Source organism: Oncorhynchus clarkii, chromosome 21 (genome assembly GCF_045791955.1).
Source record: "Oncorhynchus clarkii lewisi isolate Uvic-CL-2024 chromosome 21, UVic_Ocla_1.0, whole genome shotgun sequence".
In the NCBI taxonomy this organism is placed as follows: Eukaryota; Metazoa; Chordata; class Actinopteri; order Salmoniformes; family Salmonidae; genus Oncorhynchus; species Oncorhynchus clarkii.
This window is the reverse complement of record NC_092167.1, coordinates 25391842-25536020: the sequence shown is the minus strand read 5'-3', so window position 1 is coordinate 25536020 and position 144179 is coordinate 25391842. Positions and strand designations below refer to the sequence as shown.

At 42.6% G+C, this 144179-nt stretch overlaps 2 protein-coding genes across 3 annotated transcripts; one reads left to right on the top strand and one right to left on the bottom strand.

The window, feature by feature from the left end:
* Positions 1–54877: 54877 nt before the first annotated feature.
* On the bottom strand, positions 54878–112652 carry LOC139378796 (protein O-GlcNAcase). Its single transcript, XM_071121300.1, has 19 exons — positions 112201–112652; positions 104673–104724; positions 104043–104140; positions 103713–103813; positions 102610–102645; positions 102347–102518; positions 99079–99177; positions 83622–83739; positions 83318–83469; positions 81781–81867; positions 81068–81525; positions 80298–80472; positions 80078–80134; positions 79815–79900; positions 77876–77980; positions 77413–77504; positions 76974–77157; positions 76621–76780; positions 54878–57134 (listed from the first exon to the last, which is right to left on the bottom strand). Exons 1-19 carry the CDS (start codon positions 112238–112240, stop codon positions 56998–57000), a joined length of 2409 nt encoding a protein of 802 aa, XP_070977401.1. The 5' UTR covers positions 112241–112652; the 3' UTR covers positions 54878–56997.
* An 86-nt stretch (positions 112653–112738) lies between these two features.
* On the top strand, positions 112739–116378 carry LOC139378794 (coiled-coil domain containing 166). Of its 2 annotated transcripts, none has more exons than XM_071121299.1 (10): positions 112739–112786; positions 113378–113496; positions 113643–113696; positions 114383–114437; positions 114825–114969; positions 115045–115124; positions 115382–115503; positions 115572–115626; positions 115734–115820; positions 115911–116362. In XM_071121299.1, the coding sequence occupies exons 2-10, from the start codon at positions 113387–113389 to the stop codon at positions 116106–116108; spliced, it is 906 nt and encodes a 301-aa protein (XP_070977400.1). In that variant the 5' UTR covers positions 112739–112786; positions 113378–113386; the 3' UTR covers positions 116109–116362. The 2 variants fall into 2 exon arrangements, with proteins under 2 accessions (XP_070977400.1, XP_070977399.1); XM_071121298.1 differs by having other exon boundaries at positions 112780–112963; positions 115911–116378.
* The last annotated feature ends 27801 nt before the right edge of the window (positions 116379–144179 follow it).

Here is a 144179-nt window from a genome sequence, read left to right as displayed (position 1 = left end):
TGAAATGCAAGAGAAAGGCCATACTTTCAGATAGGAGTCTATCTCTAATTTACATTTTGGCCAACAGATGACAGCAGTGCGTGTACAACATTTCAGACTGATCCAGTGATGAATTACATTACTGCACAATATTTTGTATCAAGTCTTCCAGGAGTTTGCCCAAATGTGCAGAATTGGTTAATTGCTACATTTTCAAGTACAGCGAGTATTTGATCCCCTGCTGATTTTGTACGTTTGCCCACTGACAAAGAAATTATCAGTCTATAATTATAATGGTAGGTTTATTTGAACAGTAGGAGACAGAATAACAACAAAAATATTCAGAAAAAAACGCAGGTCAAAAATGTTACAAATTTATTTGTATTTTAATGAGGGAAATAAGTAATTTGACCCCTCTGCAAAACATGACTTAGTACTTGGTGGCAAAACTCTTGTTGGCAATCACAGAGGTCAGACGTTTCTTGTAGTTGGCCACCAGGTTTGCACACATCTCAGGAGGGATTTTGTCCCACTCCTCTTTGCAGTCACTCCTCTTTGCAGTCATAAAGGTTTCGAGGCTGACGTTTGGCAACTCGAACCTTCAGCTCCCTCCACATATTTTCTATGGGATTATGGTCTGGAGACTGGCTAGGCCACTCCAGGACCTTAATGTGCTTCTTGTTGAGCCACTCCTTTGTTGCCTTGGGTCATTGTAATGCTGGAATACCCACCCACTACCCATTTTCAATGCCCTGGCTGAGGGAAGGAGGTTCTCACCCAAGATTTGACGGTACATGGTCCCGTCCATCGTCCCTTTGATGTGATGAAGTTGTCCTGTCCCCTTAGCAGAAAACCACCCGCAAAGCATAATGTTTCCACCTCCATGTTTGATGGTGGGGATGGTGTTCTTGGGGTCCTAGGCAGCATTCCTCCTCCTCCAAACACAGCGAGTTGAGTTGATGCCAAAGAGCTCCATTTTGGTCTCATCTGACCACAACACTTTCACCCAGTTGTCCTCTGAATCATTCAGATGTTCATTGGCTAACTTCAGACGGGCATGTATATGTGCTTTCTTGAATGGGGGACCAGGATTTCAGTACTTCACGGCGTAGTGTGTTACCAATTGTTTTCTTGGTGACTATGGTCCCAGCTGCCTTGAGATCGTTGACAAGATCCTTCCGTTTAGTTCTGGGCTGATTCCTCACCATTCTCATGATCATTGCAACTCCACGAGGTGAGATCTTGCATGGAGCCCCAGGCCGAGGGAGATTGACAGTTCTTTTGTGTTTCTTTCATTTATGAATAATTGCACCAACTGTTGTCCCCTTCTCACCAAGCTGCTTGGCGATGGTCTTGTAGCCCATTCCAGCTTTGTGTAGGTCTACAATCTTGTCCACAATATTTTGTATCAAGTCTTCCAGGAGTTTGTTGTCACTGTAATAGCTACTGTTAATTGGACGCAGTTAGATTAACAAGAATATAAGCTTTCTGCCCATATAAGACGTGTATATCCCGGAAAGTTGACTGTTGTATAAAATCGAATCAAATGAATCAAAATCGAATCAAGTGTTATTACATACAGCCGGGAAGAACTATTGGATATAAGAGTGACGTCCACTTACCAACATTACGACCAGGACTTTCCCAAAGCGGATCCTTTGTTCGGACCACCACCCAGGACATTGGATCTAATCCCAGAGGCCGACCCAAAACAACATCGCCAAAGAAGAGGTAGATGGAGCGACCTCCTGGTCGGACTTCGAAGGCATGCACACCACCCACCACTTTCAAGAACTTCCCACAATAAATGGACCAAGCAGTGTGGTAAGGAAGAATGGACGTGGGAGGACATTTTGAATGGCAAGGGATCCTGGACGTGGGAGGAGATCCTGGCCGGGAAGGATCGCCTGTCCTGGGAGCAGGTAGAAGCAGAGAGGAAGGCATAAGCAGCATCTAAAGCAGAGCGGCAGAGTAATGAGGGAACACGGCTAGCAAGGAAGCCCGAGAGGCAGCCACAAAATTTTGGGAGGGGGAGGCACACGGGGAGTGTGGCAGAGTCAGAATTCAGACCTGAGCTAACTCCTCGTGCTTACCGAGCATATGATTGGTCAGGCACCGTGCTATGGGGTGATGCGCACGGTGTCTCGGTTGAGCATTCACAGGCCGGTGTACTCTGTGCCAGCGTCCCGCATTTGCCTGGTGGAAGAGGGCATCCAGACAGAACGGGTTGTGCCAGCTCTGCGCTTGAGACTGCCAGTGCGCCTCCACGGCCCAGTATATCCGGTGCCTCTGCCAAGAACTAAGCCTCCTGTATGTCTAACTTTGTTTGTGGCACATAGCCCTTAAGCTTCTCAGTTGTTTTGTATTGTTTTGTATTGGATATCCTGGGCCGAAGAGACGCACTGGAGACCAGGCGCGGCACCAGCCGGCAACATCCATCCTGGCTGGATGCTCACCCTAGCCCGGCAGATGCCGGGAGCTGGGATGTAGTGCACCGGGCTTTGAACAAGCACTCCGCATAACACATAATAATACTTATTTTCCACCATAATTTGCAAATAAATTAATTAAAAATCCTACAATGTGATTTTCTGGATTTTTTTTTCTCATTTTGTCTTTCATATTGAAGTGTACCTATGATGAAAATTACAGGCCTCTCTCATCTTTTTAAGTGGGATAACTTGCACAATTGGTGGCTGACTAAATACGTTTTTGCCCCACTGTATGTCCCAAGGATTTAGGGAATGTGAAGAGAGAGGGCTTTGTAGAGGCTCATCTATTCAAAGGCTCATTTTTTAAAGAAATCCAGGAGGAATTCATTATATCCTAAACAAATTTTTATAGGTACCTTCAAGTAATGGCATTTCATTGTTTAAAAAGGATTGTTACAAAAAATGACTTAGCCGATTACTTCTATTGACGAAATGATTGAATTACTTTATCAAGGGGAAAACATTGAAATGTTTAAATGTTTTTATCAATATATGGAAAACACTATATAAAGCCACTACATGTAACCCAACAAGGGAGTTTCAACTCAAAGTACTACCTAATTTTTTTATGAGCCGTAATAAACTTAATAAAATGAAAAAAAGGAATATCTGCTACGTGTTGGAGGTAGTGTAGACAAATAGGTAAAGTGGTTGCTCAACTAAAATTTGAGATTATGCTGCAGGATTTAGAGGTCATTTGTGGTTTAGTACGGTACCCTGCGTCACTGCTTCATTGCTCCAGACCAGTGCAAGGGGGAGTTAGAGCACTGATTATGCTTTTGGGTCCCAAGGCACTACTGTGTCTCTAACTGACAATGAATGGGCAACATAAACCAAATAAAAACTGATAATTGTGCACGACTTCAAAATGTAATTTCAATGAACTGAATGATGAGGATGAAAGTGATTGAATTTAGAACAATAGTGTAATAATTGCTATTCCTCTGTCCTGCAGTGCCACTTGGAATTTGTTTTGTCACTACTTGTCAGTATTACTTACTAAAACTGTTGTTACACTAAGGTTTTTATTCTAAGAGAAACTTAGACTACAATTAGGGTGTGGAAATGTTAGGATTATTTTGATTTTACTGTAGTACTGCCTACTCCTGACCAATCATGCTGTACAGCGTCTGAGTGGCGCAGTAGTCTAAGAAACTGCATCGCAGTGCAAACTGCATTGCTACAGTACAGATGCTGGTTCAATACCTGTGTAGGCCATGACTGAGAGACCCATGAGGTGATGGTAGGCTTTTGATTTCTCTCCTTCTAAAAACAGAAATAAATCATTCTAAATAACAAACTGGCTTTATTTACAAATTAGTAACAATGTCTCACTCCATGTTTAGGAATGGCCTTTTTCTCGCTCACTTTACATTATTTGAAAACTAAATCATCTCCAAAATATTGTTATTTTTAAAACAAAGCCATTGTCATTATTATTAATAATTAATTAATAATTATATAAAATCCCCTTAAATATTCTCACAGATTTATGATTAAACCTGTTTTTCACAAGCGTAGCAGGCTGTGAATTCTGCTAACAACCATTTCCAGTAGGACAATATATATTGGTCATATTGGGCATGGCTCCCGGGTGGAGCACAATGGGATTGCCTTGCATTTCTCCAGTTTTATCCACTGAGATAGCAGTAGGCACACAAGGTTCAAGGCATGAGGGCAGGAGGCAAGGGACAGGCCGCAGAGCAGCGCACAGAAGACGGACCTAGCCCATGGGGATGGGAGGAGGAGGAAGAGGGAGGGGGGTTGGACCCCCACCCCACCGGGTTGCACAGAGGAACACTTTAAGGGTCATTGCATTAATAATGAAGCTGACTAGGGAAACATTCCCACTTTTCTTAGTGCCTGTCTGCATGTTCAAACTAATAATGGCGCAAAAAAATGCCCCTTAGATATGTCACGTTCTGACCATCGTTCGTGTGTGTTTTCCTTGTTTTAGTGTTGGTCAGGACGTGGGCATGCTATGTTGGATGTCTTGTTTGTCTATTTCTATGTCTGGCCTGATATGGTTCTCAATCAGAGGCAGGTGTTAGTCATTGTCTCTGATTGGGAACCATATTTAGGTAGCCTGGGTTTCACTGTGTGTTTGTGGGTGAATGTCCTTGTTCCTGTCTATGTGTTACTTTGCACCAGTATTAGGCTGTTTCGGTTTTCGTGTTACGTTTATTGTTTTTGTATTTGATTCGTGTTTACCTTGTTTTATTAAAACATGGATCGCAATAGCCACGCCGCATTTTGGTCTGACTCTCTTTTACATACAGAAAACCGTGACAGAATCACCCACCACAACAGGATCAAGCGGCGTGGTAACGGACAACAGCAGCGAAAAGAGGAATGGACATGGGAGGACGTTTTGGACAGCAAGAGTATGGAGTATACTACTTGGGAGGAGATAGACAGGTGGGCGGTTGACCCAGGGAGAGTGCCGGAGCCCGCCTGGGATTCGATGGAGCAGTGCGCGGAAGGTTATCGGAGAATGGAGTTGGCGAAGCAAGCACGGCGGCGCGGACGGAAGCCCGAGAGTCAGCCCCAAAACGTTATTGGGGGGGCTCACAGGGAGTATGGCTACGCCAGGTAGGAGACCTGGGCAAACTCCCTGTGCTTACCGGGGGGCTAGAGAGACCGGGCAGGCACCGTGTTATGCTGTGGTGCGCATGGTGTCTCCAGTGCGGGGCATAGCCCGGTGCGGTACATTCCAGCTCCGCGTATTGGCCGGGCTAGAGTGAGCATCGAGCCAAGTGCCATGAAGCCAAGTGCCATGAAGCCGGCTCTACGCATCTGGTCCCCAGTGCGTCTCCTTGGGCCGGCTTACATGGCACCAGCCTTGCGCTCGGTGTCTCCGGTTCGCCTGCATAGCCCAGTGCGGGCTATTCCACCTCGCCGCACTGGCAGGGCGACCGGGAGTATTCAACCAGGTAAGGTTGGGTAGGCTCGGTGCTCAAGAGCTCCAGTGCGCCTGCACGGTCCGGTCTATCCAGTACCACCTCCACGCACCAGCCCTCCGGTGGCAGCTCCCCGCACCAGGCTTCCTGTGCGTGTTCTCGGCCCAGTACCACCAGTGCCAGCACCACGCATCAGGCCTACAGTGCGCCTCGCCTGTCCAGCGCTGCCAGAGCCTTCCTTCTCTCCAGCGCTGCCGGAGTCTCCCGCCTATCTAGCGCTGCCAGAGCCTTCCTCCTTTACAGCGCTGCCGGAGTCTCCCGCCTATCTAGCGCTGCCAGAGCCTTCCTCCTCTACAGCGCTGCCGGAGTCTCCTGCCTGTTCAGCGCAGTTGGAGCCTTCCTCCTCTCCAGCGCTGCCGGAGTCTCCAGTCTGCAAGGAGCTGCCAGTCTGCAAGGAGCTGCCAGTCTGCAAGGAGCTGCCAGTCTGCAAGGAGCTGCCAGTCTGCAAGGAGCCGCCAGAGCTGCCAGTCTGCAGGATGCCGCCAAAGCTGCCAGTCTGCAAGGAGCCGCTAGAGCTGCCAGTCTGCAAGGAGCCGCCAGAGCTGCCAGTCTGTATGGAGCAGCCAGAGCTGCCAGTCTGTATGGAGCAGCCAGAGCTGCCAGTCTGTATGGAGCAGCCAGAGTCGCCAGTCAGCATGGAGCAGCCAGTCAGCATGGAGCAGCCAGAGCTGCCAGTCAGCATGGAGCTGCCAGTCAGCATGGAGCAGCCAGAGCTGCCAGTCAGCATGGAGCAGCCAGAGCTGCCAGTCTGCAAGGAGCCGCTAGAGCTGCCAGTCTGCAAGGAGCCGCTAGAGCTGCCAGTCTGCAAGGAGCCGCCAGAGCTGCCAGTCTGTATGGAGCAGCCAGAGCTGCCAGTCTGTATGGAGCAGCCAGAGCTGCCAGTCTGTATGGAGCAGCCAGAGTCGCCAGTCAGCATGGAGCAGCCAGTCAGCATGGAGCAGCCAGAGCTGCCAGTCAGCATGGAGCTGCCAGTCAGCATGGAGCAGCCAGAGCTGCCAGTCAGCATGGAGCAGCCAGAGCTGCCAGTCAGCATGGAGCAGCCAGAGCTGCCAGTCAGCAAAGAGCAGCCAGAGCTGCCAGTCAGCCAGGATCTTCCAGATCCGCCAGTCAGCCTGGATCCGCTAGTCAGCCAGCATCCGCCAGTCAGCCGGGATCTCCCAGAACTACCAGTCAGCCAGGATCTGCCAGGACTGCAAGTCAGCCGGGATCTGCCAGAGCCAACTACCTGCCTGGGCTTCCTCTCAGTCCCGAGCTTCCCCTCAGTCCCGAGCTTCCCCTCAGTCCCGAGCTTCCCCTCAGTCCCGAGCTACCCCTCAGTCCCGAGCTACCCCTCAGTCCCAAGCTACCTCAGTCCCGAGCTTCCCCTCAGTCCCGAGCTACCCCTCAGTCCCGAGCTACCCCTCAGTCCCAAGCTACCTCAGTCCCGAGCTGCCCCTCAGTCCAGTGGGGCCCTTGGTGAGGACTACTAGGCCAAGGTCGGCGGCGAGGGTCGCCTATCTAGGGACGCTAAGGAGGTGGACTAAGACTATTATGGAGTGGGGTCCACGTCCAGCGCCAGAGCCGCCACCGCGGACAGATGCCCTCCCACACCCTCCCCTATAGGTTTAGGTTGTGCGTTCGGAGTCCGCACCTTGGAGGGGGGGTACTGTCACGTTCTGACCATCGTTCGTGTGTGTTTTCCTTGTTTTAGTGTTGGTCAGGACATGAGCTGGGTGGGCATGCTATGTTGGATGTCTTGTTCGTCTATTTCTATGTCTGGCCTGATATGGTTCTCAATCAGAGGCAGGTGTTAGTCATTGTCTCTGATTGGGAACCATATTTAGGTAGCCTGGGTTTCACTGTGTGTTTGTGGGTGAATGTCCTTGTTCCTGTCTCTGTGTTACTTTGCACCAGTATTAGGCTGTTTCGGTTTTCGTGTTACGTTTATTGTTTTTGTATTTGATTCGTGTTTACCTTGTTTTGTTAAACATGGATCGCAATAGCCACGCCGCATTTTGGTCTGACTCTCTTTCACATACAGAAAACCGTGACAAGATATGAATTCGGAGGGCAGAAATGATTAAATATTAGAGCATTAGACCTCTCACTAAAAACGTCAGTGAAAAGTTATACTAAAATCCAAACTGGATTTAACGAAAAATGACATGAAAAGCGTACATTTGTAAATCCCAAACTCTAAAAGTAATTGGAAAGTAGATACAAATTATTTGTGACATTGTGGTTAAAATAAAGAATGTAAACAGGATGTAAACAAGATGCTGTGTTTTTATTTACAGTAGTGATGGACAGCTGGAGGCATTTTGAAAACAGGTTTTCAAACACTTGTTTTTCACAAGTGTACTGTAGCAGATGTAGCACTATCAGCAGGACAATAGACTCTTTATAGCCACTCTTTATAGCCCGACTACTGTGGGTGTGAACATCCCCCAACTTGCAACGTATTCGATGACATTGCGACCAAAGAGAACAGACGAAATGGAAATAGTTTTCATCAAACCAGCTTCTTTCTATGGTGCTACCTGTTCCAGGGTTAGGATTTTCAATAGGACTTGAAATGTGCTAGAGCTGAGAGGATCACCAAAACTAAAGGTATTTTGGTTTCAGTGCATTTTCGTTAAAAAAAATGATATAGCCTATCAAAATATAGGCATACTGTGTAATAAAATCGCTAATTAAATAAAGGTTAAATAAAAAAATATATAAATAATTGTGGACTTAAAACTTGAATGTGTTTTGAGAGCATACAACCATGTTGACAACCATTATGGAGATCAGTGGACAAAGGGCTGGACAACGGGCCGCACCCAAAAAACAAATGGTTGCCAAGAAAGCAGTTTGTTTTGCTAGATTCTTATAATGGTGTGTTGGAGTCACCTTTAATTCTTACTTGATCTACCATTTCTATCATAAGCCACTGTAATCGATGGGGGCTCAGGGTGGTACCATTCTGCTCATCTGATGAAGGTGCACATGGATCGGATTCAAACTTTGAGGATGGAGATCGAGTCATTGAAGGCAGACCAGCAGAAAGATAAACGTTATCTGAGGGCAGAGATACTGGCGACAGCTGATGCATTGGTCCAGAGCCAGGCGGTATTGGCGGAGAGTCACTGTCATTGGCAGAGAGTCAGGCGGCATTGGCGGAGAGTCAGGTGGAGAATGACGCGTTGAGGAGGGCGAGGAATGAGACGGAGTCACAATCCATGCCAGGCACACCTGTGAGCTCTGGAACTCCACCTCCAACAGGCAGAGTCAACATACCTGGCGGGTTTGTCAGGTCGTCGGTTCACCCTCAAGGGCCGTCCGGACCGTTATGCTGTTCTGCTATTCCAAGGATGTATAACCGAAGAGAGATACCTTCTAGTGGACACAGAACACCAACTGGGATGGAACGCGAGGCAAATGTGGCTTAGCAGTGAACCTCCGGGTGCTCATTGTTAAAACTGTGTCTCAGAAGTTTCTGTCCATGACTGATGCAACCCGAAAAAGCTTTAAAGACAGAATTAATGAGTACTTGAGGTCACCGAGAAAGTCTGGGCATGGCCTGCTCTCCGTTATGTAAGGAATTAGGTACTTATGTGAGGAACTAGGCTTTGTTTACTTGTCAGACTGCACAGTAGCCTAATGAACAAATGCAGGCGGCTTCTATCTTCAAAATGCTTTAAATGCTTTATTATCCAAATATTTAAAATGCGTGTGGGCGACCTCTTGCAACATCAAAATGTCAGAAAAAGCATATACTGTACAGTACTGTATTTCTTCATCAGCATCTTTATGCTTTCGTTAATAAAATAATGATACAAATATTGTTTCAAAATGCAGATGTTAGTTCTGGATCCATAAAGAATTACTATGGGAATAAATATCACTGAATGACAGAAATATTGGAACAAAGTAGGCTAATGAAGGTAAACAAATGGTTGCTTACTGGAAAATGCTCTTTCAAACACTCACGGCCACTTGCCTAGAAGGAGGGCAGGGAGAGAATTTATCGTCAATGTATTTCTTAGTTAGGTTGGCTGTATCACAACCGGCCGTGATTGATTGCAATTTCAGTTTAATCCACCAGAAAAGACAGAACAAATAATACAACAAATATTGTGGTTAAACTCAAATATACTAATTGATTTTAAAAAAAAACATTATCAATTGGAACCTTTAATTTGTGGAAGGGTATTATTAAAAGTATTATTATTATTGTTATTAACCCTGTTTTTCACAATTTTAGCAGGCTGTGAATTCTGCAAACATTTCTAGGATGGCCTATTAGCAGGACAAAATACATTGGTCATATTGGTCATGGCTCCCGAGTGGTGCAGTGGTCTAAGGTACTGCATCTCAGTTCCTGGTTTGAATCCAGGCTGTATCATATCTGGATGTGATTGGGAGTCTCATAGGGTAGCACACAATTGGCCCAGCGTAATCCGGGTTATGGGAGGGTTTGGCTGGCTGGGATGTCCTTGTTTTTCCATGTATGAATCCGTTATTCAATGCATTTCTATGGGCTAATAGCAGTAAGCTTCAGGCTTAGACTCTTAAGTGTATCCTTGATGTTGTGTTATTTTTCTGATGTCTGTGATCTGAAAGTCACACTTTTGATTAGCTAGCCAGTTAGCTAGCCAGTTACTTCACTTCATACTAGTGGCATGGAATAGCCATGATCATTGGAAGAATTGTAAATCCATTGTGAAAGGCCATGGAGTTCGTTGTGAATTATTCGGATGAAATGTGTCCATATATTGTTGTCCACCTGTAAGTTGTAACTGGATGCTACATCGGTCTACTATGGCAGAGTTGAGCAGTGTGTCATTTTGTCGGAAGACAGCTATGAAATATGCTGCCATCAGAAGCGTGTGTCTCTCTCACTCTCAACTGAGGATTTAGCCCTGAGCCCCACTGTCATTTACGTATGTGTATAGTGTTCCAGTTTTATGTGGACCCCAGGAAGAGTAGTGGCTGCATGTGCAAGAGATAATGGGGATCCTTTGTGTACGTATAATGTTCCAGTGTGTGTTTGTCTCTGTACGCATGTATGTACAGTACGAGTCAAAAGTTTGGACACACCTAATCATTTCAGGGTTTTTCTTAACTTTGTTCTATTTTCTACATTGTAGAATAATAGTGAAGACATCAAAACTAAGAAATCATGTAGTAACCTAAAGTGTACAACAAATCAAAATATATTTGAAAATCTTCAAAGTAGCCACCCTTTGCCTTGACAGCTTTGCATTCTCTCGACCAGCTTCATGAGGTAATGCATTTCAATTAACATGTGTGCCTTGTTAAAAGTTAATATGTTGGAATTTCTTCTTAATGCGTTTGAGACAGTCAGTTGTGTTGTGACAAGGTAGTGGTAGTATACAGAAGAGAGCCCTATTTAGTTAAAAGCCAAGTCCATATTATGGCATGAACAGCTCAAAAAAGCAAAGAGAAACGAACTTTGAAAGTTTCTTCAAGTGCAGCCGCAAAAATCAAGCGCTATGATGAAATTAGCTCTCATGAGGACCGCCACAGGAAAGGAAGACCCAGAGTTAACTACATCTCAGATTGCAGCCCAAATAAATGCTTCAGAGTTCAAGTAACAGAAACATGTCAACATCAACTGTTCAGAGGAGATCGCGTGAATCAGGCCTTAATGGTCGAATTGCTGCAAAGAAACCACTACTAAAGGACACAAAAAAGATGAGGCTTGGCTCAAGAAATACAAGCAATAGATATTAGACCAGTGGATTTCTGTCCTTTGGTCTGATGAGTCCAAATTTGAGATTTTTGGTTCCAACCGCTGTGTCTTTGTGAGACGCAGAGTAGGTGAATGGATTATCTGCCATTTGTGGTTCCCATCATGAAGCATGGAGGAGGAGGTGTGATGGTGTGGGGGTGCTTTGCTAGTGACACTGTCAGTGATTTATTTAGAATTCAAGGCACACTTAACCAGCATGGCTACCACAGCATTCTGCAGCAATACTCCATCCCATCTGGTTTGCGCTTAGCGGGACTATTGATTGTTTTTCAACAGGACACCTCCAGGCTGTGTTAGTGTTATTTGACCAAGAAGGAGAGTGATTGAGTGCTGCATCAGATGAACTGGCCCCCACAATCACCCGACCTCAACCCAATTGAGATGGTTTGGGATGAGTTGGACCGCAGAGTGAAGGAAACGCAGCCAACAAGTGCTCAGCATATGTGGGAACTCCAAGACTGTTGGAAAAGTATTCCAGGTAAAGATGGTTAAGAGAATGCCAACAGTGTGCAAAGCTGTCATCCAAGTTAAAGGTTGTCCACTTTGAAGAATCGCAAATATAAAATATATTTTGATTGGTTTAACCCTTGTGTTGTCTCAAGGGTATAAAAAAAAATATCCGCCACTATGTTTAACAGCAGAGAAAACCCCCTAAATTATATTTTCAATTGGACTTTTCCTCGAGTGACCACCCCAACATGAGAAAAAGCTAAACATCACCTTTGTTCATATTTCCATGAAAGCTGTACACCACCAGGGTCATTTTTGACCCGGCAGTTATAAAATAATTTACACACCACAAAAACCAAAGACAAATTTGGAGGGTTTTTGTAAATATGGAGACAACTGGAAAAGGATGGATGAGATTGACCTGCGTGCCTACATAGGGCTGCCTATCTTAGCGGGGGTGTATAGGTCCCGAGACGAGGCTACATGCAGTCTCTGGGATGCAGAGAGTGGAAGGGCAATTTTCTCAAGTCTCTCACAGTTTCTCAAGAATGCAACAATGTGATAACCGTGAGTCAAGACCTGCCAGACATGTGAGAGACAAACTGGAGGCTCTAAGGGAAGTCTGGGAGAAGTGGGTGGAGCGTCTTCCATACCTCTACAACCCTGGGCCTGAAGTAACAGTGGATGAGCAACTGGTTCCATTCAGAGATACATTTTCATATCTGTAATGTAAGTGATTTTAACTGTTAATTTTATTATATATTGCTGTAATATTATTGATTTGTTTTCTGTGACACTGATAGATTACTGATAGTAATCTCTTTTGTCAAAAGGTTGCTGTCCTTTCCAGCAGTATATGCCCAGCAAGCCAACAAAGTATGGCATCAAGTTATAACCCATATATATATATATATATATAGCCTGTGACGCACAATCCAGCGGCGCTTGGAAGATGCAAATCTACACAGGGAAGCCGACCAGTAGAGGCCTGGAGAAGAACCAGGGGATGTGAGTTGTGCTTGATGTGACAGATGAACTGAGGGGGGCACAATGTCACGTGACAATTTCTTAACCTCTTATGAACTCAGCAGCAGCTCCTGAAGAGGAAGATCACCATGGTTGGCACAGTTAGAAAGAACAACCCTGAGCTCCCCCCTGCAATCCTCACAACAAGGCCTTCTCATCAAAGTTCTCTTTCACCCCTGCCACCACTCTAGTTTCTTACCTCCCAAAGAGAAACATGAATGTGGTCCTCCTGAGCACACTGCACAAAATAGCTGAGATCAGTGATCGTGAGGACAGGAAGCCAGCCATCATCCTGGACTACAACAAAGGAGGTGTGGACTACCTGGACAAGGTGATTGGAACTTACAGCTGCAGGTAGATGACAGTCCGTTGGCCCCTGGTCATCTTCCATAACAACATTGTGTCCTCATACAATGCCTTCATGATATGGAACAAGATCAACCCTACCTTGATGCCTGATAAGAACAAGAGGGTGTTCCTGGAGCAGCTGGGAAAGGCACTTGTGACCCCACACATTCAAAGGGAGCGACTCCCCCGCAAAGCAGCCTCTGCAGCGCTTGGGAAAACTATTCAGGGGCTGAATCTTATCCTGATCCACCTGAGGCTGCAGCTGGGGCAGGCAAGAGCTGATGCCACTTCTGCCACCCAAAGGACTGTAAAAAAAATACTATGTGCTGCACATGTAAGAGATACATCTGCAAAGTCCATGCGCACACACACTTGCATACTGTCCTACATGTGCATATATACAGTGCCTTGCGAAAGTATTCGGCCCCCTTGAACTTTGCGACCTTTTGCCACATTTCAGGCTTCAAACATAAATATATAAAACTGTATTTTTTTGTGAAGAATCAACAACAAGTGGGACACAATCATGAAATGGAACGACATTTATTGGATATTTCAAACTTTTTTAACAAATCAAAAACTGAAAAATTGGGCGTGCAAAATTATTCAGCCCCCTTAAGTTAATACTTTGTAGCGCCACCTTTTGCTGCGATTACAGCTGTAAGTCGCTTGGGGTCTGTCAGTTTTGCACATCGAGAGACTGAACATTTTTCCCATTCCTCCTTGCAAAACAGCTCGAGCTCAGTGAGGTTGGATGGAGTGCATTTGTGAACAGCAGTTTTCAGTTCTTTCCACAGATTCTCGATTGGATTCAGGTCTGGACTTTGACTTGGCCATTCTAACACCTAGATATGTTTATTTTTGAACCATTCCATTGTAGATTTTGCTTTATGTTTTGGATCATTGTCTTGTTGGAAGACAAATCTCCGTCCCAGTCTCAGGTCTTTTGCAGACTCCATCAGGTTTTCTTCCAGAATGGTCCTGTATTTGGCTCCATCCATCTTCCCATCAATTTTAACCATCTTCCCTGTCCCTGCTGAAGAAAAGCAGGCCCAAACCATGATGCTGCCACCACCATGTTTGACAGTGGGGATGGTGTGTTCACGGTGATGAGCTGTGTTGCTTTTACGCCAAACATAACGTTTTGCATTGTTGCCAAAAAGTTCAATTTTGGTTTCATCTGACCAGAGCACCTTCTTCCACATGTTTGGTGTGTCTCCCAGGTGGCTTGTGGCAAACTTTAACCGACACTTTTTATGGATATCTTTAAGAAATGGCTTTCTTCTTGCCACTCTTCCATAAAGGCCAGATTTGTGCAATATACGACTGATTGTCCTATGGACAGAGTCTCCCACCTCAGCTGTAGATCTCTGCAGTTCATCCAGAGTGATCATGGGCCTCTTGGCTGCATCTCTGATCAGTCTTCTCCTTGTATGAGCTGAAAGTTTAGAGGAACGGCCAGGTCTTGGTAGATTTGCAGTGGTCTGATACTCCTTCCATTTCAATATTATCGCTTGCACAGTGCTCCTTGGGATGTTTAAAGCTTGGGAAATCTTTTTGTATCCAAATCCGGCTTTAAACTTCTTCACAACAGTATCTCGGACCTGCCTGGTGTGTTCCTTGTTCTTCATGATACTCTCTGCGCTTTTGACGGACCTCTGAGACTATCACAGTGCAGGTGCATTTATACGGAGACTTGATTACACACAGGTGGATTGTATTTATCATCATTAGTCATTTAGGTCAACATTGGATCATTCAGAGATCCTCACTGAACTTCTGGAGAGAGTTTGCTGCACTGAAAGTAAAGGGGCTGAATAATTTTGCACGCCCAATTTTTCAGTTTTGGATTTGTTAAAAAAGTTTGAAATATCCAATAAATGTTGTTCCACTTCATGATTGTGTCCCACTTGTTGTTGATTCTTCACAAAAAAATACAGTTGTATATCTTTATGTTTGAAGCCTGAAATGTGGCAAAAGGTCGCAAAGTTCAAGGGGGCCGAATACTTTCGCAAGGCACTGTATCTATCTATCATCCTATAGAGTTGATTGATTTTGTTCTTCACGTTTTTGTTTTGTATCTATTATCTTGTTCATTGTTGATGTTTATACACCTTGTGGGTGGGGGCAATGGTTCAAAAAAATGGGAGAAGACTAGCATTTTGTAGTTGAATTCCTCATTGTACAGTATATAAGAATATCAACGTGTTGCCCAAAAAGTTCAAGACTGCTAATTGTTTCCCTTCAAAACGACTTTCTGCACATTTCTGCTACTTTCTTAGGCTATACAAGTGCTATCTCTTGCTAATAAAATGATGTTTACACCTATGCAGTACCTTTAGCAATAATAATAAATCTCTACTTTTAGTAAAGAAAACAATTATGACAGGTGTGTTGTAATAAAAACAAGTGGTGTCCACTGATTTAAATGCAGTCTTTTTGCATTGTGAAGAGGGAAAATCCATATATTCACAATGTTTGTGATGACTGACAGGTTGTGTCTTCATGCAAAATAGATTTGGGGTTTAAAATTCAATTAAGCTGCTTTATTTTAGGGGGTTGGTGAAGGCGTGCCATTTTTTACCCTTAGGACAAGAGGAGTATACAGAATGTTAAGACTGCACAAAGGTTAACAATGTTGGTTAATACATGATTCCATATGTGTTATTTCATAGCTTTGATGTCTTTACTATTATTCTACAATGTAGTAAAAATAAAGAAAAACCCTTGACTGAGTAGGTGTGTCCAAACTCTTGACAGGTACTGTATGTGTATCTATTCTATGATCATGACAGCAGTGAGGGTAGAGGCCAGGATTCCCAGGGTGTGTGTACACATTTTACTATAGTTGTGAGTAGTAGAAGTCCTCACAAGTATATTAAGACGTGTGTGTGTGTGTGTGTGTGTGTGTGTGTGTGTGGTTGAAAATATGTACAGTTCCTCTGATCTGTTACGTTGAGACTCCTGTTTCCATGGATACCCAGCAACCTGAACCTCATCAGATGGAGAGAATGAGGGGATGAAATGGAGGGAGGTGGGAAGAGATGATGGGGGAAGGAGGCAGGAGAGGATGGAGAGACAGCAACAGAAGAGGGTGGGAGGAGGGGATGGAGAAGAAGGGAGGGAGGGAGCGGACGTGACAGTCAGCTTTCTAGAGTTCTCCTCTCACTCTGCTTCCAAAATGGCACCCTATTCCATATGTAGTGCATTACTTTCAACCATGGCCCACGGGGCACTATGTAGGGAATAGGGTACTATTTAGGATGCAGAGGTTTTCTCCAGATGACATGACACAACACATGCACACTGTAAGATCTTCAGTTGGTCCAGAAACCTATACACCACCCTGTAAGATATTCCATTTAAGTGCTATTGATACATAGATCTGTCCCTAATCAATGATCTTAAAAGGGTAGGTTTCTAAGAGGGAGAGAGAGATGATACACACCATGAGGAGATGGATGAGGAGAACTAAGAAAACTACACAATGGAGGGGAATAACTTTCTCTCCCTCCATCCATCTCAGCATTCACTACTGTGCATCTACTTTTACAATTCCCCTCTTTTACCACATCCCTCTCCTCCAACACATCTCTGGTTACAACCATGATTCTCTCCCCCCCATTGCTCCTCTCTGATGCCATATCGACAGTGTTCCCAGTGGAGCTGCAACCTCTCGCCGAACACTCATTAGTCATCAGTGTTGGGGAACGTTACTTTTAAAAGTAACTCGTTACGTTACTGACTATGGAAATTAACTTGCTACATCATTTTTTTTATGGGGGTAGATCAGCGTTAATATTGCAGATGGTGTCTTCTATCAATGTAATTGTCTGCATCCTTTCTAATCCCCCATACATTTTTGGGTAAATATATTTTTTGTAAATTTTCCCCTAAGCCTATCATCCCTAATTGGAGTAAACTAATGGACAACAACACTTAGGCTTCTACTTCCAGCTTATTTATATATACTTTTAACGGACACACAACAAGTGATGTAATGATTCTGTGTAACGATGTGCGCCGACAGTCGGGAAGCAAGCACATGGAATGAGTGTTTTAATAAATAAACAAAACAAACACAAAACACAAACAACACACCGACATGAAACAGAGTCAATAACACCTGAGGAAAGAACCAAGGGGAGTGACAGATATAGGGAAGATAATGAAGGAGGCACTGGTGTGCTTGATGATGGTGATAGGTGTGCAGGATAACCAGCAGACTGATGAACTAGAGGCCGGAGAGGGAGTATACATTCTGTCTCGTCGTAGCAAAATCTGTAGAAGTTGGATGGTTGTATCCCCCATATATACAACATTTTATTGGTTGCACGAATTTTGAATAATCATTTAAATTGAAAAACTAAGTTTTGAATCCGGAGTCATTTTTTATATCAGTTCATAAACCATGCGTCATGTCATCGCAAATTTCATCCCAGCTATTTTGCAACCTGTATGGCGCAGCTGTCAAATGTATGGTTCTTAAATTTAAAAAAGTATACCAGTTTCATTTATCACAATTTTATTTAGCCAATTTTGGTCTTTAATGTAGGGTCAAAAGACAAGTTGTTTACCTTTTCCCTTTTCCTCCTCCATTTTTGCAGTAATGGCTCAATCAGTTGCTTGCAATTTTGGATAGAGCAGACATTTCCATATATTTTGTAAACTACATGTAACAACTCCACCAGTCCTATTTATGATATAATTTACAAAGATTATACTGTTTTTAAACACTTCCCCACCCAAAAACATTTGTGTTTGGGTATTATTTAGTATATTTTTGCCATAATATTTGTTCTGTCTTTTCTGGTGTATTAAACTGAAATAGCAACAAAAAAATCTACTTCTGTTTTAAAAATAGCAACATTTTGGAGATTATTTCATTTTCAAATAACCGAAAATTAGGTTGTAATCTGGATAAATGTAAAAAGGCCATTCTTGAACATGGGGTGAGCCAATTTTACTAACCAGTTCAGATTTAAGTATAGTTTTTATATGACTGAAACCCTCATTCAAGAGTTTTACTTTATATTTACTATTTTAGAATAGAATAGAATAATAGTGAAGACATCAAAACCATGAAATCATGTAGTAACAAAAAAAAGTGTTCAAATCAAAATATATTATAGATTCTTAAAAGTAGCCACCTTATGCCTTGATGACAGCTTTACAAACTCTTGGCATTCCCTCGACCAGCTTCACGAGGTACTTACCTGGAAAGCATTTCAATTAACAGGTGTGCGTTGTTAAAAATTAAATAGTGGAATTTTATTCCTTCTTAAATGTGATTGAGCCAATCAGTAGTGTTGTGACAAGGTAGGGGTGGTGTACAGAAGAAAGCCCTATTTGGCAAAATACCAAGTCCATATTATGGCAAGAACAGCTCAAATAAACAAAGAGAAACGACAGTCATCATTACATTAAGATATGAAGGTCAGTCAATACAGATAATTTCAAGAACTTTGACATTTCCTTCAAGTGCAGTCGCAAAAACCACCGAGCGCTATGATGAAACTGGCTCTCACGAGGCCCGCCACAGGAAAGGAAGACCCAGAGTCACTTCTGCTGCAGAGCATAAGTTCATTAGAGTTACCAGCTTCAGAAATTGCAGCCTCTGCTTCACAGAGTTCAAGTAACAGACAAATCTCAACATCACTTTTCAGAGGGGACTGCGTAGATCAGGCATTCATGGTTGAATTGCTGCAAAGAAACCACTACAAAAGGACACCAATAATAAGAAGAAGAGACTTGCTTGGGCCAAGAAACATGAACAATGGACCTTAGACTGGTGAAAATCTGTCCTTTGGTCTGATGAGTCCAAATTTGAGATTTTTGGTTCCAACTGCTGTGTCTTTGTGAGACTGGTCTTTGTGAGACGCAGAGTGGGTGAACAGATGATCTCTGCATGTGTGGTTCCCACCGTGAAGCATAGAGGAGGTGTGATGGTATGGGGTGTTTTGCTGGTGACATTGTCAGTGATTTATTTAGAATTCAAGGCACACTTAACCTGCATGGATACCACAGCATTCTGCAGCGATAAGCCATCATATCTGGTTTGCGCTTAGTGGGAATATCATTTGTTTTTCAACAGCAAAATGACCCAACACACCTCTAGGCTGTGTAAGGGCTATTTGATCAAGAAGGAGAGTGATGGAGTGCTGCATCAGATGACCTGGCCCCCACAATCACCTGACCTCAACCCAATTGAGATGGTTTGGGATGAGTAGGACTGCAGAGTGAAGGAAAAGCAGTCAACGTGAAAACCCTGGAATGAGTAAGTGTTTCCAAACTTTTGACTGGTACTGTATATAAAACCAACTGGGCACAGTAAAAGGAGGGAGCTCACATACAGGGACAAGTGGCTACCAATCTGCTTTACTCACAAAGATACGAACTGGGCAGATATAGTTTCACATAGAATCTATGGTCACATTGTGTAATTGTAGTGCCATTTCCTTTATGTTTTTATGAAGACAGAGCTGGAGAAATGTCAACTCTTATCAACTGAGCCCACAGTGGTTCCTCCTTTAAAAAGTTGCATCATACTGTAGCACACCTTGAGGGCTGCCGCAGAATCCTATGGCATGTTATTTTAATTGTCACCCATTGTTACCATTAACGCTAGTTAGTGCTAGTTTGACCCCCAGAGGGTATCTTGGAGATGCATTTGACTTTTTGTAATATTGGCTGTACTAGATAATGTAAAACCTTTTTTTGTAAGAACATAGTATATGGGATTGATTTTAAGAAATGTAGCTTTATTAATTTGATTAATATTAGTGTTTCTATTCCAAGAAAAATTATAGGAAAATATGGCGCTGTACAACGTGACTGTTGGGAGTAGGCTACCATAACATGTCCACACCCTAATAATAGTCTAACGAATACCCAAATGGACATTCAGTGAAAATAAAATCTTGTTGATTTATCAAGACCAGTCCCCATGCTTGTCTCAGAACAGTGCTGTCTTGAACTCTGAATTCCAATAATTCCATAAAATTCCATTAATTTTTAAAGAGCATTTTCCAGTAAGCAACAATTTGTTTACCTTCATTAGCCTACTTTGTTTCAATATTTCTGTCATTCAGTGATATTTATTCCCATAATAATTTGTTACAGATCCATAACTAAATAAACATCTGCATTTTGAAAGAGTATTTTTATCATTGTTATATTAACGAAAGCCTAAAGATGCTGATGAAGAAATACAGTACTGTACAGTATATGCTTTATCTGACATTTTGCGGATGCATGAGATCGCACACAAGCAATTTAAATATTTGGATAATAAAGCATTTAAAGCATTTTGAAGATAGAAACCGCCTGCATTTCACCCCGTGCACAAAGCGAGGTCCATACAGAACTGGTTTGTCGAGATCAGTGTGGAAGAACTTGACTGGCCTGCACAGAGCCCTGATCTCAACCCCATCGAACACCTTTGGGATGAATTGGAAAGCCGACTGCGAGCCAGGCCTAATCGCCCAACATCTGTGCCCGACCTTACTAATGCTCTTGTGGCTGAATGGAAGCAAGTCCCTGCTGCAATGTTCCAACCAACATCTAGTGCAAAGCCTTCCCAGAAGAGTGGAGGCTGTTATAGCAGCAAAGGGGGGAACGACTCCATATCAATGCCCATGATTTTGGAATGAGATGTTCGACGTACAGCTGTCGGCATACCTCTGGTTATGTAGTGTAGTTAGCTTACATTGACTGGACTAAATTTGTTTTTGGTATCTTTAAATTGTCACTGTAATAGACTAGCGTGGGTGATTTGACTATATGGAAATGTTGAAATGGTGCTGGAACAGTGAACGCAGCTCCTGTTTTCTTTGCGACTTTACACATTAACTTCAAGATTAACTTGCTTACCAAGCTGTCGGTTATTAAAACAAATTTGTGGTTGAATTTATACTGCCTCTGTTGTCTTCTTTTTGTCTCTGATTTTTATATCACAGTGGCATATGAACAAACAGGTTATAGAGCAAACAATGCAATTGTCACAACACAGGCTGTAATATGTTTTCTTTCCTGGGTTCCCCAGTGATTTTACTCATGCACTGCTGCTGGTTATATCTGACAAACAGTGAACATTTCAAGACTTCCAAAATAATCTGACATGCTGAGCTTGAAATAAAACAAATTTGTCTGTGTATATGTGTGTCTCAGTGGAGGCTGCTAAGGGGAGAACAGCTCATGATAATAGCCCGAACGAAGCAAATGGAATGGCATCAAACACCTGGAAACCATGTGTTTGATACCATTCCACTGATTCCGCTCGAGTCATTACCACAAGCCCGTTCTCCCCAATTAAGGTGCCACCAACCTCCTGTGGTGTGTCTGTGTATTATTGTGAGGAGGTATCTGGAGGTCTCCATGGGTTCAATGGTATGCTGGTGGCTCTGTTGATGGGGGTGTTCAGCTTTGAAGGAGCTTTCTACTGCCTGTCTGTCTCAGGGAAGCTACCTGGTGAGAAACACATGCACGTACGCACGCGCAAGCACGCGCAAGCACGCACACACAAGAGCATGCACATGCAAGCACACACGCACACACTTATTCTAATTTATAACAGATGTGCCTATATCCTCGGTATGTGTTAATGTTTCTCATCCTACTCCATCCTCTCCAACTTTCCTTCTCCAATCTCTTCTTTCTCTCTCTACCGCATCGGTCTGTTCTATTTTTCCTCCATCCATTAATTTCTCTTTACCTCTCTGTTATTTACCTCAATCGCTTTCTCCATCTCCATTTCTCCCTCTCTCCTTCCTCCACCCCTATCCCCTTGGTGGCTTTCTCAAGTCTCCATCCGCCTCTCTCTTTTTCTCTCTCTCTTTATGGAGGTGACGTGAATCCTATTTATATTCTGTGTCTCCATCTGATTCTGCTAAACGAGTCTGGTGCACTGGGAGCTTGACGTGCTTAATCTTATTATAGGTGCGCACGCACACTCAGAGAGTGAGAAAGAGAGAGACAAGAAAGAGAGAGACACAGCCCGCAGCAGTGGTATCATTAAGATAAGTTTATGGCAGACACATTTATCACATCGCCACAGAAACAGCTTTTACCTCGCTGTCGGGTGTGTGTGCCTGCCTATCTGAATGTGTGTGTGTGCGCGTTGCTGGCACTCTATTCCCTATATAGGGTAAGTAGTTCCCCATGTTCCCTGGTCAAAAGTAGAGTACTAAACAGGGGATTAGGGTGCCATTTGGGATGCTGTCAGAATATTAATAAGATCGACATCATCATCCTGTCATCGCCTGGAGGAGAAGAGAGAAAATGAGAGGAGGAGGGAAAATAGGAGGAGAGGAGGATAGGAGGAGGGAGAGGCTGATGAGGAAACAAGAGGAGAGGAGAGAATAGGGATGATAAGAGAAGAGAGGAGTGGAGCAGAGTAGGAGAAGGAGAGGTTGTGGATCAGATCTGTGTTTAGGAGCGTGTATGTGTGTTTCATTGTAGCACCTTTAGAGGGTACTGTTGGGTGTGGGTCAGATCTATGACTGTGGGGACCTGGGCCCCTTTATGCCCATCCTGGGGGCCACACTTTGCTGGGTTCTGGGGCCAGGACTCTCACTGGTGAGTTGGCTAGTATGTGTGTGTGTGTGTGTGCGCGCGTGTGTGTGTGCACCCCCCGTCCCCGTCCCCCTAATATACAGAGAGAGGAGGGTAATGGCAGGGAGGACACTGGTAGAGAGTGATTAAAGGAACAGTTAAAACCAGCTGTCATGTGGCTGATGGAATAGAGCAGCTAGCGTGGTCTCTCTCTCTCTTTCTATCTCTGTTTCTCTTTTTATGAGTAACAAGCACCTCAGAGGGAGGGAGAGAGATTTGTCTCCAGCCCTCAGCTTCTCTCTCTTCCTCCCTCCCTTCCTTCCTCCCTCTGTCCCTCTTCCCTCCCTCCATCTGTCCCTCCTCTCTCTCCCGCCTCTCTTTTCCACCCATTTGTTTGCCCATCAAATCATACAGACGGATATGGAGACCCCTAATATGTGAAGGCCTTCAGAAGAGATGGGCTGGAAGGCGGATGGACAGACAGAGAGTCTATCTCAGCCTTGGTGGATCTGATGAGATTCTAAACATTCAGAGATCTGGTGAAACAAACACACAACTGTTTGACAACTTTATTGAGAGACTGGTCGCCATCTCTTTACTACAAGGTCTTATTCACAGCCTAACTCAGAGAGAGTGAGTGAGTGAATCGTACTGGGTGACTTCAACCTCCTGACGTATGCCTTCGAGAAGTCCTTTCCTGCAGTCAAATGACCTAGTGGCCTCATGGGTGGAATCTTATTCATATTTTTCATAATTTAACAATGAACAAAAAATATATTTTCACAGCTGAAAATTCAGTGTTTGTATGTCAAACTGTTTTTTTATATTTCAGTCTCTGCATATAAAGTCTAATATTGGGATGCAAACTCCAAATTAAATACATTTCAACTCTTTATCTGACATGGTACAGGTGTCTTCTTTTTTTGTAAGCCCAATGTGTGTGATGTGTATACTTATGTTTCAGAGTGGATTTGTTTAAGACTACCAAGACATACTCTGACTCTTATTTAGCCCACTGCAGTAAAAGTAAAAATTATTCACACCTCTTTCTTTCCACTCCTTTCCTGGGGTGGAGGAAAGGAAGGATATGAATACACAGAGGAATCTGCATTAGCTCCTACCCAGCTAGCACATTTGGTTCCTTGGAAGTGGTTGGAACTACAAAGCCATACGTTTCCTGACTGTTAAACTGAAAGAAAATTCAAACGCCCTGCGAACAGAAGTGAAAATGTTGCTTGTTCTGGGAACGTATATTTTTAGGTTGCAGGGAGGTTCTGAAAACATTTTACTTTGGTTCCCTGAAAGTTTTCCTGGGAGATTTTATCAATGCTCTGCGAACAGAAATTAAAGGTTATTTTAAGGTAATTAAATAACATTAAGAGAATATTCTCTAAATGTTGTGAAAGATTTGTTATGGTTATTTTTGAATGTTTTCTTATCACTTAATGAACAACATTTAAAGGTTATTTAAACGTTTTTGAATAACTTCCTTAACTTTCACTGACTTCCTGTAAAAGTTATCATACTGCAGTTGTCATACGGCTGCCGCAGGATTCTATGGCAAGTTATTTAAGTGTCAGCCATTGCTGCCATTAATGCTAGTTAGTGCTAGTTTGACCACCAGAGGGCATCTTTGAGAAGCATTTTACTTTTTGTAATATTGGCTGTACTAGAGAACTTTTTAAAAAAATGTAAGAGCATAGCATATGGGTTTGATTTTAAGAAATGTAGCTTAACCTTTTGTGACTAGGGGGCAGTATTTTCATTTTTGGAAAAATAACGTTCCCGTAGTAAATGGGATATTTTGTCAGGACAAGATGCTAGAATATGCATACAGCTTAGGATAGAAAACACTCTAAAGTTTCCAAAATTGTAAAAATATTGTCTGTGAGTATAACAGAACTGAAGTTGCAAACGAAAGCCTGAGAAACAACTCTTTGATTTCCGATGGAAAACCTCCAAAGTCCTACTAGTTATTTTGGACATGCGTACGTACGGGTTTGAAAATAATGTGAATTAAGACTACTGTGAATAGTGTCTTAATAATAAAGGAGTCTTTTTGCACCAGGTATGGTTGTTAAACATTTGCCAGATGTAAGTTTATTTTCTCATATGATCTTTATTTAATATTTGTCAAGAGCTACAGTTTTTTTTTTTTTTTCCCTATTGTAAATATCTTTCAAACTTACATCTGGCAAATGTTTAACAACCAAGCCTGGTGCAAAAAGACTCCTTTATTATTAAAAAAGTGCTGCGTTCCAATGCGTCCTATTGAGCAGTGAATGGGCTATCAACCAGATTACTCTTTCTCCGTATTCCCGAAGGTGTCTACAGCATTGTGACGTAGTTTTACGCATTTATGTTGAAGAATACCCGTAAGCGGCTACATTGCGCAAGTGGTCACCTGGTGGCTCCCAGAGTGACTCTCGCGTAAAATACAGGAGGTAGCCATTATTCCAATCGGTCCTACTGAAAAACGAATTGTCCTGACGGTTATATTATCGAATATATATTTGAAAAACACCTTGAGGCTTGATTATAAACAACGTTTGCCATGTTTCTGTCGATATTATGGAGCTAATTTGGAATATTTTTTGTCGTTTTCATGACTGCAATTACCGGGCGATTTCTCAGCGAAACGTGAAGAACAAACGGAGCTATTTCGCCTACAAAAATAATATTTTGGGGAAAAAATTAACATTTGCTATCTAACTGGGAGTCTCGTGAGTGAAAACATCCGAAGCTCAAAGGTAAACTATTTAATTTGATTGCTTTTCTGATTTCCGTGACCAAGTTACCTGCTGCTAGCTGGACTATCGATAAACTTACACAAATGCTTGTCTAGCTTTGGCTGTAAAGCATATTTTGAAAATCTGAGATGACAGGGTAATTAACAAACGGCTAAGTTGTGTCTCAATATATTTCATTTGTGAGTTTCATGAATAGGAATATTTTCTAGCAATATTTATGTCCGTTGCGTTATGCTAATTAGTGTCAGTCAATGATTACGCTCCCTCATGCGGGATGGGGAGTCGCTAGAGGTTTTAAATAAGTGTGGCCACTTGCTCAATGTGGTCCCTTAAGGCTATTCTTCAACATAAATGCGTAAAAAGACGTCACAATGCTGTAGACACCTTGGGGAATACGTAGAAAACATAAGCTCATTCGTAGCTCATTCAAAGCCATAGTCATTGGCATGAAGCGTTTTTCAAAAAATGCGGCACTTCCTGATTGGATTTTTATCTGGGTTTCGCCTGTAACATCAGTTCTGTTGCACTCACAGACAATATCTTTGCAGTTTTGGAACCATCAGAGTGTTTTCTATCCAAAGCTGTCAATTATATGCATAGTCAAGCATTTTTTCGTGACAAAATATCTTGTTTAAAAGGGGAACGTTTTTTATCCAAAAATGAAAATACTGCCCATAGAGTCGCAACAGGTTAACCAGGTAGGCTAGTTGAGAACAAGTTCTCATTTACAACTGTGACCTGGCCAAGATAAAGCATAGCAGTGTGAACAGACAACAAAGAGTTACACATGGAGTAAACAATTAACAAGTCAATAACACAGTAGAAAAAAAAAGAAAAAAAAGAGAGTCTATATACAGTGCCTTGCGAAAGTATTCGGCCCCCTTGAACTTTGCAACCTTTTGCCACATTTCAGGTTTCAAACATAAAGATATAAAACTGTATTTTTTTTGTGAAGAATCAACAACAAGTGGGACACAATCATGAAGTGGAACGACATTTATTGGATATTTCAAACTTTTTTAACAAATCAAAACTGAAAAATTGGGCGTGCAAAATTATTCAGCCCCCTTAGGTTAATACTTTGTAGCGCCACCTTTTGCTGCGATTACAGCTGTAAGTCGCTTGGGGTATGTCTCTATCAGTTTTGCACATCGAGAGACTGAATTTTTTTCCCATTCCTCCTTGCAAAACAGCTCGAGCTCAGTGAGGTTGGATGGAGAGCATTTGTGAACAGCAGTTTTCAGTTCTTTCCACAGATTCTCGATTGGATTCAGGTCTGGACTTTGACTTGGCCATTCTAACACCTGGATATGTTTATTTTTGAACCATTCCATTGTAGATTTTGCTTTATGTTTTGGATCATTGTCTTGTTGGAAGACAAATCTCCGTCCCAGTCTCAGGTCTTTTCAAATCAAATCAAATCAAATCAAATTTTATTTGTCACATACACATGGTTAGCAGATGTTAATGCGAGTGTAGCGAAATGCTTGTGCTTCTAGTTCCGACAATGCAGTAATAACAAGTAATCTAACTGACAATTCCAAAACTACTGTCTTGTACACAGTGTGAGGGGATAAAGAATATGTACATAAGGATATATGAATGAGTGATGGTACAGAGCAGCATAGGCAAGATACAGTAGATGGTATCGGGTACAGTATGTACAAATGAGATGAGTATGTAAACAAAGTGGCATAGTATAGTATAAAGTGGCTAGCGATACATGTATTACATAAGGATACCGTCGATGATATAGAGTACAGTATATACGTATGCGTATGAGATGAATAATGTAGGGTAAGTAACATTTATATAAGGTAGCATTGTTTAAAGTGGCTAGTGATATATTTACATCATTTCCCATCAATTCCCATTATTAAAGTGGCTGGAGTTGAGTCAGTGTCAGTGTGTTGGCAGCAGCCACTCAGTGTTAGTGGTGGCTGTTTAACAGTCTGATGGCCTTGAGATAGAAGCTGTTTTTCAGTCTCTCGGTCCCAGCTTTGATGCACCTGTACTGACCTCGCCTTCTGGATGATAGCGGGGTGAACAGGCAGTGGCTCGGGTGGTTGATGTCCTTGATGATCTTTATGGCCTTCCTGTGACATCGGGTGGTGTAGGTGTCCTGGAGAGCAGGTAGTTTGCCCCCGGTGATGCGTTGTGCAGACCTCACTACCCTCTGGAGAGCCTTACGGTTGAGGGCGGTGCAGTTGCCATACCAGGCGGTGATACAGCCCGCCAGGATGCTCTCGATTGTGCATCTGTAGAAGTTTGTGAGTGCTTTTGGTGACAAGCCGAATTTCTTCAGCCTCCTGAGGTTGAAGAGGCGCTGCTGCGCCTTCTTCACGATGCTGTCTGTGTGAGTGGACCAATTCAGTTTGTCTGTGATGTGTATGCCGAGGAACTTAAAACTTGCTACCCTCTCCACTACTGTTCCATCGATGTGGATAGGGGGGTGTTCCCTCTGCTGTTTCCTGAAGTCCACAATCATCTCCTTAGTTTTGTTGACGTTGAGTGTGAGGTTGTTTTCCTGACACCACACTCCGAGGGCCCTCACCTCCTCCCTGTAGGCCGTCTCATCGTTGTTGGTAATCAAGCCTACCACTGTTGTGTCGTCCGCAAACTTGATGATTGAGTTGGAGGCGTGCGTGGCCACGCAGTCGTGGGTGAACAGGGAGTACAGGAGAGGGCTCAGAACGCAACCTTGTGGGGCCCCAGTGTTGAGGATCAGCGGGGAGGAGATGTTGTTGCCTACCCTCACCACCTGGGGGCGGCCCGTCAGGAAGTCCAGTACCCAGTTGCACAGGGCGGGGTCGAGACCCAGGGTCTCGAGCTTGATGACGAGCTTGGAGGGTACTATGGTGTTGAATGCCGAGCTGTAGTCGATGAACAGCATTCTCACATAGGTATTCCTCTTGTCCAGATGGGTTAGGGCAGTGTGCAGTGTGGTTGAGATTGCATCGTCTGTGGACCTATTTGGGCGGTAAGCAAATTGGAGTGGGTCTAGGGTGTCAGGTAGGGTGGAGGTGATATGGTCCTTGACTAGTCTCTCAAAGCACTTCATGATGACGGATGTGAGTGCTACGGGGCGGTAGTCATTTAGCTCAGTTACCTTAGCTTTCTTGGGAACAGGAACAATGGTGGCCCTCTTGAAGCATGTGGGAACAGCAGACTGGTATAGGGATTGATTGAATATGTCCGTAAACACACCGGCCAGCTGGTCTGCGCATGCTCTGAGGGCGCGGCTGGGGATGCCATCTGGGCCTGCAGCCTTGCGAGGGTTAACACGTTTAAATGTCTTACTCACCTCGGCTGCAGTGAAGGAGAGACCGCATGTTTTCGTTGCAGGCCGTGTCAGTGGCACTGTATTGTCCTCAAAGCGGGCAAAAAAGTTATTTAGTCTGCCTGGGAGCAAGACATCCTGGTCCGTGACTGGGCTGGGTTTCTTCCTGTAGTCCGTGATTGACTGTAGACCCTGCCACATGCCTCTTGTGTCTGAGCCGTTGAATTGAGATTCTACTTTGTCTCTGTACTGGCGCTTAGCTTGTTTGATAGCCTTGCGGAGGGAATAGCTGCACTGTTTGTATTCGGTCATGTTACCAGACACCTTGCCCTGATTAAAAGCAGTGGTTCGCGCTTTCAGTTTCACACGAATGCTGCCATCAATCCACGGTTTCTGGTTAGGGAATGTTTTAATCGTTGCTATGGGAACGACATCTTCAACGCACGTTCTAATGAACTCGCACACCGAATCAGCGTATTCGTCAATGTTGTTATCTGACGCAATACGAAACATCTCCCAGTCCACGTGATGGAAGCAGTCTTGGAGTGTGGAGTCAGCTTGGTCGGACCAGCGTTGGACAGACCTCAGCGTGGGAGCCTCTTGTTTTAGTTTCTGTCTGTAGGCAGGGATCAACAAAATGGAGTCGTGGTCAGCTTTTCCGAAAGGGGGGCGGGGCAGGGCCTTATATGCGTCGCGGAAGTTAGAGTAACAATGGTCCAAGGTCTTTCCTCCCCTAGTTGCGCAATCGATATGCTGATAAAATTTGGGGAGTCTTGTTTTCAGATTAGCCTTGTTAAAATCCCCAGCTACAATGAATGCAGCCTCCGGATAAATTGTTTCCAGTTTGCAGAGAGTTAAATAAAGTTCGTTCAGAGCCATCGATGTGTCTGCTTGGGGGGGGATATATACGGCTGTGATTATAATCGAAGAGAATTCTCTTGGTAGATAATGCGGTCTACATTTGATTGTGAGGAATTCTAAATCAGGTGAACAGAAGGATTTGAGTTCCTGTATGTTTCTTTCATCGCACCATGTCACGTTAGTCATAAGGCATACGCCCCCGCCCCTCTTTTTACCAGAAAGATGTTTTTTCCTGTCTGCGCGATGCGTGGAGAAACCTGTTGGCTGCACCGCTTCGGATTGCGTCTCTCCAGTAAGCCACGTTTCCGTGAAGCAAAGAACGTTACAGTCTCTGATGTCCCTCTGGAATGCTACCCTTGCTCGGATTTCATCAACCTTGTTGTCAAGAGACTGGACATTGGCAAGAAGAATGCTAGGGAGTGGTGTGCGCTGTGCCCGTCTCCGGAGTCTGACCAGAAGACCGCCTCGTTTCCCTCTCTTTCGGAGTCGTTTTTTTGGGTCGCTGCATAGGATCCACTCCGTTGTTCTGTTTGTAAGGCAGAACACAGGATCCGCGTCGCGAAAAACATATTCTTGGTCGTACTGATGGTGAGTTGATGCTGATCTTATATTCAGTAGTTCTTCTCGACTGTATGTAATGAAACCTAAGATGACCTGGGGTACTAATGTAAGAAATAACACGTAAAAAAACAAAAAACTGCATAGTTTCCTAGGAACGCGAAGCGAGGCGGCCATCTCTGTCGGCGCCGGAAGTACAGGCTTAATTATGCAGACTCCATCAGGTTTTCTTCCAGAATGGTCCTGTATTTGGCTCCATCCATCTTCCCATCAATTTTAACCATCTTCCCTGTCCCTGCTGAAGAAAAGCAGGCCCAAACCATGATGCTGCCACCACCATGTTTGACAGTGGGGATGGTATGTTGCTTTTACGCCAAACATAACGTCTTGCATTGTTGCCAAAAAGTTCAATTTTGGTTTCATCTGACCAGAGCACCTTCTTCCACATGTTTGGTGTGTCTCCCAGGTGGCTTGTGGCAAACTTTAAACAACACTTTTTATGGATATCTTTAAGAAATGGCCTTCTTCTTGCCACTCTTCCATAAAGGCCAGATTTGTGCAATATACGACTGATTGTTGTCCTATGGACAGAGTCTCCCACCTCAGCTGTAGATCTCTGCAGTTCATCCAGAGTGATCATGGGCCTCTTGGCTGCATCTCTGATCAGTCTTCTCCTTGTATGAGCTGAACGTTTAGAGGGACGGCCAGGTCTTGGTAGATTTGCAGTGGTCTGATACTCCTTCCATTTCAATATTATCGCTTGCACAGTGCTCCTTGGGATGTTTAAAGCTTGGGAAATATTTTGTATCCAAATCCGGCTTTAAACTTCTTCACAACAGTATCTCGGACCTGCCTGGTGTGTTCCTTGTTCTTCATGATGCTCTCTGCGCTTTTAACGGACCTCTGAGACTATCACAGTGCAGGTGCATTTATACGGAGACTCGATTACACACAGGTGGATTGTATTTATCATCATTAGTCATTTAGGTCAACATTGGATCATTCAGAGATCCTCACTGAACTTCTGGAGAGAGTTTGCTGCACTGAAAGTAAAGGTGCTGAATAATTTTGCACGCCCAATTTTTCAGTTTTTGATTTGTTAAAAAAGTTTGAAATATCCAATAAATGTCGTTCCACTTCATGATTGTGTCCCACTTGTTATTGATTCTTCACAAAAAAATACAGTTTTATATCTTTATGTTTGAAGCCTGAAATGTGGCAAGAGGTCGCAAAGTTCAAGGGGGCGAATACTTTCGCAAGGCACTGTACATTGTGTGCAAAAGGCATGAGGAGGTAGGCGAATAATTACAATATTGCAGATTAACACTGGAGTGATAAATGATCAGGTAGAGGTACTGGTTTGCAAAAGAGCAGAAAAGTAAATAAATATAAACAGTATGGGGATGAGGTAGGTAAATTGGGTGGTCTATTTACTGATAGACTATGTACAGCTGCAGCGATCGGTTAGCTGCTCAGATAGCAGATGTTTGAAGTTGGTGAGGGAAATAAAAGTCTCCAACTTCAGCGATTTTTGCAATTCGTTCCAGTCACAGGCAGCAGAGAACTGGAACGAAAGGCGGCCAAATGAGGTGTTGGCTTTAGGGATGATCAGTGAGATACACCTGCTGGAGCGCGTGCTACGGGTGGGTGTTGCCATCATGACCAGTGAACTGAGATAAGGCGGAGCTTTGCCTAGCATGGACTTGTAGATGACCTGGAGCCAGTGGGTCTGGCGACGAATATGTAGCGAGGGCCAGCCGACTAGAGCATACAGGTCGCAGTGGTGGGTGGTATAAGGTGCTTTAGTAACAAAACGGATGGCACTGTGATAAACTGCATCCAGTTTGCTGAGTAGAGTATTGGAAGCTATTTTGTAGATGACATCGCCGAAGTCGAGGATTGGTAGGATAGTCAGTTTTACTAGCGTAAGTTTGGCGGCGTGAGTGAAGGAGGCTTTGTTGCGGAATAGAAAGCCGACTCTAGATTTGATTTTAGATTGGAGATGTTTGATATGAGTCAGGAAGGAGAGTTTACAATCTAGCCAGACACCTAGGTACTTATAGATGTCCACATATTCTAGGTCAGAACCATCCAAGGTGGTGATGCTAGTCGGGCGTGCGGGTGCAGGCAGCGGACGGTTGAAGAGCATGCATTTGGTTTTACTAGCGTTTAAGAGCAGTTGGAGGCCACGGAAGGAGTGTTGTATAGCGTTGAAGCTCGTTTGGAGGTTAGATAGCACAGTGTCCAAGGAAGGGCCGGAAGTATACAGAATGGTGTCGTCTGCGTAGAAGTGGATCAGGGAATCGCCCGCAGCAAGAGCAACATCATTGATATATGCAGTGAAAAGAGTCGGCCCGAGAATTGAACCCTGTGGCACCCCCATAGAGACTGCCAGAGGACCGGACAACATGCCCTCCGATTTGACACACTGAACTCTGTCTGAAAAGTAGTTGGTGAACCAGGCAAGGCCTGGTGATTGACAGAGTCGAAAGCCTTGGCCAGGTCGATGAAGACGGCTGCACAGCACTGTCTTTTATCGATGGCGGTTATGATATCGTTTAGTACCTTGAGCTGCACCCGTGACCGGCTCGGAAACCAGATTGCACAGCGTAGAAGGTACGGTGGGATTCAAGATGGTCAGTGACCTGTTTGTTGACTTGGCTTTCGAAGACCTTAGATAGGCAGGGCAGGATGGATATAGGTCTGTAACAGTTTGGGTCAAGGGTGTCTCCCCCTTTGAAGAGGGGGATGACTGCGACAGCTTTCCAATCCTTAGGGATCTCAGACTATATGAAAGAGAGGTTGAACAGGCTGGTAATAGGGGTTGCGACAATGGCGGCGGATAGTTTCAGAAATAGAGGGTCCAGATTGTCAAGCCCAGCTGATTTGTACGGGTCCAGGTTTTGCAGCTCTTTCAGAACATCTGCTATCTGGATTTGGGTAAAGGAGAACCTGGAGAGGCTTGGGTGAGTAGCTGCGCGGGGGGGGGGGGGGCGGAGCTGTTGGCCGAGGTTGGAGTAGCCAGGAGGAAAGCATGGCCAGCCGTTGAGAAATGCTTGTTGAAGTTTTCGATAATCATGGATTTATCGGTGGTGACCGTGTTACCTAGCCTCAGTGCAGTGGTCAGCTGGGAGGAGGTGCTCTTGTTCTCCATGGACTTTACAGTGTCCCAGAACTTTTTGGAGTTAGAGCTACAGGATGCAAATTTCTGCCTGAAGAAGCTGGCCTTGGCTTTCCTGACTGACTGCGTGTATTGGTTCCTGACTTCCCCGAACAGTTGCATATCGCGGGGACTATTCGATGCTATTGCAGTCCGCCACAGGATGTTTTTGTGCTGGTCAAGGGCAGTCAGGTCTGGAGTGAACCAAGGGCTATATCTGTTCTTAGTTCTGCATTTTTTGAACCGAGCATGCTTATCTAAAATGGTGAGGAAGTTACTTTTAAAGAATGACCAGGCATCCTCGACTGATCGGATGAGGTCAATATTCTTCCAGGATACCCGGGCCAGGTCGATTAGAAAGGCCTGCTCGCATAAGTGTTTTAGGGAGCGTTTGACAGTGATGAGGGGTGGTCGTTTGACTGCGGATCCTTAGCGGATACAAGCAATGAGGCAGTGATCGCTGAGATCCTGGTTGAAGACAGCGGAGGTGTATTTGGAGGGCCAATTGGTCAGGATGACGTCTATGAGGGTGCCCCTTGTTTACAGATTTAGTGTTGTACCTGGTGGGTTCCTTGATGATTTGTGTGAGATTGAGGGCATCTAGCTTAGATTGTAGGACTGCCGGGGTGTTAACCTCGTCGCAGACGTCTCAACTAGGCACCTGGAAATGCAAATGCGCTACGCTAAATGCTAAATGTACTCGTTAAAACTCAAACGTTCATTAAAATACACATGCAGGGTATTGAATTAAAGCTACACTCGTTGTGAATCTAGCCAACAAGTCAAATTTTTAAAATGCTTTTCGGCGAAAGCATGAGAAGCTATTATCTGATAGCATGCAACACCCCAATATACCTGAAGGGGACGTAAACAAAATAATTAGCGTAGCCGGCGCTACACAAAAACGCAGAAATAAAATATAAAACATTCATTACCTTTGATGATATTCTTTGTTGGCACTCCTATATGTTCCATAAACATCACAATTGGGTCTTTTTCCTGATTAAATCTGTCCATGTATGCCCAAAATATCCATTTTTATAGCCTGTCTGGTTCAGGAAAAAAGCTCTCTTCCAACACGCAACGTCATTTTTTAAAATTATATATAAGTTGCCTATATTCTTTGACAAAACACTTCAACCTACTTTTGTAACCCAACTTTAGGTATTTGTAAACGTTAATAAGCGATCAAATTGATCACTGGGCGATCTGTATTCAATAGCAGCTACTCAAGAAAACAATGTCCATTTTTCTCTCTTCCAAAATTGATTGCTGTAGGCTGGATGGAATGAAGGATCTATTGGTCATGACTCAAAGGATTTTTGTCAATGAAAATGACGTTTTTGGCGACATCGTGTGGAAGCTGTAGGAATTGCATCCGTGGCACTATTTAATTTAGTGTCCTTTAAACAATACATGCAAGTGGCGCATGGATATTCTTTTCAGTTTTCAGTGACCAGTTTTTCTTGCGCTTTTCGATGAAACACACGCTCTGTTATAGTCACAGCCGTGATTTAACCAGTTTTAGAAACTTCAGAGTGTTTTCTATCCACACATACTAATCATATGCATATACTATATTCCTGGCATGAGTAGCAGGACACTGAAATGTTGCGCGATTTTTAACAGAATGTTCGAAAAAGGAGGGGGTAGACTTAAGAGGTTTTTAAGCATATCCCAGTTTAGGTCACCTAACAGAACAAACTCTGAAGCTAGATGGGGGGCGATCAATTCACAAATGGTGTCCAGGGCACAGCTGGGAGCTGAGGGGGGTCGGTAGCAGGCGCCAACAGTGAGATACTTATTTCTGGAGAGAGTAATTTTTAAAATTAGTAGTTCGAACTGTTTGGGTATGGACCTGGAAAGTATGACATTACTTTGCAGGCTCTCTGCAGTAGACTGCAACTCCTCACTCTTTGGCAGTTCTATCTTGACGGAAAATGTTATAGTTGGGTATGGAAATTTCAGAATTTTTGGTGGCCTTCCTAAGCCAGGATTCAGACACGGCAAGGACATCAGGGTTAGCAGAGTGTGCTAAAGCAGTGAGTAAAACAAACTTAGGGAGGAGGCTTCTGATGTTGACATGCATGAAACCAAGGCTTTTTCGATCACAGAAGTCAACGAATGAGGGTGCCTGGGGACATGTAGGGCCTGGGTTTACCACCACATCACCCGCGGAACAGAGGAGGAGTAATTTGAGGGTGCGGCTAAAGTCTATCAAAACTGGTCGCCTAGGAGCACGTGATGCCGCGGAGCTGAGCAGACGTTGACAAACCGAGCTCTTCAAAATTATTCTATTTTTACCTAAATAACAACGTCGAAACAATATTCTAACATCGGCTGATAAATTGTCAAGTACTTACCTTCCCAAAGAGCCATGGACCTCCGACCGAGAGGCAAGAAAGAAGACCAAAACGTAGTTGATTCCCAAGATAACGATAATGCTACAGCTAGCAAGATTAGCATTAGCCCTCATAACTCATAACGACAGTTCCAGACTGATGCTCTCAGCAGCCTCTTGCGAGCCTGCCGACATGCTGGCTACTCTCCTCCGGGAAATTCAGGATGGTAACAGAGGTCTTTCTATGGAAATTGATAAGAAATAGGCTGAATTCCATTCTTCCATTGACGACCTGAAATCCTCCATGAATGATCTCCTTTTGAGAACGACTGAGGCAGAGTTGCGCATTAGCACAACCATCGCTAGACATGACCAGGTCTTGATACAACTGCAAAAGGACAATGCCTACCTAAAAAAACAAGGTAGAACAGATGGAGAGAGTAGACGTAGTAATATCCGTGTGGTGGAATTGAAAGAGGACAGCGAGGGCCGTGACCCGGTCCGTTTCTTCACTCAATGGATCCCGGAGGTCCTAGGCATAATCCACTTCACCAAGCCGCTGGGAATCGAATGCGCCCACAGAACATCAGCGCCGAAACACTGGCCAGATGAGCCCCCACGAGCCGTCTTGATCAGGTTCCTCCGTTTCCAAGACAGAGAGAAGATACTGCAACTCGCAAGAGCCAAAGGGACATCACCATTGATGGAAAGAGGGTCAGCCTTTTCCCAGATATGAGCGCGGATCTCGCCAGACGTCGCAAGCAGTTCAGACCTGCCGCCAAAGCACTGAAGGAGAAGAACATCACCGGCTACCTCATCCACCCTGCGCGGATGAAAGTTTAGTACAAAGGCCGAAGCCATCTCTTCAACACACGGGGAGAAGTGCACACGTTTCTCAAAGAACTGAGCAACGTCTGAGCCAGGAAGGTCTCTCTGGGGGATAAAATGCAGTTTGCTTGTTTTCTCTTATCCGGACTGAACTGCTGGTATCTCCCGGTCACTATAATTGATTTGTACATTTTCAACTAACCGTATCTTTCCGGGGTGAGTTCTATTACATTTACAGGAGAGTATATTTTGGTTTAGTCCATATCCACTGGGCGAAGCAATAAGTGGACTTAGGCCCACTGCTTTCCCCCTCATTTATGTTAATCTTTCGAACAGAGACTCAAGCAGCCCTTACCGTGGGCAGTAAATATTCAGCCATAAATATCTATTCACAACGTTTGTTTTCAACTTAGAGAGCTCGCAGGTTTTAGTTTACGCCAAGGTTTAGCTAGTAAGAGCAAGATGGAAAGCGAGCAGCAACGTATCTCTACAAGTGTATTCATGTTTGATTGTTGGGGATTGTTGTTTTAGTCTGACAATCGGGGTGGATGGGATTTTTATAATTTTTTTCTTCCTTTTGTCTATGTTTATTGTTTCCTTCCTAAAGAGACACATAGGTCACTTTTGTGCTCAAACCAAAGTTGAAACATTTCCTAATTATCTGCATATGATAGATTTCTATTCAATTACATATTTGAAACCCAACCTATGCTTAATCCACTAAAATATGTCACATTCAACGTAAAAGGTCTTAACAGCCCGATTAAAAGGAAAAGAGTCTATACATACCTTAAGAAATTAAAGGCTGACATTGTGTTTTTACAAGAAACACATCTTACAGCCAGTGAACACAAGAAATTGAAGAGGGAATGGGTAGGACAAGTTTTTGCATCCTCTTTTAACTCCAAAGCAAGATGACCTGCAATGTTGATAAGTAGACACATCCCCTTCTGCGTCAACAACACCATCTCTGATCCCTCTGGCAGGTTTGTTTTGGTGCAGGGGCATATGTTTTCAGAGTCTTGGACCCTATTGAATATTTATGCTCCTAACTTCGATGACCATATGTTTATTCAGAATGTCTTCCTTCAGGTCGCTCAAGCACCACCAGGATGGCTACTGGTTGGAGGAGATTTCAATTTTTGCTTAGATGCAGTTCTTGATAGGTCTTCTGATAAACCCTCGCTTCTTACCAAAGCTGGCAAGCTCACCATGTCATTCATGAAAGATCTCAATTTACTAGACATCTGGAGACAGTTGCACCCACAGGATAGGGACTACTCTTTTTATTCACACCCACACAAGACACACACATGCATAGATAACTTTTTACTTTCAACACAACTGTTTCATAGAGTGTTAGATGTCGAGTATCTCCCCAGATTGCTTAGTGACCATTCTCCTCTGGTATTATCAATCTCCATTCCTACAAAGGTAAATGGAGCATATAGATGGAGACTAAATTCTACACTCCTAAAGCCGTCTACTGGGTAACTTTACTAACACCAATCTTAGGCAAAGCCATACTATAAAGCTAACAGAAATACTGTTAGCGATTGCCAAGAAATGTATTGCCTTGAAATGGAAATTGGATTCCTCCCTGCCAGTTGCAATGTGGCTATCGGAAGTTAATAGTTGTATCCCTTTGGAGAAAATCACTTACTGCTTGAGGAATAAGTTAAAGACATTTTACAGAATTTGGCAACCTTTTATTGACTATATGGAGAATCTCCCCCCACATCTCATTGATTGAATCTATATATAATCCTCACATAATGTTTCACACGTAATGCATAATATGTAGCCTACGGCAGGTGATCCAATGTCTCGTTATAATTGTTTTTCTTATTGTATGTTTGTATATATAATTATAATTATTTTTTTTGTTATGCTTGTCTGTTACTGTCACTTTGTCCTATCGTTGTCCAATATCTTTTCACGTTTGTTTTGAATGTTCTTAATTGGAAAATGCAAAAATAAAATATTTTAAAAAAAATAAATTAAAAAAACTGGTCGCCTAGAGCGTTGGGGACAAAGAATAAAAGGAGCAGATTTCTGGGCATGGTAGAATATATTCAGGACATAATGCGCAGACAGGGGTATGGTGGGGTGCGGGTACGGCGGAGGTAAGCCCAGGCACTGGGTGATGATAAGAGAGGTTGTATCTCTGGACATGCTGGTTGTAATGGGTGAGGTCACTGCATGTGTGGGAGGTGGGACAAAGGAGGTATCAGCAGTATGAAGAGTGGAACTAGGGGCTCCATTGTAAACTAAAACAATGATAACTAACCTGAACAACAGTATACAAGGCATATTGACATTTGAGAGAGACATACAGCGAGGTATACAGTAAACGCAAGTGTTGATTGGGAGAGCTAGCTAAAACAGCAGGTTAGACAACAGCTAATCAGCTAGCACAACAACAGCAGATAAAATGGCGTTGACTAGGCAGAGAGGGTCGGATTAAATACACACAGAGCCTGAGTGCGGCTGGGGCCGACAGATAAAAACATAAACAGAATGGAGTACCGTGATTAATGGACAGTCCAGCAGGCATCAGCTATGTAGCCAAGTGATCACAGTGTCCAGCAGGCATCAGCTATGTAGCCAAGTTTACAGCAAGGATCCGGTGGAGTATTGGGCTCTAGCCGTGTATGAGTAGGCCGGGAAGTGGGCCTCAGGGATAGCTTCGGTAATGCGTGCAAGCTAGCTCTGAAGATCAGAAGTAGTGGTCTAGGGATTTACGGCAGGAATCCGGCCTTGTTGTGGAGAGACAGTTATCCAGGCTAAAAAAAACTGGCTGGCTGTGCAGAAGGTAAAAGCCGCTAGCAGTGGCTAACAATGACTAAATAGCTTGTAGCTGGTTAGCTTCTGGAGGTTCTTGAATGTGTTCTAAAAATAAAAAATAATAGCGATTCCGTATCACATTGGGTGAGGCAGGTTACCGGAAGGTATAATCGAATTAAAAATCGAAAAGAGATTGAAAATAAATATGGGTCCGGTGAGTGGTTGGGCTAGCTGGGGACACGGCGATTCAGACAGTTAGCAGGCCTGTGCTAACAAGCTAACAGTTAGTAGGCCGGGGCTAAACAAGCTAGCAGTTAGCAGACCGGGGCTAAACAAGCTAGCAGTTAGCAGACCGGGGCAGGCTAGCAGTTAGCAAGCCGAATTAGCAAGCAAGCAGATAGCAAGGGCTAGAAAGTTAGCCTTTGGGGCACGTCGCGATGGGGTTAAGTCTGTTTATGCCTCTTCATGTGGTGACATCGATAGACCGGTCGTGGGTCCGGATATTGTAGCCCAGGAGTATGCTTCGGTGGTAGCACAGGAGCTCTGGCCGGGCTAGCTTCAAGCTAAGTGGATGGAAACGCTAGCCAGGAGTAGTCATCCGGGGTTGCGGTTAGCTAGTTGTGAAGATCCAGATGAAAATGTTCCGTTTGCGGTGGGAATCCGGGGATAAAAATAATAGGTCCGTAATGCTCTGGTTAGAGTCGCGTTGTTCGACTGGCGAGAGCTTTCCGAGCTAAAGGTTAGCTGATGACCGCTAGCAATGGTTTGCTGACTGATAGATTCAGTGAAAATAAAAACCTCATTGATTTATCAAGACCAGTCCCCATGCTTGTCTCAGAGCAGCGTGAAATGGTGCTGAAATAGGCTATTGTTTCAAATCATATTATAACAATTGGATGACGGCGGGCCAAAACATAATAAGTATATAATATTAGCACAATTAATCGGCCTACACTCCAAATGTAACATGTTTAACACATATGATTAGTATATAATAAATTCAGTGACAATAAATTAATAATTTGTTCTGATTATGCGCATAAAATCACTCTCTCTTGTCAATTATTATTTGTATCTATTTCTTTGTGCTTTGATTGGTGGGGAAAAACAGGTTTATGTAGCCTACTGTAGGTTACACTACTTTTTTTACATTAACATTTGTTCAGAACAATTTGCTTGATAGCAAGATAAAATGTAATCTTTCCATCTTTTCCATATTTGACAAGCCAGTGTGTCTTATTTGCAAAGAAAATATCGCATTTTGAAAATAATTCAATCTCAGACTGTGCATGACACAAGTAATTTGAATCCAAGATTAGAACTTTGAGACCTTCCCGCCCCATATAGAGGCTCCGAAGAAATATACTCCAATTAAACCCTCTTGTTGTTTGTAAAGTCAAATTAAAATTATTGTTGAAATGAATTACTCGATTGGGGTAGGTCTTCTCTATCTGTTGGTGTGCAACACTTGCATAACAAGTGAGCAATACTTTTAATTTAGGTACGGTGACATCCTTCTTGGGACATTTGGGAGTACATTTGAAGTCGCAAGTTTACATACACTTGGGTTGGAGTCATTAATACTAATTTTTTTACCAATCCACACATTTCTTATTAAACAAACTATTGGTTAAGACATCGACTGTGCATGACACAAGTCATTTTTCAAACAATCGTTTACAAATTATTTGATGGTTTCCTAACAGCAAGTGTTTTACTGAGTCCTCACTATCACAATTCCAGTGGGTCAGAAGATTACATACACTTAATTGACTGTGCCTTTAAAAAGCTTGGAAAATTCTAGAAAATAATGTCATGGCTTTAGAAGCTTCTGATAGGCTAATTGACATAAATTGAGTCAATTTAAAAGGTGTACGTGTGGATTTATTTTAAGGCCTACCTTCAAATACAGTGCCTCTTTGCTTGACATCATGGGAAAAATCTAAAGAAATCAGCCAAGACCTCAGAAAAGAAATTGTCAACCTCCAAGTCTGGTTCATCCTTGGGAGCAATTTCCAAACGCCTGAAGGTACCACGTTCATCTGTCCAAACAATAGTACGCAAGTATAAACACCATGGGACCAAGCAGCCGTCATACTGCTCAGGAAGGAGACACGTTCTGTCTCCTAGAGATGAACGTACTTTGGTGCGGAAAGTGCAAATCAATCCCAGAACAGCAGCAAAGGACCTTGTGAAGATGGAGGAAACAGGTACAAAGTATCTATATCCACAGTAAAATTAGTCCTATATCGACATAACCTGAAAGGCCAATCAGCAAGGAAGAAGACACTGCTCCAAAACCACCATAAAAAAAGCCAGACTATGGTTTGCAACTGCACATGGGGACAAAGAAAGTCCTCTGGTCTGATGAAAAAAAAATAGTATTGTTTGGCCATAATGACCATCGTTATGTTTGGAGGAAAAAGGGGAAAGCTTGCAAGCTGAAGAACACCATCCCAACCGTGAAGCACGGGGGTGGCAGCATCATGTTGTGGGGGTGCTTTGCTACAGGGGGGAACAGTGCACTTCACAAAATAGATGGCATCATTATGGAGGAAGATTATGTGAATATATTGAAGCAACATCAAGACATCATTTAAAGCTTGGTCGCAAATGGGTTTTCCAAATGGACAACGACCCCAAGCATACTTCCAAAGTTGTGGCAAAATGGCTAAAGGCCACAAAGTCAAGGTATGGTTGGCCATCACAAAGCCCTGACATCAATCCTATAGAACATTTATGGGCAGAACTGAAAAAGTGTGTGCGAGCAAGGAGGCCTACATCCTGACTCAGTTACACCAGCTGTCAGGAGGAATTGGCCAAAATTCACCCAACTTATTGTGGGAAGCTTGTGAAACCCGAAACATTTGACCCAAGTTAATCAATTTAAAGGCAATGCTACCAAATACTAATTGAGTGTATGTAAACGTCCTGACCCACTGGGAATGTGATGAAAGAAATAAAAGCTGAAATAAATCACTTTTATTCTGACATTTCACATCCTTCAAATAAAGTGGTGATCCTAACTGACCTAAGACAGGGAATTTTGTACTAGTATTAAGTGTCAGGAATTGTGAAAAACAGTTTAAGTGTATTTGGCTAAGGTGTACGTAAACTTCAACTGTAGCTAACAAATTGTCAGCCAACATCACGTGTAAGGTAACTTATTTGTAAAGTCTACTTTATTACATTATTTAGCTACCGTGAGGATGCGCTCTATCAACTCTGTACCAAAAGCATGCTCAAGCCGCACTGTCGATAGTGCGCTGTACTTGGGGCAAGAAGGTTGAGGGTTTGAAACATGGTCCCTATTGTTTCATTTGAAGTGGTGCACAATTATCAGTTTATTATTTGGTTTATATTTCCCATTCATTGTCAGTTGGTCCCAATGCACTACTGTGTCTCAAAAGCATAATCAGTGCTCTAAATCCCCCTTGGTCGTTAGGGCAATTCTGGTCTCTGATAGGACAGGGGGTTCACACCTAGCTCGGCTATTAGACTATTCTTTAGTAAAGGTTGAATAGTCTATTGTTCAGCTATTAGCCCCTCTCCCCAACTTGCAACAAATGGATGTCTATTTGTCAAGAGCAAAACTTTATTTTCAATTTAAAAAAAAATTGTTCTGAAAGCAAAAGAGGCTTCAAAGTAAAACATTTGCAATCAACTATTTTGTAATAGAGCACAAAACTTAATGCATTTTATTACCCAAAAATGTATATGAAAACAAAACAATTTAATTTTGCCATCAACCACCCCAAATTAGTGAAGGTATAAATTTTGAATGGCATAACTATATACAAAATACCAAAATGGTATTCTTAACAACCCCCCCCCCCAAAAAAATGGAGAAAAAACATGTAAAAAATATATATACATTTACAAAATAACACTTTCAATATTTGGAAGACCCTCAGTCCTCTACACAATATTGTGCTGCTGATGCCACGTGCCATAGCAATCTATTTCTGCTGTAAAGCAGAGCGTCACCAAGCATGTGGTGCAGGTGATGGGGGACTTAATTTTGCAAAGAACACAGCGACGCCTCCATGCTGTGCCCTTTTGGCCCTGAGGCACAGCCATTCCTGCAGAAATAAATTTGGGCAGATGAACACCACTTGTGGCAGGAGCTGGATAAACCAGCTTCAGTGGGGGATGGACACCTTGGCACTGGGGGCTCCCATTCGGAGTCAGTGTCACTGTGAAAGAAAATGTTCAGTTAGAATAGTTTCACAAATGAGCCCTGTATCAACAGGTATAATAAACATATATATAGAGTACAGGGAACATAAGGTTGAATATATTATTATAGACCTGCTAGATCTACCGTCTCATTTATATTATGACAGACCAGCTAGATCTACGGTCTTCATTATATTACAACAGACCAGCTGTATCTACTGTCTCCATTTCACTTTGGCCATTGTTGTGGGCCTGCCCTCCCCTCAACAGCGTCAAATAGGCTATTTCATTTCACAAATAATATTTTATATTATTAATTTCAAACGGCATTAGCATGAGAACTTACAAGTCCAAAACGATGTCCTCTCCGTTCAAAAAAATATTCCTCCATTTGGGAATCGCTAAATGAATCGTCCTCCAACAATCTCTCTCACTTTCCTGATCAATTTCTTCTAAAATTGTGTGTACATCTGTATATCTACACTTAGATTTAGCTTTCCCTGACTTTCCCTCGCCATACTGACTGATATACACTTCTCAAAAAAATAAAGGGAACAATAAAATAACACATCCTAGATCTGAATGAATGAAATACTCTTATTGAATACTTTTTTCATTACATAGTTGAATGTGCTGACAACAAAATCACACAAAAATTATCAATGGAAATCAAATTTATCAACCCATGGAGGTCTGGATTTGGAGTCACACTCAAAATTAAAGTGGAAAACCACACTACAGGCGGATCCAACTTTGATGTAATGTCCTTAAAACAAGTCAAAATGAGGCTCAATAGTGTGTGGCCTCCACGTGCCTGTATGACCTCCCTACAACACCTGGGAATGCTCCTGATGAGGTGGCGGATGGTCTCCTGAGGGATCTCCTCCCAGACCTGGACTAAAGCATCCGCCAACTCCTGGACAGTCTGTGGTGCAGTTACTGGAGCGAGACATAATGTCCCAGATGTGCTCAATTGGATTCAGGTCTGGGGAACGGGCGGGCCAGTCCATAGCATAAATGCCTTCCTCTTGCAGGAACTGCTGACACACTCCAGCCACATGAGGTCTAGCATTGTCTTGCATTAGGAGGAACCCAGTGCCAACCGCACCAGCATATGGTCTCACAAGGGGTCTGAGGATCTCATCTCGGTACCTAATGGCAGTCAGGCTACGTCTGGCGAGCACATGGAGGGCTGTGCGGCCCCCCAAAGAAATGCCACCCCCACACCATGACCGACCCACCGCCAAACCGGTCATGCTGGAGGATGTTGCAGGCAGCAGAACGTTCTCCACGGCATCTCGAGACTCTTTCACGTCTGTCACTTGCTCAGTGTGAACCTGCGTTCATCTGTGAAGAGCACAGTGCACCAGTGGCGAATTTGCCAATCTTGGTGTTCTCTGGCAAATGCCAAATGTCCTGCTTGGTGTCCCACGTGTATAAAAAAGGTTGGATTTACAGAATACTCACTAAATGTAAGGCTTTTACGTTCTTCATTAACTTCCGACTATAGTTGAGTTGTCCAAAAGCAAGATAATTTTCTGGTCCATCTCTTCCCTTCTACCCTCTATTTTGCAGCAGAAAAGTGAATCAGTTGCACAAGTGAATGCATTAACCTGAAATGTGTCTTCCACATTTAACCCAACCCATATGAATCAGAGAGGTGCAGGTGGCTGCCTTAAAACAAAATACACATCTTCGAGGTGTGGGAACAGTTGCTGTTGGGGGTTAACAGCCTTTAAGGGCAGAAAGGCAGATTGCTGATTAGAATCCCCGAAGCAGCAAGATGGAACAAACTACACTATCTATATACAAAAGAATGTGGACACTCATTCAAATTAGTGGATTTGGACATTTCAGCCACAACCGTTGCTGACAGGTGTATAAAATCGAGCACACAGCCATGCAATCTCCAGACAAACACTGGCAGAGTCATAGCATACCACCTTTCCAACAAGTCCTTTTGTCAAATTTCTGCCCTTCTAGACGTGCCCCGGTCAACTGTAAGTGTTGTTATTGTGTAGTGGAAACGTCTAGGAGCAACAACGGCTCAGCCACACAAGCTCACAGAACTGGACTCCAGAGTGCAGAAGCACAGTGTGTAAAAATTGCCTCTCTTTGGTGGCAGCACTCACTACAGAGTTCCAAACTGCCTCTGGAACAACGTCAGCACAAGAACTGTTCGTCGGGAGCGTCATGAAATGGGTTTCCAAGGCCGAGCTGCCGCACACAGGCCTATGATCACCATGCGCAATGCCAACCCTCGGCTGGAGTGGTGTAAAGCTCGCCGCCATTGGACTGGAGCAGTGGAAACGTGGTCTCTGGACTGGTGAATCACACTTCACCATCTGGCAAATCTGAGTTTGACAGATGCCAGGAGAACACTACCTGCCCGAATGCATAGTGCCATCTGTATAGTTTGGTGGAGGAGGAATAATGGTCTGGGTCTTTTTTTCATGGCTTGGGCTTGGCACCTTAGTTCCAGTGAATGGAAGTCTTAACTCTACAGCATAAATTGACCTTCTAGAGGATGTTTTGCTTCCAACTTTGTGGAAAGCCCTTACCTGTTTCAGCATGACATTGCCCCATGCACCGCAAGGTCCATACAGAAATGGGCCATTCAGAAATAGTTTGTAGAGATCAGTGTGGAAGAACTTGCCTGGCCTGCACAGAGCCCTGACCTCAACCCCATCATACAACTTTGCAATGAATATGAATGCTGACTGCGAGCCAGGCCTAAAAACCCTGCATCAGTGCCCGACCTCACTAATGCTTTTGGCTGAATGGAGGCAAGTCCCAACAGCAATGTAAAGCCTTCCCAGAAGAATGGAGGCTGTTATAGCAGCAAAGGGGGGCAACTCCATATTAATGCCCGTGATTTTAGAATGAGATGTTCGACTAGCAGGTGTACACATACTTTTGGTCAATTTGTGTATCAGTTACTGGCACAACAATCTTAACCACGAAGCTTAGAAGGAATATTTTAAAGGGATAGTGTCACCCACATTTCTAAGCCTTGTCAAATGGTTGAACAAATACAAGGGAGTGAGAAAAGAGTACCACCTACTGCTGTTGTGCCCTTGAGCAAGGCCCTTTACCCCTAAATGCCCATGAGCTGCTCCCATCATGTCACTTTAACAGAATCTGTGAAAATGACCAATAAAGAAAGTATGGTAAAATTAAGGCCAGACTATGGTAGCTGTGTATGTAATTTATCTAGTACCAAAGTGGCCGCATGATTCTACTAGGCTGTGGTGAAGTTTAAGGGCAACTCTAACGTTAGCTAGCTAACAGAATTAGCATCCATCCTTCGCAACTTCACAAGTCCGACTAAAGCTGCCACTGCCTGCCAGAAACCTTTGAAAACCAGTACAGTAACACAAGCTAACTCAATCAATCACCATTCAAGCATGAGATAAGCCTGCATAATTGCTTGGTTAAATTAACCCAGATGGAGAATAAATATAAACTAAGGTAACTTAGCTAGCAGGCTAACAAGTGAAACGGTGTCAGAGACAGTCCAGAAGAAGTGTCAGACTTAGCTAAGGTAGTTACCGTTATAGATACTGACAGTTAGCCAACTAGCTAAAACCGTACATTTAGTTATATTCCGCAACAACACTTCAGTAACCTAGCTAACATTACCACAGCCAGAGATAATACCTCAGAAAACAGTTAGTCCGCTAACGGTCATTAGCTATCTAATATTAGCGACCCATCTAATTATGATAGGACTATCTACTTAACCTGAATGACCATCACATTCGTAATTAGTACTTAACGTTTTCAGTCAGCCAAAAAACCCTGAACACGGATCCCAAACCGGCTGCGCGCATGCGCCATTGTGCATATATGAATTTTGTCCCCTCACACTAAATTCGATCATGACACGCAGGTTAAAATATCAAAACAAAATCTGAACCAATTACATTAATTTGGGGACAGGTTGAAAAGCATTAAAACATTAATGGCAATTTAGCTAGCTAGCTTGCACTTGCTTGCTAATTTGTCCTATTTAGCTAGATTGGTGTTGGTTTGGGTTCCGTGTTAGTCTGTCGAAATAACGTTAGCCGTTTTCCACTCGTCAGTCACTGTCACACTAGAACGTTTGCAAGCATCCTTGTGGACTTCACACTGATGGCGGGATAACTAACCCACTGGCTGGGTCAAATATCCATAACTCAACCTTAATAACCCAGCACCAATAACTCAACCTTGCTGTATTTACAACACACAACAACAACAACAAAAACAACCCAACTACTGACCCACTTGACCTGCAACCCAGCAATTGGGTCATCCCAACAACCCAACACTTTTTGTGTGTGTAATTTACATCTCGAAGCCATGCACGCAAGAAGCCTTGACCTGTCTGGTGCACACGTTTCTCTGTCCTCAGTTTGATTGAAGGACTCAAACTGTATTTTTCCCTTGTAACCAATTGCTTCTAGAAAGAGAAGGAACACATGATCAATATGAGCTAGCTGCTAGTTAAAGGGCAAGGAAAATATCTAGCTAATTATTTGAAATAATGAATGTATGAGATCGCAACATTTGAGAATACATGCATTTACTTACCTTATCACTCAAATAGTGTTATGAGTGAGTGCACCAAACATATTTCCAGGGTGTTGATGCATCCTCCCAAAACAGCCTCTTCCAACACCAAAAGTGAAGTTTTGCTTTGATGTCAAATTAACTTATATGCTTGCTAGCTACCTACAAACCTTAGTTCTTGTGCTAGCTAACATGCTACTGAACCGTGTTTAGGCAAGGCATGAGTTAGCTAGCTACCTATCACATGAATTGTACAAAAATATGCTAGCTAAGCCCCAGCAAGTCAGTCAGTGGCGCTGACAGATTGAAACTGGTATCAACAAAATGTTTCAAATTTATCAGGAAGTTAGACACACACCAGACAACTGTGATTGGTGTAGACCCGACCAAATCAGAACCAATTATTGACGTCTATGTATGGTGCAGATTCGGTTCATGTCAGACTTTGGAAGGTGCTCACTGGGAGGCTACTATTGTTTACTATCATCTAAACATCCACTCCCTTATATCAAAATGTAAATGTATGATATCTCACTGGACTCACCCTAGGTTAGGGTCAATTCAAATTCAATTCAGGAACAAAGAGAAATTGTGATGGAATTGACCCTAACCCTTATCTCTCCCAAATACACTCCCTCAATCCATACCTGTCTCCCTCCTCTGTAGCTAAGTGAAGTCCTCTAATTCAGTTGGTAGAGCATGGTGCTTACATTACCAAGATAGTGAGTTTGATTCCTAGGACCACCCATATGTAAAATGTATGCACGTATGACTGAAAGGCACTATGGATAAAAGCATCTGCTAAATGGCATCTATTATTATGTTTTCTGTCCCCTCCCCTCCATCCCTTTAAACTGTATTAGGATATTCCTCCCCATGCCTCGTGTCTTCAGGCTGGTTGTTTTGACTCGCTCATTCTCCCTGGCTCTCCTGCTCCTCTACATGTGGGTGATACACAAGTGGTAAAGAGGGGTGGAAGGGATGACTTAAATCACACAATGTAAAGCATTAAGTTATATTTACATCTACCAGATACAATAATCTACCAGACTAACACTTCAATATTTTTCCCACACAGCCAACACAGAATTTATATCACTTCGTAGCGTGGTAAAGAGGGGTGGAAGGGATGACTTAAATCACACAATGTAAAGCATTGTTATATTTAAATCTAGCAGATACAATCATCTACCAGACTAATTCTTAAATTTTTTCCCCACACAGCCAACACAGAATTTATATCACTTCGTAGCTTTAGAAGACAGACACAGACCGACTGACTCTATCAATCAGCCAGACAGCCAGACAGACAGTTATAGCCACACAGACCGACAGATATAATGTAAATAATGACTTCTTAATCATTTCTTCTTCTTCTTCCAGCTCTCTGCTGAGTCCCCACAGCCCCTCTGGGCTACACCAGATGTTCTTCCAGTTCCACCATGTCCACTCCTACCCCCTCCTCAGACAGCCATGCTGATACCTCCACACACACAAACCTCTCTCCCCTGGACCCAGCCTTGGAGCCAGCCCTAGCTCCTGGCCAAGCGACTGCCCCAGCTCCCCAGGGAGGTTTTTCAATGCCTCACAAAGAGCACAAATTGGTAGATGTTTAAAATTTTAAAAAGCAGACGTTGAATATTCCTTTAAGAATAGGGAAGTTATTGGTCTTTGGAAGGTGTGTCAATACACTCAGTCACTACAAAGATACAGGCGTCTTTCTTAACTCAGTTGACAGAGAGGAAAGAAACTACTCAGAGATTTCACAATGAGATCTATGGTGATTTTAAAACAGTTACAGTTTAATGGTTGTGATATGATAAAACTGAGGATGGATCAACAATATTGTAGTTACTCCACAATACTAACCTAAATGACAGAGTGAAAAGAAAGCCTGCACTGAATGAAAAATATTCCAAAACATGCATCCTGTTTGCAACAAGTCACTTACGTAATACTGCTAAAAATGTGGCAAAGAAATACACATTTTGTCCTGAATACAAAGCGTTATGTTTGGGGAAAATCCAACACTACACATCACTGAACACCACTTCATATTTTCAAGCATGGAGGTGGCTGCATGATGTAAGGGAATACCCCCCTGAAATGGACAAAAATGAATGGCAAAACATTGGCATTGGACAAACCATATACACGATGTCCAATACCACCCAATGTGGCGTTGATTCGTGTAAAGTTGATTGCAAATGCCATATGGCAAGTGCCAGTTGTAACACTTCAAAAATCCAACAGGTGGCGAGTGCGCTCCACCGGGGTTTTTCATATTGGAAATGCAACCCAAGTCAACATCCAAAAGCAAAATTTAAAAAAAATGATTTGTTTGTCAAAAACTTATCACATCCTTAAAAAAGTGCTTTCTGGACCGTTTTTCAAAATTCTTTCGATTTTTTTGTCAATTACACGTGTAAGAACTGTATGAATATACTTTTGTCCAATTTTCTTATCATATTTTTTTTTTAAATTACTTGCGCATAAGGCATATGTTTTCTCCATTTGGAATATGATTTCATAGGAAGTCAAAAGTCAAAAGTAAAAAATGTCAACATTTTGTAAAAAACTTCACACACCCTTAAAAAAGTGCTTTCTGGACCGTTTTTCAAAATTCTTTCGAATTTTGTGTCAATTACACACGTATAAGAACTGTATCAACATACTTTAGTCGTATTTTATTATCATAATATTTTTTAAATTTTTTTACATGTGCATAAGGCATATGTTTTGTCCATTTGCAATATGATTTAATAGGAAGTCAAAAGTCGAAAATGTTAACTTTAAAAAAAAAAACTTATCACCCTCGTAAAAAAAGTGCTTTCTGGACCGTTTTTCGAAATTGTTTCGATTTTAAGTCAATTAATCATGTGTAAGAACTGTATGAATATACTTTTGTAAAATGTTATTATCATAATATTTTTTTTTACTTGTGCATAAGGAACACGATTTGTCCATTTGCAATATGATTTCATAGGAAGTCAAAAGTCAAAGTCAAAGTCAAAAGTCACTTTTTTTGGGGCCAAAATTGACTGAACTGATGAACTCGGGATGGCCGGGCAGTGATAGTTGTTCATTTCCATCACTTGTTGTGTTGATTTCATCATGTCCATTTGGTGATGTTTTTTTCACTATTGAATCATATTGCAAATGCACGTGCATTTGCAATATGTTTCAATGGGCATTTACCATCACGAATTTGGCATGCTCAAAAATACTGCAAAATTGACTGACCTGATGAACACAGGATGGCCGGGCAGTGATAGTTGTTCCTTTCCATCACTCGTTGTGTTGATTTCATCATGTCCATTTGGTGATGTTTTTTTCACTATTGAATCATATTGCAAATGCACGTGCATTGTTGTGCAACTGGTAATCTAAAAATAAAAATATGGTTGTAAATGCATTTACCGGGACTCCTATTGTCCATGCCCGCTATGGGAGTACCCTACTACGGCCCTCTATCCATGGGGGCCGTCCTGAGTGCTTTATGGACAGTTTAAAATATGACGATGGATGCAGATTGTGATTTTCCTCCGTGCAACTGGTGATTTGAAATGTGCATCTGGTAACCCAAAAATTAAAATACTGTTTTAAATACATTTACCGGTACTCCTGTCATCCATGCCCGCTATGGGAGTACCCTACTACGGCCCTCTATCAGGCCCTCTTTATGGACTGTTTAAAATATTCTGATGGATACGCATTGTTTTCATGATTTCATTATGTCCATTTGTTTATGTTTTCTTACTTTTGCAAAGTCACTGTTTTTGCAATATGGACTGAATTTGTCATGCTATAATATTGAAATTGACTGGCCTGATGAACTCGATGGCTGGGCAGTGATTCGCATTGCTCGTTAGGGTTGATTTCAGAATGTCCATTTGGTGATGTTTTTTCATATATGTCCATTTGTTGGTATGTTTTGCATTTACTTATTGTCCATGCCCGCTAAGTCACTGTGCATTTGCAGTTTAAAATATGACGATGGATGCAGATTGTGATTTTCCTCCGTGCAACTGGTGATTTGAAATGTGCAACTGGTAACCCAAAAATTAAAATACTGTTTTAAATACATTTACCGGTACTCCTGTCATCCATGCCCGCTATGGGAGTACCCTACTACGGCCCTCTATCAGTGGGGGCCGTCCTGAGTGCTTTATGGACTGTTTAAAATATTCTGATGGATACGCATTGTTTTCATGATTTCATTATGTCCATTTGTTTATGTTTTCTCACTTTTGCAAAGTCACTGTGCATTTGCAATATGGTTCAATGGGCAGGTACCATCACGAATTTGTCATGCTATAAAAATCCTGCAGGAATGTTAAATTGACTGGCCCGATGAACTCGGGATGGCTGGGCAGTGATTCTGGTTCATCTCAATCGCTCGTTAGGGTTGATTTCAGAATGTCACTTTGGTGATGGTACCTCACTGTTTAAACATATTGCAAATGGACAAGAGTCCATCAGTCAATTAGATATCATTCTGACACCAAACTGATACAAACTGAAACCAAACCCACTTTTTCCAACTCGTTTAGTAGCCAACTATTACATACTTCAGAGCTGGCCCAAAATTCACAACGCCTTCGGTTCAAACCATAAAAAAAACATAAAACACGTAGTTACGTTCTAGCTGCGGGTCCATTTCTTATGTTATGTGTTGGCCTAGCTGAGGCGACCCCGAATCCCAAGTTTCGGCTCGATAGGTAATTTGGTGTCCGAGCAAAACCCTAATTGGTGCTGAAAATCCACTTTTTTTCCATGACTTGCTACGGGGTCCTTGAATGAGCTATCGGACAGAAACATTGGGGTCTGTCTATATGGGCCGAGACGTTCGCAATGCACCTAGTCTTGCGACTCTGGGACATTTCTAAATGTCGTCATTTTCGTGATGCAAAAATGAATTGAAGTCATTGCAAATCTACGAGGCTGTTTCTCGGTCCGAGAACCTTCTAGAGCCACCTAACTCACCACGCACTATCGACCTGAGGTCTAGAACAGGTTTCTAAAGTTTGGGAACTCTAGGTCTGACGGTTCTTTAAAAGTTCCAACAAGGTTAACTAATGCAGGCAGTGTATGTCTCTACGCACCCCAATGGGTCCCTCCTTCCAAGCTGTGTGTGTGTGAGTGATTTAGTTTTCCTTTGAAATTTTATGGGAAAAATGACTGATTTACAGTTCATGGGTGTTGCCTAATCACATATGAAGTTTTGGACAGATCTGACTTTTTTGATCCTTCGAAACAGCCCCTGAGACACCAATTATGGCACTTCCGGTTGGCACAGGAAGCTATAAGTCAACACACATCCTCATTGGGGTATGCTTTTACAGAATCCCGAGTTTTAAGTCTTTACGTTAAGAACTGACTGATTTACACAGGGTTGAATGCACTATGTCTATCAAACTGCAGGCAGGGTATGGGTATACACTTTTAGGGTGGTCCAGGAAGCTTAGAATCAACACAGGTAGACCTCATAGTGGCCTGATGGACTGGTACCGAAGACAGGTTAATACGGCATTCATAACCCATATAGGCTTCAGGTTGAATTTAGGAGTGCATGCAATGTATTCCTATGGGGAGAGAAGTCAATGCAAACTGTTTGATGTAAACACCTTTTAACTATTAAGGGTTAATGCCACACGGTCAAGGTTAGGCTTGGAGGATCGGGAGGACCTTAGGAACATTCCTGTGGTTGAATTGTGCTTCTCACCCTAACGGTTCTCTCACTGTCACCCAAAATCAAATGACGTTGTGGGGCAGGCTTCATTTTGGGCCTACTATTCTAATGGTCGCTGCGCTTAGACCGAGCGAGCTACGGTCAAGCGGGATATCTCATTGAACTCGGCACGGCCTAGGGATTATGGTAATGCCATTGCCTGCACCGCACTTTGTCACTCCATCCTTCCTGTGTGTGTGTGAGGGAGCTTTTCTTTGAGATCTGTTGGGAGAAATGACTGATTTACAGTTCATGGGGGTTGCCTAATCACACATATGAAGTTTTGAAAAGATCTGACCTTTTTAACCCTTGGAAACAGCCACTATGACACCATTTAAGGCCCTTCCGGTTGGCACAGGAAGCTATAAATAAACTCATATCCCGATTGGGGTATGCCTTTACAGAATCCTGAGTTATAAGTCTTTACGTTAAGAACTGAGTTATTTACGGAGGGTTTAGTGAGTGTGTGTTATTTCAGAAAATCATAGAAAATCACAGAAATCTCGCAGAGCTCCGCAGCACACTTTAAAAAGATTCGTATGAACACCCTGCAACTGGATCTGTAACTGTTGAAAAAACAACGCCTATTTGTGAACATCACCAATTTGTCATTGTACGATTTCTCTTAAATGACGATAGATAAATGGCTGGTTCTTTTTTTATTGACACCGGAGGCTCCTTGACTTTGACGTGAAGTGGAAAAATAATTTATCTATTTTCATTTTGGACCTTTAATCCCAGAGAAATGGCCATAACTCAAAAACCGTTGAGGCCTAGACGCCATCTTGTTCGGGGCCAACTGTCCATTATGCCAAACCTACGCTCACCAAGTTTCGGCTTCGAAATATTTTCAGTTTTCGAGATAAGGCCCCATCGTGATTCGTGATGTTTTGTACAATTGCAATATGATTCCTTATGCCCTCTTGTGGGAATTTCCGGGACAGCGGAAAAATGACCAAAATTTGATTCTTTTATAAAACGGAAACCAAATGTCCGACAAAGTTCGTTTGATGACTTCCCGGTAGGTCCGGCCCTACCGCACGGCCCGACGCCGAACGCGAATTTTACAAATGTTTTCGGACGTCTAGTAAGGGACCATACATTTGCAATATGGACTTTCTCAATAACTATACACAAAATGTCAAAATGTTCCCTTAAGGTATGTTATGGGTATGCTTGGGACTTGGGAGTCCTTGCCGAAAATGTGCAATAAGGGGTATGAAGAATTTGTGAAGGAACTGAAAATAAATTTCTTAAAGAGATATAACCTCATGACATGATGGAAGACAAAAAGGCACAAGGAGAGGAAAAAATATTTTAATAGTGTCAACAAAAAATATTTTTATAAAATGTTACATTTTAAAACATTGGTATTACTGCAGTAATTGGTAAACACAGACTTCTTTCTACACAGTAACATGATAGTTTAACCCTCACACACCCTGAATTAACAGTCAGGCCGGGATTCAGTCCGAAACTGCGTTGTAGGACGTTTGACATTTAAAGGTAATTTCTCATTGAACCAACCTCTGCAGCTTTTACCGTGAATGTGATCTCTGGGACCATTGCCTTTAAATGGAATGAACACTGGCTATACACATCTAACAACAGACCTCATTACAAAACAACCATTGTTCACTGAAGCAAAGACAAAGGCTCCGTCCCAATGGCCCCCTATTCCCTATATAGTACACTACTTTTGACCATAGTGCACTAAATATGGAATAGGTTGTCATTTGGGACAGAGACAGTGATACAAGGACAATGAATAGTAAGCGCTGCTGTTCTAGAAAAGTATTCACACAGATAGGTGACAAATGGTTAGGAAGTGATCGAGAGAAAAAAAACTGACATGTTTGTAGTGTTCTCAAGCACTCACCTAGCCAAAGATTTTGATAACTAAATCCCTTCCATCTGTGACTTAACTCTATAAATAAAGTGTATTATTCTCATTAAATTGAATAAAGGTAAAAGACATAGACCGATGACAGCCTTCTCAACCAAGGCCGGATTCAATCCGAAACTTGTTGCAGCGTGGTTGTTGTTTAAAAGTAATTTCCATGTTGCAGCTTTTTCCTCAAGTTAGTAGTACTATTAAAAAAAAGTCAAGTAGAACAAAAACAAGAAAGTAATAAAGCTACATATATGGTCAGTTCCAGGGTCTGTGCTAATCCCTTGAATGCGATCTCCGCAAACGTGGGGATATTGCCTTTAAAAGCTGCATTGTCTACAAGCAGGATCAGATTGAATCCCAGCCCAAGTCTCCTCAATAGAAAAGGACATTCTTGGTTTCTAGTGAAGACATGTCTCAGGTATAAAACGTTTAAAGGATGCGTTGTTGTTCTTGTGCTTCTAGAAGATAGAAATAAAAGGACGTGATGAATGATGCTATATGTCCTACGCTGAGTAAGATTTATCAGTGTGTATGTTTGCGTGTGTGCCATCTGATGCACATATTGGTTTTGTGCCTGTCTTCATCATCCACATAACCCTCAGCCTTGTGTGTTCATATCTGTGTTCGCATATGTGTTTGTGTGTGTTCGTGTGAATGTTTGCCCTCTGTCTTTTCATGTGTTTTCGTGTGTGTAAAGACAGCACTGTGTAATCCATTACCCTGTATCACCTGTGTGTGATTAAGCTTACAGTAGTTATATTGTTAATTTTGTACTCCACAGTGTTTATATGAGTATATGTGTGTTTTTGAGCATGTGCTGGGTGTGTGTGTGCGTGCATGCATGCAAATGAATGGGTGAGCGCGTGCATGTATGGGTGTGTATTGGGGTGTAACAGTGGCAGTACAGGGACCTCGGGTCGTACTGTGAACTTTAATGAATACATTTTTTAAATATATGCTATGACTATGCTGCGATGTATGCCTCGAGTAATTCTGTACTGAAAAAAAAAAACATTTCTGGCTATTCCCTTAAAACAACGACAGCCTATGCGCACTTTGTAATCAAAATTGTGATCTTAATTGGTGCACTTAAAAACTATCATTTTGTGAGGCGCAGCCGGGAACTAGTTCTGTACAATGGCGGGTGGTGAGGTCGACAAATTAATTTGCCAATTCACACTCTGTTATGCTTACCACAGATGAATGGACCTCCAGGTATACAGAGCTACTTAACAGTGACAGCCCATCACATTACCTCGGAGTGGGAGATGAGAAGTACTGTGCTACAGACATGCTCTCTTTATGAGAGTCACACAAGTGAACATCTTTTTCTCTTTGTAAGAAAAACATTATTAGCATAGCATTGATTTCACACGCATATTGCACTTTATTTTAAATTTAGTTTTGATGAGTAATCATGTGCATAACGAACCGTGGGTTTGGTAAACCATTACACCTCTTGTGTGTACATTTCTGTGTGTGTGTGTGTGTGTGTGTGTGTGTGTGTGTGTGTGTGTGTGTGTGTGTTCAGAGCAGCCTGCCCAGTACCACTCCCTCTCTGTGTCGTGCCTCTCCTCTGATGATCTCCAGGAAGCCTAGTTTAGTCAGGAAGTCCAGCCTCATGCGATCTGTAGGCTGCATCTCACAAAACACACCATGAGAACCTGTGACACACACACACACCACACACACACACACACAGAGAGAGACAAAGAGTGAATAAGATGATCGTTGATAGAAATATGAGAGCGAGCAGAGAAGAGAAAGTAGAACATGTGTCAAACTCATTCCAAGAAGGAAAAAACAAAACAAAAAATCTCAGCCATCCGTGGAATGAGTTTGACACCCCTGAACTAGAACAACCATAAAGACAAAGGTTACCTCCCAAATGGCACCATATTCCATACATAGTGCACTACTTTTAACCAGTGTGCTTACATTTGTCCTGTTTCACACATTGTACAAGTGTGTAACCTGTACAAGTCTGTAGTGTGAAATGGAAATCTGAAATGGAAATCTGCCAGGAATCAGCCATTATTGACGCCGACCCTGGAGCAATTAGGGTTATGTGCCTTGCTCAAGGGCAGATCTATATATTTTTCACCTAGTCGGCTCTGGGATTCAAAGTAGCAATCTTGCGGTTACTGTCCAACAGTCTAACCACTAGGCTACATGCCGCCCTACACTCTAGGTTTTTCGGTTTGTCCCCATAGGGGAACCTTTTTTGGTGCTAGGTAGAACCTTTTGAAGAGTTCTTCCAAGAACCCTCTATAAAACGATTCTACCAGGAACCATTTTATCATCTTACGTTTCTTCCTAGAACCTTCTATGAAGGGTTCTACATACTACAGTGAACTATAGTATAAATATAGTAGTAAAATAAAACTGTAGTATATACTATAGTAATTAATGTAGTGTTTTTGCAGATTGTAGTATACTGTAGTATTTTTGATGTATTATCTCTGACATAGAAGTGAAGGCTTTCTACTTGAGGAAACCTACTGGAGAAATACTAAAAAAGAGCATATTTCCATGACTTGTAGGTAGGTAGGACTGGGGTCAATACAGATAGTCCGGGTAGCTATTTGGTTATTAACTATTTAACTAAATATTTATCAGACTTATGGCTTGGGGGTAGAAGCTGTTCAGGGTCCTGTAGTTCCTGACTTGGTGCATCGGTAACGCTTACCATGCAGTAACAGAGAAAACAGTCTATGACTTGGGTGGCTGCAGTCGGTCAATTTTTAAGCCCTTATATTTTTATCTGTTTAACACTTTTTTAGTTACTATATGATTCCATATGTGTTATTTCATAGTTATATGTCTTCACTAATATTCTACAATGTAGAAAATAGTACAAATAAAGAAAAACTCTTGAATGAGTAGGTGTGTCCAAACGTTTGACTGGTACTGTAGGTCAGATTAAAAATCTATTTAATCCATTTTGAATTCAGGTTTTAACAAAACAAAATGTGTAATAAGTTATTTTTTTTATTTCACCTTTATTTAACCAGGTAGGCTAGTTGAGAACAATTTCTCATTTGCAACTGCGACCTGGCCAAGATAAAGCGTAGCAATTCGACACATACAACATAGAGTTACACATGGAATAAACAAAACATACAGTCAATAATACAGTAGAACAAAAGAAAACAACAAGTCTATGTGCAAATGAGGTAAGTTGAGGAAATAAATAGGCCATGGTGGCGAAGTAGTTACAATATAGCAATTAAACACTGGAATGGTAGATTGGCAGAAGATGAATGTGCAGGTAGAGATACTGGGGTGCAAAGGAGCAAAATAAATAAATACCAGTATGGGGATGAGGTAGGTAGGTAGATAGACAGTTTACAGATAGGCTATGTACCGGTGCAGGTGCAGTGATCTGTAAGCTGGTCTGACAGCTGGTGCTTAAAGCTAGTGAGGGAGATGTGAGTCTCCAGCTTCAGAGATTTTTGTAATTCGTTCCAGTCACGGGGAGCAGAGAACTGGAAGGAAAGACGACCAAATTAGGAATTGGCTTTGGGGGTGACCAGTGAGATATACCTGCTGGAGCGTGTCGTGGAAATTTCCTCTATTTACCAAATCATGGGAGCAAACCACAACACAAGTCAGAGTTAGTTATCAAAGTCCATCTTTAATTATATGATCTCTATCACAACCCTGTGACTCTCAGATCAATTCAGTGTCTATCAATGAATTCTCTGAGAGCCCCCTTACACATTGCAGCTGAGATCCTTTAATAGCAAAAAACACACATAGTCAGACAGCATAGACATAATAAATCGTTCAGCTTTGTCTCCTTACTCAAACCCAGAACCATAAACCAATCCTCCATATCAACAGGCATATATATCAAATTGTCATTTAGATACAACCAATTCTAAATACAACCAATCCTGGACAAGCTCACGGGGAGCATAGAATGATTCCAGACACTGCCATCCTCCTCTCCCCGATGGGAAAAGTAGGGAGTGACTGGCACACAGACACAGTGGAGCAAAAGATTGGTTTACACATGATGACACCTTGACCTCTCCCCGGACCATGCAACTTAGTCTTGACATAGAACAGATAACTGCCAATGGCCACCACTATAGTACAACAAAATACATTCTTATGAGAAATAACTCATAAGCATATGATGAATATAAAACATCTTACCTATGTTACCAACCAATTCTGATTATTCCCCAACAAGCGTGTGCTACGAGTGGGTGCTGCTATGGTGACCAGTGAGCTGAGATAAGGCGGGGCTTTACCTAGCAGAGACTTGTAGATAACCTGTAGCCAGTGGGTATGGCGACGAGTATGAAGCGAGGGCCAACCAACGAGAGCGTACAGGTCGCAGTGGTGGGTAAAATATGGGGCTTTGGTGACAAAACGGATGGCACTGTGATAGACTGCATCCAGTTTGTTGAGTAGAGTGTTGGAGGCTATTTTATAGATTACATCACTGAAGTCGAGGATGGGTAGGATGGTCAGTTTTACGAGGGTATGTTTGGCAGCATGAGTGAAGGATGCTTTGTTGCGATATAGGAAGCCGATTCTAGAGTCTGGAAGGAGAGTTTACAGTCTAACCAGACACCCAGGTATTTGTAGTTGTCCACGTATTCTAAGTCAGAGCCGTCCAGAGTAGTGATGCTGGACGGGCGAGCAGGTGCGGGCAGCGATCGATTGAAAAGCATGCATTTAGTTTTACTTGCGTTTAAGAGCAGTTGGAGGCCACGGAAGGAGAGTTGTATGACATTGAAGCTCATCTGGAGGTTAGTTAACACAGTGTCCAAGGAGGGGCCAGAAGTATGCAGAATGGTGTCGTCTGCGTAGAGGTGGATCAGAGAATCACCAGCACCAAGAGCAACATCATTGATGTATACAGAAAAGAGAGTCGGCCCGAGAATTGAACCCTGTGGTACACCCATAGAGACTGTCAGAGGTCCGGACAACAGGCCCTCCGATTTGACACACTGAACTCTATCAGAGAAGTAGTTGGTAAATCAGGCGAGGCAATCATTTGAGAAACCAAGGCTGTCGAGTCTGCCAATAAGAATGTTGTGATTGACAGAGTCGAAAGCCTTGGCCAGGTCGATGAATACGGCTGCACAGTAATGTCTCTTATCGAGGGTGGTTATGATGTCGTTTAGAACCTTGAGCGTGGCTGAGGTGCACCCATGACCAGCTCTGAAACCAGATTGCATAGCGGAGAAGGTATGGTGGGATTCGAAATGGTCAGTAATCTGTTTGTTAACTTTCTAAGACCTTAGAAAGACAGTGTAGGATAGATATAGGTCTGTAGCAGTTTGGGTCTAGAGTGTCACCCCCTTTGAAGAGGGGATGACCGCGGCAGCTTTCCAATATTTGGGAAGAGCGGTTGAACAGGCTAGTAATAGGGGTTGCAACAATTTCGACAGATAATTTTAGAAAGAGAGGGTCCAGATTGTCTAGCCCGGCTGATTTGTTGGGGTCCAGATTTTGCAGCTCTTTCAGAACATCAGCTATCTGGATTTGGGTGGGGGTTTTGGCGGGTTGCTGTGGAGGGTGCCAGGCAGTTGACCGGGGTAGGGGTAGCCATGTGGAAAGCATTTCCAGCCGTAGAGAAATGCTTATTGAAATTCTCAATTATAGTGGATTTATCGGTGGTGACAGTGTTTCCTAGCCTCAGAGCAGTGGGCAGCTGGGAGGAGGTGCTCTTATTCTCCATGGACTTTATACAGTGTCCCAGAACTATTTTGAGTTAGTACTACAGGATGCAAATTTCTGTTTTAAAAATATTGCCTTAGCTTTTCTAACTGCCTGTGTATATTTGTTCCTAACTTCCCTGAAAAGTTGCATATCACGGGGGCTACTCGTGCTGCTACTTTAAAAAAATTTTTTTTTTACTTTTGTGCTGGTCAAGGGCAGACAGGTCTGGCGTGAACCAAGGACTATATCAATTCCTAGGACTACATTTGTTGAGAGGGGTATGCTTATTTAATAACCTCTAGTGACACCCCATCCCGTGAACGGGACCATTATCATCATCTGACACTAATTAGCATAACGCAATGGACATAAATCTTCCTAGAAAATATTCATATTCATGAAGATCACAAGTGAAATATTGGAACACAGCTTAGCCTTTTGTTAATCACCCTGTCATCTCAAATTTTCTAAATATGCTTTACAGCCAACGCTAGACAAGCATTTGTGTAAGTTTATCATAGCCTAGCATAGCATTATGCCTTGCTAGCAGCAGGCAAACTTGTCACGGAAATCAGAAAAGCAATCAAATTAAATAGTTTACCTATGATGAACTTCAGATGTTTTCACTCACGAGACTCCCAGGTAGACAGCCAAAGTACATTTTTTCCCAAAATATTATTTTTGTAGGCAAAATAGCTCCGTTTGTTCTTCACGTTTGGCTGAGAAATCACCTGGAAATTGTGGTCACCACAACGCAGAAAAATATTCCAAATTAGCCCCATAATATCGACAGAAACATGGCAAACGTTGTTTAGAATCCATCCTCAAGGTGTTTTTCTAATATCTATTCGATAATATCGGGAAAATTCATTTTTCACTCGGACCGATTGGAGTAATGGCTACCTCTGTATTTTATGCGAGAATCTCTCTCGGAGCAACCATGTGACCACTTACGCAATGTGGCTGCCTACAGCTATTCTTCAACAGAAATGCGTAAAACTACGTCACAATGCTGTAGACACCTTGGGGAATACGTAGAAAGCGTAAGCTCGTTGATGGTACATTCACAGCTGAATAGGGAGTCATTGGAACGCAGCGCTTTCAAAACCTGGGGCACTTCCGATTGGATTTTTCTCAGGCTTTCGCCTGCAACATCATTTCTGTTATACTCACAGACAATATCTTTACAGTTTTGGAAACGTTAGAGTGTTTTCTATCCAAAGTTGTCAATTATATGCATATTCTAGCATCTTTTCCTGACAAAATATCCAGTTTAAAACAGGAACGTTTTTTTTTCTCCCAAAAATGAAAATACTGCCCCCTAACACCAACAGGTTAAGAGGTGAGGAAGGCACTTTTAAAGAATAGCCAGGCATCATCTACTGACGGGATGAGGTCAATGTCATTCCAGGATACCCCGGCCACGTCGATTAGAAAGGTCTGCTCGCAGAAGTGTTGCAGGGAGTGTTTGACAGTGATGAGGGGTGGTCGTTTGGTTGCAGACCCATTACGGATGCAGGCAATGAGGCAGTGATCGCTGAGATCTTGATTGAACACAGCAGAGGTGTATTTGGAGGGCGAATTAGTTAGGATGACATCTATGAGGTGCCCGTGTTTACTGATTTGGGGTTGTACCTGGTAGGTTAATTGATAATTTGTGTGAGATTGAGGGCATCAAGCTTAGTTTGTAGGATGGCCGGGGTGTTAAGCATGTCCCAGTTTAGGTCACCTAGTAGCACGAGCTCAGAAGATAGATGGGGGGCAATCAGTTCACATATGGTATCGAGGGCATAGCTGGGGGCAGAGGGAGGTCTATAGCAAGTGGCAACAGTGAGAGACTTGTTTCTGGAAAGGTGAAATTTTAGGGGTAGAAGCTCAAATTGTTTGGGTACAGACTTAGATAGAAATACAGAACCATGCAGGGTATCTTTGCAGTAGATCTCAACACCGCCCCCTTTGGCAGTTCTATCTTGGCGGAAAACGTTTTCAGGGTTTTTGGTGGTTTTCCTAAGCCAGGATTCAGACATGGCTAAGACATATGGGTTGGCAGAGTGTGCTAAAGCAATGAGTAAAACAAACTTAGGGAGTAGGCTTCTAATGTTAACATGCATGAAACCAAGGTTTTTACATTTACAGAAGTCAACAAATGAGAGCACCTGGGGGGTGGGAGTGGAGCTAGGCACTGCAGGACCTGGATTAACCTCCACGTCACCAGAGGAACAGAGGAGAAGTAGGATAAGGGTACGGCTAAAGACTATACGAACTGGCTGTCTAGCACATTCAGAACAGAGAGTAAAAGGAGCAGGTTTCTGGGCACGATAGCATAGATTCAAGGCATAGTGTACAGACAAAGGTAAGGTGAGTACATTGGAGGTAAACCTAGGCATTGAATAATGAAGAGAGAGATATAGTCTCTAGAGATGTTTAAACCAGGTGATGTCATCGCATATGTTGGAGGTGGAACAACATGGTTGGTTAAGGCATATTGAGCAGGGCTAGAGGCTCTACAGTGAAATAAGACAGTAATCACTAACCATGACAGTAATGGACAAGGCATATTGATATTAGAGAGAGGCATGCGCAGCCAAGTGAACATATGGGTCCAGTGAGTGGTTGGGCTGGCTGGGGTCATGGCGATTCAGACAGTTAGCAGGCCGGGTTAGCAAGCAAGCAGTTAGCATGGGCTAGCAGTTAGTAGACCAGGGCAAGTTAAAGAGTATGAATACTTTCTGAAGTCACTGTACCTAAAAGTAGGCAGATAGTAAAGTTAAAACACTTGAGAGCTTTCAACAAAAAAACAGAAAATAATATTTTAAATGTGATCCATGTCCTAGGACACAGAGGGGTTAAAATATCAAAGTTAAAGTCCATCCAGTGAAGATAGGAGAACTAGCTAGCATCCGTCAACGAGAGGGCCAAGCATTCCATGGAATTTAACAGGTGGAAGAAACAACTGGAGAGGTCCATTTGTGCCGAGCTGTAACTTGTAGGACTGCTGGCAGCCGGTGATGAAGTGGTAAGACGCTGCTGGTAGAGTAGCTAGCTAGCTAACATTAGCTAGCTGTACAGACAAGCTTGACTAGCAAATCCAGTGAACCACAAAATTAAAAGAATAGCGAGCGAAAAGGAGCTGGCTACACTCATACTACCCCTGACTATTAAACAAAAAGCTAATTGCACAATAAACTTCAGTGTCTCAACACTCTTAGTGAACTCGTTGTTCCACAAGATCACCTCAACCCAACCTACGTGTACCCTGCCAATATCCTTGCAGCCACACTACACGTGGATGCAGACAGTCCTGTACGGGGACGCGGGCAGTTCCAGAACACGGACATGAGCATTGCCACACATAATAAACTACACCAAGTCTTTACAGGGTGTTACATTCATCCCTCACTAGGAAAACCTGATGTCCGGGAAGTTATACATAAGATTAAGCATCACAATGAATTAAAACGCATAACACAGTTTACAACACACCTTGAGCTATAAGCTCACGTAACACTATGCAACAGTAAAGCACAGGCATATAAAAACACCCTCAAACCAAAAAAACTCTCAGAAATATGAGATGTGTGGTGCAAGAAAACACTCTGTAATGAGGTGAAATTTGCAGCAAGAGAGACTCCTCTGTGTATGACTGATAGCTGAGTGTATTAAGGCATTCTTAGCTGGTCATAAGTGAGTCTAACCATTGGTTTAGTCTCTCTCTTCTCTGAGGGAACTGGGACTAAAAACTAATCTGAACTGGGGCCAAGGGATTGCAAGATTTCTGAACTGGGGCCAGGGACTACTGACTCGTCAGAGCTAGGGCTTGGGGTTAGTGACTCCTCTAAACTAGGGCTTGATTACAAGAGACTGTTGCACACTAGGGCCATTTAATTATCCTCCAGAGGTCACTTCACTTTCATCTTCAGAGGGGCACTCCGGTTCAACTTGCTGAGAAGGAAGGACTTGTGTACTGGCATTGCTCCAGGGAAAATCCAACACTGGAGCTTCAGAGGATCCCATTTCCTCTTCCGAGCTTCCTTCATCTTCATTTATTCCTTCACCTTCATCCTCTCCTATAGCGAGGCCCAGAACTGCCTCCTCATCTTCATCAGATGCCAGGGAAGAAACTGAGACGGGCGATTTATGCTGTTGATGACGTATCTCCATCCTCTATTTATGTTCTATGGTCTCACCACTCAGCAGGCTAATGGAAAACAAGTGGTCTCGGTGGAGCGTCCTCATAGGTCCTCCTCTCTTGGGATGTACTTGATATGTGAGTAGCCACTGCACTATCACGAGGTTCAGACTTCAACCTGTTGGCAATTTTTTGCTTTCCTGGGAGTCTCAAGTTCTGTACAAGGACACAACCACCAGGTTGTAGCTCTTGACGTCTCACCCTCTTGTCGTACCTTGTTTTGTTCATCTTGTTCCTGCTTGAAGCTGCCATGGAGGCTAGTTGATAGGCCTCTTTTAGCTGTTCCCTTCATTTGGAGGTGTTCCCTTCATTTGGAGGTGTTCTTCAGATAGTCTTGGTCAGAGCTGCCATCCGGGGTGACTCCTAAGCACAGATTAATGGGCAGTCTAGCCTCCCTCCCGAACATCTGGTAGTAAGGGGAGAATCCAGTAGTAATTTTGGGTGCAGTTGTAGGCATGGACTAGGTACACCAACTGCTGAATCCATGTGGACTTTTGTTTGGATCCAAGAGTTCCTATTGGTGGGCCTCCCGGGTGGCGCAGTGGTTAAGGCCGCACCAGAGTCTCTGGTGGCACAGCTGGCGCTGTACTGCAGCGCGAACCCAGAGACTCTGCCAATAACCCAGGCTCTGTCGTAAACGGCTGCGACCGGGAGGTCCGTGGGGCGACGCACAATTGGCCTAGCCTCGTCTGGGTTAGGGAGGGTTTGGCCGGTAGGGATATCCTTGTCTCATCGCGCACCAGCGACACCTGTGGCGGGCCGGGCGCAGTACGCGCTAACCAAGGTTGCCAGGTGCACAGTGTTTCCTCCGACACATTGGTGCGGCTGGCTTCCGGGTTGGATGCGCGCTGTGTTAAGAAGCAGTGCTGTTTGGTTGGGTTGTGCATCGGAGGACGCATTACTTTCAACCTTCGTCTCTCCCGAGCCCGTACGGGTGTTGTAGCGATGAGACAAGATAGTAGCTACTAAAACAATTGGATACCACGAAATTGGGGAGAAAAAGAGGTAAAATTCAACAACAAAAAAAATATATATATATATATTTTTTTAAATAGTTCCTATAGAGCAGTGCGCGATTGAATCTCTCTGGCTGCGGGTTTTCTTGAGGATGGTATGGCGATGTGAATGACTTCTTCATCCCAGCCAGCTGAAGGACCTCCCGGATGAGTCTGCTTTCAAAGTCCCTGATCAGAGTTGATGCAGGAATTCAGGCCATAATGGACATTTAACAAAGCACCTTGGCCACAGTGCTGGCTTTCTGGTCTTTAGTGGGCATAGGGAGTGAAGTGATCTGTCATTAGAGTGATGTTACTAATGTTCTTCATGTCATTCTTCAGAGAGAGGAAGTCTATACACTCCAACTCTAGTGGGGCACATTGGTCATTTCCTGTTTTCACAGCTCCCATGACATGAGATATCACAGGATCACTCTGCTCGGCTCTCTCAAGCGCTGCAACATCCAGTTGAGGCAGGTAAGGACTATGAGGTTCACGTAGGCATTAGGCAATGCTTCTGGGGTGACTCCTAACATCACGGCTGCACAGTTTTGGATGTCAGACGGTGTCACCTCCATAGCAATGGTCCGACAGTTGGCTTTGACACCAAGACCTGGAACTTCAATCCAGTCATCCTCTTGATTGGTCTTCTAGACAGTGCATCTGCATCAATGTTGACTCAACCAGGATAGTACTCGAGCTTGAAATAGTTGACCAAAGCCACCAGCCATTTTTGTTATCTAGGCCGTCATTGAAAATAAGAATTTGTTCTTAACTGACTTGCCTGGTTAGATAAAAGGTACAATAAATAAAATTTAAAAAACGTATTGAGGCTACAAAATTCTCAACAGTTGCACTTGGTTATATTCTCCTAAAAGAAGAATAGTACATTTAGGGACAACTCTAACAACAATTTGGTACTCCTCAGGAGTGAATTTAACATTGTGTGTTCTCATAAATTCTTGATAATCATATAGTTGGCCATCATTATTCAATAATTGTTTAACCCAAATAATGTTGTCAAACCAGTTCTGGAACAATAAAGACTCTTTTTTTGTATTTTATGTCTTTATTATTCCATATTGTATACCTATGTGGGGAAATATTGTGTTTGTACATGAGGTTCCAAGTTAGAAGTACTTGTTAATGAAAGATTAATAGGGATTTTACCCATATTAAAGTTGCATTTGAGTAATAATTCTAGACCACCAATCTGGTGGAATATTGGAATATTAAATTAGGGATTATATTCCAAATGCAATCCTTATTTCTTAAATAGTTCTGTATCCAATTGATCTTAAATATTATATTAGAGGTTTTAAAATCCAGAGCATTCAACCCTCCCTCACTTTGGGTGCTACATATTACTGCTTTTCAGAAATAATGAGGTTTATTCCTCCATATGAAGTTAAATAATTGAGTATCAACCATTTTAGTTACTGACAGAGGAACATCCAAGGCAAGGGAGGTATAAACTCATCTGGACAGACCTTCAGATTGTGATAAAAGTACACGTCCAGATAAAGAAAGATCTCTTAATAACCAGGAGTTAAATCTTTTCCCAATAGGAGAGACATTTAAGCTGGCCCTTTCTTTCTGATCTTTGCTAACTTTAATACCAAGATATGTGATCACATATTTTACAGGGATATTACATACTGAGTTTAAGTCACATCTTTTCAACGCAAATAATTCACATTTCCAAATATTCAGAAATAAACCAGATACATGTGAGAAGGCATTAACACACAATTTCTTTCCTGACTTCATTATGATCTTTCAAAAAGATGTTGTCAGACAATTGTGAACATTTTCTCTTTGTCTTGTATCTGAATACTCCTAAAACTATCCTTATTTATATGAAGTGCCATAACTTGTGTGACTAATAAAAATAAGAAAGGAAAAATTGGGCATCCTTGTTTATTTCCATGTCTAATATCTGTGAAGTTCCATGGGATAATTTAACAGAGCTGTTACTATTATTGTAAAGTGTCTTAATTACACTTTGAAAATATTGACCAAAACCCCAAAATCGAAGTCTCAAAAATAAAATTACATTAAACTGTATAAAATGCCTTGTAAAAGTCTACAAATAAAATAAAGCTATCTTCCATAATGTGCTCATTGTAGTCTAACAAGTCCAAAACTACTCGAATATTATTACATATATGTCTGTTCTTCATAAAACCAGACTGGGTATCATCAATGATTTGGTCAAGGTATCCATCTTTCTGCAAAGATAGATGCAAGTAGCTTTCCATCATTGTTCATTAACCTGTTGCGACGACCAAACCCGGATCCGGGATTCTATTTATAGACCTAAGCTCATTACCATAACGCAACGTTAACTATTCATGAAAATCGCAAATGAAACGAAATAAATATGCTAGCTCTCAAGCTTAGCCTTTTGTTAACAACACTGTCATCTCAGATTTTCAAAATATGCTTTTCAACCATAGGAAAACAATCATTTGTGTAACAGTAGCTAGCTAGCGTAGCATTTAGCGTTAGCATTAGCGTTAGCATTAGCGTTAGCATTTAGCAGGCAACTATCACAAAAACAAGTAAAGCCTTCAAATAAAATAACTTACCTTTGAAGAACTTCTGATGTTTTCAATGAGGAGACTCTCAGTTAGATAGCAGATGCTCCGTTTTTCCAAAAAGATTCTTTGTGTATTAGAAATAGCTCCGTTTTGTACATCACATTTGGCTACCAAAAAAAAAAAAAAAAAAAAAAAAAAAAAACGAAAATTCAGCCCTCAAAACGCGAACTTTTTTCCAAATTAACTCCATAATATCGACTGAAACATGGCAAACGTGGTTTAGAATCAATCCTCAAGGTGTTTTTCCACATATCTCTTCAATGATATATCCTTCGTTGAAGCCTGGTTTCTCCTTGCTCTCAAATGGAAAAATAATTGCACCTGGCTTTACGCTCCAATTTCGACGCAGGGACACCAGGAGGACACTTGGAAAATGTAGTCTCTTATGGTCAATCTTCCAATGATATGCCTACAAATACGTCACAATGCTGCTAACACTTTGGGGGAACGACAGAAAGTGTAGGCTCATTCCTTGCGCAATCACAGCCATATAAGGAGACAATGGAAAACAGAGCTTCAGAAATTCTGCTCATTTCCTGGTTGATGCATCATCTTGGTTTCGCCTGTAGAATGAGTTCTGGGGCACTTACAGACAATATCTTTGCAGATTCTGAAACTTCAGAGTGTTTTCTTTCAAAAACTGTCAAGAATATGCATAGTCGAGCATCTTTTCGTGACAAAATATCGCGCTTAAAACGGGAACGTTTTTTATCCAAAAATGAAATAGCGCCCCTAGAGATCAAAGAGGTTAATGTGATTGGTCTCCAATTTTCTAACATCATAGAATCTCTGTTTGGTTTGGGTATTACAGAAATGAGGCCTTGTGTCAAGGAAACAGGCAGGACCCCAAAATCAATTGCCTCCTTAAAAACATGAAATATAAATTCCACAATATCCTCCTGAAAATTTTAAAGAATTCCCTGGAGATTTGTTCTCTTTTAACTTGCTGATACATTTTTTATATTTCATTGATAGAAATAATTTCATCAAGACTTTTGGAAGTCTTTTAGCTATGAATTTTGCATAGTCTTTGACAGAGTCTAGAAAGGCAGATATGTCACTAGTAAGACAGGCATTACTGGTATAAAGGTTACCATAGAATTCTGAAACATATTTTGAAATATCTTTGGGGGTTTTCATTTCCTTGGCCATCTATATTAAGCTTGTGAATAATGTAAATCCAGATAAAAAAAAAATCTCTAAATTGTAAAAGTATTTTGTACTTTTTTCCACCTTCCTCCAACCATCTCCTTCTTGATCTTACAAATGTCCCTTTTGCTCTCTCTTCATACATTCAGTCCATTTCTAATTGTAAAGAGAATAACTGACTCTTTCCTTCTTCATCAAGGTCCTCCATAGATATTAGGGAAAGTATTTCCTTAAGTTTATCTTCCCTCAATATTTTAAGTTAAGCAATTTCTTTACCTCTCTTCGTGGCTGTTTGTCTTATTTCATACTTCATTCATTCCCAATATTTCGCATAAGACTTAAATAGTTGGGCTTTCCTCCAATTGTCTTGTATATTATCTTTGGCATTCATCTTGAAATTATCATCTTCCAACAGTCTACTATTGAGTTTCCAATAACTCCGATTCGGTTTAGCTTCAGATCCATTCATATTTAAAGATAAGAATATAACTTTATGATCAGTAAGAATTGATTGTTCAATTGATTCCTTAACTACAGTATTATCTAATGAATTAGAAATCAACCAGAAGTCAATTCTTGACTGTCTGCACATGTCCTTGTTACTCCAAGTGAAGTCCTTTCTATCAGGATATTTAGATATGCAAATATCGACTAATCCAAAACCGAGACATAGATTATTAAACTCAGGATTAACAATGCTGGATCTGTTAGGAGAGGGATATCTGTCAGTCATCACATTAGATACAGAATTAAAATCTCCACCTAAGATCATTTTGATATCCAATAAGGCTTCTTCAAATTCTTGAAATAATATCCTGTTGTTTTGTTTGTTGTTGGATGCATAAATATTCCCTAGTAAAAAAGTTTCATTGTTGAAATTCACTGTCAACATTAACCAACATCCAGAGGGGTGAGTCTTACTACTGATGACCTTCCCTTTAAAAGCACCTCTTAAAACTGCTATACCTGCAGAGTGGTTGTTGTCATATGATAGCCAGATATCGTTACCCCATTGATTTTTCCAAAAAGACAGATCGGAAGAACACGCATGAGTCTCTTGTAGAATGTAAAAGTCTGCATTAAACCATTTGCAATACAGGAACATAGTCTTACGTTTGAGTATATTACAAATACCCCTGACATTAATTGAACAAAGAGATAAAGACCAAATTCAACCAATAACATTGTTATGCTAACATAAGCTTTTCCTAAGGATATGTAACTCAAAAGGATTTCCATCCCATTATTATCCTCTCCAACAAAAACAAACAAAAATAGGTCATAAAGTTACCAAATAATTCTTACTCCCACAAGGGGGAGACATTGTGTATACTTTACAATAAGCAGTTATTCAACTATAGTTAGTGTTCAGTTTACCAGTTCTCAGGTCAGCCTTTTCTTTCTCATTCAAGTGTTTGTGTACATTTTGTGTAATAAAAGGCAGCTTTTCACCTGGTAATTAGGCAGTTTTTTGGCCTGCCAGTTCTTTCCGAGTTAGACTGGCTCTCTCTCAAAAATGTTCAGATTTGGACGCATTTCTTTCCCATCGATGATCACTCTTGCACTGATAAAAAAAAAGTAGTTTTCCCTGCCTTTTGAGCTGCAGCCACAGTTTCTCTCTTGTCACTTTGTCCGCTGAGGTCAGATCCTCATGAACCTCAAATTTTGCTTGATGAGGAACTCCCAATTCTTCGCTCGCCTCCAGAGAAGATCTGTTGGTGAGCTGGATGGTTGTCCTCGGTCTCTTGTCTTGATCTTTACACATAACCATAAAGTTCTGGTGTAGAAACCAGAGTTTGGCACTTCTGATTTCCATAGGATACTTGAGGATTAACAATATTTCTAGTTTCGAAGTCAGAACCCATCACACAGCATTGTTGAAAACTTGTTTCTGATTTCTAGAATGCATTCTAGAATGGACATTAAAACCAGATAATGGGAAAGTTGGAAAAGATATCGGGACACCTTGCAATCATGATGCAATATGCGCCTACTCATGCAGACTGCACTTGCTGTAAAGTTACAGAGCTTCTAACCAACAACTGCACAAATGCAGGTCCTATGAGGAAACCCGATTTGTGGCCTACGTGAGAAAAACATTTAAACGCGTTAACCCTCGCAAGGCTGTCGGCCCACGTCCTCAGAGCATGCGCAGACCAGCTGGCTGGTGTGTTTACGGACACATTCAATCAACCCCTATCCCAGTCCCCACATGCTTCAAGATGGCCACCATTGTTCCTGTTTTCAATAAAGCTAAGGTAACTGAACTAAACGACTATCGCCGCGTAGCACTCACTTCTGTCACCATGAAGTGCTTTGAGAGACTAGTCAAGGATCATATCACCTCCATCCTACCTGTCACCCCAGACCCACTCCAATTTGCTTACCGCCCCATTAGGTCCACAGACAATGCAATCGTCATCACACTGCACACTGCCCTATCCCATCTGGACAAGAGGAATACCTATATAAGAATGCTGTTTATTGACTACAGCTCAGCATTCAATATCATAGTACCCTCCAAACTCATCATTAAGCTTGAGACCCTGGGTCTCAACCCCACCCTGTGGAACTGGGTCCTGGACTTCCTGATGGGCCACTCCCAGGCGGTGAAGGTAGGAAACAACATCTACACGCCGCTGATCCTCACAACACTGGGGCCCCACAAGGGTGCGTTCTCAGCTCCCACCTGTACTCCCTGTTCACCCACGACTGCGTGGCCATGCACGTCTCCAACTCAATCATCAAGTTCGCAGACGACACAACAGTGGTAGGCTTGATTACCAACAACGACGAGACAGCCTATAGGAAGGAGGTGAGGAAAATAACCTTTCACTCAATGTCAGCAAAACAAAAGAGATGATCGTGGACTTCAGGAAACAGCAAAGGGGGCACCCCCCTATCCACATTGATGGGACAGCAGTGGAGAAGGTGGAAAGTTTTAAGTTCCTCGGTATACATATCACAGACAAACTGAACTAGTCCACGCACACAGACAGTGTGGTGAAGAAGGACAAAAAATGTGGCATGTCACTGAAAACCCTCACTAACTTTTATAGGTGCACAACTGAGAGCATCCTGTCGGGCTGTATCACCACCTGGCACGGTACCGGCAAAGCCCACAACCACAGTGCTCTTCAGAGGGTGGTGCGGTCTGCACAACGCATCACTGGGGGCAAACTACCTGCCCTCCAAGACATCTACAAAACCAGATGTCACAGGAAGGCAAAAACAATAATAAAGGACAATAACCACCTGAGCCACTACCTGTTCACCCCACTTCCATCCAGAAGGCGAGGTCAGTACAGGTGCATCAAAGCTGGGACAGAGAGATAGAAGCTGTTTTTCAAACTCAAGGCCATCAGATTGTTAAACAGCCACCACTAGCACAGAGAGGCGGCTGCCTACCTACAGACTTGATATCATTGGCCACTTTAATAAATGGAACACATGCCACTTTAATTATACCACTTTAAGAATGTTTACATATCTCACATTACTCATGCCATATGTACAGTTGAAGACGGAAGTTTACATACACTTAGGTTGGAGTCATTACAACTCGTTTTTCAACCACTCCACACATTACTTGTTAACAAACTATAGTTTTGGCAAGTCGGTTAGGACATCTACTTTGTGCATGACAAGTAATTTTCCAACAATTGTTTACAGACAGATTATTTCACTGTATCACAATTCCAGTGGGTCAGAAGTTTACATACACTAAGTTGACTGTGCCTTTAAACAACTTGGAAAATTCCAGAAAATTATGTCATGGCTTTAGAAGCTTCTGAATGGCTAAGGAGGTGTAGCTGTGGATGCATTTCAAGGCCTACCTTCAAACTCAGTGCCTTTGCTTGACATCATGAGAAAATCAAAAGAAATCAGCCAAGACCTCTGAAAAAACATTGTACAGGTTCAAAAGTATCTATAGCCACAGTAAAACGAGTCATATATATATGCCATAAAAAAGCCATATAAAAGCCATATAAAAGCCATATAAAAGCCAGACTACGGTTTGCAACTGCACATGGGGATAAAGATTGTACTTTTGGAGAAATGTCCTCTGGTCTGATGAAACAAAAATAGAACTGTTTGGCCATAATGACCATAATTATGTTTGGAGGAAAAAGGGGGAGGCTTGCAAGCCGAAGAACACCATCCCAACCGTGAAGAACGGGGGTGTCAGTATCATGTTGTGGGGGTGCTTTGCTGCAGGAGGGTGCACTTCACAAAATAGATAGTATCATGAGGGAGGAAAAGTATGTGGATATATTGAAGCAACATCTCAAGACATCAGTCAGGAAGTTAAAGCTTGGTCGCAAATGGGTCTTCCAAATGGACAATGACCACCAAGAATACTTCCAAACTTGTGGAAAAATGGCTTAAGGACAACAAAGTCAAGGTATTGGAGTGGCCATCACAAAGCCCTGACCTCAATCCCATAGAAAATTTGCAGGCAGAACTGAAAAAGCGTGTGCAAGCAAGGAGGCCTACACAAGCTCTGTCAGGAGGAATGGGCCAAAATTCACCCAACTTATTGTGGGAAGCTTGTGGAAGGCTACCCAAAACGTGTGACCCAAGTTAAACAATTTAAAGGCAATGCTACCAAATACTAATTGAGTATTTGTAAACTTCTGACCCACTGGGAATGTGATGAAAGAAATAAAAGCTGAAATAAATCAATCATTCTCTCTACTATTATTCTGACATTTCACATTCTTAAAATAAAGTGGTGATCCTAACTGACCTAAAACAGGGAATCTTTACTAGGATTAAATACCAGGAATTGTGAAAAACTGAGTTTAAATGTATTTGGCTAAGGTGTACGTAAACTTCCGACTTCAACTGTATATACTGTATCCTTCACTATCTATTCTTTACTATTATTGCATCTTAGCCGCTCTGTCACTGCTCATCCATATATTTTATACTTATATATTCTTATCCCATTCCTTTACTAAATTGTGTGTATTAGGTTTTGTTGCGTTATTTGTTAGATATTAGGTATTGTTGTGAAATTGTTAGATATTACCTGTTAGATACTGCTGCACTGTCAGATCTAGAAGCATAAGCATTTTCGCTACACTCTCAATAACATCTGCTAACCATGTGTATGTGACCAATAAAATTTGATTTGATTTGAAAAACGTAGATAGCCAGCAGCATTTATTTGTTTTTGAGCATCTGATGATCTAAGATGGTGAGTGATGAACATGAATTTCTCTGGTCCCTACTGTTGCAGTCATGACGCAAGTGGCAGTTTGCTGTCAAATATTCCCAAATGTTTCTAGTTTGACCAGATGTTGTCAGCAACTAGTATTTTTAATTTGGCAGTCATATTGGCAGGTTTGCTAGCAACAAACTATTTAGCTAGCTTCTAGCCTAGAGTTTGATATGCAATGCGATCTCCTCATAATGAACAGTGCTGAGTGTCCTGACGAGAAGAAACACTTTTCTAGCTATGCCAGGCAAAATCAAGCATCATCAGCTCATTGATATGGATGTATCCAAATGAATGTCAATAGAAAACAGCTTAAACAAACTCAAATGCGGCTACTTCGCTGTAATTCTGGTTGCAGAGGTGACTGTGTTAGCCGTTGGCTAGCTAGGAAGCAAGGGACAATAACGTTTCCACCAAGCATGGCAACAGAACATATAGAACAAACAACTGGGCTGCGACCATAAATATCAAAATACTGGGTCGCTTCTCTAGCAACCAAAATATGAAGAAGTATGAATTATCTTTTAAAAATGTAAATATCAACACAAAATATTTATTTCTACCCCTAAATGTGTGCTTCATTATTATTTTCTTTGCCAACTGTGGTATAAGCGGGCCAAACGCCTCCGTTATGCACATTACCTTGGAAAAATTTACTCCGCAAAGGGACTCGGCTCCGACCTTGTGCCGCTACGTCGTCCATTATTTCCAAGGTAATGTACAGAATGTCTGCGTTTTTCCCTTACATAAGTGAATTTGAACTGATGACACCTTCAAATAAGGGGACTAGATACATAAAGTGCTTTCATTTCTAAATAGTAAAACAGATTTGCATGAAAATATCCTAAAATAAAAAGGTGTTAATATGAAACATTTGATCTCAAATCCAAAATGCTGGAGTATAGAGCAAAATTATACGTTTTAGCTTCACTGTCCAAATATATACGTAGGGGAGTCTATAACCAATAAATAATTTGATAAATCATTGTAACTTTTTATACCTGGGCCTAAACCATCGAGGACAGACAGTTATCCTCAAAAGGCAATGTCTGCATGTACCACACACACACAGTGGGCTTTCAGTGCAGTAAATAAAGCTGTCAGCAGGTTCACACTGACGTCCACTTACACACACACACACACAGTGGGCTTTCAGTGCAGTAAATAAAGCTGTCAGCAGGTTCACACTGACGTCCACTTACACACACACACACACACACACAGTGGGCTTTCAGTGGAGTAAATAAAGCTGTCAGCAGGCAGCGGGTTCACACTGATGTCCACTTACACACACACACACACTCTCACCATTGGCTTTAAGGGCAGTGAGGAGTGCGGTTAGCAGGCAGCGGGTCACACTGATGTCCACCAGGTCAGGCAAAGCATCCAGACGGAGCTGGGAGGGAAAGTGGTAGAGAAGAGAGTCTGGGTATTCTCCTTGGTCCTCCTCCATCTGCTGCAACACCTCCTACAGGACAGGAGGGGAACTGGAGTTAGATAATACATAAGAAAGAGGGATGGGGATGGGGTGGAGAGCGGGTTGGAGAGAGAGATGGAGAGGGAAGGGGAGAGGGATAGAGAGCGGGATGGGGGAGAGAATGAGTGTGTGTGTGTGTTATGTGTGTGTTCTTACCTGCGTGTGTGTGTTTGTTTGTTCTAACCTGTGAGTTGGCATGTCCGGTGCGTGGTGGGTATTTATCTCTCATGGCGGGCATCCAGCAAGTCTGGCAGCGCTTGGCGAAGGAACGAACATCTACGACACCCAACACACACCCACACACACCTAGCTCATCCTCCAGCACCATGCTGTACTCAGGACACAAAGCCAGGCAGGGCCCCAGACACCTGCAGGGACACACACATGCATATAAATACACAGGCATACAAACTGTTGATCATTTGTCCTCAAGCTTGCACGCTCAGAGACACATACCCTTTTGACACTATTCTGCCGACCTGAACCATGCATAACAAAGCCAGCTCAGTACAGCTTGGCTCGACTCATAGCATAGGAACACACACACACACACACACACACACACACACACACACACACACACACACACACACACACACACACACACACACACACACACACACCTGTCTCCGATGAGGTCAGGATGTGCTGGGCTGGAATCAGGGCTCCCCTGGGCTCCCTGTTGAAGCTGGCGCACCATACAATACAGCTCCGCCTAGGGGACAGGAGGTATAATATGAGTGGTGTTTAACCTTTTCCCCATCCCTAGCAAACACAGCTGATTTAAACTAATTGCATTCTAAACTGAAGATCATGATTAGTTGATTATTGGAGTCAGGTGTGTTAGCTGGGGCTGGGGCAAAAGTGTGACACCAATCAGGCCCCTGAGAACTGGAGTTGCAAGTCCCTGGTCTAGGGTATTGGCAGCTCTCGACCATAGAACCGTCATGGGCTTAATATATAACATAATCATATATAACAAAAATAATGTATACACACAGAAAGTCACCATACAATACAGAGTCAGTCAGCTGATAGAACGACGTGTGTGTGTGTGTGTGTGTGTGTGTGAAAATGTCCTCTCACCTTGTCCTTGTTGTGGTAGGGTCGTATGTTGTAGAGTCGTGAGGTGGGGAAGAGAGGAGGAGGGTGGCTGAACAGTTCACTGTTACTGCCTATAGGTAGAAGCATCTGTAGGACAGACATAAAATGTCAAACAAGCTCGTGAAAGTAAGCAAGACACAATACATGGAAAATTAATGTATTTTAAATTAAATGAATATATTATCTTATACATGCGCTTACATTAAACAACATAATACACACAGACTGGACTTTTTGCAAACTGGAAACCACATATCCTGAGGCCAAATTTATTGTAGCTGGGATTTTTAGAAAGCAAATTTGAGAAAAACTTTACTGAAGTTCTATCAACACATTGACTGTAGTACTCGTGCTGCTAAAACACTCAACTACTGCTACTCCAACTTCCGGGATATCTACAAGGCCCTCCCCGGCCCTCCCTTTGGCAAATCTGATCACGACTCCATTTTGCTCCTCCCTTCCTATAGGCAGAAACTCAAACAGGAAGTACCCGTGTTAAGGACTATTCAACGCTGGTCTGACCAATCGGAATAAGAATGCCTTGACTATAGCTCAGCATTCAACACCATAGTACCCTCCAAGCTCATCATTAAGCTCAAGGCCCTGGATCTGAACCCCGCCCTGTGCAACTAGGTCCTGGACATCCTGACGGGCCACCCCCAGGTGGTGAAGGTAGGAAACAACACCTCCACTGTGCTGATCCTCAAGACTGGGGCCCCACAAGGATGTGTGCTCAGCCCCCTCCTGTACTCCCTGTTCACTCATGACTGCGTGGCCACACACGCCTCCAACTCAATCATCAAGTTTGCAGACGACACAACAGTAGTAGCCCTGATTACCAAAAATGACGAGACCTGGGAGTGTGGTGCCAGGAAAATAACCTCTCACCCAACAGCAACAAAACTAAGGAGTGAATCGTGGACTTCAGGAAACAGCAGAGGGAGCACCCCCCATCCACATCAACGGGACCATAGTGCAGAAGGTGGAAAGTTTCAAGTTTCTCAGCGTACACATCACTGACAAACTGAAATGGTCCACCCACACAGACAGTGTGGTGAAGAAGGCTGTATCACAACCAGCTGTGATTGGGAGTCCCATAGGGCGGCGCACAATTGGCCCAGCGTCATCCGGGTTTTGCCGGTGTAGGCCTGATTGTAAATATGAATTTGTTCTTAACTGATTTGCCTACTTAAATAAAGGTTTAAAAAATGAATTAAATAAAACAGGAGGCTGAAGAATTTGGCTTGAAACCTAAAACCCTCAAACTTTTACAGATGCACAATTGAGAGCATCCTGGCAGGCTGTATCACCGCCTGGTACGGCAAAAGCAGCGCACGCAACCGCAGGGCTCTCCAGAGGGTGGTGCGTTCTGCCCAACACATCACCGGGGGCAAGGTACCTGCCCTCCAGGACACCTACAGCATCCGATGTCACAGGAAGGCCAAAAAGATCATCAAGGACAACAAACACCCGAGCCACTGCCTGTTCAACTTGCTATCATCCAGAAGGCGGGGTCAGTACAGGAGCATCAAAATGGGACCGAGAGACTGAAGAACAGCTTCTATCTCAAGGCCATCAGGCTGTTAAATAGCCATCACTAGCACATTAGAGGATGCTGTCCTATATACATTGACTTGAAATCACTGGCCACTTTAATAATGTTAACATAATTTGCATCAGTCATCTCATATGTATACACTGTATCCTATTTCACTATATCTTAGTCTATGCCGCTCTGACATTGCTCATTCAAATATTTATATATTCTTAATTCCATTCCTTGTGTGTATTGTTAGATATTACTGCACTGTTGGAGCTAGAAACACAAGCATTTTGCACACCCACAATAAAATCTGCTAAACACGTTCATGTGACATAAGATTTGTTTGACACATACACATACAGACACACACGGTCCTACCTGCAACTCTCCGGACACTCCCCCTTTGAACACCCAGGGTTCTGACTCCACCCCCAGTAACTCTGCCCCCGTGGTCGTCCCGCACCCTATCATAGATGAGAACCCACCTGTCAATCACACAGCATTTAAGGAAGACCATGCCCAATTCCATAACGACCCAATGAGGGTTCAGGGTTGAAGGATCAGGGGTCAAAGACAGTGGAGGGGTCAGGGGTTGGGGTTGAGGGATCAGGGTTGAGGGGTCAGGAGTCACCTCTACTCACAGTGGAAGCAGTTCCTCCAGGAACCCAACGGAGAGCTGTCACTCAACACACGCCCATCTTAGACAGAAAGAGAGAGAGGGGGAGGACAGATAAAGGGAGAAGTGGAGAGAAAGAGAGTATAGTAAATGTTACAGTGTCTACTTTATCCAAGTTTAAAATGTTTTTTCTGTTCTTAACCCCTCTCTCGCTCTCCTTCTCCCTCCCTCCCCCCTCTACTCACCGAGCCAGCAGATGAAGGCCTTGGCCACCAGTGCAGTGTTTCTGAGGTCCCATACGTAAGGGTAAAGGTCATACAGCACGGCCTTGCTCACTCCACTCACTACACTACTGTGCAGCGCTGCAATCTCCTCACACACACCTAGGAACCCAGCCGCTCGGCCACGCCACTCCTCCGCCTGCAACACACACACACACACACACACAAGCATGAAGGCACACACACACAAGCATGCAGACACACACACACAGGCGCACACACATTACCTCGTACCCTTGCACATCGACTCGGTACTGGTCTACCGTGTATATAGCCATGTTATCGTTACTCATAGTGTATTTATTCCCAGTGTTATTATCTTTCTATTCTTTTCTATTTTTCTCTCTGCATTGTTGGGAACGCCCCATCAGTAAGCACCACTGTTAGTCTACACCTGTTGTTTGCGATGCATGTGACCAATTATTATTTTTTTTTTTATCCTTTATTTAACTAGGCAAGTCAGTTAAGAAGTTAGTTCTTATTTACAACGATGCTGGGCCAATTGTGCGCCGCCCTATGGGACTCCCAATTACAGCCAGTTGTGATACAGCCTGGATTCAAACCAGGGTGTCTGTAGTGACACCTCTAGCACTGAGATGCAGTGCCTTAGACCGCTGTGCCACAAATACAATGTTATTTTTTTACATAGTGTACATACACACACATACAGTTGAGATGCCATCAGATTCAGTAAATGGGCACAAACAAACACATACACACACACACACACAGACCTTCTGCGGCGGTCCCTTCTTGCCATTGGCGCTGACCAGATGACAGTGTTCTTTGAGCCAGGTGAGGTCCTGTAACAATCTCTGGGCTGATGGGCCGTGCTCATGGGGAAGGTAGTGGAGACCTACCAGCAGACGGATTTGGGACTCGCTTAGAGGAGCCTTCCCAACACACAGCACCCCCCCTGGACTCCTTGGCTGGCCTGGCCCTTGTTGGAACTGGTTGTTGTGGAGTTTCTTCTCTCTCTCCTCTCCGTCTCCTCCCTCACTCCTTCCTTCTTTCTCCCCCCTCCTCACCCCTTCCTCTCCCTCAGGGCTGGAGGGGGGAGGGCTGTCCCCCTGCGGAGGTTCTCTAGGGGGTTTAGGGAGACGTTCTCTGGTGGTGGGGTTACAGTTTTCACTCTCTAGGGTCCCCGACTTTTGACCCGATGACCTCTGGTCTGCCTGTCTGCTCTGGCGACCTGTGGAGAAGTCACACATATAGAACTAGAATGAGTAGAATTATAGAATTTGAATGATTCAAATTATAAAACTAGAATGAGTAGAATTATAGAATTACAAGTATAGAATTTGAATGAGTAGATTTAAAATGAGAATTTTAGAATGAGTAGATTGGTAGAATTAGAATTGACACAGATCTGAATCCACATCAGGATGAACAGTTGAGATCAAGCTGAGTTGAGATCTTTTGAGTACCACCCACACACACACACAACCTGGCTGCAGTGGTTGGCTGAGCTCTTCCATCCAGTCGTGCAGTGCAGTAGACAGCGCCATCTCTGGACAGTACTGGTGCTCCTCATCTACACACACACCATGGTTAGGAACACACAAAACAAGATGAAGAATACACATTCACTCACACACACATCATTGTTAGAAACACATACACACTATGGTGAGAAATACACATTCACTCACATACACAAAAAAAAACACTAATGGATCACTAGTCACTTTCATAATGCCACTTTAATAATGTTTACATATCTTGCATTACTCATCTCATATGTATATACTGTATTTTATACCATCTATTGCATCTTGCCTATGCTGCTCAGTCATTGTGCATCCATATATGATGATACAGACAAATCCTTTACTTAGATTTGTGTGTATTAGGTAGTTGTTGTGGAATTGTTAGATTACTTGTTAGATATTGCTGCACTGTCGGAACTAGAATCACAAGCATTTCGCTACGCTGCTAACCATTTTGATTTGATATGACACACATGGTTTGTCAAAATGTATGTGAAAAGTAGTTCAGTCAGAACTTGAGTAAAATGTATACATTTTTTGCAAAGCAAATATAATGAGCCAGTCTGATCATGTATCACACTGGCCTGACCCCCAACATTCTATCGTAACCCTGGTGATAGCGGTTACCCCTAGGGGTGTGGAGGCACTGAGTGTTCTGATTCTCAGCCCACTCACACGCTCCAGTCGTCTCTTTCTCTCTATCACTCCTTTCTCACTCACTCCCCCTTACACTCACCCCCTCTCACACTCACCCCCTCTCACACTCACCCCCTCTCACACTCACCCCCTCTCACACTCACCCCCTCTCACACTCACTCCCTCAATTGTCTCTTTATCCTTCTCTTTCTCCTTTACTGTCCATCGCTCTTCCATCCTTCCTTTCTGACCTCACTCAATGTCTTTTTTTCTTCACCCCTCACTTGTCTTTTTGATCTCATGCTTTTGCGCTTAAATTCTCTTTCCCCTCTTGAATGCATCCCTCTTTCCTTCTCTCTCCCTTCTCCTTTCCCTCTCTCTCCCTAATCCCTCTATGATGTTGTCACTGTGGATAACGTCAGTCTAAGGGTCTACTGCTCTGATAGTGTCAGTGGACCCAGTGTGTGTTTATCTATAACACCCTGTCGCTTATCTGTCCAAAAATATTTAGTTGACATCAACCTTCCTCCTCTCTCGCATCTATCCTTCCTCCCTGCCTCCCCATCCCTCTCCCTCTTTCCCCCTCCTCTCGCCCCCCTTCCTTCCTCCCCCCAATCCCTCTATGATGTTGTCACCGTGTGTAGCGCTAGTCTAAGGGTCTGCTGCTCTGATAGTGTCAGTGTACCCAGTGTGTGTGTGTTTTTCTCTAACACCATGTCACTTATCTGTCCAAAATGTTCCTTGCCTCCTCCCTCCCTCACCCACTACCATCCCTCTGCCTCCTTCCCCCTCCTCTCCCTCCCTTCCTCCCCCATCCCTCATCCACTCCCCTCCTTCATCCCTCACCCCTTTTCTTACCCTTCTTCTCCTTCCTCCCAGTGCGGTACCAAGTCCCCAGCGTGTGCAGGGGTATGTAGTTGGCCTCGAACTCACAGTTGGGGTTAAGTAGCAAGCCCCGGAGTTGGGTGGCAAGCTGGGGGTAGCGACCCTTGAAGGGACCCAGGGAATCACAATAAGAGTTAACCTCATTCACCAAGTACATTTGCATGTACCAATAATTTGACCTGGTGAAATGGTGCTGACAATGTCTTACAATAAACAAAATATACAGACAAAGTATAGAAGACCTTATTTTATCTTCTCATCTCATTTAATCTTATCCTACCTGGAGTCGTAGTCATTTGCATGCAGGTTGTCCCACACCAGAGGAGGGCGCTGTAGGACAGACTGTACTTCAGACAGACCCTCTACACTCAGCTCTCTAGAGATTACCTTACTACCTGGGGGGAGAGAAGCAAAATAAAATATATTATATATTATAAAATACACTGCTCCAAAAAAATAAAGGGAGCACTTAAACAACACAATGTAACTCCAAGTCAATAACACTTCTGTGAAATCAAACTGTCCACTAAGGAAGCAACACTGCTTGACAATAAATTTCACATGCTGTTGTGCAAACGGAATAGACAACAGGTGGAAATTATAGGCAATTAGCAAGATACCCCCAATAAAGGAGTGGTTTTGCAGGTGATCACCACAGACCACTTCTCAGTTCCTATGCTTCATGGCTGATGTTTTGGTCACTTTTGAATGCTGGCGGTGCTTTCACTCTAGTGGTAGCATGAGACGGAGTCTACAACCCACACAAGTGGCTCAGGTAGTGCAGCTCATCCAGGATGGCACATCAATGCGAGCTGTGGCAAGAAGGTTTGCTGTGTCTGTCAGCGTAGTGTCCAGAGCATGGAGGCACTACCAGGAGACAGGCCAGTACATCAGGAGACGTGGCGGAGGCCGTAGGAGGGCAACAACCCAGCAGCAGGACCGCTACCTCCGCCTTTGTGCAAGGAGGAGCAGGAGGAGCACTGCCAGAGCCCTGCAAAATGACCTCCAGCAGGCCACAAATGTGTATGTGTCTGCTCAAACGGTCAGAAACAGACTCCATGAGGGTGGTATGAGGGCCCGACATCCACAGGTGGGGGTTGTGCTTACAGCCTAACACCGTGCAGGACGTTTGGCATTTGCCAGAGAACACCAAGATTGGCAAATTCGCCACTGGCGCCCTGTGCTCTTCACAGATGAAAGCAGGTTCACACTGAGCACATGTGACAGACGTGAGTGACAGTGTGGAGATACCGTGGAGAAAGTTCTGCTGCCTGCAACATCCTCCAGCATGACCGGTTTGGCGGTGGGTCAGTCATGTTGTGGGGTGGCATTTCTTTGGGGGGCCGCACAGCCCTCCATGTGCTCGCCATAGGTAGCCTGACTGCCATTAGGTACCGAGATGAGATCCTCAGACCCCTTGTGGGACCATATGCTGGTGCGGTTGGCCCTGGGTTCCACCTAATGCAAGACAATGCTAGACCTCATGTGGCTGGAGTGTGTCAGCAGTTCCTGCAAGAGGAAGGCATTGATGCTATGGACTGGCCCGCCCGTTCCCCAGACCTGAATCCAATTGAGCACATCTGGGACATCTTGTCTCGCTCCATCCACCACAGACTGTCCAGAAGTTGGCGGATGCTTTAGTCCAGGTCTGGAAGTAGATCCCTCAGGAGATCATCCACCACCTCATCAGGAGCATGCCCAGGCGTTGTAGAGAGGTCATACAGGCACGTGGAGGCCACACACTACTGAGCCTCATTTTGACTTGTTTTAAAGGACATTACATCAAAGTTGGATCAGCCTGTAGTGTGATTTTCCACTTTAATTTTGAGTGTGACTCCAAATCCAGACCTCCATGGGTCGATAAATTAGATTTTCATTTATAATTTTGTTGTCAGCACATTCAACTATGTAAAAGAAAAAAGTATTTAATAAGAATATTTCATTTATTCAGATCTAGGATGTGTTATTTTAGTGTTCCCTTTATTTTTTTGAGCAGTGTATATTACATATACAGCCAGGTCCATAATCAGTGGCACCCTTCAAATATATTAGCAAAAAATATGATAAAATAAATAATACAAATACTGAGCTATATTGTATGCCCCCCAAAATTTGTAAACAATAAAAAGTTATACATTATTATAAAAACCCCATAGGTCAAAAGTATTGACACCTCAGTTTCAATACCTTTCAATACCCCACCTTGCGAGGATAATGGCATTTTCTCTAAAATGTTTTTTTGAGATTGGAGAACACTGTGAGCAATCTAAGATTGAAAAATCTCACTGCTGATAGGTACTTAGCACAGTAGGAGGCCGTTCCTTCTTTTGCTAGATCAAAAGACGTACTGTGCTGCGTGCCAACCTGGTACCGACGAACCTGTCGTTTCTACTTGCAGAATCGCAATGCTCGTTAGTGGCGGATAAATTGACTGAGCCAAAAACCTCCACGAGAGCCGACAGGAGTGACAACAAAAAGGGGAAAAAAATGAACTTTTCTCAGTGTAATCCCACCCATTTCATCAGAAGGATAGGTAGTTAATGAACTCCCCCAAAGTATAGATATACTGTAGAACAGCTAAGGTAATGAAGCAGAGCCAGATGGAATACCTGCCTAGCGCAGGGATGCGAGTGCATCATTGCACCTAATTGAGTGGTTTTGCACGCCCGTGACACATTATTTGCTCTTATGATTCATGAGGCATATGAAAACACTGACACTGGAAATAGATCTATCTCAGTAACATATTCAAACAACAAAGAAAATCTTTCTATTTCAAGCCCAGATTGAAGTAGAATTCATTTAACTGTGATCAATCCATGATAAGGACATGCGCATGAATAAACTGGCAGGAGGGAACACATTATTGTTGAGGGAATACATTTTTTAATTGAGAGCATGGTTTTATGTTGGGGGAATATATTTTTATATTGAGAAAAAAAAAGGGAATGGAAGAAAAATAACGATGGAATGGATTAGCCTGGCCTGTTTTTTTTCTCACTGATGGGGCTCCGTACAATTGCTAAAACAATAAAGCTACATAATACATGTATTTTTTCTAGAGCCAGTCTTTACATCTAGCTAAGGAGTTTAATGCTTGAAGAAGGATTTTTTTGTCAGGTTTGATGAATGTGCACTCGTTAGTTAGCTAGCAAGCTACATTTCACATGAAACGAATGGGGTGGCAAATCCAGCACAATGCACACAACCAGTTTGCTTGCTAGCTAATGTTAGCGTCGCCATTTGCCAGTTGGCACAACATAGCTAGCTAGAACAGACAGCTGCTTCATTCAAAAACGAATGATCGTCCCTGTATATATCCCCTCAAGCAGACACCGTGATGGCTCTCAAGGAACTACACTGGAAATGCTAACTGAAAAATGTATATCCCGAGGCTGCATTTATTGTAGCTGGAGACTTTAATAAAGAAAATCTGAAGGAAAAAAATACTACCAACATTGTATCAACATCTCCTGTGCTAATCGCTCATCAAGCACTCTTGACCATTGCTACACCCCCTTCTGGGACAGCTACAAGGCAAATCAGATCATGCCTCCCCTTTCCTCCTCCCCTCCTATGAGCAGAAGCTTAACCTTTTCACATGTGAATTCCAAATATCTCTCTGTGGCAGCGAGTTCCATGTAGTCATGGCTCTATTTAATACTGTGCTTTTTCCAGCCTCTGTTCTGGACCTGGGGACTGTGAATAGACCTCTGGTTGCAAGACTTGTGTGGTACTGATGAGTGTCCGGACTGTGTGTCAACTGCTTGAACAGACAGTTTGGTACCTTTAACCTATCAACACCTCACCCATAAGACCAATAGTGATGCAGTCAATCTCTCCTCAACTGTGAGCCAGGAGAGATTGACATGCATACCACTGACATTAGCCCTCCGTGTACATCTAAGTGCAATACGTGATGCTCTGTTCTGGACCAACGGCAATTTTACTATGTCCTTCTTTGCCCTCACATGACCGCACAACTGGACAGTAGTCCATGTGTGCCAAAACTAGGTCCTGTAGGACATGCCTGGTTGATTTAGATGTTTAGAAAGCAGAGCAATGCCTTATCATGGACAGACCTCTTCCCATTTTAGCAACCATTGTGTCTATATGTTTTGACCATGGTAGCTTGATATCTAGGGTTACACTCAGGAGTTTTGTCTCCTCAACTTGCTCAATAGCCACGGGTCAGTGGAAGGTCATTAGTAGAAACAGAAAACAATAATGGGCAAAGCCGGCTGCACTGCGGTACACCCCACTCAACCAAATTTGCAATAGAGAAGCTTTTTTCGAAGTTTTCCAAGCACCGGCAAGAGGCTGTTTGAACTATTAAAAAGGGTGCTTTGCTATTCTTGGGCAGCGTAATGACCTTTGCCTTCCCCCAGGCCTGAGGTCACACACCGTATTCCAGGCTTAAATTGAAGATGTGGCAAAAAGGAGTCGCAATGTATTCCACTACCAACTTCAGAAATGTACTAGGTGGCTTGTCCTTATTTATAGATAACAACAATTTCTTCACCTCTTCCACACCAACTTCGCAGAACTCAAAACTACAGTGCTTGTATTTAATTATTTAGTTCGTTATGCATAAATATGAAGGCTCAGCTTTTTTTGCTTGCATGTCATGCTTAAGTCCGCATATCTTGTCAACAAATAAAGTTATTAAAGTGGTCGGCAATATCAAAGGGTTTTGTTATGAACAAGTCTGCCTCAATGGAAGTTCGCTTATTTGCCTAGAATTTCAGTTAAGGTACTCCAATTCTTTTTACTATCATTCTTTATATAATTTCTTTGTGCCATAGAATACTTTCTTCTTCTTTTTGTTTAGTTACAATGCCATCAGAAACTATTCACACCCTTTGATTTACAGCGCATTCGGAAACTATTGAGACCCCTTCCCCTTTTCCACATTTTGTTGTGTTACAGCCTTTTTTCAACGTGAAAACATGTTTGTAGAAATTTTTGCATATGGCCTCCCGAGTGGTGCAGCGGTCTAAGTCATTGCGTCGCAGTGCTTGAGGCGTCACTACAGACTCCTGGTTCGATCCCAGGCTGTGTCACAACTGGCAGTGACCAGGAGTCCCATAGGCGTCGTGAGGGTTTGGTCGTCAGTTGAATGGTGTTTCTTCCGACACATTGGTGCAGCTGGCTTCCGGGTTAAGTGGGCGGGTGTTAAGAAGCGCAGTTTGGCGGGTGATGTTTTGTAGGACGCATGACTCAACCTTCGCCTCTCCCAAGCCTGTTGGGGAGTTGCAGCGAGACAGGATTGCAATTGGATATCACAAAATTGGGTAAAAAAAAAATATAGATATATTTTAGTAAATATTTATTTTTTGCCACATTTATGAAAAATGAAATACAGAAATCAAATTTACATAAGTATTCACACCTGAGTCAATACTTTGCAGAAGCACCTTTGGAATCGATTACAGCTGTGATTCTTTCTGGTTAAATCTCAAAGAGCTTTCCACACTTGGTTTGTGCAACATTTGTCAATTATTATTTAAAAAATTATTCAAGCTCTGTCAAATTGAGTTGTTAACCATTGCTAGACAACCATTTTCAGGTTTTGCCATAGATTTATAAGTAGATTTAAGTCAAAACTGTAACTCGGTCACACAGGAACATTCACCGTCTTCTTGGTATGCGACTCCAGTGTATATTTGGCCTTGTGTTTTAGGTTATTGTCCTGCTGAAAGGTGAATTAATCTCTTCCTCTAGGATTTTGCCTGTACTTAGTTCCGTTTCTGTTTTAATCCTGAAAAACTCCCCAGTCCTTAACGATTACAAGCATACCCATAACATGATGCAGCCACTACTATGCTTGAAAATATGGAGTGGTAGTCAGTAACGTGTTGTATTGGATTAGCCCCAAACATAACACTTTGTATTCACAACAAAAAGTGAATTGCTTTGTCACATTTTTTTGCACTTTTACTTTAAAGCCTTGTTGCAAATAGGAAGCATGTTTTGGAATAATTGTATCTTCAACAGGCTTTCTTCTTTTCACTCAATTAGATTATTATTGTGGAGTAACTACAATGTTGTTGATCCATCCTCAGTTTTCTCCTATCACAGCCATTAAACCCGATGGTGAAATCCCTGAGGTTTCCTTCCTCTCTGGCAACTGAGTTAGGAGAGTGGACACCTGTATCGACACCTGAGAGTATTGATACACCATCCAATGTGTAATTAATAACCACCATGCTCAAAGGGATATTCAATATCTGTTTTTTTATTTTTACCCATCTACCAATAGGTGCCCTTCTTTGCAAGACATTGGAAAACCTCCCTGGTCTTTGTGGTTTAATCAGCGTTTCAAATTCACTGCTCGACTTAAGGACCTTACAGATAATTGTATGAGTTGGGTACAAAGATGAGGTAGTCATTCAAAATCATGTGAAACACTATTATCGCACAGTGTGAGTCCATGCAACTTAGTTTTTAACTTAATCAAATGTTTACTCCTAAACGTATTAAGGCTTGCCATAACACAGGAGTTGAATACTTATTAACTCAAGATATTTCAGCTTTTCATTTTTTAATTAATTACATTTGTAAAAAAAACTTCTGAAGACACAGTAAATTGACAAAATATACAGTATGTTTGCCAATCTGCTGTGTTGTCAGACTTATTTGCTATTCCCTTTGCCTCATTCCTCTCAGCCATACAGTTTTAAAATTCTTCATCTATGCATGGGGATTTGGCAGTTAACAGTCAGTTTCTTGAGTAACCAGAAGAAACCAATTTCCTAAATACTTCAATTGTGGAGTCAGGTTGTTCCTCATCACACACAATAAATATTTTTCACAACTATGACATCGCAAAACTTCTTGCATGATCACTTATACTCCACTTTAGGTCCAGTCTTTGGAACTTAGTTTTTTCTAGATATGGCTATTATATTATGATCACTATCCAATGGGTCTGGATACTGCTTTAGGGAAGATTTTGGGCGCATTAGTAAAGATGTGGTCAATACATGTGGATGACTTAGTTCCAGTTCTGTTTGTAAATACCCTGGTATGTTGACTGATAACCTGAACAAGATTGCAAGTATTATTTACTGCTTGAAGCTTATTTCTGAGTGGACAACTTGGTGACAACCAGTCAATCTTTTGGTCACCCAGACAATATACCCCTCTGTTGATGTCACATACATTATCGAGTATTTCACACACAGTCCAAATACTGACGTTTAGCATTCAGTGGTCTATAGCAACTTCCTATGCGAATAGGCTTTAGGGGAGGCAGATTAACCTGTAGACATCTGACATGAGATCCTCTAACGCGGAACCTAAACCAGCTGCCATCGTGAGCCATCGTGCATAAATACATTTTGTTCCCCCACACCAAACACAATCACAACACGCAGGTTAAAATATCAAAAACTCTGAACCAATTATATTAATTTGGGGACAGGTCGAAAAGCTTTAAACATGTATGGCAATTCAGATATCTAGCTTGCTTGTCCTATTTAGCTAGCTTGCGGTTGCTAGCTAATTTGTCTTGGGATATAAACATTGAGTTGTTATTTTACCTGAAATGCACAAAATAGTTTAATCTTGACTTCGTCAGACCAGAAAATCTTGAGCAGGCTGTCATGTACCTTTCACTGTGGAGTGGCTCCATCTGGCCACTCTACCATACAGGCCTGATTGGTGGAGTGCTGCAGAGATGGTTGTCCTTCTGGAAGGTTCTCCCATCTCCACAGAGGAACTCTGGAGCCCTGTCAGAGTGACCATCGGGTTCTTGGTCACCTCCCTGACCAAGGCCCTTCTCCCCCGACTGTTCAATTTCTTTAACCGCGGCTTGGTGCAGACATGCACTGTCATCTGTGGGATATTATATAGACAAGTGTATGCTTTTCCAAATCATGTCCAATCAATTGAAATTACCACAGGTGGACTCCAATCAAGTTGTAGAAACATGTAAAGGATGATAAATTGAAACAGGATGCACCTGAGCTCAATTTTTCCCGAGTCTCATAGCAAAGGGTCTGAATACCTCTGTAAATAAGGTTCTGTACTTTTTCTAAATTTACAAAATATATATATTTTTAACTATTTGCTTTGTCATTATGGGGTATTGTGTGTAGATTGATGGGGAACATTTTTTATTGAATCCATTTTAGAATAAGGCTGTAACGTAACACAATGTGGAAAAAGTTGTGGGGTCTGAATACACTATGTTAATATGGGCAATTTTTTGGATATTTCTGGATTCTTGTTTGTGTTTAGTACCATTCGGAGAGGCTGATCCAAGGTAAACATGTGTGATAGAAAAATTACCCGATTTGTTTGATATTAATAATTAGCAATTAATACAAATAGGGGGATATTTCTGTCCTGTTACACTGTACCCAAACCGGCCACGTACCATTGTGTGAAAATTTATTTTAACCCCCTACACCACACGATCAAGACACGCAGGTTAAAATATCAAAACAAACTCTGAACCAATTATATTAATTTGGGGACAGGTCAAAAAGCATTAAACATTTATGGCAATTTATCTATCTAGCTTGCAGTTGCTAGCTAATTTGTCCTATTTAGCTAGCTTGCTGTTACCCGACACACGAGCCTAGACCCACTAAAATTTGAGGTGGGTCTGATCCTCAACATATGGGCCCCACAACAATGTGTGCTCAGCCCCCCTGTACTCCCTGTTCACCCATGAATGCATGGCAACACACGTCTCCAACTCAATCCTCAAGTTTGCAGACGACACAAAAGTGGTAGGCCTGATTACAAAAAACAATGAGACAGTCTACAGGGAGGAGGTGAGGGCTCTGGCAAAATGGTGCCAGGAAAATAACCTCTCCTTCAACGTCAACAAAACAAAATAACTGATTGTGGACCTCAGGAGAGAGCAGAGAGCACGCTCCACCCACACTGATGAGGCCGCAGTGGAGAAGGTGAAATGCTTCAAGTTCCTTGGTGTGCACATCACTGACAACCTGAAATGGTCCATCCACACAGTGTGGTGAAGAAGGTGCAACAGTGCCTCTTCAACCTCAAGAGGCAGAAGAAATTTGGCTTGACCCCTAAGACCCTCACAAAGTTCTACTTATCCACCATTGAGAGCATTCTGTCGGGCTGTATCACCGCCTGGTACAGAGGGTGGTGCGGTCAGCCCAATGAATCACCAGGGGTACACTGCCTGCCCTCCACGACATCTACAGCACCCGGTGTCACAGGAAGGCCAAGAAGATGATCAAGGACCTCAGTCACCCAAGCCACAGCCTATTCACCCTGCATAGAAACTGGGAACAAGAGACTGAAAAACATGTACAGTACATAATCATTGAACACTGGTAACTTCAGTAATGTTTATATACTGTTTTACCCACTTTATATGTATTCTAGTCAAGTCTCATCCTAGACAACTACCGCTGTACACACCTTTTCTATTCATATGCTGTCCATACACACAATCATACTGAAATCAGGAGGTTTACATACAGCTTAGCCAAATACATTTAAACTCAGTTTCACAATTCCTGATATTTAATCCTAGTAAAAATTCCCTGTTTTAGGTCAGTTAGCATCACCCCTTCATTTGAGGAATGTGAAATGTCAGAATAATAGTAGAGAGAATTATTTATTTCAGCTTTTATTTCTTTCATCACATTCCCAGTGGGTCAGAAGTATGTATGTATGTATGTATGTATGTATGTATGTATGTATGTATGTATGTATGTATGTATGTATGTATGTATGTATGTATGTATGTATGTATGTAACATACACTCAATTGGAATTTGGTAGCATTGCCTTTAAATTGTTTAACTTGGGTCACACGTTTTGGGAAGCCTTCCACAAGCTTCCCATAATAAGTTGGGTTAATTTTGTCCCATTCCTCCTGACAGAGCTGGGGTAACTGAGTCAGGTTTGTAGGCCTCCCTGCTAGCAAACGCTTTTTCAGTTCTGCCCACACATTTTTTATGGGATTGAGGTCCGTGCTTTGCGATGGCCACTCCAATACCTTGACTTTGTTGTCCTTAAGCCATTTTGCCACAGCTTTGGAAGTATTCTTGGGGTCATTGTCCATTTGGAAGACCCATTTGCGACCAAGATTTAACTTCCTGACTGATGTCTTGAGATGTTGCTTCAATATATCCACATAATTGTCCTTCCTCATGATGCGCCATCTATTTTGTGAAGTGCACCAGTCCCTCCTGCAGCAAAGCACCCGCACAACATGATGCTGCCACCCCCGTTCTTCACAATTGGGATGGTGTTCTTCGGCTTGCAAGCCTCCCCTTTATCCTCTAAACAGAACGATGGTCATTATGGCTAAACAGTTCTATTTTTGTTTCATCAGACCAGAGGACATTTCTCAAAAAAGTACAATCTTTGTCCCCATGTGCAGTTGCAAACCATAGTCTGGCTTTATGGCGGTTTTGGAGCAGTGGCTTCTTCCTTGCTGAGCGGTCTTTCAGGATATGTTGATATGGGACTTGTTTTACTGTGGACATAGATACTTTTGTACCGGTATCCTCCAGCATCTTCACAAAGCTGTTGTTCTGGGATTGATTTACTTTTTGAACCAAAGTACGTTCATCTCTAGGAGACAGAACGTGTCTCTCTCCTGAGCAGTATGATGGCTGAGTGGTCCCATGGTGTTTATACTTGCGTACTATTGTTTGTAAAGATGAATGTGGTACCTTCAGGCGTTTGGAAATTGCTCCCAATGATGAACCAGACTTGTGGAGGTCAAAAAACTAATTCTGAGGTCTTGGCTGATTTCTTAAGAGGCACTGAGTTTCAAGGCAGGCCTTGAAATACATCCACAGGTAGACCTCCAATTGACTCAAATGATGTCAATTATCCAATCAGAAGCGTCTAAAGCCATGACATAATTTTCTGGAATTTTCCAAGCTGTTTAAAGGCACAGTCAACTTAGTATATGTAAACTTCTGACCCACTGGATTTGTGATACAGTGAATACAGTCTGTAAACAATTGTTGTAAAAATGACTTGCGTCATGCTCAAAGTAGATGTCCTAACCGACTTGCCAAGACTATAGTTTGTTAACAAGACATTCGTGGAGTGGTTGAATATCTAGTTTAATGACTCCAACCTAAGTGTATGTAAACTTCCGACTTCAACTGTTTGTGATAAGTCAAAAAAAGTTTCAAAAAGGGTTAACGCAGACAGTAAAAAAGTTAACCAAATAGCTACCGACCAACTATTTAGCAGGCTTATGACTTGGGGGTAGAAGCTTTTCAGGGTCCTGTTGGTTCCAGACTTTGTGCATCAGTACCACTTGCTGTGTGGCAGCAGAGAGAACAGTCTATGACTTGGGTGGCTGGAGTCTGACAATTTTTATGGCCTTCGTCTGACAGCGCCTTTGTATAGACGTCTTGAATGGCAGGGAGCTCTGCCAAGTACGCACTACCCTCTGTAACACCTTGAAGTCGGATACCAAGCGGCTGCCATACCGAGCGGTGAAGCATCCAGTCAAGATGCTCTCAATTGTGCAGTTGTAGAACTTTGAGGATATGAGGGCCCATGACAAATATTTTCAGCCTCATAAAAGGGGAAGAGGAATTGCCATGCCCTCTTCACAACTGCGTTGGCGTGTATGGGACATGATAGATCCTTAGTGATGTAGACACCGAAGATCTTGAAGCTCTCGACTCGCTCAACTTCAGCTCCGTCAATGGAGATTGGGGCGTGCTTGGGCCTCCGTTATCTGTAGTCCATGATCAGCTCCTTTGTCTTGCTGACGTTGAGGGTGAAGTTGTTTTTTGGCACCACACTGCCAGGCCTCCTCCCTATAGGCTGTCCATCGTAGTCGATGATCAGGTCTAGCATCGTCGTGTATTCGGCAAACTTAATGATGGTGTTGGAGTCATGCTCGGCCACGCAGTCATGGGTGAACAGGAAGTACAGGAGTGGACTAAGTATCGAGGGTCAGCGTGGTGAATGTGTTGTTGCCTGCCCTCACAACCTGGGATGTCGCATCAGGAATTACAGGATCCTGTTGCAGAAGGAGGTGTTCAGTCCTAGGGTCCTTAGCTTAGTGATGAGCTGGGAGGGCACTATGGTGTTAAAAGCTGAGCTGTAATCAATGAACAGCATTCTTACATAGGTGTTCATTTTGTCCAAGTGGAAAAGGACAGTGTGGAATGCAATAGATATTGTTATCTGTGGTTCTGTAGGGGCAGTATGCGAATTGGAGTGGGTCTAGGGTATCCGGGAGGATACTGCTGATGTGAGCCATGACAAGCCTTTCAAAGCCCTTCATGGCTACCGATGTGAGTGCTACGGGGCGGTAATCATTTAGGCAGGTTACCTTCGCTTCCTTGGGCACAGGGACTATGGTGGTCTGCTTGAAACATGTAGGTATTAAAGATTTGGTCAGGAAGAGGTTGAAAATGACAGTGAAGACACTTGCCAGTTTGTCCGCGTATGCTTTGAGTACACGTCTTGGTAATCTGTCTGGCTTTGTGAATGTTGACCTGTTTAAAGGTCTTGCTCACATCGGCTACAGAAAGCGTTATCACACAGTCGTCCAGAACAGCTGGTGCTCTCGTGTATGCTTCAGTGGTGCTTGCCTTGAAGCGAGCATAAAAGGCATTTAGCTTGTCTGGTAGGCTTGCGTCACTGGGCAGCTTGTGGCTGGGTTTCCCTTTGTAGCCCGTAATAGTTTTCAAGCCCTGCCACATCCGACGAGCGTCAGAGCCGGCGTAGTAGGAGTCAATCTTAATCCTGTATTGACGCTTTGTTTGTTTGATGGTTCGTCTGAGGGCACAGCAGGATTTCTTATAAGCGCCTGGATTAGTGTCCTGCGCCTTGAAAAAGAGGCAGCTCTAGCCTCGATGCGGATGTTGCCTGTAATCTATGGCTTCTGGTTGTGATATGTACGTACGGTCACTGTGGGGATGATGACGTCAATGCACTTATTGATGAAGCCGGTGACTGAGATGGTATACTCCTCAATGCCATTGGATGAATCCCGGAACATATTCCAGTCTGTGCTAGCAAAACAGTCCTGTAGCATAGCATCCGCGTCATCTGACCAATTCCGTATTGAGCGAGTCACTGGTACTTCCTGTTTTAGTTTTTGCTTGTAAGCAGGAATCAGGAGGATAGCATTATGGTCAGATTTGCCATGGAGGGCAGGGGAGAGACTTGTATGCATCTCTGTGTGTGGAGTAAGGGTGGTCTCAAGTTTGTTTTTCTCCTCTGGTTTCACATGTGACAGAAATGAGGTCAAACGGATTTAAATTTGCCTACATTAAAGTCGCCGGCCACTAGTGACGCTTCTGGATGAGCATTTTCTTGTTTGCTTATGGCCTTATACAGCTCGTTGAGTGCGGTCTTAGTGCCATTATCGGTTTGTGGTGGTAACTATAGATGGACTCGGACTCATGGACTCGTTAAAGGAAAAAGCTTCTTCCAGTTCGAGGTGAGTAGTCACTGTTCTGATGTACAGAAGTTATTTTCGGTCATAAGACACGGTAGCAGCAACATGATGTACAAAATAAGTAAAAAAATAAGTTACAAACAACGCAAAAAAAACAAACAAAATAGCACAGTTGGTTAGGAGCATGTGAAACGTCATCCATCCTCTCCGGTGCGATTTTGCTGCTATCTTACAGCTGAAGCAATCATCAATTCACTACCCTGGGCTACCCAGTAATGACGTCATTCCTCATTAAAGAGACAGCGCACACTGTGCAGTCATGTGAATAGGCCAAGGCTACATCTTGATTTACCCACTTTATCAGTTGAGATTTATCATTACATTTGAGTCATATAGCAAACACTTATCTAGAGCGACTTACAGTTAGTGCATTCATCTGAAGACAGCTAGGTGAAACAACCACCTACCACAGTCATAGTACGTAAATTGTTCCTCAATAAAAAGGTAGCTATCAGCAAAGTCAGAGCTAGCAAGAAGGAAGACTCAAGTGCGAGTGTTAGTTCACGAAAGGCTTGTAAACTCACGAGGCGCGGGCAAGTCCAGGCAAAAGTTCAGACAAAAAGTCATACTACAGTTCGTAGAAACATGTCAAATGAAGTATAGAATCAATCTTTGGGATGTTTTTATCATAAATCTTCAATAATGTTCCAACCGGAGAATTCTTTTGTCTGTAGAAATGCAATGGTACGCAAGCTAACTCTCACGTGAGCACGCATGATCAGCTCATGGCACTCGGCCAGACCCCTGACTCAATCAGCTCTCATTCCCCCCTCCTTCACAGTAGAAGCCTCAAACAACGTTATACAGACTGTTGACATCTAGTGGAAGCCTTAGGAAGAGCAATATGACCCCATAGACACTGTATATTCGATAGGCAATGACTTGAAAAACTACAAAGCTCAGATTTCCCACTTCCTGGTTGGATTTTTTCTCAGGTTTTTGCCTTCCATACGAGTTCTGTTATACTCACAGACATCATTCAAACAGTTTTAGAAACTTCAGAGTCTTTTCTATCCAAATCTACTAATAATATGCATATATTAGCAACTGGGCCTGAGTAGCAGGCAGTTTACTCTGGGCACCTTATTCATCCAAGCTACTCAATACTGCCCCCCAGTCCCAAAGAAGTGAATGCATACATGGCTGTCTCTGAAAAATGTTGATGGAAAAAATGTCAAATGTAATGATAATGAACTCATTAGCTGCCCAACGATTGAACAGAGCCGTAGCTGAGTTCCTGTTTGGATCAAGTCCCATTCTGTGACTTTGGTTAATGTGCCTTCTTGCAGTGGTACCATTTTGGTATCATTTTGGTATTGAGTATCGTTATGGTAACGAGAATCATGATAATAATCCTGGTATTGGTATCCAAGTCTAAATTCTGGTATCGTGACAATACTACATCTAAGTACCTCTCGGCATTCAGTATCATTGGTATGTCTGATCCTTTAGATCATTCCTCCATAAAGATTATTTCCTGCCCACGACTGGAGTTTGCTAAATGGCATTGGCACTTTAATTTTAACCGGTGCTATGGTCAGATTACATGAATATAGAGCTCTTTGGCCACACAAACCAGTGGTAGGTTTAGCGTTGAAATAAGGATGCATAAGAAGAGAGGAAGCCCATTTTTACTGTAAAATATGATGGAGGATCTTTTATGTTATGCAGCCTTTTTGCTTCCACTGATCCTGTGGCTTTTTGTAAAATGTGTAGAGCACGTTGTGAGGGATCTTAAACTATTCCTCCATACAGAATCTTTCCAGATCCTTGATATCCTTTGTCTGCTCTTATGCGATTCAAAACACAGGTTTTCAATGGGGTTCATGTATGGAGACTGAGTGGTCAATTAACAATTTCTTTGCGGATTTTGATTAATGCTTGGGGTTATTGTCTTGCTGGAAGATACAACTGCAGCCAAGTGCCAGCCACATGGAAGAGGAAACCAGGCTTTTTGGCTAAAATGTCCTGCTACTTGGTAAAGTTAATGACACCGTTGACCTTAGAAAGCGCCCCAGGACCAGTGGAAGCAAAATAGCCCCATAACATCAAAGATCCACCACCATATTTTACCATAGGTATGAGGTACATTTCTGCATATGCTTCTGTCTTTCAACGCCAGACCCACCACTGGTGTGCATGGCCAAAGCCCTATTTTCATGTCATCTGACAATAGAGGGAGGGAGAGCGAGAGAGGGAAGGTAGTGGGAGAGAGAAAGAGGGATATAGAGATTGGGAATTATCATGCCATATCATTGTAATTTACAGAATATAAACTTTTTTTGTGTCTCACCGGTCCATATGATAGAGATGTTAGGCAGCAGGTCCTCTCCAACAGTCATCAAATATGGAGACTTAGATACACTGGGAGAACATAGAGAGCCACAGTACTCTAGAGAGAGGAGTGGAGAGAGGGAGGGAGGAGGGAGGGTGAGGGAGGGAAAGAGGAGAGTAACATAATATCAGTATGCAATTACTTAATTAGAAGAGAAGCAGTGGAGACTCTTCAGAGGAGGTACATCATCCTCAGTGATTTTCAGAATGTTTTAAATTGTAAAATATTTTAAAGTTTTTCATTTTTAGATTAAACTACACTTAATATATTCATGTCAGCAAATAATTGATTAACTTCTTTGGGATAGGGGGCGGTATTTTGACGTCCGGATGAAAAGCGTGCCCAAAGTAAAAGATATGCATATAATTGGTAGATATAGATAGAAAACGCTCTAAAGTTTCTAAAACGGTTAAGATAATGTCTGTGAGTATAACAGAACTGAAATGGCAGGCGAAACCCCGAGGACAAACGATCCCCCACCCCGAGAAAAATCATCCTACCACTGATTTCAATGGCTGCCACTTTTATAATAGGGCGAAATCATGCCCGATTGCAGTTCCTAGGGCTTTCACTAGATGTCAACATTCTATAGAAAGAGTTTCAGGCTGGTTTTGGAAAAATGAGCCAGGAATTGTAGTTTTTCTAGGTGGCTTCTATTTTGGCTGTAGTTTCCAAGCGTGTGAATGGGAACGCATTCTTTGGTATTTTTCTACGGTGAAGACAATAACGATTCTCCGTCTTAAATTGTATTGTTTATTTGCGTATTAGGGTACCTAAGTTTTGATTATACATTTTGATTGAGTTGTTTGTATAAGTTAATTGGTAACGTTTGGGATTAATTTTGTATGCATTTTGAAGGAGGGAAACCGAGTGGATTATTGACTGAAGCGTGCCAGCTAAACTGAGTTTTTATGGATATAGAGGACTATCGAACAAAATTACCATTTGTAATGTAACTGGGACCTTTTGGAGTGCCAACAGAAGATCTTCAAAGGAAAGGCATATATTATATCGCTATTTCTGACTTTCGTGTCCCAACTCCCTGGTTGAAAATGTTTTGTTATGCATTTGTGTGCTGGGCGCTGTCCTCAGATAATTGTATGGTTTGCTTTCGCCGTAAAGCCCTTTTGAAATCTGACACGGTGGCTGGATTAACAACAAGTTAAGCTTTATTTTGATGTATTGCACTTGTGATTTCATGGAAGTTTAAGATTTATAGTAATTACATTTGAATTTTGCACTCTGCCATTTCACCGGATGTTGGCCAGGTGGGAACGCTACCGTCCCACGTATCTGTAAGAAATGAAAACACTATGTTTTGCAATGAAGGTCTACAGTTGCCTCAACAGCACTCTGTAGGGTAGCACCATGGTGTATCCTCCTCAGGGTACATTGACTTCAATACAAAACCTAGGAGGCTCATGGTTCTCACCCACTTCCATAGACTTACATAGTAATTATGATAACATCCTGAGGACGTCCTCCAACCTATCAGAGCTCTTGCAGCATGAACTGAGATGTTGTCCAAACAATCAAAGGTTCAGAGAATTAATCTAGTACTGAAAGAATTTCATTCAAAATGAAGGAAAAGCAAGAGAGTCATTTTTTTCACTTTCAGTTTCACTTACTTAGCTAGCAAATGCAGCAAGCTAGTTTAGCCTACTCAGACACCCTGATCAAAAAGAGAGATGCTATGTTAGTTAGCTAGCTGGCTATGACTATCCAACACAACACTGGAACTCTTCCAAGTCAAGGTATCCTTTTGGTTTTACTAACTTATTGCCACGGGGCCCCGCCGGTGTAAGTGTTAAACTGCTTACTGACTGTACACTGACGTTACTGCATGATTATAGCGGGTTTACTAACATGTTAGTTCTATTAGCTATGTTGACTATGATGTTACTCCAGCTAATGTGGTGACAATGATGTAGGCTGTGTGTAGCGGTTATGTGTAGCGGTCTGGCTTGGAAAGTTTTGTTTCGCCTGATCAGCATTCGACTACAGGTTCAAAATAGCCAGAAACAAAGTACTTTCTTCTGAAACTAGTCAGTCTATTCTTGTTCTGAGAAATTAAGGCTATTCCATGTGAGAAATTGCCAAGAAACTGAACATCTCGTACAACGCTGTGTAGTACTCCCTTCACAGAACAGCGCAAACTGGCCCTAACCAGATTAGAACGAGGAGTGGGAGGCACCGGTGCACAAGAGGACAAGTACACTAGATTGTCTAGTTTGAGAAACAGACGCCTCACAAGTCCTCAACTGGCAGCTTCATTAAATAGTACCCGCAAAACACCAGTCTCAATGTCAACAGTAAAGAGGCAACAGATGCGGGCCAGTTTCTTGGCAATTTCTTGCATGGAATAGCCTTCATTTCTCAGAACGAGAATAGACTGATGAGTTTCAGAAGAAAGGTCTTTGTTTCTGCCCATTTTGAGCCTGTAATCGAACCCACAAATGCTGATGCTCCAGATAGTCAACTAGTCTAAAGGCCAGTTCTATTATTCTTTAATCAGGGCAACATTTTTCAGCTGTGCTAACATAATTGCAAAATAGTTTTCTAATGATCAATTAGCCTTTTCAAATTATAAACTTGGATTAGCTAACACAACATGTCATTGGAACACAGGAGTGATGATTGCTGATAAATGGGCCTCTGCGCGCCTAAGATATTTAAAATATATATTTTTTTTTTAAATCAGCCGTGTCCAGCTACAATAGTCATTTACAACATAAACAATGTCTACACTGTATTTCTGATCAATTTGATGTTATTTTAATGGACAAAAAAATAAGTGCTTTTCTTTCAAAAACATGGACATTTCTAAGTCACCCCAAACTTTTGAATGGTCAGCCTACCAAAAGGCCTCCTGCGGGGATGGGGGCTGGTATGGATATATAAATATCCATCCCAGCCCCCATCCCCGCAGGAGGCCTTTTGCCTTTTGGTAGGCTGCCATTGTAAATAAGAATTTGTTCTTAACTGACTTGCCTGGTTAAATAAATGTCAAATAAAATAAATAAATGTAAAATGTGGCTGCTATGAACGTTAACTGTGTTTACATGTTATCAGGGGTGTACTTCTTGCACATCATTACAACACTGTATATGGCCATAATATGACATTTGCAATGTCTCTATTTCTTTTGGAACTTTTTTGTTGTTGTGTGTGTGTGTGTGTGTGTGTGAGAGAGAGAAAGGACACTACACAAATCTCAACTACACACCTGTTGGACAAAACAGGAAGACGGGCGGCTCTCCCAGGAATCGGTAGATCTCATTGGCAACTGAAACCTGGGCGTGAGCGAATGAGGAGAAGGCTTGACTGTCAGCCTGACACAGGGAGTGGTCTATGTCATCAAAAAGGATCGCAAATGCCTGGCAACCCAACTTTGACACCTACAGAGAGGAGAGATAGTAAGGCAGGGGTGTAGGTATGCGTGTGCATGCCTGTGTGCACATGCAAGTGTGTGTAGGTGCATGTATGTACCTGTCGTAGCTTGCGTTTAAGCAGGAAGAGAAGAGTCTTGACCAGGAGAGAGAGAGTACACAAACCTCAGACCTCTCTTCTCTGAGGTTTAAAGCAAAAGTGAGAGATGGAGGGAAAAGGACAGAGTGAGGAAAGAAGGTGAGATGAGGGTATGGGGAGATGGAGGGTTGGGAAGGTGGACTAAAAGAGAGATGTTAACAAATAAATGAGTAGACCTCTCTCCAGAGTAGTCTGTGTTTCAGATCATCTTTAGGACAAGATAGGTGTTCAACTCCCACCTCTGCATCCTAACATACCTTAAGGGAACATTTTGGCATTTCGTGTATGATCAGTGAAAAAGTCCATATTGTGTACGGTCCCTTACTAGACGTCTTGATCAAATGAACTTTGTCGGACATTCGGTTTCCGTTTTATAAAATAAACAAGTTTTTGACCGTTTTTCCGCTGTCCCGGAATTTCCCACAAGAGGGCATACGGAATCATATGGCAATTTGGCAAAACATCACGAATCACGACGGGGCCTTATCTCGAAAACGGAAAATATTTCGAAGCCGAAACTCGGTGAGCGTAGGTTTGGCATAATGGGCAGTTGGCCCCGAACAAGATGGCGTCCAGGCCTCGACGGTTTTTGAGTTATGGCCGTTTTTCTGGGATTAAAGGTCCTAAATGGAAATAGAGAAATTATTTTTCCACTTCAGGTCAAAGTCAAGGAGCCTCCGGTGTCAGCCATTTATCTATCGTCATTTAAGAGAAACAACAATGACATCTTGGTGATGGGCGTTTTTTTTTTTCAACGGTGAAGAGATGGATGAGTGATGGAAATAACACACACATACTAAACCCTCCGTAAATAACTCAGGGACTTAAAACTCAGGATCAGTAAAACTTCATATATGTGATTAGGCAACCCCCATGAACTGTAAATCAGTCCAGAGTAGTCTGTGTTTTAGCTCATCTTTAGGACCTCCGGTCGATCGACTAATGTCCGAACTGGACCCGCAGCTAGGCGCTGTGAATTATGGGACTGCTCTGACATATGTGATAGTTGGCTTCTAAATGAGTAGGAAAAAGTGGGTTTGGTGTCATAATGACATCTAATTGACTGATGGACACTGAGAGAAGACAATGTCTTGACCAGGAGAGAGAGAGTACACAAACCTCAGACCTCTCTTCTCTGACTCTACTATCAAAGTACGCAACTGACCTGCAAGAGAGGAGCGAGGAGGAGTGGAGAAAACAAGGACAGCACCAGGAGAGATACATTTAGTTTAAAGCAAAAGTGAGAGATGGAGGGAAAAGGACAGAGTGAGGAGAGAAGGTGAGATGAGGGTATGGGGAGATGGAGGGTTGGGAAGGTGGACTAAAAGAGAGATGTTAACAAATAAATGAAGGGATGAAGAGATGGATGAGTGATGGATGGGGAGATCCCTTACCCTCTTCTTCAGGGGAGTAGACCTCTCTCCAGAGTAGTCTGTGTTTCAGATCATCTTTAGGACCGTACAGATAGGTGTTCAACTCCCACCTCTGCATCCTAACAGAGAGAAAGGGAGAGAGTTCTTTACAGTGATATTGACCCAGTGTCAGTTTCTGGAAATAATTTTGATATCATGGACGGTCAAGTCCTTGCACCAATAGCTCTGTCTATACATTTGAGAGTTGATACATTTCTCCAGGCCCATCCCTCAGCTTTTTACCAAAACAAAGTCAACCACCGCTTTGTTTTTGTTTCAACTGCAGATCATACTCACTCCCTCCTTATCCCTTTCCATGTCCTCCTATGTCAACCATACAGATTTAGGATCTTAATTTGAGCCAGTTTGCTACAGAAGGAAAATAAACCTGCAGCAACCGGAAATGTTAACTATGTAGATAAAAATTAAAATTGACATTTTTGTATAGATTGATAAAAGTCTGACATTACAATCTTCAGAAGCCTTTTTAAACATCTAGTACACAGCACGTTTAAAATGTCATGCATTGCAGGAAAGTTATCCTGCAACAGGGTGATCAAATTAAGATCCTACATCTGTATGTTACCTTTCTGTTTGTCACCAAGTACTCACCACTGGAAAAGGACCTTCCTCTGCTCCATAGACCAGGGCCTCCCATAGAACCCTGAGACACAGACAAGCACACGAAAGAGAGAGACATTAATGCTAGTGTACAATTAAGCAGTGTTGCCATTCATACCTATATTCATGTTAGTACATGCACAGTATTTGTTCATGGACACGCATTGGTGAAGTGGCCATACCCTGGTGGAACCAGCCTGATCTCTGCATTCACCATTCTATTTCACTTGGCATATCTGTATGACCTTTCCCCAATAGATGGGTTTTGGAATAAGTTAGAAAAGGACCGGTCCAATCAGCATCCTCAGAAACAATGGGTTTAGGACAAAATCCCACATGGCCAATCACTGTGCTTTGAATTAGGTTGTTCATCCTGTGATTGGTTCCGATTGCAGATAAGTTTGTTTTGAATAGTGTCCCTCATTACAGACCGTTTCAATGAGGAGGAATGCCAGACTGGTGAAGTGAAATGGAATGGTGAACACAGTGTTCAGGCCTGTTCCACCACACTAACAAATTCCTGCCTATGAGGCAACCCCTCATCTGCAAATACAGCAGAGCATGCCATACAATTGTTCATATAGAAATGGGAGCATCGCCATTGTCCATAGCCAGCTAGCACATAACATTCTGAGAACCTCCAGTGTCAACTAATACAGTTGCTTTTTAAGGCGAGTGGGAGTAAATTATCGTCGTCACATAAACCACCAAAGTAACAAACATTTCTGTTTCAAAATTGAGAAAGAGGCGGAGTTTGACAGTTTTTCATGCCTAAAGTTGCCCTTTAACAAATAACTTAATCTCATTACTTTAACAAAAAAAATTCCTAAAAGTTCAAACATGGATACATTTAATTTCTATTTTGGTCATGTTCTAAGAATGTTCTCCAACTGGATTGACATGGGAAAGTTCTCAAATACAGTGCCTTGCGAAAGTATTCGGCCCCCTTGAACTTTGCGACCTTTTGCCACATTTCAGGCTTCAAACATAAAGATATAAAACTGTATTTTTTTGTGCAGAATCAACAACAAGTGGGACACAATCATGAAGTGGAACGACATTTATTGGATATTTAAAACTTTTTTAACAAATCAAAAACTGAAAAATTGGGCGTGCAAAATTATTCAGCCCCCTTAAGTTAATACTTTGTAGCGCCACCTTTTGCTGCGATTACAGCTGTAAGTCGCTTGGGGTATGTCTCTATCAGTTTTGCACATCGAGAGACTGAAATGTTTTCCCATTCCTCCTTGCAAAACAGCTCGAGCTCAGTGAGGTTGGATGGAGAGCATTTGTGAACAGCAGTTTTCAGTTCTTTCCACAGATTCTCGATTGGATTCAGGTCTGGACTTTGACTTGGCCATTCTAACACCTGGATATGTTTATTTTTGAACCATTCCATTGTAGATTTTGCTTTATGTTTTGGATCATTGTCTTGTTGGAAGACAAATCTCCGTCCCAGTCTCAGGTCTTTTGCAGACTCCATCAGGTTTTCTTCCAGAATGGTCCTGTATTTGGCTCCATCCATCTTCCCATCAATTTTAACCATCTTCCCTGTCCCTGCTGAAGAAAAGCAGGCCCAAACCATGATGCTGCCACCACCATGTTTGACAGTGGGGATGGTGTGTTCAGGGTGATGAGCTGTGTTGCTTTTACGCCAAACATAACGTTTTGCATTGTTGCCAAAAAGTTCAATTTTGGTTTCATCTGACCAGAGCACCTTCTTCCACATGTTTGGTGTGTCTCCCAGGTGGCTTGTGGCAAACTTTAAACAACACTTTTTATGGATATCTTTAAGAAATGGCTTTCTTCTTGCCACTCTTCCATAAAGGCCAGATTTGTGCAATATACGACTGATTGTTGTCCTATGGACAGAGTCTCCCACCTCAGCTGTAGATCTCTGCAGTTCATCCAGAGTGATCATGGGCCTCTTGGCTGCATCTCTGATCAGTCTTCTCCTTGTATGAGATGAAAGTTTAGAGGGACGGCCAGGTCTTGGTAGATTTGCAGTGGTCTGATACTCCTTCCATTTCAATATTATCGCTTGCACAGTGCTCCTTGGGATGTTTAAAGCTTGGGAAATCTTTTTGTATCCAAATCCGGCTTTAAACTTCTTCACAACAGTATCTCGGACCTGCCTGGTGTGTTCCTTGTTCTTCATGATGCTCTCTGCGCTTTTAACGGACCTCTGAGACTATCACAGTGCAGGTGCATTTATACGGAGACTTGATTACACACAGGTGGATTGTATTTATCATCATTAGTCATTTAGGTCAACATTGGATCATTCAGAGATCCTCACTGAACTTCTGGAGAGAGTTTGCTGCACTGAAAGTAAAGGGGCTGAATAATTTTGCACGCCCAATTTTTCAGTTTTTGATTTGTTAAAAAAGTTTGAAATATCCAATAAATGTCGTTCCACTTCATGATTGTGTCCCACTTGTTGTTGATTCTTCACAAAAAAATACAGTTTTATATCTTTATGTTTGAAGCCTGAAATGTGGCAAAAGGTGCAAAGTTCAAGGGGGCCGAATACTTTCGCAAGGCAAGGTTCAGAGAATGTTAAGAAACAACATTCTTCTCTGGGATTTTCAGTACTTCATGATAAAAAAGGTTCCTACTGGTTCGTCATGGTTCTGATTAAGGTCATGTTCTCAAATTGTTCAGAGAACATTAAAACCTCGAAGCTAGGGGGCAGAATTTTCACTATTGGATAAATAGCGTGCCCAATTTCAACTTCCTGCTACTCATGCCAAGAATATAAGATATGCATTTTATTCATAGATTTGGATAGAAAACACTCTGAAGTGTATAAAACTGTTTGAATGATGTCTGTGAGTATAACATAACTTTATGTAGCAGGCAAAAGCCCGAGGACTAACTGTTCAGAATGTTTTATTTAATTTTTTTCCCCCTCTCTGTTCCCTGTATTGTCTTTGCCAAGGGATATTTCATAGGAACCTATTTTCAGTTCCTACCGCTTCCACTGGATGTCTTTTTCAGTTTTTGAAATTTGGTTGAGGTTATTCCTTTGTGCAATGAAGAAGTAGGCCAACTCGGAACTAGGGACACTTTTGTGAGTTGCGCAAGACGTGAAAAGCAGCGCTGGTTTGTTTTCTTTCCTGTATTGAATACAGATTGCCCCGTCTACAATTTGATCGATTATTAATGTTTAAAAATACCTAACGTTGCATTACAAAAGCCCAGCTTCGGTTGGGTCATTATAATTCAAAACAATGTATTCTAAAATAAAATCACTTGCACGCTCGCCTATGGTGAGTTTAGGCCATAAGTGTGTTTATGTGTGTTGGCCACGCCCACTAATTAGCCATACCTGATCTTAATGAGTGCTTGTTTCTTTGAAATGGGGTCTTGAGTAGACTACAATTAGCAGCTTTGTATGCATGAAAACCTGGTGGCGCAGTGGACTAATTCCATGGATAGTGAACAGAAGATCAGGGGCTCGAATCTCACTGATGCCGTGTCAAAATAAAAAATAAATGTGTTCGAATTAATAATGTTTCCCATCTGTGCTTGGAGTTTAAAAAAGTTAACCATATTAAGATAGCAACATGCTAAAAGTCTTATTGAAACATTCAGTTAAAGTTAAGAAAGTCAGTCATTAAAAGTAACCTATAATTTCCATTCTCAGAGTGTTAATAAAACCTCCCAGGAAAACTTAAGGAACCGGAGTAAAACAGTCTCAGAACCTCCTTGCAACCTAAAAATAAAAGTTTCCTGAACAGACAAAGTTTTCACTTCTGTTCTTGTAACGTTTTTAAAAAGTTACGTTTTACAGGTCAGGAAACCTATGACTTCGTTCTCACAACCAATGTGAAACCAAAAACATAGCTTCCCATAACTTCAAAAGAACCATGTGTTAGTTGGGTAGTGTGATTAAAAGAGCCAATTTATGCTTGATCCAAAATTGTGGTCGGAGGCGCCATATGGATGGTGTGACGCAATTGTGGAGCCTCCGGAGGCATGCAGAGGCCAAATTGAGCTCAGTAACGCATTGCTATGCGCCTCTAAAATATTGTAACAATGCTGAGGGAGCCGTATAGCTCAGCATTAACATGATTGGTTGATGGTAGGTGAGGGCGGGAAGTCCTGTACAGTGCCTTGCGAAAGTATTCGGCCGCCTTGAACTTTGCGACCTTTTGCCACATTTCAGGCTTCAAACATAAATATATAAAACTGTATTTTTTTGTGAAGAATCAACAACAAGTGGGACACAATCATGAAGTGGAACGACATTTATTGGATATTTCAAACTTTTTTAACAAATCAAAAACTGAAAAATTGGGCGTGCAAAATTATCTATCTTCAGAGCTCGTGACCTAAACTGGGACATGCTTAACACCCCGGCCATCCTACAATCTAAGCTTGATGCCCTCAATCTCACACAAATTATCAATGAATCTACCAGGTACAACCCCAAATCCGTAAACACGGGCACCCTCATAGATATCATCCTAACCAACCTGCCCTCCAAATACACCTCTGCTGTCTTCAACCAGGATCTCAACAATCACTGCCTCATTGCCTGCGTCCGTAATGGGTCTGCGGTCAAACGACCACCCCTCATCACTGTCAAACGCTCCCTAAATCACTTCAGCGAGCAGGCCTTTCTAATCGACCTGGCCCGGGTATCCTGGAAGGATTCCATCAGTAGAGGATGTCTGATTGTTCTTTAAAAAGTGCTTTCCTCATCATCTTAAAACTTCTAACGGGATTTCAGACGTAAACGGGATCGATATGACAACAGCCAGTGAAAGTGCAGGGCGCCAAATTCCAACAACAGAAATCTCATGATTAAAATTCCTCAAACATACAAGTATTTTACACTATTTTAAAGATAAACTTGTTGTTAATCCCACCACAGTGTCCGATTTCAAAAAGGCTTTATGATGAAAGCACACCAAACGATTATGATAGGTCAGCACCTAGTCACAGAAAAACACAGCCATTTTTCCAGCCAAAGAGAGGGATCACAAAAAGCAGAAATAGAGATAAAATGAATCACTAACCTTTGATGATCTTCATCAGATGACACTCATAGGACTTCATGTTACACAATACATGCATGTTTTTTTTTCGATAAAGCAGCTAACTCTCACGGTCGTGCACGAGACTGAGCTCATGGCACTGCCAGACCTCTGGTTGAAACAGCACTCATTCAAGTTTTAGAAACTTCAGAGTGTTTTCTATCCAAATCTACTAATAATATGCATATCTTATCTTCTGGGCCTGAGTAGCAGGCAGTTAACTCTGGGCACCTTATTCATCCAAGCTACTCAATACTGCCCCCCAGCCATAAGAAGTTAAATAAGCTTGCCCCATTAAAAAAAATTAGAACCAGCAACAGATATTGCCCTTAGTTCACTCCAGACCTGACTGCTCTTGCCCAGCACAAACACATCCTGTGGCGTACTGCATTAGCATCGAATAGCTCCCACGATATGCAACTTTTCAGGGACGTTAGGAACCAATATACACAGACAGTTAGGAAAGCAAAGGCTAGCTTTTTCAAACAGAAATTTGCATCCTGCAGCACAAACTCCAAAAAGTTCTGGGACATTGTAAAGTCCATGGAGAATAAGAGCACCTCCTCCCAGCTGCCCACTGCACTGAGACTAGGAAACACTGTCACCACCGATAAATCCACGATAATTGAGAATTTCAATAAGCATTTTTCTACGGCTGGCCATGCTTTCCACCTGGCTACCCCTACACCGATCAACAGCCCTGTACCCCCCACAGAAAGTTGCCCAAGCCTCCCCCATTTCTCCTCCACTCAAATCCAGAAAGCTGATGTTCTGAAAGAGCTGCAAAATCTGGACCCCTACAAATCAGCCGGGCTAGAGAAAATAGACTCTCTCTTACTAAAATCATCCGCCAAAATTGTTGCAACCCCTATTACTAGCCTGTTAACCTCACTTTCGTATCGTCTGAGATCCCCAAAGATTGGAAATCTGCCACGGTGATCCCACTCTTCAAAAGGGGGAGACACTCTAGACCCAGACTGCTACAGACAAAAAAATAATAATATTTAAATCACTGAAGCTGGGGACTTATATCTCCCTCACTAACTGTAAGCACCAGCTGTCAGAGCAGCTCACAGATCACTGCACCTAGCCCATCCAAATACCTCATCCCCATACTGTTATTTAGTTATTTTATTTTTTGCTCCTTTGCACCCCAGTATCTCTACTTGTACATTTATCTTCTGCACATCTTTCACTCGTGTTTAATTGCTACATTGTAATTATTTCGCCAATATGGCCTATTTATTGCCTTTACCTCCCTTATCTTACCTCATTTGCACACACTGTATATAGAATTTTTCTATTGCGTTTTTGACTGTATGTTTGTTTATTCCATTATTTCAACTGTGTTGTTGTTTGTGTCACACTATTTTGCTTAATCTTGGCCAGGTCGCAGTTGTAAATGAGAACTTGTTCTCAATTAGCCTACCTGGTTAAATAAAGGTGAAATAAAACATTTTTAAAAATCAGAGGTTATATTAATTATTATTATTAATTATATTGATGTTGAAATTTAAATGGTGCTGCAATAGTGGAAGCAGCTCCTGTTTTTCTTTGCGACTTGCAGTAACTCTCTGTGGTTCTAAATCTCCGTGGTTCCACAGTGATTTTACCCATGCACCGCTACTGATCAGTAGTGAGGAGGGGGTATTCTGGATCCAGCTGTGTGCAGTCACATCATTATCTTTTCTATCAATGTTTTTCTCCATGCTCCTTTCAGATTGTCTCGTTATCTCTCATCTTAGAACAAAAGAGAGAGACTGACTGACTAGCTCAGTGGTTCCCAATTCCAGTCCTCAAGTACCCCCAACAGTACACATTTTTAACCAGGGACAAGCACACCCGATTCAACTTGTCAAATAATCATTTGGCCCACAAAGAATTGAATCAGGGCTGCGTTCAGTACGTTTTTAGGTTATGGAACATTCAATTGAATGGAAAAGGTGCTGTACTGAATGATCAATTGAAAATTGGGAAGGGTTGGTTTGTGGGTTGAGGTAGGATGTCAGCATGGCCACTGCCCTTTAAATACGTCACTCATTGCTTTAAGACACACTCGCCAAACGTACCTCAAAGTCTGTTCAATAACGTTTTGGATAAACGTGTCTGTCAGTACAAACCGCTCTGTAAGGTAGCAAACGTTGAAGTGAACTGAACGCACCTCAGGTGTTTTTTGTCAGAGGCTACAACAAAAATGTGTGCTTTTGGTAATTCTCGAGTAATGGAGTTGTAAACCACTGGACTAGCAGGCTTGATAGATGGCAAACTAACTGGGACACCAATGATGAGAAAATAAAGATGACGAGAATAAAGAGGAATGTGAGGTTATGTCTGATTGATCATAGGGCTACAATAGCTACCACATTGCAAAGCTTTACAAACACTGAAAATATAGTTTTTTTATGCATGGTATTTCATATGAACTTCTCCGTGAACATTAAAAGATCAGATAACCAGACGACCGTTGTCCTTACCTTCCACAACCCCGCAAAGGAACTCGCTTCTCCCGTCCATCTTTTCTGTCTGTGTCGCCCCTGCTTTCACCGTGCGCCTCGCCTCTCTCCGGCAATCCAACCGACCGGAGCAGTAGCCTAGCCTACCGAACGTTTCCTAGTACCGTCTCAGGTCAGGCGCCGGAGTAGTTCTCTATTTCCATCCTTTCCATCTGTGCCGCCACGGCTGGCTCTCCCTGCTCAGCTAGCTCAACCCCCGCACAGGCGCACTCACCTCCTGCAAGCAAATGCAAGGTGTGAGGAATGGAGGATACTATTTCCTCGTCTGTGTCGATATGAAACGTGTAATCTTCAAAATGCCGAGCTATTTGTTATTTATAGGAGATATGTTTTATTTATATAAACGAGCTGTATGTAATACAAATTTTGGCGTTTATTGACAAAGTAAACGGCTGTCAGGCAAGGCAAAGCCGCCCGCTGGAGAGATGATAGTAGAGCGATTGTCTGTCTGTTGCCCTTTTGAGCAGATCTTTACGGTAATGCAATGTGAAATCAGATCACCGAACCGTGGTAATGATGGGTCAAGTTCGGCAGCGGGGCAAATGCGGTCAGTGGAACATATGTAACATTGTAACTCCAGGCTCGGACTGATCCGTGTTTTTATATAAATGCGGTCTTTACGACCTTGATTATTTTCATTTTTAGGGAACGTGACTTCCCTGTAGAAATGTGTTGTCTATGTAGTTGTCTTGGCAACAAGGGAGCGTTTTAAACAAACGTGAAGGTAGGACATATCTAGATGTTTGCTACTTTTGTAGCTATCAAATTACACTTTATAACTAGAGATGTATTCAAAGCTATATTTACACCCAATGGAAAGTTGATAGAGAGCTGAGCCAACAAATGCGAACAGCACAGCCAGCGTTGAGTGTAGTCTGATCAGTGATCATTACTGATGCTGTTAGCTAGCTAACTAACTTGCAGCGCTTTCGGTGCCCCAGTGCTCTCTTGTAACGGGTTTGTTAACAAGCGTGGGCGGCGGTATGGTGGGCTCATGCTTGGTTAACGTTACATAGGCTACTGGTGAGATGTGGTGAGCGGTAAAGCAGCGATATGGAACATGATGATGCCATTCAATTAAATGTCACTGTTTCTGCAAAGAATGATCCCTATAGATGACGCGCGTGTGTGTGTGTAGGCAACTAGAATGCCCCCTAAGAAGAAAGGAGAGTCTGCCCTTAAGCAGGATACAGCTGGACAAGGAGTAGAGGACTCAGAACACCCTGGGTCCGACAGTGAGGCTCTGCTACAGAGAGAGTGAGACATGTCTGTCTGTCTGTCTGTCTGCTAGCCTGTCTGTCTGTCTGCTAGCCTATCTGCCTGTCTCTCTCTCTCTATGCCTACCTGTCTGTCTGCTTGCCTGTCATCATGTGACTCTGTACTTCACTTCCTGTAATCTACAGGTACGACAAGCTAACCGACACCTTAAACAACCTCAAGAGGAAAGTGGAAAAGTTGTATCCTTTAAATCCCAGACTTCACAACAGTGAGAGTGGAACCAGAAATCGGCCCAGGCATTTCTAACACATCTGCCAATTCAATTTATACAGGCCCACTGGGCAAATGATAACCAGAACATGTGGCATTTGGCCATAAAGGCAAATGCAGTTCAAGCAGTCTGTTTCTGCCTCACTAGAGCAGGCACTGATGAAGCCACATAATGAACACTATTCCTGGAAGTTGTCCGCACAAGACCACCTGTTCAGAAGGTCTGGCAGATGGTGTCCCAGTCCAGGACGATTCCCAAAGCTTTCACTTTGCACACTGCAGGTAGACAGCAAGGATTTAGTTGTCACAGACACACACAAGTCCGCTAAATTGTAAACTGTTAATTAATCTGCATCCATTTTTGTTTAAGTGAAGGGCCCTTTAAAATAGTTACCCTCCGTTCCAGTATTTGGGACAATTCTAATTGAAAGCATTTAAATCAGGAAGTAGTCTGAATTAAAAACTGTTGAAATAAATAGCTTCTACATTTCAGTTATCATTGAAAATAATTGTAAAAATGCCCTTCTTTAATAATGGAATTTTACCTCCTGAATTAACTGCCTTCAATTAGAATTGACCCACCCCTGTTCATGTGATAGCGATAGCTTCTCAAGAATACTTTCCTCACTTCCCTTAACTGCGGCTGCTGTACCAGACGGCGTGAGAATGAGTTCCTACAGAATGAGGCCAACCAGACTCGCATGGAGAGCGTGAGTGACAGTAAAGGCTGACACTCTTTCTCCCCATCTCTCTCTTTCCCATCTCCCTCCCTATAAAATCGAATCAAATTTGATTTGTCACGTGCCGAATACCACAGGTGTAGACCTTACTGTGAAATTCTTACTTACAAGCCCTTAACCAACAATGCAGTTCAAGAAATAGAGTTAAGAAAATATTTACTAAATAAAATAAACTAAAAATAAAATGACAAACAATAAAATGACAATAACGAGGCTATATACAGGAGGTACCGGTACCGAGTCAATGTGCAGGGGTACAGGTTAGTTGAGGTAATTTGTACATGTAGGTAGGGGTAAAGTGACAATGCATATAATTCCTTATCCTTCTCCTCCTGACCCCATCTCTCGCCTTCTCAGCAAGAGTACATTTCGTACATGTCCAAGCGGACCCAGAAGCGTCAGAGTGCCATCGTCACCCTAAGCGACCAAAACCACCAGGCGCTGGAGGCCCTGAAGAGGCAGAGGGAGGAGAATCTAGACAAATACCAGGAACAGGCCAATGGTGAGTCAGCAGGAAGTGCCAGGGGCCAATGAGGAGAGAGCAGGAAGCTAACTCTAATCTAACCTATCCTAACAGACCTGAAGAAGGAGATTCTGGAGAAGGAGAATGAACTGGCGCTGTTAAATATTGAGATTGCTGAGCTCCGAGAATTTAAAGTATGACACTTCCTCACCCTTTCCTCCTACCACCCGTCTTCTCATTCTCTCCTCTGCCTTCTCATCTCCTCTTACTTCTCCTTTTTTCTCCTCACACACCACCACTTAGTGTACAGAATATATGATCTAATATTACAAATTTTATTATAATCTTATTTTAGATTAGTACCCTTTGCATGGCTGTATGCATATGTGAGTGTATACTGTATAGACATGGCTATTCATGTGTATGCTTTAATATTGTGTGTGTGTAACAGAGCTTGCAGCAGCAGCAGCTGGGGCGTATAGCAGAGCTAGAGAGGGAGGTGACCAGTATGCACTGTCGTCACTCTGAATCCCTGCAGGCCCTGAAGGCTGGCTTCCTCAATGAGAAAGAGAGGTAAATGGGAAAAGTGTGTGTGCATGACTGTAAATTCCTGTTTAAATGTATTATTTTTATTATTATAGGTACGAAGCACAGGCCAAACAAAAAATACAGGCCCTGGCCCTCGCCGCTAATAGGGTGAGTAACACACACATGCACGCATGTGTACGCACATCCACAAGAACATGTGTACACAAACACACACCTCCCTACCCACCTCTACCCACCCCCTCTCCTCCCCCTAGGAGGCATCTCGCTGCCTACTGTCCCACACTAGAGCTGTGTCCCTGGAAAACCAGCATCTGAGGGAAGAGCTGCAGCAGCTGATCCAGGTATAGTAAAAAAAGAAGGATGGATGCATTGATTCATTGATGGATTGATCGATTGGTTTGATTCATTGGTTGGTTGGTTGATTGATCCAGAGAGCCCACTCCCTGAGGGGACTTCAGGACCAGCTCCAGGCCCAGAGGCAGCAGCTCCTACTGGAGAGGGAGTACGTCAGGGAGCTGAGGCGCCTCCGAGCCACCCCGGGGCCGACCCCACCAGGGTCCCACACTCGGCCACTGGGGGTGGACAGAGGGAGAGAAGACACAAGACACCACCGCACAGCAGATACCTGAGAGATAATACATATGGAATCATGTAGTAACCAAAAAAGTGTTCAATCAAAATATATTTGAGATTCTTCAAAGTAGCCACCCTTTGCCTTGATGAAAACCTTTGAATGAGTAGGTGTGTCCAAACTTTTGACTGGTAATGTATATAGATAGATAGATGTGTGTATGTATGGATGTATGAAGGCAACATGTAAATTGTTGGTTCCATGTTTCATGAGCTGAAATAAAAGATCCCGTAAATTTCCATAAGCACAAAAGCTTATTTCTCTAAAATATTGTGCACAAATTTGTTTATATCCCTGTTAGTAAATATTTCTCCTTTGCCAAGAAAATGCATCCACATGACAGGACCAGACAAACTAAGCAGCTTCTTTGCTTGCTTTGAGGACAATAAAGTGCCACCGACACGGCCCGCTACCAAAACCTGTGGGCTCTCCTTCACCGCAGCCAACGTGAGTAAAACATTTAAATGTGTTAACCTTCGCACGGCTGCCGGCCCAGACGGCATTCCTAGCCGCGTCCTCAGAGCATGTGCAGACCAGCTGGCTGGTGTGTTTACGGACATATTCAATCAATCGCTATCCCAGTCTGCTGTTCCCACATGCTTCAAGAGGGCCACCATTCTTCCTGTTCCCAAGAAAGCTTAGGTAACTGAGCTAAACGACTATCACCCCACCTCCTCGCCTCACCTCCATCATCACGAAGTGCTTTGAGAGACTAGTCAAGGATCATATGACCTCCATCTTACCTGACACCCTAGACCCACTCTAATTTGCTTACCGCCCCAATAGGTCCACAGATGACACAATCGCAATCACACAGCCCTAACCCATCTGGACAAGAGGAATAACTATGTACGAATGCTGTTCATCGACTACAGCTCAGCATTTAACACCATAGTACCCTCCAAACTCGTCATTAAGCTCGAGACCCTGGGTCTTGACCCCGCCCTGTGCAACTGGGTCCAAGACTATCTGACGGAACACCCCCAGGTGGTGAGGGTAGGAAACAACATCTCCAGTCCGCTGATCCTCAACACTGGGGCCCCACAAGGGTGCATTGTCAGCCCTCTCCTGTACTCCCTGTTCACCCATGACTGCGTGGTCATGCACGCCTCCAACTCAATCATCACAAGTTTGCAGACGACACTACAGTGGTAGGCTTGATTACCAACAACTACGAGACGGCCTACAGGGAGGAGGTGAGGGCCCTCGGAATGTGGCGTCAGGAAAATAACCTCAACAAAACAAAGGAGATGATCGTGGACTTTAGGAAACAGCAGAGGGAGCACCCCCCTATCCACATCGACGGGACAGTAGTGGAGAGGGTAGTAAGTTAAGTTCCTCAGCGTACACATTACGGACAAACTGACACGTTCCACCCACACAGACAGCGTGGTGAAGAAGGCGCAACAGCGCCTTTTCAACCTCAGGAGGCTGAAGAAATTTGGCTTGTCACCTAAATCCCTCACAAACTTCTACAGATGCACAATCGAGAGCATCCTCTCGGGCTGTATCACCGCCTGGTATGGCAACTGCTCCGCCCACAACTGTAAGGTTCTCCAGAAGGTAGTGAGGTCTGCACAACGCATCACCGGGGTCAAACAACCTGCCCTCCATGACACCTACACCACCCGATGTCACAGGAAGGCTAAAATGATCATCAAGGACAACAACCACCCGAGCCACTGCCTGTTCACCCCGCTATCATCCAGAAGGCGAGGTCAGTACAGGTGCATCAAAGCTGGGACCGAGAGATTGAAAAACAGCTTCTATCTCAAGGCCATCAGACTGTTGAACAGCAATCACTAACATTGAGTGGCTGCTGCTGAAGTGATAGCTATACTCTATGTCAGCACCGACTGGGAATGCTCAACTGAGATGCAAACAATCCAGCTTTGTTCCATCATCCAACAGCTGCTTCTTCCTGGTATTGATACTTTGCCTGAACATGAGGAATTTTGAGATCTCCAGCTGCAAGACCCTGTGATATACAAGGTTATCTCTTTCATCTTCAACAAGAAATGGCCCACTAGACGTGACCGGTATGCTGTTTCTTCCAAAGTATTGTTACTGATGAAGCAGTGGGACCGCTTGATCCTAAGAGAGGGAGCTCTGTACCGTGTCATTAGGGAGAGCCACACAACCGGATATATTTCCAGTACGTCTTACCAGAGGCATTGAGACTCAAAGCAACCTTGCAGAACATCAAGGCCAAGCTAGAACTCTAGCCCAAGCCAGACAGGTGTTTTTCTGGCCTGCAATGGAGAGACATCAAGGAGTATGTACAATGCTGCCAGAGATAAGTTCTAACAAAGACTCCAGAGCCAGCAGCCAGACCCCGTCAGAGATCATTAATACCTGCTCTCCCATGGAGTTGGTGTGTTTGGATTTTTGGACAGTGGAAGACCGTAAGAAGAAGTTTATGTTCTGGTGGTGACTGACCGCTTCACTAAACTTGCCCAGCAGTGGTCAAGGAGGTTATCTCCTGGGGTTATGAAACTCACCAAAAGGCATCTTGGACATCATCATTCACCATTCCAACAGCCTCACGCAAAAGTGCTTGGTACGACTCACTCATCAGTCTCTGCGCGGCTCAGAGCATCTGCTACTGTATTCTTGCTGCCTGGGATGCACTTCAGATCAAAGTTCTCAAAAGCATCCAGTTTGGGTTTTTTCATCATGATGTGTGTTCACGAGTTACTATCTGTCCAGTCGGTGAACTCGTTGCCCCTTAAGCCAGCGACGGAATATCTCACACACACTCCATTTCAGTGCTAGAAATTCAAGTCTGTGTACTGGATAACTTCTCTGCTACTTGCTCAGGGTCTGCTTACGAATGATACTGTATGGGACTTGCTTCTCTGGGCAATTGACAAAGCACAGCTTTGAGACCATCCAAAGAGGTATCCCTGAAGAGAATGAAGAGCCTCTCAAAGTCAGGGTGAAGCAGCATGACAGTTCAGAAGAGCATCCTTCAGCTTCTGGAATGCAACGACACACTCCTCAGTCCAATCCGATTGTGTTAACTTGCGGAAAATCCCACTGTTGTCCTTCTTCCCATCTCTTCTGCTTTTCTTTTGACCCCCATTAAGTACAAACAAGGGCTTAGCTATGGCAGAACAGTTAGGAATAAAATGCTGGTAATATAATTGTCACGTACGTCAGAATAATGGCTGGACCAAGCTGCACCGCGATATGGTTTCCACATAATTTATTAAAGTGAAAACTTAGAACAAAGCAAATATAGAAACAAACAACGAACCGTGACTAACGAGATGCTACGTGCACTAACTCAAAACAATATCCCATAACACACAGGTGGAAAAAGGCTACCTAAATATGATGGCCCATTAAGACAACGACTACCAGCTGCCTCTAATTGGGAATCATACCAATCACCAATATAGAAAACAAAACTAAAACCCCACATAGAAAATATAAACTAGACTAACCCCCCCAGTCATGCCCTGACCTACTCCACCATAGAAAATAAAGGCTCTCTATGGTCAGGGCGTGACAATAATACTATACTCAAGAAGGATTTCAGGCTCCGCACAGAGTGAGTGCATCAGTCCACTTTCATCAGCTGAGCTTGGCTCATCTTGGTAATGGCCTCCACCTTTTCAGGGTCCCCCGGCACACTGTTCTCGTTAACGATATGTCCAAATAAATTCACTGTGGAATTTCTTGGGTGCTAGTTTGAGATTGTTGGCACGTAGATGGTTAAACACAACTTCAAGGTGCTGCAGAGCCATTTCCTCGGTGGGTGCAAAGACCAAGTTGTCCAGGTAGCAAAGAAGACTTGAGAAATGTAGACACTGAACAAAAATATAGACCTTCAACAGTCAACAATTTCAACTGAGTTACAGTTCATAAAAGGAAATCAGTCAGTTTAAATGAATTCATTAGGCCCTAGTCTATGGATTTTACATGACTGGGAATGCAGATATGCATCTGTTGGTCACATAACTTTCAAAAAATGTATGGGCGTGGATCAGAAAACCAGTCAGTTTATGGTGTGACCACCATTTCCCTTATGCAGCACGACACATCTCCTTTCCATATAGTTGATCAGGCTGTTGATTGTGGCCAGTGGAATGTTGTCCACTCCTCTTCAATGGCTGTGCAAAGTTGCTGTATTTTGGCAGGAATTGGAACACGCTGTCGTACACGTCAATCCAGGGCATCCCAAACATGCTCAACGGGTGGTGACATGTCTGGTGAGTATGCAGGCCATGGAAGGACTGGGACATTTTCAGCTTCCAGGAATTGTGCACAGTCCATTGGTGTGGTAAAGAGTGTGTACCATCCACCTGATGTAAGTGCATGACCTCAAACTCCCATCTTTCTTCCATACAATGACTAAAGGGGAGGCATACTCACTAACCGACTTGCGTATAAGGCCTACTTCCTCCATATCTGTTAACACCTTCCTCAGCTTCAGGTAATGAGCAGGCTGAAGGAACCCTTCTGTATGGTAGGCGGAAGGGTTTGTTATCTATCAGGTAGATACAGTGAACATAATCCCTGGCTTCGCGGTAGTCCAGATTGTCTTGAAGATGTCTTCATATTCAGTGATGGCTTTCACTAGCTTCTCCTACCACTGGTCAGTCACTTGGCATCCATCTATGTCAATGTCTCTAAATCCTAAATCAGTCAGCCTTGTTCGTGCTTCTGTTCAATTGGGGTTTTCCTCACCTCATTAAGGCCATGAAAGATTGTTGCATCCTCAACAGCCAGTCCAATTATCAAAGAAGTTCCACATCAAGGGGAAGTTGAGGAGGGACCATTTTAGCACTCTGATTTAGCCTATTGCAACTCCGCATCAATGCTTTGACAGGTTAAGGCCCTACTGTGGCCATTTAACTATTTTAACTGCAACTGACTGGATGGGTATAACAGCAGTCTGAACTTGAACGTATAGTAAGTAGCCTATCAGTGTTTCTATTCAACAAGTGTTTGAACTACAAACATTTCTAAAAATCCTGTAGTGTCAGCGATTTTCTCAACGTTGTGAGTCATTTAAAGTATTTTAATACATTTAAGGAAGTTTTGAAACGAAAAAAAAAAGTGGCAGATGGTCTTGAAAAAAGTTCTAACTTCTGAAAACATTTCGGTTATGTCCTTCGCTAGTCGCCACCCGACACTCCTTCTTCCTTATTGTGCGCTGCATGCGGTGTGTCCTTGCGCAGTCTGGTGTGCATGATATTCTCTCTCTCACTCACACAGTGATGAGGAAGACAGCAGCTTGATTGAACTGCTGGCTTGCAGGGTCACACACACTTTTTACACGTTTTTTTTTGTTTATATATTAGCATTGCAATATTTTCAAAGTCCATTTCCAAATAATACATCTACATACCCAAGTGGCTTGTGGTTTTGCCGATCGTTACTCCTTGAGGTCCAAGGTCCTGTATGTTATTTTCAGAGGTAAACTGTCTCCGACAGCCAAACACTCCATATAAACCTGAATCAGTTCTCAATTGCAATACAGTTCTAGAAGCATAACTCTAACTCTGTGTTGTCTGTTCACACTGCTATGCTTTATCTTGGCCAGGTCGCAGTTGTAAATGAGAACTTGTTCTCAACTAGCCTACCTGGTTAAATAAAGGTGAAATATTTTTTTTTTAAATAAAGCCCTTTACCTTCATATCACATCAAAATAATTCCACAAATGCAAAATAACACTTACTGTGCTGTATCACAGTGGCAGCTGAGTGATAACATGTTTCCATTACACACAGGTGTTCAGAGCATGCTAGATAGCTAATTATCACAAATGGTCCCTCTGTCTTCCGTAAGCATGCGCTGTAACTTGGAGATATGGCTGTGCGGGAACACTAATCCTAACCTTAATACTAAAATAGGTTGTTATGCTTCCAAAACTGTACCACTAGTGACGTGTGTTAATGTTCAGACTGAGTGTCGGTCTCTTAAAACTCCCCCAGTACAGAAAATGCCTTCGTCCAATTATTGTGTAATGTAATGGAACTAAGAGTTATGATCAAGGGCTAAGGCAGACAGTGCTTGTGTCTCTCACCAATATGTAACACGGGAATTATTTGTATTCTTTCTATAGTTAACATAATCACTCTCCTCTCAACACACCTTGTCCCCAGATCTTTATCATCAAAATATCAGCACAATTTTCTTATCTCTCTCTCAAGTTTTGCCATCAGTTACTTGTATAATTCTGCCACCTGGTGGATATTATGCAATACTGCGATATTGATACTATAATAGATAGTGTTTAAAATAATTAAATACAAGATGTGGACAACATGAAAGCCTCCTACAATAAAACAGATCATATATAAGTGATGCAAAATGTCGAAGTCTAAACTGTATAATGTCATCAAATCAAATGTATTTATAAAACCCTTTTTACATCAGCAAATGTCACAAAGAGCTCATCCATATCCGTGGAGAGATCTGATGAGCTGGGAAACTGCTGTGACGTCTCACATGATCTAAACAGGAAGAGAGTGAAGTCATGGCTGCAGTGGTGGCACAGATATGAGGAAGCCCAGTGGCAGGCAAATGTTCTCCTTGATGAAAAATTTGATTTTAATACAGTTTTCTGTTTCCAAAACTAGAATCTGTGAAAGAGTGTATTATGTTTTGTTGGCTTTACCCTTTGTCAAAGTAGCAAAAAATGAATTGAGTTATTGTACACGTGCACTTCACACAGTAGGCGTTTCCTAATAAATGCCAAAACACATCAATAGGATTTTGCTAGCTCGTGCTCTGCCCACCACCTTGCTTGTTCTGCCCACTATGATTGATTTGCTCCCATTGGAAATGACAGGCTCTGGTCTATCTTGGGTTAGTCATAAAAATCTTTGGTGGTGGTGTAGCCCGTCGAGGCGGCTGAATTTTAGAAGATTTCAATGTCATATTTCAATGTCAGAAAAAAACCTGTCTGTAAAAAGTAATCGTGACATTGTCGCAAGATGGAAAGTACAGCCCCTAAACTAAACTCAGCAAAAAATAAATGTCCTCTCACTGTCAACTGTGTTTATTTTCAGCAAACTAAACATGTTTAAATATTTGTATGAATATAACAAAATTCAACAAGTGAGACCTGAACTGAACAAGTTCCACAGACATGTGACTAACAGAAATTGAGTAATGTGTCCACTCTTCCACCAAGGCACCTGCAAGTTCCTGGACATTTCTGGGGGGAATGGACCTAGACCTCACTCTCCGATCCAAAAGGTCCCAGAAGTGCTCAATGGGATTGAGATCCGGGCTCTTAGCTGGCCATGGCAGAACACTGACATTCCTGTCTTGCAGGAAATCACACACAGAACAAGCAGTATGGCATTGTCATGCTGCAGGGTCATGTCAGGATGAGCCTGCAGGAAGTGTACCACATGAGGGAGGAGGATGTCTTCCCTGTAATGCACAGCGATGAGATTGCCCGCAATGACAACACGCTCAGTCCAATGATGCTGTAAGGCACCGCCAAAGACCATGACGGACCCTCCACCTCCAAATCGATCCCGCTCCAGAGTACAGGCCTCGGTGTAACGCTCAATCCTTCGACGATAAACGCAAATCCGGCCATCACTCCTGGTGAGACAAAACCGCAAATCGTCAGTGAAGAGCAATTTTTCCAGTCCTGTCTGGTCCAGCGACAGTGGGTTTGTGCCCATAGGCAACGTTGTTGCCAGTGATGTCTGGTGAAGACCTGCCTTACAACAGGCCTACAAGCCCTCAATCCAGCCTCTCTCAGCCTATTGTGGACAGTCTGAGCACTGATGGAGGGATTGTGCGTTCCTGGTGTAACTTGGGCAGTTGTTGTTGCTTGGATGTACCGATCCTGTGCAGGTGTTGTTATACATGGTCTGCCAATGCGAGGACGATCAGCTTTCCATCCTGTCTCCCTCTAGCGCTGTCTTACGTGTCTCACAGTATGGACATTGCAATTTATTGCCCTGGCCACAACTGCAGTCCTCATGCTTCCTGAAAAAGGGATGTTTATTTTTTTGCTGAGTTTACTAGCACACAGCTTTGAGCAGGATAAAGTTGCCCCTACAGATGCTGATCTGAAGACAAGTTTTTTCACTCTTACTGGTTAACATCATGGTTTGGAGAGGATAAGCTGGTCCTAGATCTGAGCATGATGAAATAAAAGGGTAAGTGAAGCTTTTCAACTAAGGAGGAGCTTTTCTAGACTTCCACTTTTCTAGACTTCCACTTCTCTTGATACGTTTCTCTGTGTGTGTGTGTGTGTGTGTGTGTGTTGTCTTGCAGTTGGTGGGCATGGACAAGTGTATCAAGGCCATCAATGACATGGTGCAGAGAGCCAAGAAAAAGGCTGGCTGGACCACTGTTGAATCAACTAATCATTTTCAATCAATGTAAAAAAAAAAAATGAATCTGAACGTATACCTTACGCAAGGCAATAATTATGTTAGCTACTCAGAATGGCAGTCCTGAGTACTTGCATCAAGTTTATAAAGCGTATCTTAAATAAACCCAACACACCCCTCAATTAATGTATATTTTTTTGTATTTCGTGAACTAACATTAGTACTTGACCCTGAGTGGAAGAGAACAGAAGGATGCCATAGATAAACTCAAGACCATAGTCCAAGTCTGTAACGTTCTGGGTGTAGTGGGTGAGAAGTCAGGCGCAGGAAGCAGAGAGTTCAGGGTAGTGCTAATTTAATGCACAAAACGGCGAACATCAAACACGGGGACTTAAACTGTCCAGCAAAACCCACGAAATGGTTAACACGTAACCCACAGACGTGCACACAAGTTACACAAAACAGAAGGTCACAATAATTTATCCCGCGCAAAGAACCAAGCCTCACTAATTATACCCAACTCAAAACAGGTGTACTCAATAAACACATAAGGAGGGGGAGGAAAGAATCAGTGGCCGCTAGTAGGCCGGCGACGACGACCGCCACCCGAACGGGAAGGGGAGCCACCTTCGGTCGGAGTCGTGACAAAGTCAGTAGTAGATAGAATGTTGCGGCCCGCCCGCTTGTGGAGGAAACAACCTGTAGTTAGCTAGGTTACCCCGTTGGCTCACAGCAAAAATGTTACCTTTTTCTAATGCAATTTTCTTGTCTGCTTGTTTGTCAATTGTAAAACTACACATAATAAAAGTACAACATGCCTACTCCTGGTCTTTCTCACTACTTAGAAAAATGTAATATTGTAGGGCTTCTCTCATGCCCCTTTTCATGACTTGCTAGCAGCAGCCACGTGAATGCTAGCTAGCTACCGACTGGAAAATTCAGCTGGCCAAGACCAACAACACAAACAAACAGACTATACAGCTAGAAGTAGTGAGTGGAGTTACAAACAGACTATACTAAACAAGTTAGGTAAATGTCTTACCTGTGATTAAATGTCTTCCACACACATGTAGCCTACTTGGTACACCGGGTCCCATTTCCCACTCTCCACACCGAATAGCCTGAAGCCACAAGGCTCTTCCCACAGGTTCTATTTACCTACGTGGGAGCATTGTGAACCTTAGGTTGGGATTTTTCACCTGGTTACATGTACATTAAACAACACAGCAGCTTTTCTGCATGTTTTGTTATTTCTGTATAACTAAACATCGATAACGAAGTTGGCTCTTTTTCAATGGGTAAGAATTATTGTTTCCCACAATTTGTGGGCATGTTCGAGGGTAATTCTTTCTTATGACATGAATATCGACTTGGCGTATTGGTGCTTTCAAGACAACTGGGAACTCTGAAAAAAAACGAGGTCAAATCATGACGTCAGTGATCCTCAGGTTGGAAAATCGGAGCTCTCGAAATAGTCCCGCATTCACGATTTTGGAATTCCGAGTTGGATGACAGTTCAAAACAATTTTTCCCAGTTGGAGCAAAAAAAATTCCAGAGTTCCCAGTTGTCTTGAATACACTGAATTCGGAAGTCGTAGATTTGTGAGTTGTTTTTTTTAACTCAGCATTGATTATTACATTACTACTGATGCACCATGGCAACCGCCAGTGACCAAGGTAACATACGTTTTTCACAAAAAGTCATCTTTCATTACATTAACACAATTTTACAAAATCAAGATATTTGAAGTCAAATCTCATCATAGTAACTGTGAAAGGGTGACCACTGTGCTTGGATTTTAACATTGAGGCGGCAAGACGGAGGCACAAAATTGGCCGGGCGTCGTCCGAGTTAGGGTTTGGCCGGGGTAGGTCGACATTGTTAATAAGATGTTGTTCTTAACTGACTTGCCTAGTTAAATAAAGAAAATAAAGAAAAGACAATCTAGGGACATCGTGCTGACGAAAGACCATGCCCCGGTTTCCCGATAGCGATGGAATTTAGGCTTAAGTGTTTTAAAGGCAGACTCAGTAAGTCTAATTTACGTCATTTGTGATTATGAAATGTCAAACTGTCGGGGTGACAAAACAAACCCAGGCAAGACATAATGTAAACAAACCCAGGCAAAATGTTCTCCCTGCCCCATTGGAGAAAGTGTAGAATAGCAGGAAATTAGCAAAACAATTGCAACATTTTCTCTTAATCTCATGACAAAATGCGTAGAGTATGTTGTGTCTTTGGCAATATTAAAAGTGAAGACTGTTATTTTATCAAATAAATTCTCTGTAATTATTATTGTGTGATAAAAACAAATCATGTAAATAACTAGGAAGTCGTGGCACCACGGAAAATCTTCATATTACAAAATTATAATTTTCAGAATTTAACTCTTCAGATATTTTAATATCTGACAAATTAGTCTTCTATTAAGGAATTATTCTTTACCTCATGTCAGTCTCATCTGAACGTCGTAAATTGTTGGTTACCTGCACGAACCCAGCCTTTACTATAAATCATCCATACACCAATTGGCTTAATCATTTATTTACTAACTAACTAAATAATCACAGAAATTCTTAAACAAACAAACAAACAGTAGATATTGGTAAAAACAAGGATAGGGAAGATTCCCTAGTGGGCTAAGCCGATATGACGGCTCGGTGGACAAAGGGAAGTGGGTGTGAACTGAGAAAGAAGTGGGAAAGTCAAAAGGATTCACTACACACAGTTGATCATTATATTCATTGAAATGCTAATCCTTTGCACCTGAACGCTCACCTGAACCCTCACTCATTCGGGAATAATTGCAATCAATATACACTGTAGTTGTGTGTTTCCTGTCCTTTGTGAGGTCACGAAATGAAACACTCAACATAACTGTCCCTTAAGTGTCCACGGACCCTTCCCACATTCTCACAAGTGGACATATAGCTTCATTTTCATTTGGGGATTTAGGAGTTCGGCCACGTGAAATCCTTTGTTCACTCTGTGGACTCTATCTGCATGAAAAGGGGGAGAGAGTCTCCGCCAGGAATTTACGACCTGAGATAACATAACCTGGGTGTAGGAGAGAGTGAGAAGACATGATCTATACCCAGAAAGGGCCACGTCATGACAAGTAGCATTATAAAACTGCACGTTTCTCTTTGTATCATGGCAAAATGTGTTGAAATGCAGGAAGTTAGCTGACGTCCCCCCAAAAAAAGTCCATAGTGTCCAGCAGGCCGTGCTGAGGAGACTGAAATGGGGTCCAACTAGCGAGTGTTGCACTAGGAAAATATTCTCAATCCCTTGCTGAATGAAAAGTGGAATTGTGTCAAATTTTTATTCAGAAGCTTAAGCTAGCAACATCAAAGCAACCAGTGTTTTCTAATCTGCGCTCTTGCACATCGTCAATGGTCGCACAGAAAGGCAGACGCTCAGACGGACTGACAGCCAGGAGACAATATTATTAACCGTTACATGTTTTTGTCAGCTAAATTACACTTTTATTCTGTATCACTCAACTCTCGTTTGTAGAGAGTGATATACACCCACAATAACATCTGCTAAATATGTGTATGGAACAATACAATTTGATATAGATATGTATTGTTGCTGTAGTTGTGGATGGATCAGAGGAACAGAAAGAAAGTATAAGGGCACAGGGCGAGACCCAGACACAGGAGGCAGATAGTTCGAGTCTCTGATATTTATTAGTATCCAAGGGGCAGGCAAGAGAATGGTCATGGACTGGCAAAAAGATCATAACAAGGTCAGAGTCCAGGCAGGCTCGAGGTCAGGACAGGCAGTATGGTCATGCGAGCGGGTTCAGAGTCAGGGCAGGGAAGGGTCAAAACCGGGAGGACTAGCAAAAGAGTGATTAGAAAAAGCAGGAGCATGGAAAAACACGCTGGTTGACTTGACAAGACGAACTGGCACAGAGAGAAAGGAAACACGGGGATAAATATACCGAGGAAAATTAGTGACGCCTGGAGGGGGTGGAGACAATTACAAGGACATGTGAAACAGTTCAGGGCGTGACAGAAAGTGCACAAGATAAATGATCAATATGCCTATGCATCATAATTACCTGGAGAAATCTGACCTTCAATATGTAAACAAAGCTGCTGTACTTATAATTAGTAAAACCTTCATTTTTGTCACTTTGAAGGGACCCAAATGATAAATTACTCTTTCATCTATACATTTTGACATATGAACCCTACAGACGAAGAACCATCATATATGTGACAATTTTTCCATTTTAAGATAATCAGTTATTTTTATATTATTAATTGTGTGTACAACATTAGGTGTTTTATGGTTGAGAAATAATTCACCATACCCATATCTTCCAACAATTTATATTTTTGTTATTTCAAATAATACTTTTTTTATTGCCGTTTTAATTTTTAGAATGTGGAAGAACAGTATATCTCCAGTGATGATTTCAGTTTGTGGAAGAACAGTATATGTGACATTTTGCATGACTCTTGTAAGATGTCCTTTTTTAACACCTGATATGATGTTTTAAGTACTTTCAAGTACAGATGCCCTTCATGTAAATAACTTAAATGCAATATGCAGTTAATTCATTTGTATGGAGGTTCATTTAAAGGTGGTCTATCAACTTTAGCAATGATGACTTTTCTTAAAAGTTGAGTCATGAAATCTTAGTCTCATTTAAAATGAAGCCCTCAATGTGAACATACCATAGAACTACCAAAATAGAATACAATTAAATTAATTAAATCAAAACAAGCACAACTTGTAAATATCAAATATGGATCAATGTGATGTACCAATATGCAGGTCCCTAAGGTCAATATTACAAAACGTTCAGAAAACCATTCTCTTTGTGTTTAACACTTATGTTACGAATCCCTTTTTGGCCCGACAGTCTAGGGGGGATGGTAGTGAGACGCGTAACATAACTCATGTAAATTATAATTGTGACAAAGTACGTGTGAACGAAATAACCAGGACAACTGAAATAATACCGTCAAACTCAGGGTTTATTATAAACACACGGTAATGGGGGGGGAGCAGGAAAAGGGGCTGAGCTGGACCCAAGGAAAGAAACAAATATGCAAAAACACCCCTAAGCTAGACTAGCCTATTTCAACAACAGCTAACTAACTAACCAAAAATACAGTGGGTGGTCCGCCCAGTTCTAACTAGTGTGTGTTAACAAAGTTTACCTACGGGTAGTGTATGCCCATGGGCGACTTGTCTTGGTTTCCCCTTTTCCCACCAGCAAACACCATAAGCAAAAACAATACTCACAGGAGATGACAAAGTGCTATGGAGGTGCTCAAACAAAAGAGAGGTTAATTAATACACAGAGAGCGCATGCAAAACAGAGGTCTACAAACATGGCATTTACAAAGAGATTGAGCTACTGAAATCTATCAAGAGCAGAGATCTACCAACATGGCATTACAAAGATTGAGCTACCCTGAAATCTACAAAGAACAGCTATCTACCAACATGGGATTACAAAGATTGAGCTCCTGAACAAACAAATGGGGTTTTTAAACCATGGGGAAGGAACTGTGATAGGGTAGGAAACAGGAGGAGGTGTGTCTTCTGATTGATGGGTTGATTGTTGACTGATTGGGGAGTAATGATTTTCACCTGTGAGGGGAGAAGGAGAGAAAAGAAACACACACAGGATACACACAGACACAGGATACCTGTATCCGTAACACTATGATCAGCAATTAAGTTGTGAATTGCGTTAAACCCATGCTAAAGGCAAGAAATGTCCTTCTGCACTGAGGTGACAGCAGTAAATAAGTATTAACTGCTTAGAGTTAATGCTAAATGTGGTGACAGAGAGACAGTGTATATTGTAATGAATAAAAAAAGGGAATCAAGATCAAATGAATACTCACATACTGTATGTGATGACTTATTTGTTTTTAATTCATTCAGATTAAAAAAGGTTAAAATGATCACACAAAATAATTATCAACACATTGTACATAACATTTTCTACACTAGGAACAACATCTTAAAATTAAATTAATTCAATATATTGTGCTGGTTCAAATCATACACAAATTGATTCACATAGAAAACACCTACGATACATTTAATTTCCTACAATAGGGGTGACATGTCTTCTGAAATGTATACAGATTCAACATACTACAGTATACAGGTTCAGGGGATCATAAACTCACAGAAAAAACGTTTAATTATGTAGCTTGGTTTAACAACAAATTATTCACTCTGCAGTGATTCATAAAAAGAGCGTGCAGCAGCTGGCAAGTAGTTGAGCATGGTCATCAGATCTTGGTACTTGTTTTTTTTGATGGGCAGAGGACTCTCATATGCTCTAGGGTAGTGGCTTGCAAAATAGGGAGGTTGAGGTGTAGCTCCTTGTTTTGGTTTGGAGATCAGCCACGACTTCCATCCCTCAAATAGACTGTGGCTCTGTTTGGCGTACAGATTCCAAGGATCCTCAACTGAAATTAGAACAGAAACATTTTAAGTTCCTGACATCAATAAACAACTTTCACAGTCAAGCATTAGGATATTTTATTGTTAGAACAACATGTTGCATGTTGATGGGATGTTAGTAAACTATTCTCTGTGCAATACCTGTGACTTTTAACCACCTCACTGAGGTGATCTGTAGTCCAGCTGGTCGCTTGAGGACAGAATCTGGGAGGTGCCTGAAGTCTTCACATTGCATCCTCATCACCTTGAATGGTTTTGCTGGTTGTGCTTCAAGTATCATCTTTGAAACATCATCAGGTGTATGAAGGACTGACACCTTGCGCCTCTTCTCGATGGTGGCAAAAGATCGATCACAAGGAAGAAAATAATGACCAGAGACCATGAACTTCTGCTCAACTTGGGTAAAGTAACCCATAGAGACGAGCATCGACATCAGATTGAGCATCCGCCAGTTGTTATTCTGCCCACAGCATCTGTCACTGAATATGATCAACTTGCGCACCTCTGGTTTGGTGAGTGGCGTGAATTTTGTCTTCACCCACTTCATTATGCAGCTTGCCACCTCAATGGACCCTCGGTGTGCAATCCCCTCATGCCAAACACACATGTATGCAGGATCTTCTTTTCCAAGTTCCTGGATGCAAAAGTTAAAATTTGACAGCTGCCGCTGGTAGTAGACATTGGAGTGGATCAGATTAGGGGTGTACATCACCCCCTGTAGATCCACAGAAATGACATGGCAGTCAGCATTGGCTTTAGCCCACTCAGTGTCACTTTGAAGCTGTGTGTAGGCCTTTCGATGGCTTCGGCTTTTCGATGGTGTAACTCACTTTCAACTGCAATCTTCCTCTTCTCCTCTTCAGATGTTGCTGCTGACATCTTAGTGAATAATGCGTCACATTTGCCACAGGTGTCACTCCTGGGTTGGCCGAAATTGAGACTCTGCTGTTTGAAAATGTCCCTATAAACCCAGAATTTTGCAGATGATGTGGTATTATTCTCTTTGTAGAGTCGGTACATTCGCAACAAATTCAGATCAGGGCTGAGGTATTCTCTGTGTACATCCCCCTTCATCCGTGAGTAGTGGTTCTGGGTTCTTGGGAAAGATAGAATGTGCTCCTTGATGCCCTCTTTCACTGTAGCATGTATCCGATGTGGCCTGTAAGGAGACAACAAGGTGTTGTTAAACTTGTATTCTCTCAATGGTCTAGGGACCTGCCTTAGAGTGCAACTGTGTCGCTATAACCGGGGTACAAATCCCGGTCACGCCATTGCCGTTTGTGGCCGGGGGTCCTGTAGGGCGGCGAGAATTAGGCCAGTGCTGTCCGGTGGGAGTGGGAAGGTAATCGGCACTCAGTCCTCAATGCTCAGGTGGTAGTTGGACAGCTTAGTTACCATCATTTTGTTTAAAAGTAATAAACATTTTTATATTTTTGTTTCAGAATTCGCTATTCATCCATTCGATACTCTATGTTAATGTTTAGAAGATTGTTTAGAGCACTGCTATAGTGAAATAATCCAGGCTGGAATCCATGGATTAATCTATACACAGAATGAGTTTGTATTGCACCATTGTGTAACACAGCACTTTTAGAGTTAACGTTAATGTACGTATCATTACTGTCAAAGTTAAACTATGCAAGTGTTCAATATAGCTATTATAATAATAGGCGTTTTGTCTTATTTCTAACCTGTTCTAAGCCGGAGAGAATCAACGCTTGTTGTTTCTCGTATGGGACAGTATAGAACCTGTTGAACAGATGCAGTTTGCGTTCATCAGTCAACTTTCCACAATCCTTTCTGCACGTCGTGGAACACGCTCTTCCCTGCAGGATACAGTGTAACTAGCTAGCTACTGTAGCCATGTCGAATCATCCGGTGGACGGAGAAAAAGTAGCTAGCTATGTTTCTTCTATAATCTAGCAATAACATTTGTAACGATAATGTATGAGTTAGTAGCCAACGAACTTTAGCTAATATGTTTTCTCTATAGTTACAAATTAGACAACCCAGAACATACATGTTAGTTACTGTACTCTATAGCTAGCTATCTTGATTGTTTGATATACGGTTCTTCCACATACCTCTTTTGGACAGCTTTTCCCAGTTTTTTCTTGACCCTTACGATTTGTATAGGGTTTTCCCGCATCCCGTAAGATCTTCATTTGCCTGTCTTTCCATTCTTTTAGTTTTGTTTTAAGTTTCTTTCCCACATTTCTGCGATTTTCATCAGCAACAGAAAGGTTGTGCGCTTGTCCGTCCATTCTGAGTGGTGCACATAAACGGTTATTCCACGAGAGCCTATCTTTAAATTTAAAATTATTGTTAATTAGCGAGTGGAAAGCTTGTGAAACCGGTTCACTATAGAAAAATGGTGTCCAATAATGATTTTTCATGTATATCTCTCTTTTTTTTTTAAATGTCACATATATGGTTCTTCGTCTGTAGGATTCATATATTAAACCAGATTAAAAAATGACATTTTATTTGGGACATACTGAGTCTGGCTTTAAAGATGCATCGTAAAAACAGTTGAAGATGCCACTCCCATTTCTCAAAACACCACGCAGTGCACTCATTATAAAGTTAAATTTAACTGTGTCGTTACAGGAGCTGTCTAGTGCTGAAAATTATTCCAGAATACAGGCTAAAGAGCTCGCTGTAGGTCTTAAATTATTGATGGCTATTCAGTCATCTTTTTAAAAATCCCTTTTTTTACACAATACAGTTTTTCCATCAAGATAATAAATGTTTTGTAGCCTATTATGTACAGTGCCTTCAGAAAGTATTCATACCCCTTGACTTATTACACATTTTATTGTGTTAGTCTGAATTCAAATTGGATTAACTACATCATTTTTTTTCTCACTCATCAACACCCCATAATGACAAAGTGAAAATGTTTTTGGAAATGTTTGCAAATTTATTGAAAATGAAATACAGATATGAGTCAATACTTTGTAGAAGCACCTTTGGTGGTGATTACAGCTTTGAGTTTTTTGGGGGAAGTCTCTAAGAGCTTTGCAGAACTGGATTGTACAATTATTATTTTTTAAATTCTTCAAGCTCTGTCAAGTTGATTGTTGATCATTGCTAGACAGCCATTATCAAGTCTTGTCATAGATTTTCAGTCAAAACCGTAACTACGCTACTCTGGAACATTCAATATCGTCTTGGTAAGTACTCCTGTGTAGATTTGGCCTTGTGTTTTAGGTTAGTGTCCTACTGAAAGGTACATTTGTCTCCCAGTGTCTGTTGGAAAGCAGACTGAATCAGGTTTTCCTCTAGGATTTTGCCTGTGCTTATTACGCTGTATTACGTTTTTTTTTTTACCCTAAAAAACTCCCCAGTCCTTGCCAATGACAAGCATACCCATAACATGATGCAGCCACCACCATGCTTGAAAATATGAAGTGTGGTACTCAGTGATGTGTTGTATTTTCCCCAACATAATGCTTTGTATTCAGGAAAAAAAAGTTAATTTCTTGGCCACATCTTTTGCAGTATTACATGTGTTATTTTAAATGAAATGTAAGTATTGTGGAGTAAACACAATGTTGTTAATCCATCCTCAATTTTAATATAACAACCATTAAACTGCCGTCAGAGCTTCAGGGAGAGGAGATGGACACACAGGGATCAGTCATGTTATACAACACAAGTATTTTAACATTTTTACACTTGATCATTCTAAGACTGACAGTTATTGTGTGTGAGTCATGTGTATCCAAGATGGCGTAGCAGTGCAGACGTAGTTTGTTGTCCTCTCGTTTACTTTTTGTATTTTTCGTCTTTTTTGTATATTTTTTGTATATATTCCAATTTATTTTTAAATTTTTTAATTAAATATACCTTCCGGTAACCCGCCTCACTCAATGTGACACAGATCCGCAATTTTTTTAGATCCTATAGCCAAAACTTTCATCAGAAGGTAGCCAGCTAATTAGCTAAGTTACTAACGTAAACTCACTCACTTTTGTACATCGCCTTGGTCTGTACAATTTACTTTATTTTAGCGCCCTAAAAAGTAATACTTCCAGATCAACTGTAATGTCAATAACACTGTAAAGCCCAATTTCTCCCCTTCCCAACAGAACCAATTACATGACCCCCACGCTGCCCGTTTCTGCATGAATCAAGAAGGCAATGGCGAGTGGGGAAGCGAAACTAATGCGTGATAGTGATCACTAATGCGTAATCGATCTGTCCAACTTATCACCTTATCGCCTCTAAAATGTAAATAAAACACTATAAAGAGTTTATATAATGTGTCATTACATACCTATTTGAAGGTTTGTGTCGAATTTGAATCGGGTTTTTAGGGCGGTGCTAAAGTGATCTTAGAAGTAAACAGCGACTTCGAGAATGATGATCGCATGCAATGATGACGCAAAAATGACTAGGTATCCCCCCTTACCCCCGTCACTGTCCATTTCTTGTTTTTAAAGGATGAGAGAAGTGCTACACCTGGTGGAGAGAGATTGTAAGACAGAAATAGTTGCTTTGTGAGTGCTGTATGTTAAGACATGACACGTCACGATGTAACGGAAGGTCAGTTTTTTTCAACTTTTCTCCAATACTATAGAGCCGATCAATGTCGATCAATGCTTAAATAGAAATGTAGTTCACACCCCCGATTTTGAAGGCAACACAGTCGCTACAGTCCCATTAGTTTTCTTTGTAGCCTCGTTTGAATGTTGCGGTTGCGCACATTTGTACGGAATGGGGTGAGTTTACGTTAGCCATTTAGTCATTGTTAGCCACAGCTAGCGGCCTTTACCCTCTGCTCAGGCACCAGCTGTTTTATTTAGGATGGATAATACCTGCCAGCCTCGGACTGTTTTTCTCCACTACAATGCCAGATTCCTGCCATAAACCCCTGGACCATTGATCATCACAGCTAGCTATCTTCAACTTAGTGACCCAGCCCAGAAGCTAGCCCTGAGCCAGGCGCAGCTCCCGGCTAGCAAACGAAATTCCCACAACTACAATACCTCTTTCGCCATCTGGCCCATTCCCTTCATCGACACGAGGCCCCGCCGTACCACCACAACTGGACCACAGACGTAATTCCATCAGCTGTGCCTTCAACCGGCCTTTGCCGGACGACAGAGCAGACGCTTCTGCTTACCCCAGACTGCTAACTTTAAACGCTGTATCTCCCGCATGCTAGCGTAGGAACGACTACCTAGCGGTTTTCCTGTTTCATCTATTGCTGTACACTGGACCCTATGATCACTTGGCTACATAGCTGATGCCTGCTGGACTGTTCATTTATCACGGTACTCCACTTTGTTTACCTTTGTTTCTGTCCTAGCCCCAAAATCAGGTCCTGTGTGTAGTTAAACCGACCCTCCCTGCCCATTCATCGCCATTTTACCTGTTGTTGTTGACTTAGCTGATTAGCTGTTGTTGTCTTAACCATTGTTGACTTAGCTAGCTCTCCCACTCAACACCTGTGATTGCTTTATGCCTCGCTTTATGTGTCTCTCAAATGTCAATATGCCTTGTATACTGTTGTTTAGGATAATTATCAATGTTTTAGTTTACTGTGGAGCCCCTAGTCCCAATGTACATGCCTCTCCTTTGTCCCACGTCCCACACATGCGGAGACCTCACCCAGTATAACCAGCATGTTCAGAGATGCAACCTCTCTTATCATCACTCAGTGCCTGGGCTTCTCTCCACTGTACCCGCACCCCACCATACCCATCTGCAAATTATGCCCTGAATCTATTCTACCACACCCAGAAATCTGCTCCATTTATTCTCTGTCCCCAACGCACTAGACAAACAGTTTTGCTAGCCTTTAGCCGTACCCTCATCCTACCCCTCCTCTGTTCCTCGGGTGATGTGGAGGCTAACCCAGGTCCTGCGTGTCCCCACGCACTCTCATTTGTTGACTTCTATAATCGAAAAAGCCTTGATTTCATGCATTTTAACATCAGAAGCCTCCTCCCTAAGTTTGTTTTACTCACTGCTTTAGCACACTCCGCCAACCCCGATGTCCTTGCCGTGTCTGAATCCTGGCTTAGGAAGGCCACCAAAAATTCTGAGATTTCCATACCCAACTACAACATTTTCCGTCAAGATAGACCTGCCAAAGGGGGAGGAGTTGCAATCTACTGCAGAGATAGCCTGCAAAGTTGGTCTATGCCCAAACAGTTCAAGCACTAACCTCCAAACGAGCTTCAATGCCATACAACACTCCTTCCGTGGCCTCCAACTGCTCGTAAACGCTAGCAAAACCAAATGCGTGCTCTTCAACCGTTCGCTGCCTGCACCCGCACGCCCGACTAGCATCACTACTCTGGACGGTTCTGACCTAGAATACGTGGACAACTACAAATACCTAGGTGTCTGGCTAGACTGTAAACTCTCCTCCCAGACTCATATCAAACATCTCCAATCCAATATCAAATCTAGAATCGGCTTTCTATTTCGCAACAAAGCCTCCTTCACTCACGCCGCCAAACTTACCCTAGTAAAACAGACTATCCTACCGATCCTTGACTTCGGCGATGTCATCTACAAAATAGCTTCCAATACTCTACTCAGCAAATTGGATGCAGTCTATCCCAGTGCCTGTACTGTATGCTCTAGTCGGCTGGCCCTCGCTACATATTCGTCGCCAGACCCACTGGCTCCAGGTCATCTACAAGTCTATGCTAGGTAAAGCTCCGCCTCATCTCAGCTCACTGGTCACGATAACACCCACCCGTAGCGCGCGCTCCAGCAGGTATATCTCACTGGTCATCCCCAAAGCCAACACCTCCTTTCGGCCGCCTTTCCTTCCAATTCTCTGCTGCCAGTGACTGGAACGAATTGCAAAAATCGCTGAAGCTGGAGACTTACATTTCAACTACACTAATTAGCATAGCGCAACGGTCAAATAATCTTACTAGAAAACATTAATATTCATGAAATCACAAGTGAAATATTGTCACGTTCTGACCTTTATTTCCTTTGTTTTGTATTCATTATTTAGTATGGTCAGGGCGTGAGTTGGGGTGGGCAGTCTATGTTTGATTTTCTATGATTTGGGGATTTCTATGTTTCGGCCTAGTATGGTTCTCAATCAGAGGCAGGTGTCATTAGTTGTCTCTGATTGAGAATCATACTTAGGTAGCCTGGGTTGCACTGTTTGTTTGTGGGTGATTGTCTATGTTAGTTGCTTGTGTCAGCACAGTCCTTATGATAGCTTCACGGTCTTTATTTGTTTATTGTTTTTGTATTCAGTGTTCAGTTCTTTCTTTAATTAAACATTCATCATGAACACATACCACGCCGCATTTTGGTCCTCTGATCCTTCTCGCCTCTCCTCTTCAGATGAAGAGGAGGATCACCGTGACAAATATAGCGAAACACAGCTTAGCCTTTTGTTAAGCTTTTAATTTAAATTAATTTCAAACATTTTCTACATACAAAATTCCACTTTGACATTATGGGGTATTGTGTGTAGGTCAGTGACAAAAATTGGACGTTTTAAAAATGTTAAATTCAGGCTGTAACAACATATTTTCACCATTCATACTAGAAACTTCCCCAGAAAGACTCATGGCTGTAATCGCTGCCAAAATGTGCATCTACAAAGTATTGACTCAGGAGTGTGAATACTTACAGTATGTACATTTGATATTTCATTTTCAATAAATTAGCAAACATTTCTAAAAACATGTTATATAAACTAAATAAATAAATGTAATCCTTTTTTTATTCAGACTAACAGAAAATGTGGAATAAGCCAAGGGTTAAGAATGCTTTCTGAAGGCACTGTACATAAAACCTAGGATATAAACATGTAGCCTACATCCCACCGTGAATAAGCTACTATCACATTACCATACACTGAATAAATAATGTGCTCGAACGCACCCACTATTTGCCTTTCAAACCTAGATCAAGAAAACACATAACCCTCTTCAATAAATGAGGAAAACCAAGGTGAGCATATACAGTACCAGTCAAAAGTTTGGACACACCTAGACATTCCATGGTTTTTCTTTATTTTCTACATTGTAGAATAATAGTGAACACATCAAAACTATGAAATAACACATAAGGAATCATGTAGTAATCAAAAAAGGGTAAAACAAATCAAAACATATTTTATATTTGACATTCTTCAAAGAAGCCACCCTTTGCCTTGATGAATGCTTTGCACTCTCTTGGCATTCTCTGAACCAGCTTCATGAGGTAGTCACTGGCAATGATTTTCAATTAACAGGTGTGCCTTGTTAAAAGTTCATTTGTGGAATTTCTTTCCATCTTAATGTGTTTGTGCCAATCAGTTGTGTTCTGACAAGGTAGGGGTGGTATACAGAAGATAGCCCTATTTGGTAAAAGACCAAGTCCATATTCTGTCAAGAACAGCTCAAATAAGCAAAGAGAAACGACAGTCCATCATTACTTTAGGACATGAAGGTCAGTCAATGTGGAAAATGTCAAGAACTTTGAAAGTGTCTTCAAGTACAGTCGCAAAAACCATCAAGTGCTACGATGAAACTGGCTCTCATGAGGACCGCCACAGGAAAGGAAGACCCAGAGTTAGCTCTGATGCAGAGGATAAGTTCATTAGATTTACCAGCCCAAATAAATGCTTCACAGAATTCAAGTAACAGACACATCTCAACATCAACTGTTCAGTGGAGATTGTGTGAATCAGACCTTCATGTCGAATTGCTGCAAAGAAACCACTACTAAAGCACACCAATAATAAGAAGAGACTTGTTTGGGCCAACAAGCAATGAACATCAGACCAGTGGAAATCTGTCCTTTTGTCTGATGAGTCCAAATGTTTCATTTTTTGTTCCAACCACTGTGTCTTTGTGAGACACAGAGTAGGTGAACGGATGATCTCCGCGTGTATGGTTCCCACCGTGAAGCACGGAGGTGGTGGTGTGATGGTGCTTTGCTGGTGACACTGTTAGTGATTTATTTAGAATTCAAGGCACACTTAACCAGCATGGCTACCACCGCATTCTGCAGCGATATGCCATCCCATATGGTTTGTTTTTCAACAGGACAATGACTCAACACATCTCCAGACTGTGTAAGGGCTATTTGGCCAAGAAGGAGAGTGATGGAGTGCTGCATCAGATGACCTGGCCTCCACAATCACCCGACCTCTACCCAACTGAGATGGTTTGGGATGAGTTGGATCGCAGAGTGAAGGAAAAACAGCCAGCAAGTGCTCAGCATGTGTGGGAACTCCTTCAACACTGTTGGAGAAGCATTCCAGGTGAAGCTAGTTGAGAGAATGCCAAGAGTGTGCAAAGCTATCATCGAGACAAAGGGTGGCTTCTTTGAAGAATCTAAAATATATTTAGATTTATTTAACACTTTTTTGGTTACTACATGATTCCATGTGTGTTATTTTATAGTTTTGATGTCTTCACTATTATTCTACAATGTAGAAAATAGTAAAAATAAAGAAAAACCCTTGAATGAGTAGGTGTGTCCAAACTTTTGACTGGTACTGTATGTGGAGTCCCAAAAATCAAGGCATTAACGTTATATGGAATGGGGAGAGCGGAATGGAATGTGACTGGGGCGGAGATCTGTGTGGTTCATAAATTAAGGAAGGGGGTAGTAGAATCTGGGGAACAATACCACTCTGCTGTGTATAGCTATATCAGGAAATAGCTAGTTGGAGAGGAAGGACAGCTAACTGTGTACAATATAGAGACTACTATGAAGTTAAATTGAATGTCACACACTCAGATCATGGTGGGAGTAGCAGAGATAGTGTGATCATTTCAGACACTATTGTCAACTTTCAGTGAGGGGTTCATCAAAGAAAGTATGATTGAAGGATGCTATAGTAACAGCATGGAACTGGACTAGAGCGCAAATGAGGGGATTTTGAGGTATGCATCATGGGCAGTGTTAGTAGTAGCAGGGGTTACCTTAGTAGCATTGTTGGGATATCATCTTTTGAGGGCATTGATGTGAAACGTATATACAGCGTTGAGTTACCTCAAGATGAGGTAAAGTTGATTAAGGCCACAGAACGTTTATATCGGGTGGCCATGGAGGAAGAAGGAGAAGGGGAGTGAAGTGAAAATTACATGGCTTAGGAACACCTCTTGGAACCTGTTGCCGGACAGGGGAAGACTGGATGAAAGAATGAGGAGGTTTTTTAGGGCCTTCATTTTTGTGCAAACCAGCAGAAAAAATTCCAGAAGGCATAGAGTCAGGTGAAGAGAGTGTAGAAATCGTCATGTTATCAAACTTAGTTTTTTCTTTGTATATATGATGATGCATAGCTTAACACATTATTAATACTTGTGTTTTGTGTTTATCTTTGCTTTTCTAGTTTTGTGCTGTCTCTCTTAGGAACCAGAAGGAGAAAATGGTGGAAGTCAAAAGCTCCAGCTGAAATGTCATTCTCAGTTATCAGACGAGAGATGGACGTAAGTGTGCATAGTGTAATTATAGATCAGAGGCCATTTGTCTCAGCAGTGCAAACCTAATAATCAACTGTGAATGTTAAATCATATTTTATTTCTTGTTCATTTTGTCTTTTTTGTTCATTTATAAGTAATTTCCAAGTTTATTTCATGTTGAACAGTATGGAGTTCATGTTCAAAAGGGGGTACTGATGGGTTCTAAACTTGAAATATCATTATTCATGTTACTGAGGGAGAGAGGGGAATGCAGAACATTTACATTTTGTCAGAACATGTTATCGTTAGACATCAGGTATCCTATGGAAAGGAGAAGGGCCATAGTCTGGTACAAGTCAACAGGACAGCCATGAGTTAGGGAGGAGTGAGAAATGTGGGCCGAGGTCAGGTCAGATGAATTGAGAAAGAACAGGCATCACTAAAGCCCTGTCTGGCAACAGCCATGTATTGGCTGTCAAGATGTGTAAGGAGGAGACTCAGTATAGGAGAGAGGATGAAATACCTGTGCTTGTGTAAATATGTCTTTGTCTTATGCAGCTGTGTGACCCAGTGGGGAATAAACTTGGTTTCAGCTTTACTAGTCATCTGAGTTTTTACAATGTTTATTTAGAACCTAACAGAGCATAAAAGTAATTTAGCACCTCTGGTAGGCTCGCGCCACTGAGCAGCTCGCGGCTGGGTTTCCCTTTGTAGTCCATAATAGTTTGCAAGCCCTGCCACATCCGACGAGCGTCAGAGCAGGTGTAGTAGAATTCAATCTTAGTCCTGTATTGACGGTTTGCATGTTTTGATGGTTCGTCCGGATTAGTTTCCTGCTCCTTGAAAGCGGCAGCTCTAGCCTTTAGCTCGGTGCAGATGTTGCCTGTAATCCATGGCTTCTGGTTGGGATATGTACAGTGGGGAGAACAAGTATTTGATACACTGCCGATTTTGCAGGTTTTCCTACTTACAAAGCATGTAATTTTTTGTCATAGGTACATTTCAACTGTGAGAAAAATCACATTGTATGATTTTTAAGTAATTAATTTGCATTTTATTGCATGACATAAGTATTTGATCACCTACCAACCAGTAAGAATTCCGGCTCTCACAGACCTGTTAGTTTTTCTTTAAGAAGCCCTCCTGTTCTCCACTCATTACCTGTATTAACTGCACCTGTTTGAACTCGTTACCTGTATAAAAGACACCTGTCCACACACTCAATCAAACAGACTCCAACCTCTCCACAATGGCCAAGACCAGACAGCTGTGTAAGGACATCAGGGATAACATTGTAGACCTGCACAAGGCTGGGATGGGCTACAGGACAATAGGCAAGCAGCTTGGTGAGAAGGCAACAAGTGTTGGCGCAATTATTAGAAATTGGAAGAAGTTCAAGATGACGGTTGCATCACCCTCGGTCTGGGGCTCCATGCAAGATCTCACCTCGTGGGGCATCAATGATCATGAGGAAGGTGAGGGATCAGCCCAGAACTACATGGCAGGACCTGGTCAATGACCTGAAGAGAGCTGGGACCACAGTCTCAAAGAAAACCATTAGTAACACACTACGCCGTCATGGATTAAAATCCTGCAGCGCACGCAAGGTCCCCTTGCTCAAGCCAGCGCATGTCCAGGACCTTCTGAAGTTTGCCAATGACCACCTAGATGATCCAGAGGAGGAATGGGAGAAGGTCATGTGGTCTGATGAGACAAAAATAGAGCTTTTTGGTCTAAACTCCACTCGCCGTGTTTGGAGGAAGAAGAAGGATGAGTACAACCTCAAGAACACCATCCCAACCGTGAAGCATGGAGGTGGAAACATCATTCTTTGGGGATGCTTTTCTGCAAAGGGGACAGGACGACTGCACCGTATTGAAGGGAGGAGTTGTTGGTGCGGTCTGCACAATGTATCACCGGGGGCAAACTAACTGCCCTCCAGGACATCTATGGCACCCAATGTCAAAGGAAGGTCAAAAAGATCAAGGACAACAACCAGCTGTGGCAAGAAGGTTTGCTGTGTCTGTCAGCGTAGTGTCCAGAGCATGGAGGCGCTACCAGGAGACAGGCCAGTACATCAGGAGACGTGGAGGAGGCCGTAGGAGGGCAACAACCCAGCAGCAGGACCGCTACCTCCGCATTTGTGCAAGGAGGAGCAGGAGGAGCACTGCCAGAGCCCTGCAAAATGACCTCCAGCAGGCCACAAATGTGCATGTGTCTGCTCAAACGGTCAAAAACAGACTCCATTAGGGTAGTATGAGGGCCCGATGTCCACAGGTGGGGGTTGTGCTTACAGCCCAACACCGTGCAGGACGTTTTTCATTTGCCAGAGAACACCAAGATTGGCAAATTCGCCACTGGCGCCCTGTGCTCTTTACAGATAAAAGCAGGTTCACACTGAGCACATGTGACAGACGTGACAGTCTGGAGACGCCGTGGAGAACATTCTGTTGCCTGCAACATCCTCCAGCATGACCGGTTTGGCGGTCGGTCAGTCATGGTGTGGGGTGGCATTTCTTTGCACAGCCATCCATGTGCTCGCCAGAGGTAGCCTGACTGCCATTAGGTACCGATATGAGATCCTCAGACCCCTTGTGGGACCATATGCTGGTGCGGTTGGCCCTGGGTTCCTCCTAATGCAAGACAATGCTAGACCTCATGTGGCTGGAGTGTGTCAGCAGTTCCTGCAAGAGGAAGGCATTGATGCTATGGACTGGCCCTCCCGTTCCCCAGACCTGAATCCAATTGAGCACATCTGGGACATCATGTCTCGCTCCATCCACCAACGTTGCACCACAGACTGTCCAGGAGTTGGCGGATGCTTTAGTCCAGGTCTGGGAGGAGATCCCTCAGGATACCATCCGCCACCTCATCAGGAGCATGCCCAGGCGTTGTAGGGAGGTCATACAGGCACG

Coding starts and splice junctions, on each gene's coding strand:
- LOC139378796 (XM_071121300.1), bottom strand. CDS start 112,240: ATGGACGGGAGAAGCGAGTTCCTTTGCGGGGTTGTGGAAG. Junction 104,725..112,200: donor CCTTTGCGGGGTTGTGGAAG/GTAAGGACAACG, acceptor TCTGTGTCTCAG/GGTTCTATGGGAGGCCCTGG. Junction 77,505..77,875: donor CCTACCACAACAAGGACAAG/GTGAGAGGACAT, acceptor CCTGTCCCCTAG/GCGGAGCTGTATTGTATGGT.
- LOC139378794 (XM_071121298.1), top strand. CDS start 113,387: ATGCCCCCTAAGAAGAAAGGAGAGTCTGCCCTTAAGCAGGATACAGCT. Junction 115,504..115,571: donor TTCCTCAATGAGAAAGAGAG/GTAAATGGGAAA, acceptor TTATTATTATAG/GTACGAAGCACAGGCCAAAC. Junction 115,821..115,910: donor AGCTGCAGCAGCTGATCCAG/GTATAGTAAAAA, acceptor TGATTGATCCAG/AGAGCCCACTCCCTGAGGGG.